Source organism: Periplaneta americana, chromosome 15 (assembly GCF_040183065.1).
Source record: "Periplaneta americana isolate PAMFEO1 chromosome 15, P.americana_PAMFEO1_priV1, whole genome shotgun sequence".
Classification (NCBI taxonomy): Eukaryota; Metazoa; Arthropoda; class Insecta; order Blattodea; family Blattidae; genus Periplaneta; species Periplaneta americana.
Genome location: NC_091131.1, coordinates 159,868,630 through 160,012,808, shown reverse-complemented (window position 1 = coordinate 160,012,808; position 144,179 = coordinate 159,868,630). Strand labels below are relative to the sequence as shown.

At 35.0% G+C, this 144,179-nt stretch overlaps 1 protein-coding gene, 1 long non-coding RNA gene and 2 other non-coding genes across 4 annotated transcripts; 1 reads left to right on the top strand and 3 right to left on the bottom strand.

Moving 5' to 3' along the window:
* Positions 1-39,203: 39,203 nt before the first annotated feature.
* On the bottom strand, positions 39,204-117,479 carry S6k (Ribosomal protein S6 kinase). The gene is made up of 12 exons (XM_069848449.1): positions 117,256-117,479; positions 117,018-117,058; positions 116,618-116,876; positions 116,337-116,470; positions 103,362-103,424; positions 98,530-98,658; positions 80,512-80,602; positions 76,538-76,654; positions 64,835-64,966; positions 59,322-59,429; positions 49,548-49,795; positions 39,204-41,074 (listed from the first exon to the last, which is right to left on the bottom strand). Coding segments are annotated over exons 1-12 (1,413 nt in total). The 5' UTR covers positions 117,346-117,479; the 3' UTR covers positions 39,204-41,073.
* Positions 44,519-44,590, bottom strand: TRNAY-AUA (transfer RNA tyrosine (anticodon AUA)). Its single transcript has one exon. It is a non-coding gene; the product is annotated as a tRNA-Tyr (tRNA).
* TRNAY-GUA (transfer RNA tyrosine (anticodon GUA)) lies at positions 44,900-44,971 on the bottom strand. Its single transcript has one exon. It is a non-coding gene; the product is annotated as a tRNA-Tyr (tRNA).
* A 182-nt stretch (positions 117,480-117,661) lies between the features above and the next one.
* Positions 117,662-131,654, top strand: LOC138715486 (uncharacterized). Its single transcript, XR_011336368.1, has 3 exons — positions 117,662-117,867; positions 127,205-127,370; positions 129,297-131,654. It is a non-coding gene; the product is annotated as an uncharacterized lncRNA (long non-coding RNA).
* Positions 131,655-144,179: the final 12,525 nt, after the last annotated feature.

Below are 144,179 nucleotides of genomic sequence, written 5' to 3'. Positions count from 1 at the left end.
AAAAAAATGACTTCGTCTATAAGGGGCCTTGAACAACAACAATCGAAAACTATGAAAGATAGCCTACAGAGAATGTTTCTGTGTTTATATGAAGTAATATCGGAAGCTAAATTAACCGATTTGTATAATTAATTATTATTTCACCATTGGAAAGTGTAGTTTCTCTAGATGGACATAATGCTATAATGTTATTACAGTAACTTCTGATATAATATAATATAATATGTAATGTAATATTATATAATTTAAGTTACTTGAAGGGTTCAGAACCATAGTGTGCCAACCGCCATTTACTGAATACGTAGAAAACAAGGGTTAAAATTAAGTTATTACCATAATTCAATGGAAACCTATAACAAGTGAAATAAAATATACACATTAAATCTAAATAATGTCAATCTTCATTAAACTATGGTTGCATGTAATAAAAATTAAGAAACATGTTAAAGGAATTGTCATTGCACCAAATGATTACTCTCTGGACCAAAATGATCGCATTTTAATTATTTGGATGCAATTTAAATTAAGTAACATATTAAACGATTTATCCTTCTATCAAACACGAATGTTCCCTGGATCAAACGTCCTATTTTAATTATGAAATTACTTTATGGTTATTTCTAACGGGTGCAGCAGAGCGCACGGGTACGGCTAGTTTAACAATACTTTCTTTAAGTCCGTCATAAACTTATCTTATATTACAATGTGATGTTTTTATTTCATTTTACTAGATGAACGTTTTCGGTTTTATAAACCATCTTCAGATCACTGTTACCTCTATTGAACTCTTGTGCTGATGTGCAATGGGTTACATTAACCATATTGTATTAAAAAGTAAAATATAAATATGAGATAAAACATTAATGAATGCACATATTTAAAATTATGACATATTAAATTAATTAATCTAAGTTGAAGGTTTTGCAGCATATACAGTCCTTTCAGATGCGAAACAATTATTTTCTTATGACCTTTTACACAGTGACTATCATGAGACTGCATTTACAAGTAGTTGTTTCATAATTATAAATCATTGAATTCGTTGGAAAAGATATGCAGCATCATGCTTGGACTTACGCAGCACCCAGGAGTGGTCTTGTGGTCTGAAAGTATGGCGGAGATGTATCCTGTACTGAAGCCAGATCTAGTAAAATGAAATAAAAACATCACGTTGTAATATAAGATAAGTTTATGACGGACTTAAAGAAAATATTGTTGAAGTTTACATTAAGATTATTAGCCTATTAGTTAACTACCTTACGAGCTGATGGCTGCAAATAAGTAGGATAAGCAGCAAAAGCATTTGACATAGCATTCTCTTGCAATCGTGGGTCTGATATGTATATGTGATTCACTTGATCTGTGGTAAAACGTTCATTGGAAATGAAACTATTATCCATAGGTCTCAATTTTTTCTCTTTATAGCTTTCACCCATAATTCTTTACACGTCAGGTCTTTAGGAAATCTTTAAAAGATAAATACAACAGTCATGATAACCAGGAAGTAGAGAATTAAATAAAGAATAAATTACTACAATGAATAAATATGGTACCCAATATCCTGTGAAAGGTAACTCTCTTCTTTCTATTCCTGTCGCTTCTATGGGTATTACTGCATCCAAACACACAACATATACCCATTACTTCCGTTTCTGATTTATTTTTAAAAACTGCAGTTTGTAATTAAAACCAACGTCTTCACTCATCACTAGGGCTAGGATTTTGATGAAATTGCATATTTTTTCTAGTAAGCCAGAAACATAGCCGCTTTAGTATTTATATGTTATGTGATAAACTGAGTATTTTAAGACATATTTGTCAGGGCATTTTTTGCCTGTTTCAACTCATAAGAGCATCTTTTGTGTTATTCGGATATTTTTGAGGCATTTTCATTCAATTTTGGCCACAAATCCCTATTATTAATATAAAAAAATGTTTATTTCCTTCGATATCTTGTCTACATATTTTGTCCATTAATACCCTTTATTTTTTACTTGGTTATTTAACGACGCTGTACCAACTACGAGGTTATTTAGCGTCGATGGAGTTGGTGATAGTGATATGATATTTGGCGAGATGAGGCCGAGGATTCTCCATAGATTACCTGACATTTGCCTTACGGTTGGGAAAAACCTCGGAAAAACCCAACCAGATAATCAGTCCAAGCGGAAATCGAACCCGTGCCCGAGCGCAACTCCGGATCGGCAGGCAAGTGCCTTAACTGACCAAGCTATGCCGGTGGCTACTACTCATTATTTTGTGTAATATTTTAATCGTTTTTCTACACAAATATTGCCCTTTTAACGTAGTACACCCCATGTAATGTATCTGTCCAACCATCCCTGCAATATAGACTCCTCTATACTTGCTAATTCCGTATAAGAGTGGCCTTGTGATGGGCTACATGGAAACTACATCAGGTAAAATAATTAATTAAAGTGTACCACTTAGAAAAATTATGTAAAATTAAATAAACTTAAATTTTGGTACTAGAATTTAATTTAATTACTAGTCTAAATATTAAGTAGCACAAAACTCATTTTCCTACTAAGCCAATTTTAGAAAGTAAGATCATTTTTTGGGCATTTTTAAGGGCATTTTTGAAAGATGTTTAGGTCATAAATGCATTGTTTTAGGACATTTTTTTATGATTTATAGGTCATCAAAATCCTAGCCCTACTCATCACTCAGTGCTAAAAAAACATGGCTACCGCTAGAGCATAAGAGTATTATGTTTTTCCTACTAAGGGCATCTCCATTGCCTTTCTGAACTCCTTAGATTTTACAAAAGTTAAATATGTGAAAGGAAGCAGTTTATAAAATGTTGATGATAAATTTAGAGACAACAAGGCTTTTTCATTACCCTTATTGCAGCTTTGCACTCCTGAGTTTGTTGTTGTTTTATTTATTATTATTATTATTATTATTATTATTATTATTATTATTATTGTTATTATTCATTAAGTGAAGATCTAAGATATCCATCATAATCTTATCAATAGACTTGTATCTGAAATGAAGATTACATTGAAAAACAGGCAAACAATTTATCTTCCTTTAGTTTTTATTTATTTTAAAACGAATTTACAGTATTTAACGAGCACACTGTATGTTCCTGAAGTCTTATATTGCTTCTCTGAACCAGGAAAGTAATATGAGACACACATAAATCTCTATTAATAAATTATGAAATCTGTTTCTATAAATTGATATTGGTTCTGTGTCAGCATCTGAACAATTTATATTGCATATCCAGCTGTACGAAGGAAGAAAGGAATTTCATCAACAAAAACCCTATGATAACTTTGACTCCATAGTTGATCACCACATTACAACAGAAGTTATTTCAGAACACACAATATGGGGCAACACAAATTTTTACTATAACATACCTTTTTCTCTAAAATCATGCTATTAAATATCTAAATAATTATTACATAATTCTCCCATTATAGATTTTAACCAATACAACAAATATTTGATTGGTCCATTGACTAAATATCCAGAAATATCAACCATTTTACCAAGTACACAAAAGTGATAAAAGAACTTTTCAATTATGTAAAAATCTATCAAATGACAAAATTCTACAGTATTGTTTAGTATATGTACATGACTATTACGTTACTAACTCACTCCCCAAAGGAAAGAAAGAAAATTAAAGTAATCATACAGCCCAACAGTCAGGAAACAGATATCAAAACAGACGCTAGAAACCTCTATGTATATGCTTTTAAATTATATCTACAAGTACGACTACACATACTTTTCTTGCACTCTGCAACAAGAATATCCACATGGTGCTCAACCTACCAGTATTGTTTCATAGTTCCACATGTTTAAACTGTAATTTCGGTGGCAAAGCGACAGTTCTAAGATACTTTTATTCTTGGATAATTAGTGATATCATGTGTAAGGACACTTTATTCCATGCTCACTTTACAAAAAATTAAAAACATATGCAGTTTAGGCTCGTATGCAGTAAGGATCACGTAATTTCTTTCATAAACAGTTTCATTTATAAGTACAAAGTACTTGAAAGCAGTTCCTGTAAAGAAAATACTGTAGAAGAAACACTATTTTTCAATAAGGATTACTTTCTTAGCATTGAAAATTACGGTCGTTATTCTTACAGCTGTTTCGGTGCTACTTCACACCATCCTCAGAGCCTTCTGTGTCTCATTATCATCTCAACTTTGCTGCTTGTTGTGTGGGTGTGTTCATGTGATGAAGAGTTGTGTCAAATAGTGTGTGTGTTCTGAAATTGATCTGAGTGTTGAGTATTTGATTGTGTTTTAATGTATCTGTATATTTCATATTGTTCTAGTGTGTTCAGTTTTTGGTTTTTGGGTTGTATGTGTAGGATTTCCATGTCTGTATTTATGTTATTATATGTGTGGTTGGCATTAGTTATGTGTTCGGCATATGCAGATGTATTGTGTCCTCTGCTTATTGCTTTAATGTGTTCTCTGTATCGAATTTGGAATGATCTGCCTGTCTGTCCAATGTAGAAACTGTCGCAACTATTGCATGTGAGCTTGTATACGCCTGTGTGGTTGTATTTATTTGTTTGTGTGAACACATAACTAATGACAATCACACATACAATAACATAAATACAGACATGGAAATCCTACACATACAACCCAAAAACCAAAAACTCAACACACTAGAACAATATGAAATATACAGATACACTAAAACACAGCCTAATCAAATTCTCAACACACAGATCAATTTCAGAACACACACACTATTTGACACAACTCTTCATCACACGAACGCAACAGGCAGCGAAGTTGAGATGACGCCGAGACTCAGAAGGCTCTGAGGATGGTGTGAAGTAGCACCGAAACAGCTGTAAGCCGCACGTGCTTAAATAATTAACACGAGTAAGATCGCCATTCAATCAATTATTTATATTCAAGTATTAAAAGTAGTTTACGAAAGATTCAACATGGATTAATAATTTAGATATAACAACAACTTTCTAGTGTTAAAATTGAAACTAAGTATATTACCTAGTTGACTAGTTATGACTTCGTATCAGCCATCATCAGAACTAGTAAGGTCCTTCATCCAGTTTCTTCAGTTGTTTTGCTGGGGGGTGTGTATGTGTTTGGTAGTGTGTGTGTTCTGAAATTTCGTTGTGTATTGAGGATGTGTTGTGGGTGTGTTTTTGTGAGTCTATATATTCGTATTGACCTAGTGTATTTAATTTCTGGTTTTTCAGTTGAATATGTACGATTTCCTTGTCTGTTTCTATATTGCTATAGCTGTGGTTGGTGTTAGTGATGTGGTCTGCATGTGGAGATACAAAGAACACATCACAGCCATAATCAAATCACATAATATCTCCACGTACACAGAACGCATCACAAACACCAATCACAGCTACAGCAAAATAGAAACAGACATGAAAATCCTACATATTCAACAGAAAAACCAGAAAATACAGTAGATCAGTACAAAATATACTGACACATAAAAACACACTCACAACACATCTTCAATACACAACGAATTTTTAGAACACACACTATGTTTGACTCCACACTACCAAACACAAACACAATTCCCAGCAAAACAACTGAAGAAAGCAGAAGAAGCAAGGATCTCACTAGTTTGAAGATGACTGACATAATGTCATAACTAGTGAACTAGGTAATTTATTAGGCTACTTAGTTTTCATTTTAACATTAAAAGTTGTTATTATAACTAAATTCTTAATTGAAAAATTATATTAAGCACGTGATAGATGAAGCACTGCAGTCTGTGGTTATGAAAAGAAATAATCCTTGAGAATATGCTGAATGAAGATGGTATAATAAATGCAGCCAATTATGCTGAGGCAATGAAGTACCAGATTAGTTGAATTCGACCACAAACGGAAATAAGTTCTTCAGCATGACAATACAAAGCCGCAAATAGCAATTTTACAAACGAATGCTATTCATTGAGATTGATGAAAAAATTCATAGGAAACAGATACACAAACTTTTGACAAATTTAATTTCCATTACTCCAATGGTACCATTGATAAGCATTACCTTACCGGTACGTTTTCATAACTCAAATACATATTCCAATAGGATTGACGTCTGAATGTAATTTCAACAATGCTTCCAAATTAATGTTGGCAGCCAAAACATCTTGTACGATGACTCTTACACATTTCTGTGGCAGGGAGGAAAAAGGTCTTAAGTAAAAATTTTATACTTTTCAGGAAAGCGGTAGAAAGATTGAAACTGGTGTCAATTATAAAGTTTTTTTAATTAAGAATTTTTCTTGGATATTATTTGTTTATATTTCTTCTAAAATACGTTATGTTGCTCATTTAACAATTTTCTTGATTATTTCCAAAAATAGCCGCACTTAAGCCCTTTTAAGACTAGAAGCCAAACTGAATAGAAGGGACTATTAAACATAAGACCTTTTTCATGTCAAAATAAATGAGAAATGTAAATTAATAGGAATGCAAAATGGGTCTTAAACAATTATGGGACTGTTTACCCTGTAGCTTAACCCCTTACTGCATAGGACAGTCTTGCACACACTGGTTTAATATTCAAATAACTTAAGTAGTTCTTTCTTTCTCAACTGATGTCACATATGGTCAAACCCAATTCTTGACAGTGTGCCATATCTGTCCCAGTATGCAGTTTGAAATATTATATGCCTATATTATAAATTATATGAATATAAAACCGGTATGTGCCATATCTGTCCCAGAATGTGGTAAGGGGTTAAAGTTTTAAAAGGAAAGGGCATCAATATGTGATAAAATGGCTAAAATACAATTTAGACCTTTTTAATAGGGAAGCAATGAAAGAAAACATATGATGGTTTGTAAGGAATAAAGTATTAAATATTCTTAAGTCCTTTATTCTGTGTGTGCTCGATTCAAAAAGTACTTTGGACATTTGGTAACACTCTATAAATCCAGTCAGGAGTCTTATTTGACTTTAGCCGTTTTACCAGATTGTAGAGAATTGTTTCCGCTTTCAGAATATATAAAAATCTCATTTTTTTTTTAAATTGACTTAAGACCTTTTTCCTCCCGGGCACAGATTTATAGAATGCTCTTTTGATTATTGTTTACATATCCTAATTCCCTGCATCCTTAAAGACTTGTGCGAAACAACAAACAATAAATTACGATAATATGCCTATAAGCAATAACCCATATTCAAATCAGATCTGTTTTAAACTATTGTGTAATACATATTTTTTAAATACAGTACTATTTTACAATTAAGTAATTAAAACATATTTTACTGGTCACATTGTAATGAGTACTAATCTCAAGATATTGTCTCTACATTGAAGAAAGAGACCTGAATTCAAATTCCATTGAGTCTAAGTGGAATATGTGGTCAACAAGAACTATTAGGGACTTCTGCAGGGCATTCTAGTTTGTCCACCAACTGCTCAGTTAATTGTTATCATCATCACAATCATCACATCAGTGCGAAATAGGTCCATTCCTCACACTGTGTCAGGGATAAGCTGATGAAGCAAAGAAATATACAATGTTGCACACTACTGATATTGCTGAAAGTATCTGCCATTCAAGCAGAAATAGAATTACATCTTCTATGAAAAAGTTTAAATATACTTAAGACCAGTATTACAATAAGTGATATTTAAAAATAACTTAATTAGCATAGTGATTCACTTAAAGATGCTAATTGTATATTAAAATGAATTTCTCTACAATATTTTACATTTCAATCCTTGGAAACATTTTTCTAGCCTCAAAAAGCCTCTCTTCTTAAGGGTATATCTACGTGAACAACTACAAATATTATCAGAAAATGCAGGCTCTAAATTTCTAATTATATAAAAAAATGAACCCACAATTGAATAAAAATTACAAGGTACCACAACAAGTCTTATTAAAACTTAAATATCCGATAAAAGTATAAAAAAAGGTTACTAATAATATTTTTCAAACCAGTTTTATCAGAATATGAAAAAAAAAAAAAGACAAAAAAATTTTGCAGTTAGATCATTTGGTAACCATAACATAGTTATGGTCTCTCTGACATCTTCAATATTTTTCCTGCATGTAATAAACACTTATTTCTGAAAAGTAGACTACTCTCAGACATGTAGAGTTGTTTATTTTAATATAATTAATTTTTTATTTGTCCTATATAAAATATATTAAAATTTACATAATGTTTTGTGACCTAATTTTTCAATTTTGAAGGAAATGGGCATTATTTTAGTCTACCTTTTGCATAAATTCGTGTTAAATCAGTGTACAACATTTCAGAATTCCATCTCTAATGGTTGTGGAGTTATGAAATAATGTGTGAAAATTTAATTTGAAGTAAAAAGTGAATTCTTAAAAACATTAGCAACTTTTTTTGTACTTTTATCAGATATTTAAGTTCTAATAAGTCTTGTTGTGGTATCTTGTAATTTTTGTCCGATTGTGAGTTCATTTCCTTATAAAATTTTAGAAATTTATAGCTTGCATTTTCTAATAATATTTGTGGTCGTTCACGCATATATACCCTTAATACAAGTGGTGAATAATGTACAACGATGTTAACTGCTCACTTGTCATAAGATCCCACTACGAGAACCCTTATTTTGTACTTCTGCCTTTCACTACACGATCTTACTGCATTTATTTTTTTTTAATTTTACACTCGAATCTCATGATGATGAAACACTGTACAGTCTCTCATAGACACTAGTATAGTTGAGCACCATATTAACAGTTAATTCAGCTTGGGAATAGATCAGTGGGGATGGCAGGCAGATCATCACGTGAAACAAGACGTTAAAATAATTTATAATGACTAGTTGCGTACATTTGTTCTTAGTTTACTTCTACTCTGGGATGTTTAAAATTGACACCAGGAAGATGGTTTGACAATAACATCTTTCTGCTTAAATATGTAGGTAACAACGGTAACTGTAGAGTCTATGAGGTACTCGGAAAATACTACACAGACAATTTTATTTTAAGCAAAATGCTCAATATTTCTGTTATGAAAACAACTATGCAGAGTTAATAAGAGTTACGTAAGTTGTAACTGCCTTAAATAATTTAGTGACACTATATCAAATGCACAAGACATGGATTATTCCAGACATACCAATCATTTTCAAAATTCACTTCTTGGGCACACTCATATGAAATTGCTACTTTACCCTGAGACTTAAAATTAAGATTCAGCACATGTGCATATACTTATTACACTTTATATCTGTACAGTCGTAACTCTTTGAACTTTGTCTAAAGTCTATTCCATATACTAACACAAAATAGTTTCGAAATGGGTTTGAAATCAGGTGTATGAACTAAAATAGTACATTATGCAACGAGCCTATAATGGTAGTAATTAAGACGCAAGTATGTTTGTTTATGAAACGAGCACAAGTAAGTTTCATAATTTTCATACGAGCGTCTTAATTACCATTATAGGCAAGTTTCATACGACTTTTTATGCTCGACCATATTTCTAACTTGAAATTATTCAAAAGTATTCATATTATGGTTATGTAAGTGAGTAACGAACTGACCTGAATTGTGAGATGTGCGCAGACGCGAAAGTATTGATTTTTTCCGAGGCCGAATGTCATTGACCTTGATATAACGTAGAGAATAAGATTAACATTTGTCTTGATATATCCAGGAAATTGATTTAGAATTGAAAAACGAGATGATAAATTGAATTTATTTGAATATTATTTACAATTAATGCTAATTATTATAGTAACAGAACATAACCTTCTGCGACAGTATTGGATTTCCAGCCTCCGTGACTTTTCGCTAATTGTCTTTCCATTGCATATCCGAGAATAATCAATACTTGCGGTTTTATAATGGTACAAAGGTGATTTGTCATTGGCTGAACACCTGAACTTTAATAAATAGGTGTACTTTAATGAGGTGCATTAAAGGGCTACTACCAGGTGTATAATTACTACATTTCGGCATGGTCGAGCATAAAATATATTAATTAATGATTTTTCTTATATCCACAATTTAAAGTGTGTACTAATTTATCTACAACTTACAAGGCGAATAACCAGAGAGGAAAATTAAAACAATTCTGTTCACAAACTGCAGCGATAACCACAGCTATTTAATGACAGACACAGATATTTTATCGACTGTGAAAATTGGTAGCATTCAGCTTCCCTTCCTCTGTTAAGTGTAGGTACTTCCTGTAGGCAAGACAAATAGCTAACTAGCTAGCAGATTTACCATATGAATGTCAGGACAGACGCTAGCTATGAGATTTGTAATGGACAAACTGAATGTCAGTATACTTCAACTACAACATTCTGTCTGCTACTGTTAATGCCGTCAATGTCGTTAATGTTATTGACATTGCTGTCATGTGAAACAACCGTATTATCATTGATAATAATATTATCCTTATTTCAGAAAAAAATTCAACTAAAATGTCTGGCAAGTAAAAGGCAGTGAATAACGCAATTCCAAGAAACACAGTACTATCAAGGACCTTTCAAATAATAATATAACAAAACTATAATATGGAATACACATAACCTAGAAAAATAATGATAAGTAACATGTTATACTTTCCTGTCAAAAATATACAGAAATGAACACAACAGTGCACAATGTGCACATCATAGGCACAGTCAAGAGAAAATATTTCATATGGTTACCAGTCCAAAATATTAAAAAACAACAGAATGTAGTTTGTGGGATAACATAGATTTGAGATGAAACCGTAAAATACAGAAGTGGGATGAAGTAAACTCAAAACAATGTGTATGTGTATACTATGTTTATGTAGTTTCAAATAGTTACATCAAGCACATATCTGTTTGAAGTGTCACAAAATAATTAAGCAGCAGTTAAAGAAACATTAGGATTGCCAGGTGTCCCGTATTGTACAGGAAGTCCCACACTTGAAACCTGAAAAGCTTGTCTTGTATGAAATGCATAGGGACACTAAAAGTCTCGTATTTACGGACATTATGTCATAGATGACAAACGATTTATTTTTATTTTATTCATTTGTTTTTGTTGTTCATTTAACATTTTATAACACTTTTAACGTTTTAATTCAAGAAAGTTTTATAGTTTTATTTTATTATCCCGGATATCGTTTTGCAGAATTATGGCAATAAACAGTCACATTTTGATTGACATCAAGGTTTTTAGAAACATGATAACAGAGTAAATAAATTTTATCCTTTAGCAGTCTCTGTTTCAACCAAAAGTAATTTTATACCCATGCAATAGCTCTGCATAATATTGGTATACAGTAATTTTTATTGAATTGTGTGTAGTATGTGTGAAGATGCAAAAAGTATTTAAAATCAAAATCAGCATTTCTCCTTCATATGAAACAAAGAGGATGTGTTGCACTTAGGAAAATAAAACATTTAATAATAATTCATATGAACACAACCTTTGCAATTACCTCTTCCCAATCTGAATCCCATTAATGTCCCTTCTAAATTTCAGTAATAAAAATAAAGTGATCTTTAGTAATATAACAGCTTTAAGAGTATAAGACAAAGGTATTTTTCCCTAACTCTGCTTTAACATGCTAAAATATGCTCGTAGATGGCACTTGTATATTTTTCTCTCTCTCTCAGAAGTTCCTCGTATTTTCCTTGAATTAAATGTTGCATCTTCCTTTATTTACATTCTGAAAACCTGGCAACCCTAGGAGACATGTGACTACTGCTAAATCGGATGGCATTTTTAAATGAAAAATACATGTTTACTGTACGGTAATGCATTTCAAAGATCCATGTGTTTGAGCCATAAAAATGTTTCACATCATCATTTGTTGTAAGTTTATATCCTTCATGCCGGGTTGCGGACAACTCGCCACAGAAAATTGACCACAGAGGCAACTCGCCACATAATTGAAATTCGTATCAAAGACAATTCGCCACATATTAAAAGTCAAGGCAGTACTCAAATTCGCAACAATCTATACTAATAATAAATCTGTAGCCGAAATTTTTCTGGTAATTTTCGATTTTCCAAAAATAATTGGTCCTAACATATATAATTAACCACCCTGAAACCGAAAATCGCTTTTTTGAAATTTTTGTTTGTATGTCTGTCTGTCTGTTTGTATGTTTGTTACCTTTTCACGTGATAATGGCTGAACCGATTTCGATGAAAATTGGAATATAAATTAAGTTCGTTGTAACTTAGATTATAGCCTGTATGACATTCAAAATACGTTATTTAAAAGGGGGGTCATAAGGGGGCCTGAATTAAATAAATCGTGATATCTCGCTTATTATTGATTTTTGTGAAATATGTTACATAACAAAAGTTTCTTTAAAAATGATTTCTGATAAGTTTTATTCTCTAAAAAATTTTGATAGGACTGATATTTAATGAGATAAATGAGTTTTAAAATTAAAATAACTGCCATCTAAGGCAGTGTATTGAAATAAAAAAACAAATGACTTCGTCTATAAGGGGCCTTGGACACAACAATCGAAAGCTATGAAACATAGCCTACAAACAATGTTTCTGTGTTTGTATGAAGTAATATCTGAAGCTAAATTAACCGATTTGTATAATTAATTATTATTTCATCATTGGAAAGTGTAGTTTCTCTGGATGGACATAATGCTATAATGTTATTACAGTAACTTGTGAGTGAATTGAGGACAGGTAAGATTAAAATAGCTTCTTATGCACAGAAAACTTGATAGGTTATTCTGTATATTCATTTCCTGTATTTCTTATAATAATGTTTATGAACATATTCATTTTTATCTCAAAGAATTAACGAACAACGAGAGTGTATTGATTTAGTATGCAGTAATAGTACGTTAGCTTAGCAATCCATTATTTTATAATTCAAATTTTAACTATGCTCAATTGAATCGTGTTAAAATACATAAAATACATATGCAATAAATGCAATGCAAAAAAATTGGGTAATGAGCCAAGCAGATTATGTTGCGCTGTTGTAAAAGTTGTTCCTCCTGAGATTCAAGAGCTCCCACAACAAATTAAAAACTTTCTAATTCGAGTACATCCGTTATCAACACACTTTTTCATAATATAATATAATATAAACATAATAATAAATCTGTAGCCAAAATTTTTCTGTTAATTTTCGCTTTTCCAAAAATAATTGGTAATAACAATTAAGAAACATGTTAAAGGAATTGTCATTGCACCAAATGAGTGGTCTCCAGATCAGAATGAACGCATTTTAATATTTTAAATACAATTTAAATTAAGTAACATATTAAACGATTTATCCTTCTATGAAACACGAATGTTCCCTGGATCAAATGTCCTATTTTAATTATGTAATTACTTTATATTTATTTCTAATGGGTGCAGCGGAGCGCACGGGTACGGCTAGTTTATAATATATTTCTATGGTAACACAAGACAAATCCAGAAGCTGTAAACTAATTCGGAACTATGGCGGAAGAAATTCGCTTCACAAAATCAGAAAGAAGTTCTGAGAAATTAATATAGCTTGGCTACATGTACACGAGACTTAGAGAAAATAAGAATGGAGTTGTTTGGCGCTGTAACATGCTGTAATGCAACAGTGACGTTATCAGAAGATGGAAGCAGTGTCGTCAAAGAACTGTCTGAACACAAGAATCATTCTGCAGACTGGGGAAGGACTAAGGCAAAGGAATGTGTAGAGAACATGAAGACAAGGACGGGAACTTCCCGAGAACCAACGTCTGTCATTATTCAAAATGAGTTGCAGCGTATTGCAAGCGAAGCCAATGTGAATCTACCGAAGAAACCATCTATTAAAAAAACTGTGCGCCGTGCCAGGAAGCTGCACCTACCACCTGAACCAAGGAATATTGACGAACTGAACGTTATAGCCGACAGATACATAGAGAGATTGGAAGATGGTCATTCTCCTACCAAAAAGAAGCAGAAGTACATCGACATGGACAGACGAATATCACGTATAGTTGAAGAATACCCACAGTACAAGGAGAAGGCACCATCATCCGGTAATTGAGAGCTGTAGGCCACAACCTAGAAGGGCATTTTTGAAGCCAAATTTACATGTACATAGCAATTCACATACTTAGTGGAATTTAGAATTATTAATCTCTGTATCCATTCGCACAATATAGAGCTTCTGGAAGTCATAGATTTATCTTTGTATCTCAGTGTGGCAAAATGTCTATCTGTGGCAAATTGTCTATTTGTGGCGAATTGTAACCGTTACCAATTTTCTGTGGCCAATTGTTCCAGTTCCCAAATTTCAGTGGCCAATTGTCCGGAACCGCCTCATGCCATGGTCTATCTATTCCACTGACCTCGTAGACAATATTTATGTCCTAATCCAGTTACCAAAACCCATTACTCAAAAACAGCCAAGACAGCAACATAAAAGCAGATTAATACACACATACAGCCCTTGATCATTTAGACTCATGGCTTTCATACTGGCAGAAATGCTGTTCAAAAAGTCCATTCAGAAAACATTTTCAAACATAAGAAAAAATCAAATTAAATTAAATTCAAGAATGCCACATCAGATGTCATGGACCTTGGTAAACACACTTCTAAAACAGCTGGAATTACAATTTAATGTAATAAAAATAGATTTCTACTTCTTATAATTTTTTATGTTATGAGGAGACAGATCATCGGCACATAATGCTTCACAATGTGTGTAACTACCTAGTAATCCTCATTATTTGTGTTAGGCAGATGTAAAGCTATTAAATTTTATTAATAAATATTACGTGAAATATAAATTAAATTGTCATTAAAATATTAAAAAAAAAAAACTTGTCAGTTTACCTATTTCAAGCTCTATAGGTTGTATTGAGTTCAGAGCCTCTTATGATTAGGGACTAAATGTTCTTAGGGTCGCTGGGAAAGCAAAACATAATCACAAATTTTCATTATGTACAACTACATAATAGTACATTATGCAACGAGCCTATAATGGTAGTAATTAAGACGCGAGTATGTTTATGAAACAAGCACAAGCGAGTTTCATAAGAGCGTCTTAATTACCATTATAGTCAAGTTTCATACGACTTTTTATGCTCGACCATATTTATAACTTGAAATTATTCATAAGTATTCATGTTATTCTTATCTGACTGAGGAGCGGAACTGAACTTGTGCAATACCTCGTAAATTGTGAGATGTGCGCAGACGCGAAAGTATTGATTTTTTTCGAGAAACAAATACCGACACTGACCTTGATATAATCTAGAGAGTAAAATAAACATTAATCTTGATATAACCTTGAAATTGAATTAGACATTGAAAAACGAGATGACAATTTTTTTTTTTTTTTTAATTTTAGTAGGTTATTTTACGACGCTTTATCAACAGCTTTGGTTATTTAGCGTCTGAATGAGATGAAGGTGATAATGCCGGTGAAATGAGTCCGGGGTCCAACACCGTAAGTTACCCAGCATTTGCTCATGTTGGGTTGAGGGAAAACCCCAGAAAAAACCTCAACCAGGTAACTTATCCCGACCGGGAATCGAACCCGGGCCAACTGGTTTCGTGGCTAGACGTGCTAACCATTACTCCACAGGCATGGACGAGATGACAAATTGAATTTATTTTAATATTATTTACAATTAACGCTAATTATTATAGTAATAGAACTAGTTGTCTTTCGATTGCATATCCGAGAATAATCGATACTTGCGCTTTCATATTGCTACAATGGTATTTTCTGATTGGTGGAACACCTGAACTTTAATGATGTCCATTAAAGGGCTGCTACCAGGTGTATAGTTACTACATTTCGGCATGGTCGAGCATAAACTTCTTTTTTTGTATACCAGCATCATAAACAGTCTTTATCGTTAGTAAAAAGCATTCATAATATGCCACATTATTGTACCAGTGCCATAAAATATTACCATGCCAACTAAAACATAATGACTTCTATTGTCAAAATTTGGAAATGAGCAAAGCAAGTTTCCTGAACACTGACTCATGCCTTACTAACATTATAAACTTGTTTCATACAATACTACTGAAACATTTTCCACAATATTACATATGTTCGTCATATTTTTAAATTTCATTTGTTTGAAAGAGTATTAAGATTAATTTCTTTGCGGTCAGTAGCATCATACTAGTGGACTATTACCATATTTACGTAATTTAATATATGTTACAAAAATTTGTAAAAATAATATATACACATTTGGGTTCAATGATGAGTGAGATGGAACGAACATCTTGTTTTCTTTAGCCTATATCAGAGGGCCCTGACAAAGAAACAGAAAATAAGCTGAGCACTTGACAACTAAATCGCTGCCAATTCTCAATTTGCCTCACTTTGACGCCCATTTTCATGCACCTTGTACTACTGTATCAGCAGATTCACTATACACAGATGGCTCTGGACCAACGAGATTATGAAGTGACATGTTCCCATTCTCCTCAATCAAAGGTCTCCCCAGAACATTAATGGAGTGACATCTGCTATGAAGAGTTGAGAACAGGGTAATGGCGGACATGCAGAAAATTTTACTTTTATTCATGTTTATACATACATACATACATAGTTGCATGCAATACATCATACATGAACAAAGGGAAGTTTTACATGCGGCAAACCTACTATATGGGATCAATGGCTTTTCCTTCATATCCGATTTAAGCCACAATTCAAATTTTTTCCTCCTAAAACTAAATTCGCTGGAAGAGAACCCACATTCCTTGGCTTTTCCTTCACATCCAATTTAAGCCACAGTTCAAATTTTTTCCTCCTAAAACTCAATTCGCTGGAAGAGAACCCACATTCCTTGGCTTTTCCTTCATATCCAATTTAAGCCACAGTTCGAATTTTTTCCTCCTAAAACTCAATTCGCTGGAAGAGAACCCACATGCCTTAAGTACAGAAGCAACAACCTTGAACTCTATACCACGAAGGACGACATATGATATAGGTAATAAATTATAAATCATTAATTCTAGTTCACGTTAACACTTTTGTTAAATACATAAAATTGTTTAGTCACACGTTAAAAGTGTTAATTTTTTTTAAAAAAGGTTATATACCTTGGACAGATGGCCCGTTTCGACGCAATGTTGCGTCTTCATCAGTGTCTCCTGAACTACTGGTGATCTTGAATTCTGCGATGTGCATTCGTCAGTTGTAGGGGTGGGGGTGTGTTACTCTTATGGTGGGGGCTGGTTGTTTGTGTGTTATGACGTATCATGACATCGAATAATGTGTGAGTATTGAGCTGTAATTGTATATTAAGCATATGTTGTGGATATGTTATTGTATGTTTATATATTTCATATTGTTCTAAGATGTTTAACTGTGAACTTTTTGGTGTGATGTGTAAAATTTCCATATCTGTTTCTATATTATTGTAGTCATGATTATTGTTGATAAGATCCTTCCATACAAGATATAATGAACATATTAAAGCTATAACCAAACCCTACATCACATCAAATTATGCAGAACACATTATCAACAATAATCATGACTACAATAATATAGAAACAGATATGGAAATTTTACACATCACACCAAAAAGTTCACAGTTAAACATCCTAGAACAATACGAAATATATAAACAATACAATAACATACCCACAACATATACTTAATACACAATTACAGTTCAATACCCACACATTATTCGATGTCATGATACGTCATAACACACAAACAACCAGCCCCCACCATAAGAGCAACACACCCCCACCCCTACAACTGACAAATGCAAATCGCAGAATTCAAGATCAACAGTAGTTCAGGAGACACTGATGAAGACGCAACATAGCGTCAAAACGGGCCGTCTGTCCAAGGTATATAACCTTTTTTAAAAGGTTTTAACATTTTTTAATGTGTGACTAAACAAAATTATAAATCTTAAGTTATTTAGTCACTTTTTCTGAAATTCTGATTATTGCTGTATTATGAATCTTTAATTTCAACACAAGAGAATTTAGCAAAATGGAATATCATTGTGTCACATACATAAATGCAAGAGTTTTTCTTTAAATAAATGAATACTAACTCTGTATAACATGGTACATCTAATTTTATTTTAGATTTGATGATCCGTGCCCTGAGAGTTCAAAATCATAACAAATGGGATGAACTTGAAACAATTTGTAAGAAATGTTCTGCAATAACCATTACGTACAGATGCCAGTCAGAGGGAAAACAACGCGCACAGTAAAAAAAAAACTTCAATGCCGTCATCCTCTTCTCCATCACTGGGATGATACATCCGATTCCTGTCGCACGTTTTAATCCTGTAACTTTCATTCCCACGTTCATATCCTGTATTGGTGTGAGGGATCCTCTACAATCAATAAGAAAGCACCAATTTCCAATTGCCATACAGTTGCCAATCTCAGAATATTAAGCAGAATACAATACAAAGGAGAAAGAAATGGGGAGAAGGTTCAGCCAAGCAGCAGATTCGTACACTGAAGAAGACTGATGATCAAAATAAATCATCCCAAAGGCGTTAAATCAGGACTCTGAAGCGAGCAGAAAACTGGAGGCAGAATCAGAAAACAGAATTCATGGAATGCAGACACTGATCAGCGATACACATCAGTGGTTGGTCTTCAGCCCTCACTCTGTACACATTGATCACATACATTATCAAATAAATTTGAGCAATATACAGAAAATGTTAATTATGATTTCGTTCTTTATTTCAAACTTGTCCACTGAAATATTTATTCATTATTCATTTCTAACCTACATCTCAATGATTGCTTTGTTCCCAAGAATGTAATAGTCATCATTACCATCGTTCCAGGTATTATGCCTAGTGGCCTGTCTCCATCCATCTTTTCAGGGGGCATCCCAAAGATTGTCTTCCATGTGGTTTATAGCAGAGAATTTGTCTTGGGAGTCTGGAACGGTCCATCCTATTGACATGGTTAAGCCATTTTTGTCTATAGTGGTTGAGATGTTCATAAATAGGTGTAATTTTCAATTCTTTTGTAATTAGTTCATTCCTTTTGTGGTCAAGCAAGCTGTAGCCGGCAGTCCTCCTTAGAAATCTCATTTCCGCAGTTGTTAGGCGTTGAACATCTGAGTTTCGGACAGTCCAGGCCTCACTACCATACATGAGGACAGGTCTTGCTAGAACTTTGTATGCTTTTAACCTGGTATGTTTTTGGGTTTTCGTGGTTGTGAAAACCTGGTTGATGGTTCATAAGGCTCCATTAAAAGTTTCAGATATATCAGTAACAGGTAAATATGTCAAATTATAACCTAAATATTTAAATGAGTTTAACTGTTCTAACGTATGGGTTCCAATGCAAATTTTACTCCTAACTGGCTGTTTACCTTGGAATGCCATAATTTTTGTTTTGTTTGGGGAAATTTTCATATTGAAATTTTATGCTATTATATTCAGGTGATATGAGTATTGCAGCTCGTCTTCATTTGTAGCAAAAAGAACCTGATCGTCTGCATATAATAATGTATCTAGAGTACAATTTCGGAAGAGCGGGATGTTTCCATGAATTGTTAGTCGCCAATGTCTGATGATGGAGTTGATGTATATATTGAATAAAAGTGGTGAGAGGGGGCATCCTTGACGAACTCCACAGTTTATCGGTCTCCATTCGGTATGTCCTGATCCAATAGTAATTTCGATAATATTGTGGTTATATAATTCGTAAATTGTTCTTATAATTGCGTTTGGAACTGAATCATCTGCCAAAATTTGAAAGAGCTTATTTCTGTCAACATGGTCGAAAGCTTTTAGAATGTAATAGTAAATATGTTATTCTCTACTACATTAACCTTTTCTACCCCAAAGATACCCCCATATTTCCTTTTTATTTAAAACCTTTTCAATCGTCTATTTTGAAACATGCTACACCTTTGCTAGCTATTACATTTCAAGTTCAAACAAAACAGTCACATTTAACTTTTATATAATAAAATCATTACATTTCTGGATGCCTGAGAAGGACTTACGATTTTTATAAGATACGACGAATACGTCTAGTTCAGTTAACACTGTTTCTATGCAGTGTTTAACTTCTATATCAGGGATGCAAAACTATGCTACACTTGAAGCACAAGTCATAAACTGGAACACGTAACTCATCCCTTCCCTGCAACCCTCGCGTCATTGTACGATGGGAGACAAGAGAAGAGAGAACAGCGTGTTCGCCAAATGTCACAGAAACGTCATTGAAGGCTCCAGCCTTGCAGAGGAGGAATAAACTCTTTCCCCATGCTTCCATTCCTTTCTTCCCCAGTTCTGCAACTCTGTTCTATATTAACAAACATAAATCTGCTACTGTACGTTCAATTTAATTCAACTCAGTTTTCTTAGGTCAATTAATATAATAAATAACAGTTATTTATGGTACTTGTAGGTAAGTGCATCTTTATTGCGCTGACGCCTCATGCTTAAATTACACGAGTGCAATAAAGATCACGCTCACAAGTACCATACGTAATTTTATCCATGACCATAACGAAAAATTATGTTTTATAAAAGACAATATGTTGAAAATAAGTCCTCATATAATCACATATCATGGCATGGATTTTAAAATCGATACGTGTACTAGGTAGGTCATGATGTAGGAGGCCATGATTAGTGAAGAATGATATCTAAGGTGTTGGATAAATAACAAATTATAATTAATTATATAATTTTAGTATATTTTTTTCATTTTAAACGTGTATTTTCATCTTTTTGAAGTTTCAGGGATTATTTAGAAGTGTTCACGGGACTAATGTCATTAAAATAATTTCACATTTTACTTCTGTAAACTTAAGAGGAATATTAAAAGGTAATTAATCATCGTGTCTGTTTAGCTCAGTTGACTAACGTGTGTTGTTATAAATTATAAAATCCTATAAACCCAACTTCGCAAGTTCAAGTCTCCTCACCTCCCAAAATGTAAATTATTACAAATTAAAAAAAAAAAATACATATTAGATATGGATGCAATGCACAAATTACGACGTAGTAGATAGAGAAAAGAGAAGGAAATTGAGTGTATGTATATTTAAGAAATGGTAGTAAAGAAGTAGAGGTAGTGACATCTAGTAACTACTATATTAACTTCTTGAGTAATAGTTCAATGGAAAAGTATATGTGTGTGCCCAGGTACTAGGAAAATACTAATGAACTGTGAGATAAAGTTCAAACTGTGACGTAAAGTCTTTATCTCACTAGTGGAATAAAGTAATGTTGAATAAAAGCCTACTTTACAAACGCAAAAGTATTTAGTAAAGGCATGTTTTTCATTATGGTCATGGATAAAATGTGATTATTTGAAAGGCAGATGTTGAATCAGCAAGATGCTGGTTGTTGGCAGAAGAAAGTCAACAGCTCAAGTTTTTATGCAAGTACAGTATGTTACAATTATGATAGCAAGAGCATATAACCTTATTTAAATTAATAAACATTCGGAAATACAGGCCACCAACCTGTACGATTATCATTATTAATTCGTTCTACAAAACTATGACAATATTACTGATGTGGCAATAATAAAGAGACAATTAGGTGTGAAAATAAAACCTAGCCACAGATGAATATCTTTCTTGTATGTTATAACTCTGAACAAAATATCATCTCTTAACATTATCACATTGAGTTAATAATCAGTTTTTATATCCATTACATTTCTTTCAGACTTTTAACAGAAAAGCTTCTTAATGAATGCCACAAACTTTATGAACACCGAATCATGTATTTCAATGCTAAATGCTCCACTTTCACCATAATGTGATCATGAGTCTTTATTACTTTAACTGTTCCAGAACTGCTAATTTTACCAAGTTTTCACATTAGTGATTGTCGTGGAATTTTATACACATGGTTATGTTCATAATTTGTTTATCTGTCTCAAATTCACTAACAATATTTAATTAACTTCTAAAGGAGTACCAGTAACATTTCCAGGCCTCTTTGCTGTTTTCACACTTGTGTATTTCTTCGAATCATTTTGCATAAAATCAAACGATCAATCTAGATGCAGACAGAAACAAACTTCACTAAAACCTGTGATTCAGCTCTTCAACAATAAATTGTGAAGCCTCTAAATTCTCGAATTCACGGATGTGTAACTCCCAACATTAGGAAACATTCGGTTACTCAAGAATGTGCGAATGTCAGACATCCAGGAGAAATGCATTGGTACATGATTTGGTAAAAATAATGATTAGTAGAATTTCGATTATAATCGAATTTAATGGTACTAAAAAACAAATCACGGTTAATAGAAACGATGATAATTCAAGCTCCAATGTATGTTCACTACTGATGTACAACATGGAAAAGGCAAGTGAAAACCCAGTCGGATTCCAGTGGTGATATCACTATGTCGTCTTGCAATCCCTCTCAGCAAGGCTGTTGCCAAAGATTCGCAAACGAATTGCTTACATTATTAATAATGTACAGTGAAACCTCTCCTAATGGACACCCCCAAGATACGGACACTCCTCATATATGGACAGATTTGTAAGTCCCAACTGAAATAATATAGAAATAATGATAAATTAAACTCTCGTTTATGAACACACACGGACACGGACAGCTGTTTCACAGTTCTAACGCTTGCTTTACCTCCTGACTGAGGACAGAACTTGGATTTCAAGACCTAATATGTTACAATAATGGAAAATTTAGTTTTGAGAACTGTACAGAAATTCCTTAACATGAAACACAACATAAGGGCCTCGTAAGCTACCACTAGCCCAGCCAGCTACCCCTTGTTAGCTGGAAGCGGGTGAATAAACAAAGTCATAAAATTTAACCTGTCTGATGGGTCCAAGGTGTCCGCAATTGTGAAATTGTATTCGACACATGATCGGGTTTGTAGGATTATTCTCTTCACTTCAATCAATTGTTCTGTTTCCAGAGACATGGCATCTGAATGTAAAGGTTAAGTTGAAAACTGTAAATTACAGTACTGCATAACTGTAGATCTAGAATAAAATTGCATTGCACAGTGCTGTATTTTCCTTTTTCGGTCTTATCTACTGTAGTTCAGAGTTGCAAAAAATTTACTGTAGTATACTGTATTTAGAATTAAACTACAGTAATACATTTCATTTAAAGAATGAAGGGATAATGCATTATTATAAATTTACTTTTAGATTGGGGAGCCTCCCTCCCAATCAAGGACACCTCCCAGATGCGGACAGATTGTTACGTCCCTTCGATGTCCGTAAATGAGAGGTTTCACTGTAATTACACCTGTAGATGTAGAGAAACAAGATCTGGTGGTCAAAAAACGTTGGCTTGAGTTTTAGTACAAGTAATCTGCTTCAGAACTTATAAGTTAAAATAACAATTTAATGATGATCAGCTGTTAATATGATTATAACATAATTCTTTACATGTGTGTTAAAAATCAATGTTTATTACGAATACCGCTTCAGGAGATGAGATTTCTGCGATACACAGCAGATGCACAAAATCACAAAAGGAATGAAGAAGTGAAACTGAAGCCTGTACTACACTACATAGACAAGTACAGAAAGAACTGGAAATATCATGTTAACAGAATAACGAAAGAAAGAGTCCCAAAGTACATTCTTCAATACCAGCCTGGAGGAAGACAATATATTTGAAGTCCAGTCAAAAGATGGACTGAAACTGTAACAGGCCACTTGGTCTAATAATACCAGTTTGGTAGGTGGTGATGATGATGCAGCTCAGGCGACAGAATGCTTGCCTGCTGATCTGGAGTTGCGCTCTGAGTGGGTTCGATTCCCACTTGGACTTTTTACCTGGTTGGGTTTTTTCGAGGTTTTCTCCAACTGTAAGCAAAACATCAGGTAATCTATGGAAAATCCTCGGCCTAACCTAGCCAAATACCATCTCGCTATCACCAACTCCACCCATGCTAAATAACCCAGTAGCTGATACAGCGTTGTTAAATAATAAAAAAATTATGAAGAAGAAGAAGAAGAAGACGATACAATCTGGAAAAAACTGTGAAAATGCTCTTAAAAATTATTTGGTTGTGTTTCGTCCTGTCAAGCAAGTTTCACCAGAAACTAATAATGTTATTCATGAACAAACCCTTGTTATTTATGTAGCCATCACGTTTTCTGATGCAGTAGAATATAAATTATTTAAAATATTTCTTGGAACAGTTATAGAACGAGCAATGTTTCACATTTAGCAAAAAAGTCTCGAAAAATACTGAAAGCTAGTTTGGAATAAACTGGACTGAACAGAAAAATCTTTCCTTTCAATTATATGTGTAAGTTCATTATTTTAAGAATACAATGATGTTCTTTTATGGCAACAAACCCATGGTAACTTCTAGTACATCAACATCTATGATCCTGGAGATGAACTAATGATGAATTAATGACCATAAGAAAAAAATTAAGTGAAGCGTCAAAGCAATACGCTGAGATATTCGTATTCTACCATTTGTGTGGAAGAATGTCATTTGTTTCATAAAGTGTTCAGTTAAATCATGAAAATTCCTCGAACATAATTTTTTTATACATTTGTATGTCTGTTGCAATAAGATTGCAAGTTACTTACTGTCTACACGTTATGTTTACAATGAATGAATTGTGAATGTCTCGTTAGCTGGTGCTTCTGTTGTCTTTACAGACTGACTCAACTCCAGTTGTAATGTAAATACAACAAGTGGCACGCTCATCTACAGGGATCCACTCAGCTTTATAAGAATTTCTACTTGATAAATTGATTCTCATTTATTTATACAAGTGCATTCAGCAACAACTCACTCAAGTTCGGTTAGTTCAGACAATGTCAAGTTTGGTACGAGATGTTTGTGTTTTGCACCATCTTACGGGTGTAGAACTACACATTCACACCATCATGAAAGAAGGCATGGAAGGAAATCTGCCTGTTGCACCCACACCCAGAGGTATGCTTCAGGACTGAACACATCAGCTATCGGTAACGAGTCCAACAGAATGCTCCTCCTTTTATGCTGATGAAACCAATACAAATCTTTGAAATATTGATTTTCTGCACCTGTGACATGGTGCAAAAAGCTAAAAATATTGCACTGTACTGAACACTGTTAGAGTCTTAAATCATGTCATGTTTGCTGTTCTTATGCTATACATATTAAGTACAGTAAAACTTGTGCAAGGCGGAAGCATTACTTTTCTTAGTCCCAGCAGATAGTGTTATTTACGGTATTTTGTATGAGAATAAGAAATGAAGCCGTGTTGGAAAAAGTGGGTGAAGAAAGAATGATACTGAAACTGATCAGGAAAAGAAAAAAAGAAATTGGTTGGGTCATTAGCTGAGAAGAAACTGCATACTGAAGGATACACTGGAAGGAATGGTGAATGGGATGAAAGTTTGGGACAGAAGAAGATATCAGATAATAGACGACATTAAGGTATGTGGATCGTATGCAAAGACTAAGAGAAAGGTAGAAACTAAGACTGAAAACTGCTGGGGTTGCAGAGAAAGACGTGCCTTTGGGCAGAACACTAGGAATTATTTTGTATAATACGGAATCTGCCTAAAGCAGAAATGGAGAGTAATATATTTCAGGAATTTATCAAAAACTACTTTTATAATGCGGAAAAAATATGTACTGCTTTTATACACCTTACCTTTAATCTGTGCAGTCTGGTTATGGGCAAATCGTAAAACAGCGAACGCTAAGCTCCGCCCACGACCCCTTTCCACTTTTCCCCTACAAGCTCACCACACACTCTAGAGGGAAAGAGTGGAAATAGGGGCTTTAGGGTAGGGGTGACATCTAGTGGAGGAAAGTGGAACAAAAAGAGTGAATGCGGCATCTACGAAGCAAAAGAGGAACTCTGTCCCGTCTCCCTCTGTCTCTCCAGCCTCTTCTTCTCTCTTCATGTTTCTCTCTTTTTTTTTTTTTCTTATGACTTTGCATGCTTTTTGGTCATGCTTTAGACCTCTCGGCTATCGAGGCGAGTTGGTGGTAGAAGGGAAAATGAATCTATTTATGTTAAAGTGGATGGCTTGTGAATTTAGCTTGGTAGGGGTTTACTGCGGGGGTGGCATGTGTTAACGCGCGCTACTAGAGCTGCATTGTGTCCGTGTCCACCTACGAGTTGTGATGAGCCGTCACGTGGCGGGTCCTAATTACAGCAAACGAGGCTCTGGTGACTACTGTGTTACTTCGAGGACAGTGCAAAGTTAACAGGTGAGTGATGTTTTATTCAAAGTGTGTGTTAGTTCCAGATCCAAATGTTGTCTAATGCACATCAAGGGCATCCCACATCAATTTGGTTGTATCATGTTGTATTGTGTTGTGTTGTAAAATATGAAATACGTGCGAGGCGGTAGGCAGTGATCCACCGAAGCGGGGCAGATAGTATAGAGAGAGAGAGAGAGAGCAGGCGAGCGGTGAGGGTGGGGATAACTTCCCCTACTGGCGTTCGCTGTTTCACGATTTATCCCTGGTTATTAATGGCAGTCAGTGAGTTATTATTCGGACAGGTATTCGAGTATTATTGTATCAAAAGAAATTTGCCATGGGTTTTCTCAGAAAATTGTAAAAAAAAAAAAAAGGTTAGAAAACAGATACGTACAGTACAAACCCCCAAACTGCTAGTTAATTAAGCATCATTGACTATGCTGAGATTCATTGTGTTGATGATTAAACAAGAAGAGAGAGAGAGAGAGAGAAGGAGATGAATGCTTTCACTAGTGGTAAAAAAAAGTTTTACCAGTCCAAACGATACAGTAAACCTCGCCAGATATTGTGGCGAAATCCTGTGTGACATTGTCACTGAATGATACAATTTAAGTAATTGAAGCAAAGGAAAAAGATAAATTCTTGGTACAAGAAAAAATGATGCGGTTCACATGTGCCTAATTTACGACACATTTAAACAAAAAGAACGAGTGACTGCAAAGAGATAGTCGAATGAAGATAAGTGGGAATTAATCAATCAATCTTCTTAATGTATCCAGCTGTTTGCTGACAACATGAAGTCCACTGTAGTCTATTCAGTTGTTTTTCACGAGAAATGAGGGGTATTTTGATCGGTGTTCATTATAGATGCCTGTTGCTAGTAGCCAGAGGTGGGGTGTAGTCAATATATACAGCAGGAATGAAGAAACAAATGAAGTAGTAAGTATACTGTAGTAATAACAAAAGTACATCACACAGGTCCACCCACAAACAAAGTTATGTAATGGTGATAATTTTATTATACAAATTCTTAATACAACTTATTTAAGATTTGAGTAGTTTTCCATAATGCGGAAACTTGTTCAATATGAAAAAAATGTAATCTCTTGCGATTCCACTTCGAACAAGTTTTACTGTATATGGTATATACTCAATAAATCAGTAATATAAATAATCGCCATCTCCAACAACGAGTTTTCATTGTTAATGATACCCATAATTTAAATATCAAGAAAATTAAAGGTAATCAAGTAATGGGAGCTACATCATGGCACTTTATCATTTGCTTGACATAGAACACAAGCCCTTGAACAAACTACTCCTCAAATACCGGTAGTTGCTTCATACATGAATAATGACAAATGGTCAATATTATATATACCAGTACCATATTCTATATGGTATACAAAAATTATTTACAGAAGTATAAGTTATGTGGGGGAAATGTTTAATAAAGTCTATGGAATGGAATGCCTTGTTTGTCACAATATATTCTATTCTTTATAAATATGAATCATGTAAACAAACCATTCATGAAGTATCACAGGTGGAGAAAGCAAAGATATCTCAGCACTTATAAATTCATACTACTTTATAAGTTTGAAAGGTAAGCTATCAAAAATGGAGTGATAAATGTTGTGTAACTGAGCAAGATTCAAAGAGAACTGGGATGTTCGTATATCTCCTGTAGTTCAAAATACAAATCATATTATTCTTAAGCATGTATTTAGTCCTATTACTCACAGTAGTGTCGCTGTAGTATCAGTTTTTCAAAAACATTCTTTATTTCGGCTTAATATTTTTAAGTTCAGTCCAGACAGAAGATATGAACAGGCAGAACATAATCGTATAAAAATTCTATGTAGCTGAAGAGAAAAGATTTTACATGCGAGCTGGTTAGAGATTTACAGAGGTTCAAAGGAACTAAAGATTATTTTAACTGGCCATTGTTACGGAAGGATTAAATAATAATAACAGTAACATACAAGAAAATGATAATGATCCTTTGATGGTGTTCTACATTCTAGATTCAATGGCACATGTACTCAAAATTTTCACTAAATTAATATATATACACTTGTTTGCTTTGAAGAATGATGCAGACGGGTATTTCCACCATGTAGGCTCACTGCATCTAAGTCCGGTCAACCCCCTCCCCACTAAATCATATTGAAGGCTTAGAATACAGATATTGCATGTCCATGTCTGGTCAAAATTGAGATATGGTGATATGATAGTATATGATACTAAATTTTCATTCTGCACAATTGAGGGCTTTGCCGGAAGAAAGGCGGATAGACCTATATGCCCTTCTTCGGGAAAACGGTTTAAAATGTAGTGAATAATTATAGTAGTGAAATTTTGTTTTGATTGTACTGTACATACATGCAGGACAGGGCTGCGTGCGTGTATAACATTTTAATCAGGTGCGTTTTAAAATCTTAGATTGCATGTGTCTCAATTCGCCATATTGACGTATACGCCCTTTTTCCGGCAAACCCCTCAATTATTGTATTATATAGGACATTATTAATATAACAATTATATTTTGCTCCTTTGATTCTAAAAGATGTATGAAACAGGAAACACTTCTTTCAAAGTTTCCCGAAAGTTAGACAAAGTGGACATACAATATTTGTACTCTAAGTCTTCGATATATTTACATATAATATGAAAACTTCTCAATATCTTGCATTTACAACAACAGCCCATGACTCGCTTACCTTACCTACACAAACCTAAGCATGTGCCACCCACATATTAATTAGCTTGTATTTACAAGGAGTCATTTTTTCAGGTTAGTTTGAGTCATACGCTGTTAGTAACAATGTGCTATTTTTCTACCAATAACAATCGACATTTTGGCTTATTTTTAATGTATTTTTGTGAGATGTAATTTTATTATATTACGGTCAAATATAATTAATTCTACTTTATTATGTTCTGACACTTCTTAAATTGTTTTATATGGCTGGATTATACTGGTGACAGACTACAGTATTAATCGCGATTAGCACTTTTTGCGATCAGGCCCGATCGCGATTACCGAAAATGTGGTGACACACTAGGTCACGCTTGCTCCCGTCTGGTCAACAGCTGAATTACCATAGAGGAAACAATTTTCTCTATGTACATACGTATATGTTTGTTTCCCTCCTGGACAACACCTAAAGTTCATACTTTCTTCTGATGTTTGTTCATTGTTTTTTACCCTTTTTCTTTGTTGTTTCTTGCAGCTTCATATGGGAATTTATTTGTTAAAATTGTTATATGCTGTACAATGTAAACTGATACAATTTATATCATTATTTATATTATTTTGAAAAAAGATTTTATAACCTATAAAATTTACATAATGCCAAAAATTTATATTATTTTTGTAATAAAGCATATGTTTTAAATCAACTCTAACCTCAACGATAGCGTCATAATGGAGACTGAAATTGAAAATCTGAAAAAGAAACCAGTTCTAGTTTGTAATCCATTATTTATTGAAATGAAACATCTTTCAGCAGCCTTCTATTGCCTATATATATGAAATATGAATAATTCGTCTGTCATTTGTTAATATATTTCTTTTCACTTTTCTCACTTCTGCATTAAATTTCTCCACTACGTCTAATAGCAGCCAAATTCATTTTCTAGCCATTCATTTTCGTTTCTATTTCATATAATACAATGGAAGGGGTAACAAAATTCCACAGCAGAAGCTATCACGACTTCCTAAATAATATAAATCAAGGCGATTCGAAGCCAAAGACTACTAAAATGTTACTTCCGTCCACTGGGCTGTGCCTTAGCGTGATTATCTTGTTCTGGAACAGGATTTAGCTCCTGATCACGATCGGGACGGTGACACACTACAAACCCGATCACAATTAGGTCGATAATCGCGATTAGTGACTGTAGTGTCACCAGTATTACAGGAAAAATTGTATGATCAAAACCCATTGGCTAGCTATATTGACTGACAGTAGTTCTTGGGTCATACTCAATGCAACAACTCAAAGATTCATTTTATGAATAACAAAAATACCATGTGAACAATTTATTGCCTGGCCAGCAAGGACAACTTTGACTATCAGCAAGTGCACTTTCACACACTGGTTACGGGGCAAGCACAATATGGCTAGTTCGAAAAACCACAAAATAATAATATAATATAATGTTAAATATGAGAGGTTAAAATGTCATTTACCCACTCAAATTAGGGAAGAAGATTTTGAAATGGTCTGTCTTCTTGTTCCAAACATTTCTGCCATGTGCTAAAGGAATGACACATAACTCGCTGCAGTTTCCTTTGAGGAATGAAGACTATCTCCCAGATGCTATTTCTCAGTTCTTTCAGAATATGTGAATTATTTTTATACAAGCCATCAGCGCGTTTGGGCAGTAAGTGTGTATAACTGTTGATAAGGGTGTGGGTTCAATTTCTACTTGGTCTGATTACCAGTCTGGGTTTTTTCACACATTTTCTCCTACTGTAAGACGAATATTAGACAATCCCATGGCGAATTCTCGGCCTCATTCTGCCAAATACCATCTTGCTATCACCAATTTTCAGTGCTAAATAACGTATTAATTGATACAGCATTGTCAATCTTTTAAAGTTCCTCAGAAATACAAGTCATTGGTTGCTAGGTTAGAGATTCGAAAGGAAATTCCTTCTGATAACTGAAACAAGAAGGGAGAGTTGACCACCTCTGTGGTGTAGGGGTCAGCATGCTGGTCTTTTACACAGAGAGCCCGGGTTCGATTCCCGGTCAGGTTAAATTTCCTGGTTGAGGTTTTTCAGGGTTTTTCCTCAACAGTAAGGCAAATGCCAGGAAATTCAGGCCACAATATCCCTGAATATCACCGGCCTCATTCATCACCGAAATCATATTCATAACAAATCAGTAATACATATACAGTCGCCATCTAGTTCACAACAACAGAAGCAGTCTCAACAATAGTACACAGGCCTTCGGATTTCAACCAAAGATTAACTTGAGATATGACCAGAGATGTTAAAGTGAGTATAAATAACAGCGAAGAAAAAAAAAGGCAGAGAGTTTCAGAATCTTTCTTAATTTTGGTGAGTAAATGTAGACTTAATTACTTGTATGTAATGATATTTTATATATATATATATATATATATATATATATATATATATAAATAAGGAATATTTGAACACCTTACTCTTTGCAGATGATCAGGTAATATTTTCAAATTCAGAAGATAACTTACAGAGGGCCCTATATAACTTGAACATAATAGCTAAAGAATTTAACTTAAATATTTCTTTAAAAAAGACAAAAGTTATGGGATTCAAAGGAAAAACACCAATAAGATTGAAAATAATCCTTAATGATGAATCAGTAGAACAAGTGAACCATTTTGAATATTTAGGCTGCACATTATCATATGACAATATAAATGATTTTGACAAAAAAATATTAAAATTTCAAAAACTAGTAGGAACAGTTAAAAGAACCTTCGTTAAGAAGGTAAGGACAGATACAGTTCTGAAGTTTTATAAAACAATGGTCATACCAACATTTTTATATGGCTCAGAGATTTTGACCCTAACTAAACAGCAAGAAAGAAGAATGGAGGCAGCAGAAATGAAATTGTTGAGACCATTGGCAGGATATACACTGCTAGATCATAAACAAAACAAATGCATTAGACAGGAATTAGGCATTTCAAATATAATTGATGTAACTCATACCTATATAAATAGATGGCACGAACATGTAGAGAGAATGTCATCAGACAGAGTTCCAAGAAAACTGCACAACTATAGACCTGTGGGACGACGGGATGTAGGAAGACCGAGACGACGATGGAGTGACCAGTTTTAGAGTTCAATTACTATTGGGACGGAACTGGCCGGACGGCCTAACCCGTGATGTTTATGATGATGATAATGATATTTTACATTAATAGTTGGCTTGGCTTTTGGATCCTTGACTTAGACTTGCTTTGGCCCATTGTGTGCCCTATATATGCCAATATTGTGCAAGTTCGACAGGAAGCCTGGATGGCATTCGTGAATCCGATGCTGCCTCAACCCTGAAACAGCCAGGTCCCATTTTCAGATACGTCCCAGGGCCTGGAGACTTAAGTCCTTCCCATATCAGCATCAGAAACCCATCCTACCCCAAAAATTTCCTCCAGCCTATTTTGAACTATGATAAATGAAATGAGGGAAATGTGAAGTGTGTTGATGGAATGATAGAAGGAAACGAGAGTACCCTGAGAAAAACCTGCAACGTCTGCTTCGGCCACCACAAATTTCATCATGACCTGGCCAGGTACTGAACCTAGGTCACCCAGATGGAAGATCAGCATGCTAATGCTTGAACCACACTAACAGTTTGTGGTCTGTCTAATTAGATACTGCAGCAATGTGTGAAAGCAAGCTTGCAACTCGATAGCCAACACTGCCAGGAGATCCCATAATTTGTTCATCCAGCATACACTTATTTTCTTATAAACTAACAGTCGGCCACAAGACATTACTATAAGTGACTACTGAATAAAGTAAACCAATAGTCAGCCACATCATTTCTTAACGTAACTACTTTGATTCCAACATTTAAATTGCTATTTCGTAAAATACCATCATGCTTTCTTAACAAGCACAGGTATGGAAAGTTTATAATGTTAAAATATTGGGAAGACCATCCACCCATACCATGAGAACACCATCACTTCAAGCTAATAGGGAAGGGTAAATTGTAAAACAGCGAACGATAAACTCCGCCTACGACCCCTTTCCACTTTTCCCCTACAAGCTCCCAACACACTCTAGCAGGAAAGAGTGGAAATAGGGGTTTAGGGTGGGGGTGACATCTAGTGGAGGAAAGTGGAACAAAAAGAGTGAATGCGGCATCTACGAAGCAAAAGAGGAACTTCGTCCTGTCTCCCTCTGTCTCTCCCCAGCCTCTCCTTCTCTGTTCCTTGCTTCATGTCTCTCTCTTTTTTTTTTCTTATGACTTTGCAGTGGGTAGTATTCGATCCGGGTATCTTCCTAACGAAACGCATACACGATTTTTGGTCATGCTTTAGACCTCTCGGCTACCGAGACGAGTTGGTGGTAGAAGGAAAAACGAATCTATTTATGTTCAAGGGAACTGCCGTAACGTATTGCAGAATGCAATGTGTGTCTGGTGGAATGGCGCGGGGGACAATGACTGAATAGCGTGGGTAGAAAGTGGCGGGCTTGTGAATTTAGTTTGGTAGGGGTTGACTGCGGGGGTGGCATAAGTGTTAACGTGCACTGGTAAAGCTTCAATGTGTCCGTGTCCAGCTTCGTGTACAGATGGAACCACGTGTCTGGTGACTATTGTTTTACTTCAAGGACAGTGCAAAGTTAACAGGTGAGTGTTGTTTTATGAAAAACCCACATTACATGTGGTTGTTGTCTAATGCGCCCTAATTTGGTTGTGTTGTGTTAGTACATGTGGTTGTTGTCTAATGCGCCCTAATTTTGTTGTATTGTGTATTAGTACGTGTTAGTTCGAGGAAAAAACGTGTTGTGTTGTAAAATATGAAATACATGCGAGGGATTAGGCAGTCATCCACCGAAGCGGGGCAGACAGTAGAGAGAGAGAGCAGGCGAGCGAGGTGCCGAGCGGCGAGGGTGGGGATAACTTCCCCTACTGGCGTTCGCTGTTTCACGATTTATCCATAAGGAACAAAATGTGCCAGTTAGGGAAGAGAGCCATATATTTGCTGTAACAAGAACTTCAAGACATAATACAAAACAGAGTTACCAAGAGCCCAAGAAAAAAAAAAGAAAGGTGGTGAAAATCCTCTCTAATATTAACTGAGAATGGGACGAAGAACTAAAATTGTACAGAGTATGAAGAAATTTCGCACGAAAAAAATAAATGGTGGTGAGAACTAAAGGAGGGAAGAATGTATATCGTATTTCCAGTAAGCATCGAGAAAATTATCTCTGCGTTAGGTTTTACTTATCTATGACTATCCAACATTACACATTACACTTCGGGGAGATCTGATGAGGGATGGTTGAAAGATCACATTTTTAATGTGTTATAAATGGTGTTGATAAGTAGGTGAACAATAAATGAAATGTCAATCTCTTACTGTCACTTGTTAATGAAAGAGAAACATAATTCTATGTTCTTTACTTTCAAAATAAAACTCGTCACCTATTCAACTGTATTAGCTTCTTCAAACCACTAAAATGTTATTCAAATAAAACTGCCAGAAACTGACAAAATCAGACAATGAACATTAATACAATTCTAACCAATCAAACTTCTGTCAGCTTCTAACTACGGTTCTAGAAAGTGACTGTCTTCCAAATATGATTTCAAACTGGTACAACGCTCTGTACATTTATTCTAAACGCTAAAGATAACTTAAAACATATTGAGAAAGAGTTAGAGAAACTGTATGAAATAAATCCTGAGAAATAAGGCTTTTGATTTGAAGATCACGAGTGTCAAAGAAGAAGTTAATGAGTCGAGGTCCAAATTAACAGAACAGTCTGAACATGCATGACACATTAGAATGTGCAATGAAGAAACTTCACTCGAAAGAGACAGCTGCAGTAAACGACCTAGAAATTTTTATTGGGCTTGACTCAAAGTTCTTCCATTTTCACGTTCAGTCTGGATTATATGAGGTTCAAGTGCCAGACTAGAGCTGGGGACGGAGCGAGTGGAACTGTTGAGTAACTCGGTTCTAGCGATTTAATGTGCTTGCAGTGGAGCACCAAAGTTACTCAGTTAACCGTAGATGTTACTGGTCAGTTCAAACAGTGCTCACGTGTTTCACTTAGGTCTAGCAGACAACGACATAGGTATTATTGTATTTAAATATTTTCTGCTGTAGGACAAATTATTTCCGACAGAAGAACATTCTTATCCCCAAGGCGGACTGAAACCTTAATATTTTTTTAAGAGGAATTCATCCTATATAATATGATCTCGACCCTCCCAAGTACTAACATTGTAACTCACTTTTTTACATTTTTCAGGAGATGAAAATGAAGTTTTAAAATGATTGTGTAAATTAGTGTATACAAAAATGTAGAGTAACAATAAGATTTTACATACAATTGGGAAGGTTTAGAGCTATACGATGATAGTACTGGGAGAAAAAGAAACAATTTAAGACCATATTAACTAGGACAACTCAAAACCATAAAAAACTGAGTTACAATGTTAGTACTTGGGAGGGTCGATCTGTCAAGTGACCTAGTGAACACTGACAGTCTGTACATATTACTGTATATAATAATAATAATAATAATAATAATAATAATAATAATAATAATAATAATAATACTAATAATAATAATAATAATAATAATAACAGAAGGTTTGGAATTGAACGGATTACATCAGGTCCTTGTTTTTGCAGATGACGTGACTATGTTAGAAAAAATCCACAAACTGTTAGGAAAAACACGAGAAATTTACTTGAAGTAAGTAGGGCAAAGAGATAGGTTTGGAAGTAAATCAAGAAAAGACAAAGTATATGATTATGTCTCGTGACCAGAATATTGTACGAAATGTAAATATAAAAATTGGAAATTTATCCTTCGAAAAGATGGAAAAATTCAATTAACTTGGAGCAATAGTAAAAAATATAAATGACACTCGGGAGGAAATTAAACGCAGAATAAATATGGGAAATGCCCGTTATTAATCGGTTGAGAAGCTTTTATCATCCAGTCTGCTCTCAAAAAAGCTAAAGTTAGAATTTATTAAAACAATAAAATTATATTACCGGTTCTTCTGTGTGCTTGTGAAACTTGGACTGTCACTTTGAAAGAGATACAGAGGTTAAGGGTGTTTGAGAAGTGCTTAGGAAAATATTTGGGGCTAAGAGGGATGAAGTTACAGGAGAATGGAGAAAGTTACATAACGCAGAACTGCATGCATTTTATTCACCTACATAATTAGGAACATTAAATCCAGATGTTTGAGATGGGCAGGACATGTAGCACGTATGGGCGAATCCAGAAATGCATATAGTGTTAGTTGGGAGGCCGTAGGAAATAAGACCTTTGGGGAGGCCGAGACGTAATATTAAAATGGATTTGAGGGTGATGGGATATGATTGTAGAGAGCGTATTAATCTTGCTCATGATGACCAATGGCAGCTTATGTGACGGGTTCCTTAAAAGCCATGAGTATTATTATTATTATTATTATTATTATTATTATTATTATTATTATTATTATTATTATTATTATATTAGAGTATTTGATTATTATTGAAATATGTTAAGAAAGGAAGTGTATTATATTTTCTATTTGTGTTTATTGGATTTATGTTATCTCATCAGTCATCATTTTATTTGTATTTATTTCTATGATTTATGTTACTTAATTACTTTAATTTATCACTAATATTACTCTTCAGCACAGAACATGGTTGTATGAAAGGCTAGTCATGTTATAAAATAAATAAACATTATGTTCTTCAGTTCAAGGTTCCACGTTTTATTGATTATTTTATCCACTTTCCATAACAGTAAATAATTCTGTGTGTTATTTTTAAGTGCTTTAGTCAGCAGTTTATGGAGCCTGTTTCTTCCTATCTTCTTCTTTACTTAGTTCACATGTTGATTTATTAGCTGTTAGTATTATAAATTATTTTATCAATTTTATTTCGTCTGTCATATCACAACACTTTACGTTAAACAGGCCTTTCATATAAAATAACTCCGCAAATAGCTGTAATCACGCAAATAAAATTTGCAATCGCCATTTTGCAATGAAGACAAGCATTTTTTTCTCGTCAAATGGCAAAGAGAAAGCGCTTTACTGCAACAATTTAAAACACACTTCGTTTCACTTTCAAAGTAGGTTCTAAAATGAACTTAATCTATCCAAATTTTTATTCTGCCGCCACAAATTTGTACTCGGATCAACCGAGTAATAACGTCACAGTACCTGCTCCAAACCGAACCACTCCATCCCCAGCCCTAGGCCAGATCTAAGAAATATAAATGATCTGGAAACTTCACAACCTTTTGTTAACAGTTTCTCTACATTGTCTTGCAAAATTTCTAGTCAATTGTTCATTCCCAACAAACATATTTCATATCTTAGCTTGATTTCATCCTCTAATAAATTAGATACTAAATCTCATATAAGCTCTTCGTCTAATCATAAATCTTCCTTCGAATTCTTTGAATCATTCCTCTAATTCAACTCAAATGCTACCTAAGCTATTTTTAGACAATGTTGTAACTTAAAGTAGAAAAGAAGATACAGGTAATGCTTCTTAACATTCATTACTCTGAGCATATTCCTCAATCAAATAAAAATAACACAATACGAAGGGGGTAGGATATGGAAGAGAATATGTCAAAATTACCACCAAAAGTTTCATTTAATGTACGCTGGGAATAGCACGAAAATAAAACAATAGTTAAAATCGAAAAAGCAGAATCTTTATAGAAAAAAGGACAGGAAATGAAACAGTAATAGAAAGAAGACAGGGAATAAAGCAATAGTAGAAAGAGATTAAAACAGAACAAAATAAATAAATAAAAAGGAAAAAATTACCAGAAAGCAAATACGAAGAAATAATGTTGGATTAAAAAAATGTAAAGACTTGCTCAGTGATGTGAAAGATGACAATTTGAAAAACAATGGATATCACTGTTATCCAAATTTATTTCAGTCAAAATGCACTGAATTTAACAGCTTCCAAACGTATAATTTCAATGTAAAAATTATTAATTTCGTTGTAATGAAAATCAGCAAGTATCGACAGTATAATTCTCAACTTATCTATTTGGTCAATTTTATTTAAAATTATTTTTAGTGTATTATTTCAAGCATTAAACTACACGCTATAACAAATAATAATAATAATAATAATAATAATAATAATAATAATAATAATAATAATAATAATAATAGTAATAATAATAAAAAAAAGTTTCTTTCTGAGTTTTAACCATCAAACTTTCGGTCATGGCTGAGCGCTGGACATTTTGCACAAAATTTTTATAAGATTTATTCTGATAATAATAACAACTTTGTAGCAATATTGTAAAAATAAAGATATAGAAAGGTAATATATACAGCTATTGCACAGCATAAAACCTTTCTGGTCATTTGAATTTTGAATTCATTTTTGTATGTATTCCAATAAGTCATATAATAATAAAAAATACAAAAAAGTGAAGTTTGATATTTCCGTCTTTGATTTGTTTATTAAAATATCAACAAAGTTATTTTTTGCTAATACATCTTATTACACGAGAACATTTTCGCCCCTTTTTAGGGGCATCAACAGACAAATGTATGGATATCTATATATACATATATATATATATATATATATATATATATATATATATATATATATATATAGTAAAGAAAATCCATATTATATATTGCAAGAGTTTACATTTTTTACAAACTTTAAAATAAAAAAAAAAAACTTTTAAAAACAGCTCTCAAATTGAAAAAATAAAGATTAAAGATAATTAACAAGAATTACATATAAAATCTGTATTGAAATATGCATATTTAATATCATACTAAAATTGTCTATCGTAGATAATAAATTTTACGAAATACATGCTTCACTATGGTATGAGTAGTACACCATTCTAGGAGTCTAGTTATATTTTTCCGTCACTGGCTTTTCTAAATATGGATCACAGAATTCTTTTGCAGACATTTCTTGTACAATTTGTAAAAGTATGCATATTTAATTTTGTTCCACATTCCTAAATAAATAAAGTTGTTCCACATTCATGTAATCACTGCGCAAAGTACACATTCAACAATCTACTCATAATATAGTGAAGCATGTATTTCGTAAAATTTATTATCTGCCATAGACAATTTTAGTATGATATTATTAAATATGCATATTTCAAAACAAATTTCATATTTAATTCTTGTTAATTATTTTTAGTCTTTATTTTTCAATTTGAGAGCTGTTTTTAAAAGTTTTTAAAAAATTTTAAAGTTTGTAAAAAATTTTTAAACTCTTGCAATATGTATTATGGATTTTCTTTATCATATGCATAGAAATCCACACATTTGTCTGATGATGCCCATAACTAGGGGCGAAAACGTTCACATTCAATAAGATGTATTAGCAAAAAAACTTTGTTGACATTTTAATAAATAAGTCAAAGACAGAAATATCAAACTTCACATTTTGTATTTTTTATTTTTACTTTCTGGTCATGTTAAATTAATGAGTTTGTATAAAGTACAGCAGTTGCACAATCTATTGTATGGCTGACTACTGGTACAATTACCCTATTCTGAGTAAACATTATCCCCTTTATAACAAAATATTAACAATATATTTGGTGCAAGGTACCATCGACTTCCTAAATAATTTAGGGTACGACAAAAAGTTAGGAAATTAAAAAATGGGAAGCTCCTATATAAACTCAAGAAAATAAAACAACTTCAACTTTAGCTTCAAGGGAGACCAAAAAAACAACCAATAATTGCTTTTATCTACAATTAAGTAATAATGACCATAAAACTTTAAACTGAGCGGGATTTCATTCTAACGCCTGAAATAACTAAAAATCTCATAGTTGGTTAACGGACTTGCTATGCTAAATGTTCTATCAAAATAAAGTTATCAACTTAGTTGTGCGAAATAATGTCACAAAATATGACGCTCAATGAACAAGTCCACATTCTATTACAATAGAACTAAAAATTCAGAAAGTATTTTTATTTGCTTTTATTATTTAATTATTTATGAAGAAAGAAAACCAATTTATAGTAATACATCCAAATACGCACTGAACCCACTCGATTTTTATAAATTTATACAAAAGTAAATAATACTTCACACGAGATGTAAAGAGTGCAATCTGAAATTCCTTTCTATCTTCGTAGGTCACTTTTTCATGCGGTAAATATGCATACAAAAGCATATAGAACAGAAATAACTAAAAAAAGAACTTGATTTGAGTATGAATAATGATATAAAAATAAAATTCTGCTTCATAATATTAATATTCTTTTCTGCTGATATCAAACTGCAATGACACAACACTGCAGAGTTCCACCACTTAACAATAAACTCTAAATATCAAATTTTACATGACATTTAAATTTCATTAAAAAGAGTAATATGCCCATACGTAATACAATTAAAAAAAACTACACAAAAAGAATGCCTGCCTAACCCCGCTGACATTATTTTTACGGTTTTTACCAATTTATGTAACCATTGTCCACTCATCTCGTGATACGCTATACACAACTCGGTAAAACTGGATTGATTCTGTCTCCCAACTTGAAAATAACAAACATTATATTTCCAATACATTATTATTATTATTATACTACTTGGCTTATTACAAAACTCTCTCTCATTCTCATTCTACAACATTCCCTGTACAGCAGTGAGTCACATCATCTAGTTTTCTTGGTCTCTGAATCAACAGAATTTAATAAGGGCCGTGAGAGACCAACCAGACAATGATGCTCACTTAAGAACAACAAGGCCTACCAACCTGTCCACTGAAACAGACTGTAGTGACCGGAGACGAATATACACCACACTGTCCCCGATCCATCTCTCTTCCTGGATGACTCAAAGAAGTGAGACTAGGTTATGGAGCATGCAGACAGAGCGAAGCTGTCGTACTTGGTAAAGTAGCACCATCGAGTGAGGCTCTTCTCCCTCAGGAAGTACAACGGCAATCAAAATGCAGGTGGTTGGGTTTTGATTTAGGCCACAGTATTTAATTCTTTGAACACTTTTCGGTTGGCTGGTTACTGCGTTGAATGAAGACATCATTCAACTGTCTGCTGTTGCCTGTCTTCTTCAGTTATGCTGCTGCGTGATAATCATAAATATTCCATCAGCTGTGTTTGGTAATTTAAGTTAAAAATAATGAAAAAAAAAAATTAAACGGATTGAAGCTCTGCGTAACACAACCCCATCATATACAATGTCTTCTTGAAATTGCTGCACCTACACTCAAGCCTACGCCTGCAGAAAAAGACCAATGTTACAATTAGTCACATAATTTACCTGCAAAAGAACATACGTGGTACAGTCATCAAGTTCTAATACTGAGCACATAGTGGCGTTGTGGTGCACTATAGCGCATAGGTGGCGCCATGGTATGATACCTTGTAAGTTAGTCTCTCGACCCAACAAGAGACAGTTGAGTGCATGCACTGTAAGCAGAACTACGGTCTTTGTTGTGACGGTGATTTGAATGCGCGCGTCGGAACTCGAGTATGTTGCAGTTTGAGCAACGGGCAAACGTCACGTTCTGTCAGAAATTATGCGAAACTGCTATAACCGATCATAACTGGAGACGAAACATGGTGTTTCCTTTACGATCCGCAACTGAAGCGACAGTCCGCCACCTGGAAAACGCCATTAATTCCACGACAGAAAAATCCGCAACAAGACAGGTCAAAAGGCAAGGTGATGCTTTAACAGTTTTTTTTATTCAAATGGAATTGTTCACATAGAATTCATCCCACAAGGTGCAACTGTAGACAAGATCCTCTACAAAGAGATTCTTGACCGTTTAAGCAATTTAATTCGTCGTAAGCGTCCTGAGCTTTGGCATAGGAAGAATTGGCTGTTGCTACACGACAACGCCCCTGCACATCGCTCCATCCTTGTCCAAGAGGAACTTGCAAGGCAACAGGTCGCTGTTTTGCCACACTCTCCGTACTCACTTAATCGCACTATGCGATTTTTTTTCTCTTTCCCCTCGTGAAATCAATCCTACGGGGGCGTAATTTTCATGCGGCCGAAAAAGTCATGACTGCCACAAGAGAAGCCGTACGGCATCTTCCTGCCAACATCTTTCAGCGGTGCTTCCAGCAGCTACACCAACGTTGGCAGACGTGCATAGCGGCCAACGGCGACTATATTGAGGGAGGATGTCGATCTGTTTAAGTGTACGCCGTATCACGCGGCATCTTCTGAGACATCCAGATTCTTGTGGGTGCCTACCCTTCAGGCGTCAGTGTCAGAACTTAATGACTGTACCACGTAAAAATATACAAAGTATGCTAAATGAACACAAACACACACCCACAGAACTGGCTATAGTAACATGTTACAAGTCTGAACTAAGACAGATTTCGGTCTAGCAGGTCCTTTAAGAAAGGAGGGGAACATGATACTAATTATTACTGCGATGATTAGAACAGTGACTACTATTGCATATGGGCTATTTCATATGAAATCGATCAGTAAAAAACCTCGCATTTTTTTATACTCTAATTTTTTCCCTATTTATACAAAGTGCTGAGGAGAGTGCATTTTCAAAAATATGAAGGTGCAGCAAAACATCCTCCCTAATTTAAAGTTTAAATAAAAAACAGGTGGATCAAAATAAGGAAACTGTATTAACATGAATGGTATCTAAACAGTGGGAAATTTAGGTTTACATGCATTGCCATAGTGATATCAAATGACATGCGTGAAACAACAAGAATTGAATAGGGAACTTTATTAATATGAATGGTTTATTAACAGTTGGAATTTTTCATTTTTTTAATAACATGTCTCTCAAGTGGTGTCCTTCACTATCAATGCATTGTTGAATGCGACTTCGGAAACTCTGTATCACTCTAACTAGCATTTATAGAGGAATAAGACCCATTTCTTCCTGTATTGCATTTCTTAGGTCTGGCAAAGACCTCGGCCAATGTTTGAACACCTCAGCCTTAAGATGTCCCTATAGAACAAAATCGCAGGGTGCAAGGTCTGGTGATCGTGCTGGCCAGGGGACGTCGCCATGTGAAGAAATTAAGCGTCCGGGAAACATCTGTCTCAGGACTTGGAGAGAAATCTGAGCTGTGTGAGAGGTGGCTCCATCCTGTGAAACCATATCTGGTCAATCTGCAGCGCATTGAGTCTTGGTGCCAAAAAATTGTTGATCATAAAAGAGTACCGCTGAGAGTTCACTGTCACAGTGGCACCATCCTCTTCAAAAAAGTAAGGACCAAGTATCCCGACTCTTGCAACCGCGCACCATACAGTAACACGGTCATTATGTAGAGATTTTTCATGAAGTTCACGAGGATTCTGTCCACTCCAATATTGGAAATTTTGATGATTCACGCATGTAAACCTAAATTTCCCACTGTTTGGATACCATTCATATTAACACAGTTTCCTTATTTTGATCCATATGTTTTTTATTTAAATTTTAAATTAGGGAGGATGTTTTGCCGCACCCTTTACTATCGAAAGTTTAACGGTTTTCGTATTATTGAGCGACAAATTTACCGTATTTTATAAAAACAAGCCTCTTTCAGCGCTCAGAACTCTGGAACCATTTACTGCAGAACATTGAACAGGAGCTTATTTTGAAGTTGACATTTGGTAGGTTATGTTAAAAAGTAATCATTTTTATTGTATACAGAGACAGATAATTTGATTTTACTTACTTTTAAGCTTTTTGCTAATTTGTAAAAATGTAAAAAAAAAAATGTTGAGAAAAAAACCTTGCATTATTAAGAGGGATTCGGCATTGTTTGCTTAGTGGTACAGCAATAAGTTTCGGGGGTATTAAATAAATTATTTTCACAAGCCTAGTCTCGAATGGCGCAGTACTGCAGCACTGGTCGAGAGCTGAAGATAAGTGAGCGTTGGGCGTCATTGTACTCCTGTGTTCATGAAAACCTGTGATAAAGCTAGTACAGTCATGACTGCTAGACGACACATCACGTGTTTATGTTTACTGGCCTTGCTTCCCTCGGCTAGCTCCCGCCTCACAGTCAGCTGGTTAGTTCATGCGCGTACTATTTATTTTCTTTATTTGGTATTTTCAATACTTTCTTATCAACGTGTCATCACTAAAAAAATATGTGTTTATTTGTACTTTCAATGCGGAATCTAACTATATATTTTTAAAATATTTTTTCCTTGGCAAAGGAGTCTTAATGAGGAAAAACCTAAATTTCTCCATTTCCATAAAAAGTAAGAAAATCTGTTTTTATGTCAATATAAACTTTAATTTCTCAGCATCAAAATAAACCATGATTTTGGTCATTGGGTGAAAGGGTTTCGGAGCTACAATACTTTAAAGTTGCTAATTTTATTAAAATACGATAAATTTAAATATTTTTAATTTAAACACTATGAAGTTCTGATGCCTCAAACTTTGCACAAAGCATTGTATCACAGTTCTCTATGTACAAAAAAAGTTTTATTGTATTTAGAAATTGTAAGGTCAATTTTTTCTATATTTCGGTCGATTTGAGATGGAACAGCTCATATCATCCACTGTTTCAAGAGAAGTGCTCATAATATGTCAGAAAACATCATATATGAATCACATCTGTGTGAGTGGATATCATGCTCCTCATAGTAAAACTAAAACAAGTGCTGTTCAGATATGTGGGCACTTGAGCATGGTGAAGATTACGATGAAAGAGTAATGGAACGGAGAAAAATTCTCTCCGGCGCCGGGATTTGAACCCGGGTTTTCAGCTCTATGTGCTGATGCTTTATCCACTAAGCCACACCGGATACAACTCCGACGCCGGTTAGAATCGTCTCAGATTAAGCTCCAACTCTTGGGTTCCCTCTAGTGGCCGCCCTCTGCACTACGTCATAGATGTCTGTGAACGCAGGACCGAAGTCCACACATGTGCTGAGGTGCACTCGATATGAGTGACTAGTTGGCCGGGATCCGAGGAATAAGCGCCGTCTTAAATCACGAAGTGATTTACGCATATCATATATATTATTTTAATGTACTGAAGTACATATGATATTTCCATGCAGATATTCTGCGTCATCATACGATGAAAGAGTAATGGAACGGAGAAAAATTCTCTCCGGTGCCGGGATTTGAACCCGGGTTTTCAGCTCTACATGCTGATGCTTTATCCACTAAGCCACACCGGATACAACTCCGACACCGGTTAGAATCGTCTCAGATTAAGTTCCAACTCTTGGGTTCCCTCTAGTGGCCGCCCTCTGCACTACGTCATAGATATCTATGAATGCAGGACCGAAGTCCACACATGTGCTGAGGTGCACTCGATATGAGTGACTAGTTGGCCGGGATCCGTTCCATTACTCTTTCATCGTATGATGACGCAGAATATCTGCATGGAAATATCATATGTACTTCGGTACATTAAAATAATATATATAAATAATATATATGGTGAAGATTATTTAATTTAAAATCCGTAAGTATTACTTGTGGCAAAACTTGATTATATCACTATGAACCCAAGGACAAAATCCACACCTGTGGAATAATGGTTAGCACGTCTGACTGTGAAACCAGGTGGCCCGGATTCGAATCTCAGTTGGGGCAAGTTTCCTGGTTGAGGTTTTTTCCGGAATTTTCCTCAACCCAATATAAGCAATGCTGGGTAACTATCGGTCCATTTTAGAATGTACTGAAACTGTATCTACATAAAAATAGAAGATAAGTCAGATAAATAATTACAGGTGGAAGGACAGACAAACCTACACGCATTAAAGCCAGTCTTAAGGGCTTGTGCTACCTCTACAATTCAATTTCAACGTGGACAAAACATGGCTCGTAAATTTTGAAGCTCCCTGACAGATAGGGTTTATGTGCTACAAATCTACAACAAAGACTTCCCAAGGCAGAAGTAGTGAAGGGAATTTTGACTGTCCTTTAAAATTCACCAACTTCAACTGGATCTGAAACTTCTGGTGGTAACCACTATAACTTAATACTTATAAGTTGTGCTTGTCAAAATGATATTTCTATTTGGTTTTAGCTTTTGTCTTATTTAATTTTCATATGAGAGATATAAGCAACAATAAATAAAAAAGAAGTATCCAAAACTCTCAACAATTCTGAATTACGAGGCGTGTTCTTAAAGTAAGTTCCAAAAGGGTGTAGTAAGTAAACGGGAAGATATTTACAAACCATTTTTGCTGCATTGCATTACCCACACTTCAATTACTTCTCAACATAATCTCCACCATTATTGAGGCATTTATCGAGTCGTGGCACAAGTCTTTCTATCCCCTCATTGTAGAATTCGCCCGCCTGCGATGCGAACCACTCCCGGACTGCTGTTTTCACTTCATCGTGCCATCAAAATGTTGACCACCGAGGAACTTCTTGAGGTGCAGGAAGAGATGAAAGTCGCTCGGAGCCAAATCCGGGCTGTAGGGGGGATGGTCAATTTGTTCCCAGCCAAATTTCAAGATGAGATTTTGGGTGTTATGAGCTGTGTGTGGCCCAGCGTTGTCATGAAGCAACATAACTGTCGGTCAGCATCCCACATCTCTTGTTCTGAATTGTGTGACGGAGTTCCTTCAAGGTCTGACAATAGGTTTCTCTATTAATGGTTTCACCCCCAGGCAAGAATTCAATGAGTAGGACTCCTTTTCTGTCCCAAGAAACAGTACACATGATCTTGCGTGTTGACATGGTTTGTTTGAATTTCTTTTTCCTTGCCGATGCAGTGTGCCTCCATTCCATGGACTGCTGCTTCGATTCAGGTGTCATGTGAGACACCCAAGTCTCGTCACCTGTCACGATATGGTCAAGAAACTCATAGCCTTGCTCACTGTAACGTGTGAGAAAGCTCAATGCACTGACAGCTCGTTTGGTTTTGTGTTTCTCGGTGAGCATCTTGGATACCCATCGTGAGCACAATTTTCGATATCGTAATCGATCTGTCACCATTTTGTAGAGAACACTCCGCAACATTTGTGGAAAATTCAAGGAACGCGAAGAAATTGTGAACCTCCTGTCCTCATGAATTTTTTCATCGACAGCAAGCACCAAATCATCATTGATCAAAGATGGCTGACTGGTACGCTGCTCGTCATGAACAGAGACGTGGCCCTCGTTGAACTTCCTGACCCATCTCCTGACCATTCCATCACTAATGGCATCATCACCATACACCTCACAAAGTTGACAATGAATGTCAGCTCGTTTGATGTTTCTCGCATTCAAGAAACGGATAACAGACCGCATCTCATAGTTGGTGGGGTGCTCGATCACTTTAAACATTTCAACTGATCACAACTAACCACACACATGGACTGAAGCTCTGAAACTGCATGCACAACTTGTCTGAGGACTGAAGAAGAAAACACGCATGCGCAAAATAATGATTGCAGCGATGCGACGGCTGTAATTGAAAACAGAACTTACTTTAAGAACACGTCTCGTACAAGTGCATAAGCCACATAGCTGGACATCTTCAATGAATGCTTCCTGTCATATTAAAGTCCTGTAGGAACTGTTGTGGTCTACAAGAAATTTTCCACCTATCTCTTCTCCCATTTCGGCTGATATTCAAAATTGCCTTGAGGAATCTGCATCTGAACATTTTGTTCACACGCCGATAATGATGAATATAGTCTAATATGGGCATTACATCAAGTTACCTGCTGTTCAAGTGCATGACTCTCATCTTACTTGCTGCAATTTTATTTTCATCACTTTTTGGTAGAATACATGCTTCACTTGTGTAGTACAGGACAGGTGAAATGATAAATGAAAGAAATAAACATTTATGAAGTTGATTATGAATTATGAACCAAGATTTCCCAGACATTGGAGAAGACCTTTCAGATGATACAAAGATCCCTAAGAGCTAATTGCAGAAACAAAAGTCCGTGTTACTGGACATAGTGAAAAGTTTGATGTTGTCGAGAGCAAAGACTACAATTGTGATGATACTTTAGAGAAGAAAAAGGCAGCATTGGGAAAATTTCAAAGTGGTTTTCCCCTGAACACACCACATGATAGCAAGACATTACTGGGTAAGTTAAAAGTAATTTTGCAATTTTATTCGAAAAAATAATTAGGCCACTCAGTGAGAGATACTGAAGCATGTACAATAAACATAAAAGTGGAAAATTGACTGTTAAGTGAATGGGTGTATACTAAATAATGTTGTGTAACAAGTCTCTTGCAATTTTCTTTGAGAAGCGAAAGCATGTTTTAAATTTTGCTTCTCCATATATCTCAAAAGGATTACTGTAGTCAAACAGAAGACTGTGATGTAGAGAAGGCCATCCAACTAGCAATAAATATCTCAACACACCAATATAATTAATGTGCTACATTGAATTTAGCCTACACTCATATGTTCCTGTTTAACCTTGAACGCTGCCTCAATATTGTTTCTCAATTGGTCCTAAGACATTTAGGGCCGATTGTATAAGCCATTTAATTTTAGATCAGAGGTTAAATTGATCCTCGTTCTAGCTGAACTTGGAATTTTGTGTTGTATAAAGTCTAATCTGAGATTAATTTGTCTTAAACTAAAGTCAATTTTGACTGAAGAAATTTCTCCGATTAAGTTAGATGATCCAAGTTCAGTTATTTCTTTCCTGTTTGAAATATACGAGTGGCAGATTGTGCAAATAGAATAACCATTATTATTAATATTAATATATATGGTAGTTACATTTATATAATATATATATTTTTCAATTCCTTGCCTTAAAAATACACAAACATTCTTATATTTTATAAAGCTTTATCGTGTTCAGCAGTATCAAATAACATAACCTATAATTATATTATGCTTATAACAACCATTAATTATTAATGGCTATGATAGGTACATTCATAAATTTTCAATTAGATGTATTGCTAAACGAAAATTGTCGTTTTATAAAGCTTCATTATGTTTAGCATTATAAAACATCATAACATGGTAACAATTTGGAGAACGGTCAACCTTCTTGTTATTGTCCGCCATTATTTACAATGCACAAAACAAACCAGTGTCTCCAACAGAGTGCAAGGAAAGTCGCCAAAAAGTAGCTGGAAAGTCACTAGATTTCTCATTATCAACAAAGAAAGATTATGTTTTGCCACTATGGGGTGCTAAAAAGGTCGCTAAATCCCTATTTAAGCAATATAAAAGTTAAAACAAATTGTGATTGAAAAAGAGTTGAAGTCGCTAGATTGGCAACATTGAACAAACCTGTACAACATGATCTGCGCATCACATACTTCACCTGTTTATGCGATGTTGCCAAATCCTTTTCACGTGAACTTAGGCTGCATTTGAACCAAGGTAATTTGATCGCAGAAAAGTTTCATACAATAGAACAAGTGTCTGAACTCAGTTCACTTTCTGATCTTCCATCAAAGTTGATCTTTAGTCAGGGAGTTTTATACAATTGGGCCTTAAACAGCCAATGTCTAATTTTGGAAGAAAAAGAAGGGTATGATGCTAAATAAATGTTATATTTTATTTAACGACGCTCGCAACTGCAGAGACTATATCAGCATCGCCGGATCTGCCGGAATTTTGTCCCATAAGAGTTCTTTTACATGCCAGTAAATCTACTGACATGAGCCCATCGCATTTAAGCACATTTAAATACCATCGACCTGGCCCGGGATCGAACCCGCAACCTTGGGCATAGAAGGCCAGTGCTATACCAACTCGTCGACTATGAAGCTAAACTTAGCACTGCTGAGAAACATGTAAATTAATGAAGTGATACTCACTATACATGAGGTACTCCCTGGACTTCCATCATTTCTTCTTGACAACTAGAGCTATCTAGGGTGGAGCCCAAAGTGTGACTACCAAATGTGAAGCCTGAAGCAGGTGACAAGTGATGCCGCGGACTGAAAGGATTCCGAAGTGCAGCCGCTGGAGTAGGGTAAGCTGTTTTCCTCGGAGAACGAGCTTTCACTATGCGTGGAGGTTTGTACATTTCCTCCAGCACTGATGGAGCCACATAAGTGAACCCCTGAAACAAACAAAAATATAAATCAAAGAATTCTTTCATGTCCAAAATACATTAATACAAATTCACGAAGTACTATGATGTTGGCAGATTAACAACCTATAAAGTGCACTTCATAATCTTGTGGCTCTTTAACTGGTCACATCTACATTACAATTATACTGGGTGTTCAATTCAAAGTGTGTCATGGCTCGCTGTATGCCGTCATGTGGCTAGCCGATGAGCCTAGAGAATTCAATCTTCCTACACTTCCGCAGAGGTGTAGTACCTATGAGCCAGAGAAGTTGCCTAGCAAGTATGGTGTTCATTCTGAAAAGTACTTACCGATACGTACGGTAACGCCAGTAGTGGCAGGAATGTGAACTGTTTGGAAACACGTCGGGATATGGGGAGAGGGTTAAGATGATTACTTACGTATTTGTTGACATTAACTTCGACGGTCAACATGGACACAGAGCATTTGATTTGTGTTGTGGAATGTTGCCATACGCAACCGATGATAACAAATACCCTGCGTACGACTTGCCCGCGCAAAACACAGTTCGAAAGAGGTTATGGTAGAACACAGACCGTACAGAACGCCATCTCTTGCTACGACGTTCAAGTTATACTGTACACGTCTCAAGTTCAGATTGAAGAACGCCTTGATTAATAGGCAACTTCTCTGACATAAAAGCTGAAACTCGCTTCAAATCACTGACTCACAACAGTGACGTCATGACACACTTTGAAATGAACACCCAGTACATCTCACTGCTGTGTATGCTGGCTAGGGTGACGCAAGACAGCGGATTCACTCTGCTAGGCTGGCAGTCAGTGTGAGCAAGAAATTTTGTGGTGGTTGGAATGGATGTTGATTGATGTACTCAGGGCTGGGCAAAATACTGACATCCAAGTATTTCAAATACAAATACAAAATACTTCAAATAATTGTATTTGAAATACAAATACAAAATACTTTTACAAAATTAACTAAAATACATTTGTATTTCAAATACTCGATACAATATATAGGCCTAAAGAAATAAGAATATTACCGTACTAAAAATCTAAAATATTATATTAACATTAAAAGTATTTTTACCTCGAAGTTTTATATAAACACTGTAACTGAACATTCTTCCTTTTCCGAGTCATCAATGAAATTATGCTTACTGCTCCCTTTCAAAACAACCAGTTCCTCAAATGTTCATAAGATAAGGATCCCCTTGCTGGTGAATGACTAAATCCTGCAAAACAGAACAGTCTTTCTACAGGCGCAGAGGAACACAAACTTGTATTACATTTATAAAAGCTTGTTTCACTGTTGGTAATTCTCTAGAGCGCACAGGGTTGTCCCTTTGCCATTGAAGAATTGTACGAGCTCATACTCCACAGTAGACAAGTTCTTTTCTTTTTGCTTTTCAAAGTCTGTTTTACTTGAGTTGAAAACATAAAAATTGTTTTCATCATCTGAACTGACCAAAGATGTAGCAGACAACTGCTCAGCTGATTTCACAACAAATATTCTGTGTCCTCTTCTTATCATTTAGTGAGGCAATGTCAGGTAGCCATCTCATCTTCAATGTTGGGTGGAGCAAGCTGCCAAAATAGCTCAATTTTCTTCTGGGATCAGGTCAAACATCACTTTAAATCTTGATGAAAGTGAACTTATTAGGATTGGAGTTACTTGGAATAGATGGCGTAGATTACTAGATAACAGAATATGTAATCTGTTTTTAAGGGAAATTAATGTGGACAAAAGTTTGCCGTAATAGCACGTCTTCTCATTTTCATTAAATTAAGGGCTACGGCAATGGGTTTCAGAACTGCACAATATTCTTCAAGGTACTGAAACTTGACATCTTTGAAGGTTGGCAATCCCAGTTTTTCATTTATACTGTTTATATCATGTTTGAATTGCAATATTCGAGAGATTGAGTCATAAAGAGAATTCCATCGAGTTGGGCAAGGAATATTTCAAGACATCTGATAAAATTTCTGAGTATTTGAATCTCCTAGATGCATTCCATAATGCTGAACATTTAGCAAGTGTTCGGTGATGGATCCTTGATGCTGTTGGAGATTTCTTTATGGCATTAAGGAAATCAGTTGTGGAAAGAAAACTAAGTGTATGGCTAGCACAATTGAAATGGGTAAGTAATAAGACAAAAGTTCATTCTTCAAATCCAAATCCAAAACTTGAAGAACAAGAAGAATAAAAAAGTATTTTGAGTATTTGAAATACAAAATACATCAATTTTATGTATTTAAATACAAAATACATATAAAACGTCTCTCTTAACAGAGTCATATGCCTTTTTGAAATCTACGAATAACTGATGCACTGTATCCTTATACTCCCATTTTTTCTCCATTATCTGTCGAATACAAAATATCTGGTCAATAGTTGATCTATTACGCCTAACACCACACTGATGATCCCCAATAATTTCATCTACATATGGAGTTAATCTTCTCAAAAGAATATTGGACAAAAGTTTGTACGACGTCAACAAAAGTGATATTCCTCGAAAGTTACTACAGTTAGTCTTGTCCCCCTTCTTAAAGATAGGTACGATTATGGACTCCTTCCATTGTTCTGGTACAATTTCCTTTTCCCAAACAGCAAGTACAAGCTTATAAATTTCGTTAGATAATGCGCTTCCACCCTCTTGTATTAATTCTGCTGGAATTTGATCGATACCTGGAGACTTATAATTTTTCAGATTTTCTATCGCAATTTCGACTTCAGAAAGTGTGGGTTCGGGTATAAATGGCTCAGCAGTTTGTATTTGAATTTCGTCCCGATCATTTCTATTTGGCGTATTAACTCCCTTGCTCTTCAATATAGTATTTATTTAGTATTTACTATTTATTTATTTAACCTGATAGAGATAAGGCCACCATGCCTTCTCCTCCCTTCTCCAGGAGATTACAACTACAATATCAAAGATACAATTAAAATTATACGAGAGTAATGTAGCAAAAAGTATAACTGTTTTAATGTAGGCACCATATTTTTGTGTTGTGGTGGTTATATCACCTACATACAATCCCCAAACTGTTTGGAGGATCACATCTGGTTAGCGGGTCCATATGACCTAGCCAGGAGGGTTGTCTGACAATTGCACTGATCATATCCCCTCTACACCACTTAGGGTTCGCTTATACATGTCGTGGCATGTCAGCATGCTGAAACAGCATTTCCTCAATTTTTGATGCAACAGTTATACTGCTGTGCCTTTGTTCACCAGAGTCAATGTGTTAAAAACAAATTGCACAACAAAAAGGTGAGGATGGGATTTCACTAGGAATGCACTTCACTGCTCCTTCCAACCTACAACGAAATATAAGTCTATTTTAATTAACTGTGTATTACGTTTCTTAATCTGAGATCTTAGCAAGAAATACAAACTATTTTTATGAATAAACTTTCGAGATTGCATTTGCGTACCTGAATAAAATTCGTTATCACTGAAGTCGAACAACATGTTTTTCATTCTTTGTCTTATCACTGATAACCATAAAAGTAATGTTGCAATGATGAGAATTGGAAGCAAGTGCAGAGCACTGTACCACGTTCAGTGACATCATCAAACGCATATGATCAGTGCCGTATGTTAAAAATTTACGATCGCAACTTCTGAAGAGAATTATGTTTGACAGTACTGACGACATTACGAGAAAACATATCCACACTCTGTATGAAGTTCAAGCCGCTGATACTGTAAAAGTTCTCAAATTCTTGAGTAGGAAAGATTCAGAGTAAATCTCACTAATCTGGAAAATATAAACATAGAATGAGCTAAGGAAAATTTTCTGCATAAGTAATAGCTAGTCTTAAATGTTAATACTGAATTCATCCAAGTTTTCTTACTTGTTTTCCATAGCAGAAACCACAAGATAATAAAAGATTTGGTAAATTTGTTATATAAACAACTTTCCTGTGTTAATTGAAACAATAACGATAATTTACCACATTTAATGGCTAGTTTCAGCTTGATAAAATGTTAAAAGTGTGTAATGAAGATATACTGTATTTCACAATATAATACTCGGAAAATATCAGATAGTAAACAAGTTTAATGCTTTGTGCAGCAAATATATCTATTCTCTTACATAACAACTTTTATTCGACACTGAAATGAGATATATTCACATGCAAGACACACAGGCTGTGGCTGAATATGGAAAAGAAAAAAAAAATGGAAAAAGTGTAACTAGATACATCTGACGTATTGCACTACACCAGTGATGTCAAAGCAAGCGCATTTTTCTGACCTTGACGTCAGCGGGCAGCAAGCACTAAGTATGGAAAGAGAAAGGGTTGTGTATATGAATAAGCAACCTGTTGGATTAAGAAAACAGTGGTGCACAAACTTCAAACGCAACGTGAAATTTTATGTCGTTATTTTTATATGGCTTCTTTCTGTTTAATATTATCGATATTGTCTGTAAAACAAAAGTACTAACACTGATTTCTTAATATTGCACTTGTGTTTTAAATCTTAATAACATAATAGAGAGTTAAGAAGGAATATTCACTTAAAATCCATAGTAGTATAATATTATACTGTATTAAGTGGATGAAACACATCATTCATAAAGAAAGAGATTGAGTATGACTTGATAAGTTGGAATTTATATTGATGGTATCTTTAGCCTTACAAAAGTAATCAACAAACTAATCAAAACAATATTACAGTACAAAGCAAAGTTACCTAGGTACTGTATCTGTTTTAAGTGTAACTAATATTACATAACAGAACTCTTATCGCATTATGCTTTTAAGGTGATATTTGTGAGCAACTTCCTATCATCAGAATATAAAATTATTTTCTCGAAATTTGCTGAAGCTATAGAGCTGACATTTTTACAACACATGGGCACGTATCTTTTGCTTATGATGTAACAGTAGTTGCTTTGTTAATTCATTTCCTTACAAACAATTTCCATGCGAATATTTTCAAAATTTTCAATACACTATCTTCAATAATACGTATATATGGTATATTAGATTTACGAAAACATTCTGTAAGGCTACTAAATAAATAGGCCTATACCTGAAAATTTCACTTTTCTATACGAAAAGTTGAGAAAATATTTCTTTTGAATAAAAAAATCAAACTTGTGAAAAATGAGCATTAAAATTAAAACTTACATTCTTATAATGCTCTTATACTTCTCAGGCAAATCTAAAAATTAACATGGATACAGTTTTAATAAGTTCTCTTCCCTTTATCTATTGAATCAGTGCTGGCAATCCCTGAATATAGCTCGACCAAGCGGCATATACCACCTCTTTCGTCTGTCTCTTTCCTTTTCGCTGTAAAGCGCTCAGGCTCTCCTGGGCTCTAAACCGCGCGCTTGCTCCTGTCGGCATCAATTGACATGCCTGCACTACACTATAGAGTTGCCCTGAGAAATCAACATACACAACTGTCCTAAGAAATCAATCAGTCAAATGCAAATACAGTATATTTGCATACAATCAATCAATCAATCAATCAAAGGGCATTATGGAGCATGTCAACTCCATGTCCATTTCACAAAACACTTCCACTCTGTTCTGTCTTTTACTAGTTCCTTCCAGTTGGTAAATCTCATTTCCATGCATTCCTTCCGAATTGCATCTTTCCATCTACTTTGATGTAGCAATTCTAATAGGTTTCTTACCTACTAGCACCCGAGGCTTATTTTGTGAAATACTCATAACGATACCTTTTTTACATAGTTGAGATGTTAGCCCAACGTATAACCCCCTTACTTAGGAGGACCAAGGACTTTCTGTAGGATTTTACACCCTTAGTTGATTGGGCCCAGATTTAAGGCACTCGACACTCACCTTCATTCTTCCCTGTCTGCTACAGTAATAACTGCTTTGCCCAGGAGTCGAGACTTGGACATGGGGATAGGGCTTGTTGGAAGAGCTGGATATTAATTGCAGATGGCTTTACTCAGTATTTATCGGGATATACATATCAACATCTGTAATCCCCTGAGACCAATACCAATATGTATGTTTGCTTACAGAAGGATAAACTTTATAATAAAAAGTATATATATTTTTTTAATAATTTTACAAATAGTCATGAGTATGAGGATGCTACTGGGCACGAAAAATTAATGTGATGCACTGTAATATAAATGAATGACGCAAACTACGGTGTGTCCAAAACTACTTCCAACCTGACAAATGGCGCTTTTAGCATGTTACCATGGCAACCATTCAAATCAACCAATCACGAGAGACCCGTAACCATGGTAACGGGACGGTGTTGCCGTGTCTATGTTTACAAGTTGCACGTGCATACAATGAGTTACTGGTTAGCGCGTGCATTGTGTGAATTAAAAATATTGTTTAGTTTTATCATTGTTTTAGTCTATCGATAATTATTGTGTTTAAATTATATTACAAGTATTATCTTCGTTGTCATTGATGGAGTGTGTGACTAGTGTGTGTTTTCTAGTTTCTGCGAGAGTTTCTAAATAGGTGACTTGTGCAATGTCGGAAGGAAGGAAAGACAGGCGGAGAACAAAGCATATTGTACAAGGTGTCCCGTTAAAGAGTCTAGCGCAAGAGATCGTGTGTAATGCAAGAGAGTATTTTGAGAGGGAGAAAAAGATAATGGCGGTCCTCTTTTACCTTCAGCGCAAGTCGTAATGAGAACTGCTGCTTGTGTTAAAATTAATAAGAGCACTGTTAATGATACTGGAAAATAAAAAGGCCGTGTAGATGAAGATGACGCAGGGTCCTCAAGACTTGAAACTCCAGGGAAAAGAGAAAAGTGTAAAAAAACATAAATGCTTTCCAACAGGATGCTTTTCTAACAATATTACATGAACGAACACTGGCAAAAGTAAAGGTATCGTATTAAATTTAAATTTGCTTTCATAGTTTACAGTTCTTTCAACATTTTTCTAACAATACTACATTACATTAAAGAATACTGCTGCTGCTACTGAAATAATAAAAATAATAATTTACACTAATTTTATTGCATAGTATTAAAAAAATTGATTAGTAATGTATACGTTCATGTCAGTGCACTCTATCGGCAGTGCTCTCGCTTACATGTAAGATGGACAACATGACAACATTGCTCCCCCTTCTCTGCAAGCTGTCAAGTCGGAAGTAGTTTTGGTCACAGTATAATTCTGCAAGTTCTACTCTCAAAATGCTGTGGTAATGATGGCTCAATGATTGGAACAGATCACTACGTCACCACAATAGTAAAGAACATACTGCACAACAACAGATTTATAATCGACGACAGTGTCACATACTCAGAACCTATAGAGCAAAGTATCGGGGTGTTGCAAGGCCACACTAAGCCCCACGTTATTCAATGTAGCAACAGCTGATATTGTGAACACTGTCAAGTTAGATGGAGTCAGCATGTATTATATGCTGACGACATGGCCCTAGCGTCCACATCATGCCAAAGCTTCAGTCCTCGCTAGACCAGTTATCAACATGGGCCCGAGAGAACAAATTAGCCATCAATGTAGACAAAACCGTATCCATGATCTTCCGTTGAGGAGGAAGAATAGCAGCTGAAGATACGAGGGGGATCCAGGAAATAACGACCGTTTGCGCATACCCGCCGCGCAGCTGACTCCCCTTCCTTGTTTGAAGGTCAACTGGCTTCCTTAACATGTGTTCTCATAATGTTGTGAGTACTGGTTGCAACAAGTCGCCATTATGCATTTTGTGTTACTTCAAAATGAACGACGTGATTGATAATCCCGCCGACTGTGAGGTGAGGAATGTGATTCGATTTTTGAATGCCCGACATTTGAAACCTGCAGAAATTTACCGGCAATTGAAAGAAGTGTATGGTGATACTGTAATGAATGAAAGAAATGTGAGAAAATGGTGCGAAATGTTCAACAACGGGCGAACAAATGTCCACGATGAAACTCGACCCGGATGCCCATCACTCATCACAGAAGACCTGAAGACTAAAGTGAACGACAGAATCTTGCAAGACAGGCGCACATCACTCGACGAATTGCATATTGCCTTTCCTGACATTTCTCGTTTTTTGCTTGGTGAAATTGTGTCGCAACATCTTGGTTACCACAAAATCTGTGCACGATGGGTTCCACGGCAACTGAGTGACCAACACAAAACTCAGAGAATGGCCTCAGCATTGACATTCTCGATGCGATATCACACAGATGGAGACGCCTTTCTTGATCAAATTGTGACTGGTGATGAGACCTGGGTGTCTCACAACACCCCAGAGACCAAGCGCCAATCACGTCAGTGGCATCATCCCTCATCACCCAAGAAACCGAGAAAATTCAAACGGACTCTCTCAACACAAAAAATCATGGCTACTGTCTTTTGGGATCGTTTTGGAAGTGATGAAGAGTTGAAGAAGACAGTGAACACCTGGCTTAATGAACTGGCGGCAGAGGAGTATAACACGGGAATTCTAAAGCTAGTGAACAGATACGACAAATGTTTAAATGTAGGTGGTGATTATGTAGAGAAGTAAAGGAAGCTTCAGTTATGTAACAGACTTTGTTTTTTTCAAATAAATATTTTTTTTTTAATTTATTACAACAAAACAGTCATTATTTCCTGGATTCCCCTCGTACATTCCGTCTGGAGCACAGGGAGCTACAAAATGTAACCCAATTCAAGTACTTAGGAATCACCCTCCAAACGCACGGGGATACGTATACACAACATGTAAATGAAAGAACCATACATGCTATAAAAGCAATGTATGAAATACAGCATGTAAGCAAATTATCGCTAGAGACAGCCATGACATTATTCAAAGTCAAAATCAGCCCTATATTGCAATATGGTCTGAACATCATATGGGAGAACCTTACAAAGAGCAATTTAAAATGCATAGAATGAGTGAAGGCAACATTTATTAAAAGAGCCCTATCCATATCGAAATATGCTCAATCACGACTATGCTACGAAATGTCAAGGGAACCCTTCTATATCGAAGATTTGAGACACCAACTACTGCTCCCGTCCACTAACCAGTACGAGAATCTCCTACAGGAACTCCGAACGAAGAGGTCACACATATGGAGCAACTTCTATATGACAGAGGCCATGCTGTCCGACGAGTGGAAGAAACCGTACTACGAACTCAGACACACCATCACACGCTTCGCAGTGCATGGTTTTCATTTCAAGATCTGCAAAACGACAGGCTATCATGAGCCCAGTGTAAATTGTGCGAAGGTGCCTGTGGAAGATACCACGCCCTCTCATGCAGACTAAGAATCGAATCACTAACGAGTTTCTGTAGTGAATAAGCATCCATGGAACGAACACACAAAAACATGCATATTTTGCGCTTTTCTACCTATTATTAAAATGCTGTGGTAAAATATTGCGATCTTAATTTCCTGTAATTCAATTTTAAAAGTTACATTTTTATAGACAGTACAAGTAGCCTGCTCATTAAAATAAAAATTGCTTAAATTTTATTGACCCTCACTACAATGAAATTCTTCTGCAGTTAAATGAAATTGAAAGAATAAGTCTACCAGTAACCTTGGACTTTACCTGGAACACAAGATTCGCACTCTCACTCAGAGTTGATTCGTCAGGAGAATCTATGGGAGTTTGTTTTGTGAATTTGGTATCAAACTGTGACACATCATCTTCACCCGTCTAAAACACAATAAAATACATTTCATTACAACTTTAAAATGCAAAATATTTGTTACATTTTCATTTATTTTTTATTATTTCACTTCAAATGCAGCAGCTAGCCTACAAGTTACATTAAATAATGGGACGGTGATTTCAAAAACAGGATTACATACACTTTTCTAAATCAGAGAAGTAACAAACAGCATCTAACCAAGATGTTCGAAAGCTAAGAGTGTGCATCAAAGATTAAGGATGGCATATAACAGAAAGGAAGAAAGAAGAAAGATGTACATGAAAAACATTTTCTTTTACAGTAAAACCCCAATAAGACGCTTTCAAGGGACCGGGTGCAAACAGCGTATTAACCGGGACTGTGTATTAGGCGGGTATACTAATTTTGACTTATATACAGTATCTATTAGCATTTCCTTTATTGAAATACATGATTCATGAAAGGTAATACAGTATTACTCCATTATGTAATTACTGTACTGTACGTCAAAGACATTTACAATACTGTATATACTGTACTTAATTCTTTCGGAAAAAAAGCCATTTATAGTCGTATGCCGTGTGCGTGTACTCCGAGTCCTCATGTTTACCGCACTTCAGTTTCTGCGATTACATCCTCCCGACGACGTCGCAGCTGCAGTGATTGAGTCGCGATTTTTTATTATTGTTCTTAATCTCGATGATGGGATTCCTAATGCATCAGAGAGTTGTTTCTGAGTAAGGGTACTGTTCTCATCGTACTTTCGTAAGATTTCCAATTTTTCCGACACAGAAAGCGCTTTTCGTTTAACACTCATTGTAATGACATTCACAGACACTTCAATACACTAAAGGACAACAAACTGCCCAGCAAAATTTTCCAGAATTTTATTACGGCCGAGTAAGGAATGCTGTTTAAGAGAGAGGGTTAGCAAGAGGGTGAGATATTGTAACTGTATGTAGGCTTTAAGCGCGCAGGTAAAGAGTCGAATAAGGGAGCGTAACAAGAGGGTGGGGTATACTAAGGTATGAAGTATGAAGGTTTAAATGTGCACGTAAAGGGTCGAATACCAATACTTTTCAGGTTAAGGGCACCAGTGAGTTCAGTGACCAAGATGTTTCATTGCTGTTACAGTACATTGCTGAAAATTACATCGAAAATATTCCACAAAAACAGCATATTATGCGGGACTTGAGCGCAACAAACGGGGTATTTTGTAAAGGTGTTATATATGAAATGTGCAGGGACCGGACAAAATAAGGGTATTACATGGGATAGCGTAATAAGCGTAATATATATATACAGTAAAACTTCATTTATACGCATCTCACTTACACATTTTTCACATTTATAAGTTTTTTGTGAAGTCCCAGCAAAATTCCTATACTTTCCATGTTAATTGATTTCAGTTATATGTTTTTCTCACTTATACAATCATATTTTAAATCCTGAGAGGTACAAAACATTCTACGTTCTACTTACATTTTTCTCAAAATCTGGTTTGCTGTGAAAATGTAATAATGCGAAAATACCATATTTACGCCAATGAATATAATACACACACCATTTTTTCATCCTAAAATCCATTAAAAAAAACTGGCGAATATAATACCCACCTGTGCTAAAAACCACTCAAGGTTAAAATTATATTATCAAGGCAGGTTACAAAGGCTCTTCCTCACCTCTAGCTATACATCATATTCATCCTCATTTGCAGTATCAGAACTGGAACTTTCGGCAGATCTGGGTTGGTGTCAGAACAATGATTGACAATGACTAACGTCATGCTGCTCTTTCGTCAGTAATTATTGGTAAATTATTTTGGTTTAATTAAAGACGCGCAATTGTTGAGAACGTATTCATAAAGTCTCACAATAAAATAAAAAATATTAGGTCATTCTACAGTGAGATTAGTTGGGAAAGCTTGAGTTTTCGTCCAGAGCTGACCCGGCTATCAATGTGTTGGTTACTGCAAGGAACACGCACACGTCTCCAGCTACTGTTACGATGCTTAAAAGTTACAGTACTTACCAAGCTCACATTCGTTGTTCAAAATGTCCTCAATTTACTGCAACACACATTTGACATCTTTTTATGAAATTTGCAGTCACTCTCGCAAGTTCTTCAGCACTGACAGAATTTATTGCATCTCTTATATCCTGTTTAAGTTCGTTTATGGAGTGTGGGTTTCTTGTATTCTGTAGGGCCTTAATTTAAGTAATTTTGTCGCTACATGAGCAGAACTTTTGCTTATTCCAGTTTCCTGCATTAAACGTCTGAGGGATTTTTGAGGAGTGTGTTCCAATCTTTCACCAATATCATCTAATTTCTCTTCTTCGTAACAATTGTGTATGTCCATTCATACAAATTTCTGATAAAGTAAAATATTTAAGCATAAAAAGTGATCAGCACTTAATATGGGACAAAGAAATCACATAGAACTATATAGAAATTTATTATTCTTTGTTCATTTTTACAAAATTATGATTTACGAATGATCTATTTAGCTTTATTTCAATCCATTATTCAATATGGCATAATTGGATGGGGAGGAATTTCAAAATCATTCATTACTCCTTTAAATTTTCTCCAACAGCATATAACAACATCTTGCTTATCAAAACCGAATGACTATCCATCTAATCTAACTTTTTCAGAATTTTAAGGTATTCAATATTTATTAGAATATATTCACAAAAATCACAATGTCAGATTAAATATACATAAATATCATACGAGAGAAAATTGGGCAAATATATTAATTGAACCCCGACGTTTTGGTACTGCTGCTCTAAAACAAAGCTCTAGTTTTTGTCTTAAACTATTTCATTCTTTTGTTAAAAAGTACTCTAAATTAATGTTTCATTAATAAAATATTTAAGAGAAAAATTAAATATTTAATGTAACATCTATTTAATATACTACTTTTTTTCACATATTCCTCCCTAAATAATGTTTATTTCGTTCATTTTGTTTAATTCATATTTATTAATTACTGTGTACTAGTCTACGTTTTACTTCATATATTGTGTTGGTGCACAAGTTTGTAGCATTTTTGTTTAGTGTGTTGGTACTCCAGTTGCTATGGGTTTATTTATTGATTGTCATTTTTTATTTGAAGTTCAATTGTTGTGTTTGAGTTTACATATTGAAATTTTCATTTTTGCAGATAGTGAATGGAGCCATGAACGCTATAAAATGGAGTGTCAAGTGGAGCAAGTGGAACATTTCCAACATATTCTTTTTTTTTTTTTTGAGATCAATAGAGGGTCGAAAGCAGTGAAAGTGGCCAGAAACATTTGCGCCATGTATGGCAACAATGCTATTGCAGAGAGCACGGCAACAAAATGGTTTTCTCGTTTTAAGGAGGGTCGTTGTGACATCAGTGACACTCCACGTTCAGGAAGACCTTCGGAGTTTGATGAAGACCGTTTAAACATATTAATCCACAATGATCCACATTAGCGTACCTGAGAACTGGCAACTGTGAGCATTCCACTATTGTGCAACATGTGCGTTCAATGGACAAATGAAAAAACAAACAGACTCAACCGTAGTATATAAATCAGTACAACTGATAGGTTATGTTGATGATATTGGCATTTTAGGAAGGTCAAAAAAGGCGGTAGAAGAAGTTTTTACAGAATTAGATGGGAAGGCAGCAGAGATAGGATTATGTATTAATACAAGTAAGACGAAAACAGTTCAAACTAAAAAATCAGTACAAAATAAAGTTATCCAACAGAATAATACTGATATTGAAATAGTAGAAAACTTTAAATATTTGGGTTCCATAGCAAACAAGGAGAATGATGAATTAGTGGAGATAAAAGAAAGAATATTACGGCCTAACAAAGCCTATTTTTCGATGATCGACTTGTTGAAATCCCAAACAACACATAGGAATAACAAAATACGATTTTATAAAACAATAATAAGACCAATATTGTGCTATGGCTGTGAGACATGGACCATGCAAAGTAAGGTGGAGGAAAGATTGAACAGCTTCGAGAGAAGGATTTTAAGACGGGTTTTTGGCCCAGTCCAAGATGAGAAAGAATGGAGAATAAGATATAATTCTGAGTTATATCAGTTATATAAAGATATGGAAGTATCCATATTTATTAAATTTAGAAGTTTACAGTGGGCAGGACATGTAGTGAGAATGGATGAGAAGCGGATAGCAAGAAGGTCCTTCACCCAACAAATGCATGGGAAAATAATAGTTGGAAAGTCCAGGAAAAGATGGGAGGATGAAGTCAGAAAGGACGCCGTGAATATTCTAGGGATAAGGGCATGGAAAACAAAGGCCAGAGATAGAGAATATTGGAAGAGACGCACTGAGGAGACCAAGGCTCAAATTGGGCTGTAGTGCTATAGCAGCATCAGCAGTGCATTCAATGGGCAAGGTTAAAAAATCAAGTGTATGGGTACCACATGCTCTAAGCCAAAACTACAAAAATCAGCAGGTGGCCATACGTGTGTTTTGCTTGCTCGTCATTGATTGGCTTGTGAACAACATCGAACATTCCTATCCAATATTGTTACTGGTGACGAGAAGTGGTATCTTTATGCTAACATAAGGAAAAGAAAGGAATGGTTGAGCCCAAACAACAAAGCAACTCCCCGTACGAAGGCCAGCATGCATCCACAAAAGATGTTATGCATCTGATGGAACTGTGAGGGTGTGCTGTACTACGAATTGCTTCCCTGAGGTGTAACCGCCACTGCCACCAACTGAGATGTCTTGCACATGCAATTCAAGAAAAACGACCAACAAGACTGCGTGAAGTGATGCTACTCCACAATAACGCCTGTCTGCACTCTGCTAACCTGACACAAAATACTATCCAGGAGTTGGGTTGGGAAGTCATTCCGCATCCACCTTATTCACCTGATCTTGCACTCTCAGATTTTCACCTTTTCCGCTCTCTACCAAACAACTTTTAATGAACTTTCTTTCTGGATAAAAATGTGCTCCGAACATGGCTTGATGACTTCTTTAACTCAAAACCACGCGATTTCTACAGACGTGGAATCGAAAAACTACTCCAGTGTTGGCAGACTATTGTAAATAATGAAGGAGAATATATTGTTGATGACTAACTTCTTCTTATGTGTATCTGATGTGTTTAATAAACTTATGAAAAATCGCTACGGAATTATGCACCAAGCTAATAATTATTATAATGTTGGTATTATACTAATATTACTTAACTGCCTCTGACCACAAGTGGTACTAGAAAGAGTGCTTTCCTTTGTTATTTTGATTTCTTCCCTTCCTTTTGTAAGTATTTTTTAAAAGTATTTTAAAATTATCCTTTATATATTGTAAAACCTTTGTAAGTATATATAAGTTTTGCTAGCAATAAATTATTCGAATTTAAGAAAAGAACTGCTAGTACGTAAAATATAAGTGAAATATACATACCAACGCAGGTTTGAATGGTGGTTCCAATTTTCTACCTAAAACATCAGCCCAATTTATAAGCTTGAAGAATGGATGAATTTTAATAGCTTCTCCATCACTTGGGCCTGATCCTAGTCTCTGACTCACTTGTCTCTGTAAGAAAGAAAAAATTATTACACATTTAGTAACATTTTATAAAGAAAAAAAAAACTGACATGAAGATGACACATATTTTCTCATAAGTTTTATGCAGTTTATGTAGTTCTTCGCCATATTATTATCAATGATATCCCTATTTGTAGATTGTTGCCACTTGCAAGATACACAGAAATTAAATCATTTACTGTGCAATTAATAATAAGATTAAAATTTGTATTTTTTGCACTATATATAAATACTTACAATGCTATCAATGGACACAGAAACAGCTTATCCTAGATTAATACATTAAGTGAGAGAAACTATCACATATTCTATCTCATTCTGTGCAATTCTTTTCTTTCCAACAGAAGTTCAAGAGGCAATAGTATCAGCTCTTTTATATGATGCTCTTAAGGTGCATCTACACGGTTCAACTTTTCTTTCAACTTTGCGCAGTCAAGCAATGCATGCAAGATTGATATTTAATATATATATTGATACTAATAATAAATCTGTAGCCGAAATTTTTCTGGTAATTTTCGATTTTGCAAAAATAATTGGTCCTAACATATATCATTAACCACCCTGAAACCGAAAATCGCTTTTTTGAAAATTTTGTTTGTATGTCTGTCTGTCTGTATGTCTGTCTGTCTGTATGTTTGTTACCTTTTCACGCGATAATGGCTGAACGGATTTCGATGAAAATTGGAATATAAATTAAGATCGTTGTAACTTAGATTTTAGGCTATATGGCATTGAAAATACATTATTTAAAAGGGGGGTTATAAGGGGGCCTGAATTAAATAAATCGAAATATCTCGCTTATTATTGATTTTTGTGAAAAATATTACATAACATAAGTTTCTTTAAAAATCATTTCCGATAAGTTTTATTCCTTGAAAAATTTTGATAGGACTGATATTTAATGAGATAAATGAGTTTTAAAATTAAAATAACTGCCATCTAAGGCCGTGTAATGAATTAAAAATCATATGACTTCGTCTATAAGGGGCCTTGGACAGCAACAATCAAAAGCTATGAAAGATAGCCTACAGAGAATGTTTCTGTGTTTGTATGAAATAATATCGGAAGCTAAATTAACCGATTTGTATAATTAATTATTATTTCACCATTGGAAAGTGTAGTTTCTCTAGATGGACATAATGCTGTAATGTTATTACAGTAACTTCTGATATGATATAATATAATATAATATAATATAATATAATATAATATGATATGATATGATATGATATGATATGGTATGGTATGGTATGGTATGGTATGATATATGATATGATATGGTATGATATGATATAATATAATATGATATGATATGATATGATATATGATATAATATAATATAATATAATATTATATTATATAATATAATTTAAGTTATTTGAAGGGTTCACAACCATAGTGGGCCAAGCGCCATTTACTGAATACGTAGAAAACAAGGGTTAAAATTAAGTTATTACCATAATTCAATGGAAACTCATAACAAGTAAAATAAAATGTACACATTAAATCTAAATGATGTCAATCTTCATTAAACTATGGTTGCATGTAATAAAAATTAAGAAACATGTTAAAGGAATTGTCATTGCACCAAATGAGTGTCTCTGGACCAAAATGATCGCATTTTAATTGTATTTGGATGCAATTTAAATTAAGTAACATATTAAACGATTTATCCTTCTATCAAACACGAATGTTCCCTGGATCAAACGTCCTATTTTAATTATGTAATTACTTTATATTTATTTCTAACGGGTGCAGCGGAGCGCACGGGTACGGCTAGTACCCATATATATATATATATATATATATATATATAATGATAAAGATATGGAAGTTTATAGGATGGAAAAAGATGAAGCTAATAATAAACTGCGAGGTGTCAGACACGTCTCTACTTCTTTTCATACAGAAATCAAAACTACCTATTTTTTATGTAAATAACACAAAAGAGTCATTTTATAATACCAAAAATTGGAGGGAATTGATAAGACATCGACCAATACAATATCAGAAAAGTGACGTCACGATCACGTGACGTCATCTCCTTAGTAACCATACACTCACTTTTCCAGCTTGTATGGAGGAATGAGCCTTTTTTGTCTTCGTAGTCTTCTTAGTCTTCGTAGTCTTTCAATTTTCCACTTTGATTTTTTTATAATAGTTACCAGTCTATCGTGCTCTGCAGTGAACAAGGCTCTGAAATCAGCTACAAGGATGCAATTCAGCCTATGTCCATTGTAACATAAGATGGGTGGTTTGTTGAAAAGCTTGAGTAAGTTTTTACTCTCAGATCACTCTAACTGATTGTGCTAATTCTTTCAGAAAGTGTTTAATGGGCGTGTTTACACAGTAATCTATCACGCTGGTATTATCAGTCATCTCAGTCAGACACTAGAAAACCATAGCAGTTGATAAAGCGTCGTAAAATAACCAATAAAAATAATACTTGGGATGTCTGCGCCTCCTGTAGTAGTAGTATACTATTTAAGGATGGACGGACGGACAGACAGACAGATAGTATTTGAAATGTGGCTATGGAGAAGAATGAAGCGTGTGAAGTGGACAGACAAAATAAGCTGAATGTCTTACTCTTGAATTGTGAAGACTGTCTCTTCTGTGTACTTTCACATATACATCTTCATCTTATAATTCCATGTCCATTGCCACTTAGTGTGCGTCCATTTCATTATTGTATTATTGTATTATTGTATTATTGTCGACATGTACTTAAACTTTCATCCTCCTATCATACAGGAGTACTGAGCAAACAATTAAGGGTAGTAGAATTGCAAGTAGAGACGTGTCTGACACCTTGCAGTTTATTATTAGCTTCATTTTTTTTCCATCCTATCAACTTCCATATCTTTATATAATATACTAGTGGCTTGTGCAGCAAATGCTGCTGCAAACTAAGTTCGTTAGACGTTCAAATAAAAATTTTTTTTTTTTATTTTCAATGAAGAATACTTGTCTTTTTGATAGTTATTTGCTTCCATAATAATGAAACATACTCCCTCTGAATGGATTTTTTAGGCCAAATACTTTCTCTTGAACCTATCCAACTTCAGTTTTTGAGTTTCAACGCGAAAACGCAAGTATCAATGTCAGGATGATAGCAGTAGCTATTTCAGGTCATTGTGGATTGTAGGCAAAAGTTAAAAAAAATGTCAGGTTTGCTAAGCTTTTGAACAACAGCATTTTCGTATAGCTGCTGCATGTAGAACTTGAAATGTAGAGCTTAAAATCATTTTATCCTACTAAGAGATCTTGCTGAAATGATCTGGAGACTACAAAATTTTCTAGGCCTCTTATTTCATCAGTAAGTAATACCTTTTGATCTTTCCTTAGGAACTGTAATTTTTGCGCTCTGTCGAGCCAATACTGAAGACAATGACACATATCAATATCTACACTACACCACCATTAAGTATATGAAAAAAGACCCAACCCCACTGGGCTAATAAGTATAAAAATATTTGATTTTTAATAACAATATTATCTTACTTAAGTTCTGTAGTTATATATAGCAGCCACTCAGTAAATTATAGAAATGAATATCTAAATTAAGATATTCTCTACATTTACTTACATAACCTCAAAACGTTTCACTTTCATGTCATCAATATAGCATCAATATTATGTGCAATTAATGAAAAATAGATGTATCATGATATTAACTATAATATTATTTAATTTCTAATGATAATAATGTCATCAAATCACCTCAAGTTTCGTAGATTTGAATATCCAATACACAGCTGTACTCAGAAAATTGTTATACACTGCAGAATCAGTTTTTAATAACAAATTGAATTGCACTCTAAATATGTCGGCAATCCTGCAGGTCATGCATGGCCTTTGTGTAATAGCCTATTGTTTATTGTAGTTTGTGTTTTATTCTGAAATTCAATCAAGTCGGCCGTGATTCGATAAAATTAGTTCTCAAAACTGACAACAGATGGATTTTGGAAAATAGGAAAATTATGTAGGAAAATTGACATTTCATTGAAAACTACTACTTTTCCGAAAAACTTTGGGTTCCAAGCTTCAAACTAAGGGGCCATTTATTAAAATCCGTTCAGCCGTTTTCCTGTAATTTCCATTACCAGTTCAAATTATATATATAGATATATATATATACACACACAAACACACACACATGTAGTGAAGGTGATGTTCAAAATGGCATACCTTGTAGACACAAAATCTTCAAGCATCTCAATGGAACGCACATTTTAAACTTGATTCTTTCATTATTCTTCCCAGACTGCATGCATGCATGCGCACATGGAAAACTGAACCATGTAGATGCAGCTTTGGAATAGGAGAATGGTTCCACTATGCCTTGCACTATGAGCTGGCAACCATCATGTTAATATCACATGTTCCTCCTAATTTTCAGCAGAACAAAGATTTTAGTTCATATTTTGAGAAATTTACATATTTTCTGGAATTCAATGAACCTTCTATGAAAACAAGCTCGATTAAATGGCAGCCAACTATTCTGCACCACACATGTACACTCCACTGGTGTGGATATTCCAGTGACGATTGTTTAATGACCAACAGTACGTTTTTTTAAGAGTGACTTGCCCATGACTTGTGAATTTGGCTTAATCAGTAAACAAGATACATGAAAATGTAGATATTTGTTATAGGAAAGCTTCAAATAATCACAACAATACATTGAAACTGTCACAGGTTAACCAAACAATAAAGCAGGAAAAGTTAATTACTAAAATTGCATAAAAATAACTTTTCCAAAGCCTCCTTAGTACTGTACCATGTTACAAAGTATCTGAAGATGCAATAACTAATGTTTGTGTCATTATGACAGTTATCTTTAAATAACTTGAAAACGATTAGAGATATCTCAAAACGAATTGTACCATTGTTTCTTTTTTCAGAAAATTTCACATGATTTCGAGTACATACATGACCCCCTTTCCATTTAAAATTTCAAAGTTGCATCCAGAATAACGGTTTTTGAGATAGCTGAGAGCTACAGTCTATACAATTTAATTCAGAATACAAATACAAGCCTACCTTTTACATCCATCAAAAGACTAATTCAAATAAATATAAAATCAAGCAAAACCAAGCACTATGTACCAAAGCCAAAGATAAAAAATGGAGCATTTTAATAAAAAAAAAACAGAAATTATTCCAGAAATCCCACGTAAATCTGCAGTAGCAAAATTCAGACTGCTTACAGAACACGATTATTTGGCCAAACACTTGAATAAAATGGGAATTTACACAAATCCAAATTGCCCTCTATGCAACAAAGAAGAAGAAATGACTGAAGATCATCTACAAACCTGTGAAGTTCTACCTGATGGATCCACCACAGAGAAATATTGGAGAGCAAGAACGCTAATGGCTTCGTTGCCAAAGCCCAGCATTAGATAACAACAACAACAGTCTACACAAAACTAGAAAGGTATTGACAGATCAGCGGCTTCTAAGTGTCACCATGGCAACCGCTCAAACTAGCCAATCTGAGACCATGACAACAGGCCAACGCCGACTGTTTCGCAGCAAGCACGTCCTTTGTTCAGTAGTGTTTATTATTATTATTACGTTGTTGTTGTTATCTAATGCCGAGCTTTGGCAACGAAGCCATTAGAGTTCTTGCTCTCCAATATTTTTGTGTGGTGGATCCATCAGGTAGAACTTCACAGGTTATGAGATGATCTTCAGTCATTTCTTCTTCTTTGTTGCATAGAGGGCAATTTGGATTTGTGTAAACTCCTATTTTATTCAAGTGTTTGGCCAAATAATCGTGTTCTGTAAGCAGTCTGAATTTTGCTACTGCAGATTTACGTGGGATTTCTGGAATAATTTTATTATTATTATTACTACGTATCATCATCATCATCATCGTTATTATACTAGTTTGGTCAAAGACTACTGTATGATACAAATTTGTGAGTTTACAATTTCGTGTCAGCTGCTTAGTTCCGACATGGCAGACAGGTGGCGCAAAGAGCCGCACTGCACTACCGCACAACTTCATAACGTCACTCCTTTTCCGCGTGTGCGAGACAGAACTGTCAATACCTTTCTAGTTTTGTATAGACTGTAGAATCGAATGTGTTACTAGTAGAGCATTTGGTCTTACAAACACTGGTAACACTTATAGTAATCGAAAATCAAGCATATGGAAGATATTTATATGGTTCCAGACTTTTGATTCACCCTGTATAAAAAACTACTACCCTCAAGAACTTACACACTTATCCCAGCATCTCTTTCACTCTGAAAAGTCACCACTTTCTCCCTAATTTTGTCCATGGTCTGGAATCTCCTTCCTTCCAACAGTGATTTCAGTTTTGAGACATGCCAGAAGTCGCAGGAAGACAAATTTGGCTGTAGGGGGACTGAGAGACCTGAATGATGCAATGTTTTGACACGAAACTGCATTGAGCGTAAAGAATGGACAGGCGTATTGTCATTATGAAGCCAATAACACTTATCTATAGCTGAGAAAGAATTTCAGTGTAGTAATCTTTATTGCTTGACTTGAAGAAAATACTCATGGTGGATAATGTATATGTGTATGTATGTATGTATGTATGTATGTATGTATGTATGTATGTATGTATGTATGTATGTATGTATGTATGTATGTATGTATGTATGTATCTAATGCCTATCCATTTCACTTTACGTGATTCGGGTTCTGCATATTGCGAATAGATGGCAGGACTGTGACTCATTTTCATACCTTCATGATAAAAAAAACCGTCAACATGAGCCTGACATTTCTTTGTTGTTTTACAGACTTACACAACTATCAATGGAAAGTTTGGCCTTTTATTTAAAGATCATAGCTTTAGATCAGACCTGCACAAGACTTGCACTCTCTGAGCCGGCTCACAGCTCATGAGCGGAATGCAGATATTAGCTGCGCTCTGTATAAGGGTGGACTGGAAGAAGGGGTGATCTCGTACAAAATATACACAAAAGGAAGTACTATTACGAGTGTTTATGAAATGAATTCCCGTTCAATGTTTGCAAAACTATCTTAAACTATTATTAATTAATAAAGAAATATTTATTTTTCAGAAATAATAGAAATTCTATAGCTACTTAAATGTACAATATCATTTTGTTATATTTTTATTTATCCGGACATCAAAACGATGTTTTATGCTATTGGCAGCTGAAAGGAACAGCAGCCTACTGATCGTAATTAAACCATCAGTTACAGATGTTCGATGTCTGCCTTTATTAAAGTTGATTATAGAAAACAGTTGCTCACAAATATAAATGTTAAGCCAAACATAGCAATCATTTTCACAACCAGTCTGTGTAGTCGTGGATATTATTGCTAATGTTTAGTCTTGTAAAACTCAACAAGGTTAGTAGTATTATTCAAACGATCTTTAGCCCTTAGGTCACATTGAAGATCAATAAGTTCGAGCTGTAAATCGTTATATGTTAAATGTTATATTCCATCTTTTAGATTCCTCCATACTGTACTGTAGCAGTAGGTAAGCAACATGAAACAGTTACTGAGAATAGGCCTACACACTGCACTCCACTAGATAACTGAGTGGTCGTTTCCCTCTCTTCTACCTATACCAAGTCTATGTCATACTGACGAAGCCTATCTTCCTCTCCGTTTCAACGAGCAGTAAATATGGCTTTCCCGCTCCAAAGGAGCACGCGCTCATTGAGCGCTGTTTGTGCAGGTATGCTCTAGACCAGACGTCTCAATAGGACCTCCTCGGAGCACTTCCTCCTCCTCTCTCTCTCTCTCTCTCTTAATGTAAGAGTGGAACAAGATGCGGGAGCAGTTCGTGTATCTCTGGATGACGTCATTGACCGCGACGTTTGAATAGACATCTGCAACCGCTACGATGTTGTGTCCATCTCCAAGGAAAGAATGTCCTTATTACCGCATATGTATTAAGAAATAAAAGCTTTCATAGGGAAAGTGAAATTCTGGGAGTCGCAAGTTTCAGTAGGTAAGTGTTACTATTTTATTAATCTAAAATTGTTACCTAATTTGAATCAAGACCAGTGTAACAAATATAATGAAGTACTGCAGGACTTGAGAAAAGAATTTGAGATCAGATTTAAGATTTGAATAGTTCTAATTTAAAATATTTTTTTTGTGAATTTCTAAGATGTTTTGGTTATTTTTAATTATTGAAAACATTACGAAACATGTTATTTAACTATTATTGTAATTAATATATTAATATTGACATATCGTAAGAATACGTACCTTAACAACAAACAAGTTTAATTGTAATTTTATTATTATTTAATTGAATTTTATTTTATTAAATATAGTATAAACTTAAAACAAAGACAGATACCAAAAACCATTAACTAGAAATGAAGTATTGTTCTTGTCTAGTCAACTGTCCGAAGACAGGTCTGAACCTCACAAATGATACCAACAAGGCACCACTTATGAGGAAACTAGGCCAGGAGATAATGGGGTAGGGTGGCCAGTTCCTTGTGCTTAAATAATTACGTAACATGTATGGGTCTTCATGCTTCAGATGTCTTCTTTTTTGCTCAATATATAACTAGAAAATAAATTTATTATTATTATTATTATTATTATTATTATTATTACTACCGAAAACTACTAAAGAAATTTTATTCCTTCCGAAAACAACCGTCTATTGTGACAGTAAACTCAAAAGTGCAGCTTTGTGGAATTTCTCCCGCAACAGTTACAACTTAGCTCGCTCATGCGTGTGACATGAATCAGCGATCGGCTATCTTCGGGTATTGCGCTTATCTCTTCAGTTGACTACGCTATCTACACTTGCTCTCTCTAACAACTTTCATGCGTTGGCCTTGAGACACCTGCTCTAGACCCACAGCTCATCTCTGTTTTAAGAAAATCTGGTCATTTTTAGCAGTTTCAAGCAAATCCTTTGCACCTTCAACATGAAATTCTTACTGTTCTTGTGACAGGATCTGCAGAATGCATTTAGCAGCCACATGTTTTTCACTAAGATCCTCTGTCAAAATCTCTGAAACAAAAGTCTGTGGAATTCCCATACATTCTTCCAATTCTTGCATTGTCAACCACCAATTTTCGTTAAATGGAACCTGCACGCATTCAACATTTTCAGATGCTCTACTTGTTGAAGGTTTTTCACTTTCAACAGAACAGATCTTCGAAACAACAGTATCATAATTTTATCGGGGACCATCTCCAAAAGCCTCTTAATCATTTGAATAGTTTCTATGAATGAGTATCCGTGTTATAAGTAGAACTTGGTGCAGATTACCAAATCTACTTGCTTAGTCATCATGGATGTGATGTTCACATACTGCACATGGTAACCTGATGGCATCTCACTGCTGAATGAATAGCACCATGGTAGAGTGAATGTTGTTGTTGTTTTCCAATGCCAGGCATTTGACAATAAAGTCATTTCACCTCTTGCACTCCAATATTTTTCAAAGATATTATCATGGCACAGATTTTGAGGTGTTCCGAATCCATTTCTTGGTTTGAGTTGCACAATGGGCAGTTAGGGGACTACTGATATATTCCAATTCTATGCAGGTGTTTGGCCAAACAATCATGGCCTGTTGCCAATCTAAATGCAGCTACAGACGATTTTCGTGGTAAATTGGGAATTAACTGTGGATTATGATGCAGAGAGTTCCATTTTTTCCCTTGCGATTGTGTTATCAAATTTTGTTTGTTGAAGTCTAAGTATGTAGATTTAATAAATCTTTTCACAGAGTAATACGCAGATTTAGTAACAGATCTGTAAGTAGCAGTGCTGCCTTTCTTTGCTAAAGCATCCACATTCTCGTTTCCCAGGATTTCACAATGGGATGGTATCCATTGGAATACAATTCTTTTATTGAGTGATATTAATTGAGAGAGCATTTTAGTTATTTCTGCTGTTTGAGATGAAGGTGTGTGTTTAGAGACTATTGATAGAATAGCTGCTTTGGAGTCTGACAATATAACTGCATTCTTAAATTTATTGATGTAGCTTAGAAGATCCCTGAGACTTTCACTTATTGCAACGATTTCTCCATCAAAACTTGTTGTTCCATATCCAAGAGATCTATAAAGTGAGAAGAGACAGCACATAACACCTGCACTGGCATCTTGTTCTCTGGAGATCAAGCATCCTTTCGTGTATAAATGAAGCCAGTTTTGTGGATTGTACCTAATATTAATTGTCTCTAAAGACAATTGTTTCATTATTTCAGTGTTTACTTCTGATTTCAGTATTTCTTCTGTTAAATTTAGATTATATTCTATATTTAATAGCATTAAAGGGTTTGGTTTAATTTGTAAGTTTTCTTTTAAATTCGGGATATTGATTTTCTGTTTAATTCTTGAACCATGGATATGAAACTTTTTTGAGTTTTCAATCTACAGAGAGGACTGTATGAATGCCAATTGTTTCCTGGTAATCTGATAAGTTTTTCATATTGAATCAGTGAGTGAATGTTCACACATGTATAGTGAAGTTTCCTCTTAATGGCTGCCAAGTTACCAGAGTTACAGGTACAATTACTTACCATAAAAAGTAACAAAATTACAATTACATTTCTATATACAAAAAGTAATTCAGTTACAGGTACAGGCATGGCTATCAATGCACAGTAACCATCCACTACTGTTTAAATTTAGTTCATAACTAGTTCTGCCAGGTCTCCCATATTTCCTGGGGTTTCCTTCATACACATTTTCCTCAGCCTCAGTCTTCCCACTGACCTATTTAAGAAAATTTCTCCCGTATTTACTTAAAGTTCAATTCCCTTCTATCTCGTTAAAATTTCCATGTCACCTGATTCGTTCACATTTAATAATTCTCATTTATGTTTGTAAGATTTCATGATGTAAGCTTCGTCTTCAAAAAGAAATGACCACAGTCACATTACTTGTCCATTTCCTTTTCTCTCACATGACATCATATCCTTGTCATAAAAAATAATATCATGCAGTGTTTATTGCCTTTTAGTGTCGATTTACTCTATAAGGATAGTGAAAGTGACAAGTGTTCCAGGATGTAATGTTCTCACTGGGAGTCTTTTAGTGGCGATCACATTAAAACTGAATTAATTACAAACAGTTACAAATTCCAGGTACATTGTATTGCTGTATCTGGGACAACAGATTGTGTCCCATGGTTCATACTAATGTCAATGTTAATGATTCGTCAGACAAATAGTATGTAATACAAGTTAATATTTCTCCTCGATACAGTTTACAAACATACAGTCTCACTTCTATTATATACCATCTTCTCATTAAGTATTTTCCTTTGGCACTAGTTTAGGAGAAATCACTGTACGCGCACACGCACACACACATACGCATGCACGCGCGCGCACCCACACACACACAACACACACACACACGCACGCAGACTGTATGTCTGCTTGTGCTTCGAATGTGTATTTCTGTGAAAACAAATACTTGCAGCGTCATACAATTGCCGTACAAAATGAAATCAATAATCTATAAGCAAGATATTTAAAATAAATTATTAAATAAGAGATATAAATACAGATCTAATAATGAATTCAATTAATTTAAATAATACATACTTTTAGAAGTTTGCGTATGAGATCCCGAGCATCTGGAGTAAGGTACGGGGGTAAGTTCAATCTTCCTTTCAAGATTTTTTCTATTGTCTTCTTTCGATTCTCTGCTGTAAATGGTGGCTGAAATATGCAACATTATTTGTAATTTTTTTTTTAATATTCAGCATACATCTTATAAGCAAATAAAATGTGACTCAGTAGACCAAAGAGTCGAACCACTACAAACAAAACAAAATTAAGACTGTTTTCTTCACTTATCATCAGAGTATGGATTTTGATGACTTAAAAATTTGCCAAAACTGTCTATAAAAACTTGAGAAGATGACCTAAAAAAACTGAAAAATTAATCTAAAATTAACATTATACATTCGGTGGATGTACCCATTTTTGTACCTACACACTAAGCAAATAGTAATTGCGCTTGAATAATTTTGAATAATTTCGAGGGAAAAATTGTTCCGGGGCCGGGTATCGAACCCAGGACCTTTGGTTAAGCGTACCAATGCTCTACAAAACTGAGCTACCTGGGAACTCCACCAAATACCGATCCAATTTTTCCCTCTATATCCACAGACCTCAAAGTGGGCTGACATCCATCAAGCAACCAACATTGAGTGCACACTAACTCTGTGTGACTTAAATTGTGGTTTTCTGTTAACGAACAGTAACGTGTATTATGCAAATCAAGCTTTCAGGTTCGATACTGGCCCCGGAACAATTTTTCCCTCGAAATTATTTAAATCAACTTTACAGGGAGTTATACCTGAAAGCTTGATTTGAGTAATTGCGATTTTTTCTTTGTCATCACTTTTCACCACATGCTTATGTTCCTCACATCTCAAATTTTGTTTCACAGTAAATCTTTCCTAAGCTTCACAAAGTTCACACAATAATATTGTACCATTTGTTGAAAAAACTTCCTTCCCAAACTCACTACCAATATTTTTTAAACCAGCAGCTATATCTAACCACACTTTTAGCATTTTAGTAGATACCAGTAACTAAGAAACCACAAAAACACACACTCCTGTAACAGCGAGATCCATTGGTGCAACTAATGTGCAGAGACAAAAACTTGCTTACATCAGTGGAATTCAATGCAGGGTATTCATACCTCCGGGGGTTCATGGGGTTGTCTCAAGGGGTACGCATCCCACTGTATGTATGTAAAAATACTGACATATTTATTTTATTATACTTGTTGATAATTATTGTATTATAGTACAGTTTCTCTTGCAATATCAACTCTTGTTTTTCCTTGCTTGAATACCATTCAACGTAAATCATGACGACAACAAGAATAATAATAATAATAATAATAATAATAATAATAATAATAATAATAATAATAATAATAATAATAATAATAATAATAATAATAATTTTTAGTACATCAATCATAGTCTTTTGTTAATTCTTATATAATTGCAATGCAGTTTGCGGGTACGCTATTAAAAAAGATTGAATACCACTTGCTTACACAACCATACATGTTACAGCTTAAAGGAGTTCCTTGCTGTTATGTATGCAACCCAACTGGAGCCCTGCACGTTATTTATTGAAGGTGCAAATGTTAGCTGTACTGAAAAGAAAGGGAAATTACATTTGACACCCATATTCACGATTCAAAAACATATCTCAAAACATCGTTAAGAAAATTATAATTCCAAAAATGGCCGAAAAAGCCCTCAAAATTTAAAAAAAAAAAAAAAAAAAAAAAAAAAAAACACGTAAAACTTAAAAAAAAAAAAAAAACGAAAAATGACAGGAAAATAATTTCGAGGGAAAAATTGTTCCTGGGCCCGGCATCGAACCCGGGACCTTTGGTTAAACGTACCAATGCTCTACCAACTGAGCTACCCGGAAACTCTACCAGACACTGATCCAATATTTCCCTCTATATCCACGGACCTCAAAGTGGGCTGACAACCGTCAAGCAACCAACACTGAGTGCACACTAACTCTGTGTGACTTAAATTGTGGTTTTCTGTAATGTACAGTGACGTGTATTATGCAAATCAAAGTATTCAAATCAACTTTACAGGGAGTTATACCTGAAAGCTTGATTTGCATGACAGGAAAATGACGTAAAATGTACATTTCTGTATCCAAGGTTTATACAGGGTGAAAATGTATTAAATAAGCAGATTGAAGGGAGCAATAGAACACATTAAAATAAATAAAAAACCTATTATGTGTTTTGTAATTGAGTGCATTGTTAATTATAAATCAGCCTGAAAGTCTGCATAATTAGGCAACAGAGCATAGATGACTCACCTAAGGATACATACATGAATCAGGTCTAAATAGCAGCATTTCATCTCTTAGGCCGGATGCACACAGAATCAGACGCGGCATGGCGTGTAGTGACATTTTGTCTGATGGTATTTGTCTCCCATTGATTTCTTCTGATGTGGTGCACAAAGAATCAAACACGACACGACGGTCACAAGCAGATACGAGGAGACATGGAGAGACAACATCGAATGACTGCTAGAAATTCGTCGCGAGGAGACTGTCTTGATAGCTGCAGTGTACTGCACATGAGTTAGTAGTGGCTATGATTGCACGCTTCCATTAACTACAAAAATACTATTGTTGTGTAGTGCACATTATTCAGAATGAACCTCGATGCGGATAAATTAGTTGTTTTAGTATAGGAAAGATATGTTCTGTACAATCTTTGAAACAATATCACGACAATAATGTGGTTTCTAAAAATATGTGAGAAATTGCAAATGAGATGAAAGCACCAGGTGAATAATAATTTGTAGTAGTCTACTTCTCTGCTCTATACTATCACTCATTATTGATTTAATATATTATTTTTCTCTAATGTGAGTCGTGAAGCAGTCATAAACAGAAAATGACGTTTGTGCACTACATTAGTAGTATTTAATTTTAAGACCCTTACAATTGTACAGATTTTTAGGACCAGCACACATAAATAATAATGCCTTAAATAATGCATGTGTTAATAAATGAAAAAAAGCTAAAACAGAAAATCCTATAGATAAAATACTCATTATCAAACCTAATTGTCTTAAAGTAGATAAAGCAATAATTTTCTTCAAATCATATTCAAAATTTGCTGTATTAGGCATCCTTAGGAAATAATAATCAAATAGAATAGAATTTCTCATATAGACAGTCTTCTTTCATTACGCCATTTTCTAGCCTAGACCAGTTTTCCAAACCCACACAGCCAGCAAATCAGTTGTCGCGAGGCAGACCGTGTGAAGCTGTCGCGAGGTGTTGTAAAGCAAAATGCCGCATCACGTCTGATTCTGTGTGCACTCGGCCTAAGTCTATGCAGCAGGATTGCCAGACATCCTTACATACTTATAAATGGCTTTTAGAAAACCCAAAGGTTCATTGCCACTCTCACATAAGCCCGCTATTGGTCCCTATCCTGCACAAGATTAACCCACTCCCTACCATCAAATCCCACCTCCCTCAAATCAATTTTAATATTATCTTCCCATCTACGTCTCGGTCTCCCCAAAGGTCTTCTTCACTCCAGCCTTCCAACCAACACTCTACATGCATTTCTGGATTCACACTACGTGCTACATGCCCTGCCCATCTCAAACGTCTGGATTTAATGTTCCTAATTATGTCAGGTGAAGAATACAATGCTTGCAGTACTGCGTTGTGTAAATTTCTCCATTCTCCTGTAACTTCAGCCCTCTTAGCCCCAAATATTATCCTAAGCACCTTATAGAATGATTAACAATTCACAGACAGCAACACTCAATTATGTTTATGCGAAAATGTCGTAAGTTTGTTTATGGTAATTTCTTGGTGTCTCGTTTTCAACTCATAAAATTATGGTCACCCTATGTCAACAACATTACTTATTTTTCAAATTGTTCATGTTTATTTAGTTTCCAAGATGAGTTATAATATAGGATACCTAAAATCAATTTCAACTGAACAATAAAATATAACTATGGATCTATGACAGAGATACTTACGGCTCCAGTTAACATATCATACATAAGAGCTCCTAATGACCACCAATCTACTGCCTTTCCATGGCCACTGCGAGTAAGAATCTCTGGTGCCCTGTAATCAGCAACAAAAACACTTTTAGCATGAACAAAGGTGTTTACAATGTACAATTTAAAATAAGTAAAAAAAATACATGCGTAATACATAAATTCCCTGAAACAATACCTGGATAAAAAAAAATTGCCCACCTAATTTTACTAAGTACCAGATACGACACACTGTGCATCGCAGTAAACAAGAGTGCCTGTATATATGCTACTTGTGGACAGTCGTGCAAAACTTGTTGTCTACCTGCAAGTGGACTCCCATCAAGACCCCAGGCCATTTTTTTCTGGAACCGCACATGATCCACAAGGTTATGTTACTAATAATAATCAGGGCTGGGATTTATACAGAGTTAGTTAAAAGTCCCGCACCACCTAAATAACTTTTGAGTTGAAGCATACGGTTCAGTGACATGAAACTTGGTATGTAAGGATAACCATACACTAAGAATTCAATAATGATATTACCGAGTTTTTTCTACTTCCGGTTTAACCGGAAGTAACTCCAACTCTCAATATTTCTGTACAAATTCAGTGTTGCTAAATCAAGAAAACAGAAAAGTGTATCGAATATTAAAATAATAAAATACTCCTTCCTTAACAAAAACAAAACAAAGGTAGCTCACCTTCTAAATTATGTGTTCATATTGGTAGCCCTCAGCTGCTTTACAATGTGTCACTCGATCATAGAAACCATTTAAGGAATGATTTAACCAGGCTTTAGGAATATCTTGTACCACTTCCACTTTTATTTAGCGACACTGAATTTGTACAGAAGTATCAAGTGTGAGTACTTTTTGAAAAGCTCTTAATGAGCTTTATTAAATAAATAAATATATATATATATATATATATATATATATATATATATATATATATATATATATATATTGGGTGTTCCATTTAAAATAAGAGAGTTGGAGTTACTTCCAGTTAAACCGGAAGTAGAAAAACTTGGTAATACCATTACTGAGTTCCTAGCATATGGTTATCCTCACATACCAAGTTTCATATTACTAAACCATATGCTTCAAAAGTTATTTAGGTAGTGCATTTATTATTTTAATATTAGATACACTTTTCTGTTTTCTTGACTTAGCAACATTGAATTTTTATAATAATAATAATAATAATGATTTATTTTAGCTGCCAGAGTTAAGGCCGTAAGGCCTTCTCTTCCACTCAACCAGCAAAAAGTGTATATACATATGCATGAACTTACAAAGAATCCAACAATTTGATTGAGATGAGAGTTACATGTATACAAAAGTTATTTACAAATTAAACAACAAAATACTATGAAATACTACAGAAGTATCAAGTGTGGGTAATTTTTGAAAAGCTCTTAATGAGGTTTATTCAAAAATAAAAATATATATTGGGTATTCTATTTGAAATAAGAGAGTTGAAGCTACTTCCGGTTAAACCGGAAATAGAAAAAACTCGGTAATACCATTATTGAGTTCTTAGTATATGGTTATCCTCACATACCAAGTTCCATGTCACTGAATCACATGCTTATTTAGGTGGTGCGGGACTTTTAACTAACTCTGTATGTATTACAAGTCAAGAACAACACCTATAATGCCTTTCACACAACGTAGTTCATATGTCTCATCTTCTTCATGGCTAAAATATTTTGTCTGGGCTCATGTAATGTTTAAATTACCACCAATAACAGTGACTGAGACTTAACAATACAACTAACCAATGTTGCTTAAGAGTGAATGGCTCGTGTTGTTCTGTAAAGCTGTGCTTTCCATGAACTAAGTAGTATGAAAAAGAGTATAGGTAGTATAGTTGAATGATGTGCATCTGCTAGGAGGGTATTTTAAGCTTGGTTCACAAGACTCTGAAATATAACAATAGAGAACTTAGTCATAAGGACTAGACAATGTGTCTTGTAAATAGCAAGCTGAATTGGACGCAGTTATGCACAAGGGATCCACTCACAGAAAGCAGGAACTAAGATTTTTAAGTTCAAAGTTTTCCTTTTGTTTCAAAATTAAACTTACTACAATTTTGAGGCAGATTCCTTCTACAGATGTAACAGGAGGTGGGTTGTGTTATTTTTGTATAATGTACAATGATCTTTCCATGCTTCCTGGTAAAACTATCTAAAAAATCATCATTTTGTGGGTTGGTTCCCTTTTATAGAAATGTATATAATTATAAGTGGCAATTAGAATTGAAGACCATTAACAGTTCAAAAGGGAAATAATGAACGAGAAGAATGATACACAGGGACCGGATTTTTATGTAATTACATAATATATTCCTTTCAACCTAACCGTATATAAATAACAAATCTTTGCGAATCTTGTAATTACCATTAATACATTAAAATTTGATACTACATATTTTTACATATTTACCCCACATTATATATTATGGCTTGGTATTACATAAATCTACATATTTAGGGGTTTTATTCATTTTTACTTCTCTAAAAAGAAAAAAAAAAAAAAAAACTTCTGCTGGGGAAGTTTACCATTTGAAATACACAGATTTAAAAAGCCTTTTTACCTACCCAAGAAAGGATATATTTCGGGACGAAACATAACGTCCTTAGTTCCAGGAAGTAATAGAGGCACTCACCCCATACCACCCACTATAAATATGAGTGAACAAAAGGCAATCCTTCTCATACAACTACCTTGTATTGCAAAAATCACTCAGAAAGTAGCGTTGCCTTCATGCGGAGGAGTGGGACGAGGACGACATGATTTGTCTCCAACTATAATTGTTCTGCACACGTATTAACAAGCTGTTCCCATGCAATTTGTAACCTTACTCACCCTCTTCCTAATTCTTCCAGGGAAAACCCATGTCAAGTCTGACACGAGACTTTCAGGTTATTGCTTGACCTCTTTATTTTAAATTTAGTACACCTATATGGGATTTTCCGAGCAATTAGAAAGTATGGTTCTCGGCTGGAATAATCCTACCCTTCTGAATGAGATAGGAATGTCACTTTTCAAACAACAATTTGTAAATGCCTATAGTTTGAGGTTTTAGTAGGTACTTGTTTCTTACAGGGAGCAGCTAAAATACATGTGTCCCACATCTCTTATTTTCTCCTAATCCAGTAAAGCGAAACAGTGCTTGCAGTACTGTTGTGTCATTCATTTCACTCAATTGTCTAGTTTTAATATTTACAATACCTATAAAGTGCAAGTGAGTTTATCTACTGCTTTTGACTAACTAAAATGGCCCCTGTACCTTCAACCCTAACGACAAAAATAAAATCATGGATTGCAATGGATGAAGCTTTCACTACAGATGGAAAAATAGTAATGTGTCAAGTGTGCGGTAAGAAAGTCGGGTGCTCTATGAAATCACAACTGGAGAGTCTTACCTATCCTATACCTGCCAGATATTGATGTTAAATATTTTCATGATTTTTACATATTTTGGTACATATTCAGCTTATTTTTCTTACATAAATATGTACATATTTCACACCTTGATATTACATAAAAATCCGGTCCCTAATGATATATAATAAGAGTGAGGGGGGGGAGGTATGGCTTGTATTTTTATAAACTGTACTGAGTAGAAATATTAACATTTAGTACACATTACTTGTCTGACGAATCATTACCAGTGACAGAGGAGGAACTACTGGATATGAACCATGTGAACAATCTGTTGTCTCAGATACAGCAGTACAGTGCAGTTCAATTTTCATACCTCAGTGCAATGAATTGTTGCTGTCAAGATGCAGTGAAGAGTAGCATAACTAGTTCATCTTAGCAAACCTTTATTACTTATATTTCAGCAGAATTTCATGCTTAACGAGTCTGTAGTTGTTTCTGCATGTAATTAATGTTTATAGACTGGAAATCCCTCGAAAGAAATTGCACAAAGTGAACCAAACTCAGAGTAGAAAAATTACGTACAATGTTCTAAAATGTTGTGAAGAAGATAGATTTCATCATTCCGCTGCTAAGCTGTAGTTAGAAGTAAAAAGACTGTGTGTAACATTGCCAGGCAGTGTGAGAAAGCTGAGAAGGTCAGAACTGAAATTGGAACTTGAGCCGAGCTCGATGTCTCAACAGATCTACTTCCCTGTTACACCACCAACAGCGTTCGCATTCCAGCCATACTACTGACAGCGCCATCTTTTCCTTTATTTTTTCTCATATAAATTCCTATTGCCTGGTTAGGCGAGTTTTCCTGCTGTCTATCAAAACACGGAACTTAAACTCGGGAACTCGTCATTATGTGGAAAGGTTAAAACTCGGGAACTCGTCGTTATGTAGAAAGGTTGACTTTCAGGAACTAGTCGTGTAGTGAGGTTGACTCAGGAATCTGGCTGGGTTGTATCAGCATCATTCATGTTTTCACGTACGAATTCAGCTGCATAGAGGTAACGTTCTTTGGAAAGATTTTTTTAACAGCAAAATTGCTAGCATACAGAAAAGGTTGTTGTTTTATATTCTTCTTAACATTGCGAGAGTATGTGACTTTAAATTTATTGATCGCTGCTTAACATGTTACTTTTCGTTACGGTAGTTTTGTGGAGTTCATGTGAAGTGGATTCGCGGGTGATTATATATTGGTTCGCATGTGTATAGATTACGCGGAAACTGTGTGTATAATTTATGTCGTATTGAGATTTAATAGTAATTTTGAGAATAGTGGTAATGAGCCTGAGCTATCTGAATATCGTGACGAAGTATGTAAAACGGCAGAAGTCAAATTGGTCGGTCCATAGCTGAGAGTAATTTTGAATTCCAAATTGATCATTCCTTTGTACACGATTTCAGACTTATTGTCGTCGCCCCTTCATTTCTCTCTCTCTCTCTCTCCCTGCGATAAATGGTTAATTAATAGTAGAGAGATCTTATTCTAAGTGGAAATAGTAGTTATATTTTGAGTACATTTGTTTCATGTTTACTGAACGCATGTGGCCGCTCCATTACAGAATATTTTCTTGCAAGTTATCATGGTAATGATTATGGAGCTTATTACTCAAACCTAAATTATAATTTTGAGAGATTAATGGCGCTTTTAGGATCGCACTGTAGTGAAATTGTTGGACATTAATGTGCTATATTCCTTCAGATTATGTTATTATATTATTCTGTCTACTTAACTTCATTAATTCATGTAGCCTATCATGTATCTAATCCATCAATTCATTGTTGTACTGTTATTTATCGTTTGTTAATTATATTCTTGTTATAAATTTGCATTACTTATTTCGATGTTTTTTTCCACTGCGCCCACCCCCAAAAACCCAATGCTTATGAAACATCTGGCGAGGTTCATCCAAAAGGCTGGTACCGATGGCCTCAAACTCCAGGTACAATGCCGTCCACATCTTTACAATAATATGGAACAATACCAGCACAATGCATGAATTGACTGTCACTGATCACTGCAAGTTGTGACTCATATTAAAATATCAATTTCCTTCTCTGAAACAACAGGTGGTAGCAGAAGCTATGATGCACTTTCCCATTACGAGAACAGTAGAATCTCCGTTGTAACGAAAGAAGTGGACTGCATGGTTATCAAAAATCGGATAATCTGTACCATAAAATATTTTCATAAATTATGTATGTGCATAATACTTACAGTTGCATAATTTGAAACTCCTACTGTACTGCACCCACTGGCATCTTCATACCACACACTAAACTATACAATATTATGTTGGTTATAACCAGGCTTCGAGACTTTGGACCCTATACAACAAGTTTACTGTGCATGCACTATAGGTTGTTGACTCGCTGCAGGTAACAACGTTGCTATTTAGAGTAGAGTAAGGTAGTATGGGGAAACACATATGTACATTCTGAAAGTAAATATACATTACACAATGATAATGTCAAAAGAATGTGAGAAGCATTTATTCTCTTGTTACAAGCATTTGTGTTTAATTATACACAGTGTTAATGGTGGAAATAAGCATGTAGAAATTTTAATTTTTTCATTTATCCTGTTGGTCGTCTTTAGGAAGTGCAGTTACAGTACCGAATTGCAATGTACTACAAGATACATTCTCAGTGTCTCAAACGTAAATATTTTTCGGTTATCTGCCAAAGTTTGTACTGTGAAAAGCTGCACTCTACGTCGCATGACGTGATAGTAGCAATACGAAAAAACATAACATCATTGCAGTCTCTAAGAGACAGTCCTTTATTCTTAGGTGACTCTATGTCCACTAATTTGCTGTTTATGTTATACAATGTTACATATCCGTTATTTTTACATAAAATTGATTTCCACTTCTGTTTTACACGTTCAGTACCCAGTGTACTTGGTATCTCAATAATTCTCTGCGTCATTTTCTAAATTAATTTGAGGGCTTCCGTTACCTCTTGCTCTGACTTTTCTAGCCGTATAATAGTTTCAGACACAGTTTGAAAATGGGTTTGTATGAAAACCAAATTATTCGGCAGAGCCTTCATATCCAGAGCGTTTTTCTTTGCGTATTTATTGGCATTCATTCTACAGTACTCCCACCCACTATATGCTTTACCACTATACTCAGTATGCCGTTGTGCAGATTTCCCACTGAACTGCTCTATCGGGTCCGAAGTCTTGAAGCCTGGTTATAACTAATAAGTTGTTAGTATGCCAAGGACAGAAATGTTCATAAAATTACGTTTTAATAATCATAAGACAGAACAAAAAATACAGCTTTTACAAAGAGACGAAAGGTAGGAAGTTAATCAAAAGCATTCATGGCTTTATGCATAAGTTCTAAGGAGAAATCTTTCGAAGTAACTTGAATTCATACTTTCTAGTCTTATTTCCCCAGTATTTTTGCAATTAATCCTGCCATTTCATTTATGTTCTTTTCAGCTAGTGAAAAAGTTATCTCTTGATTTTTTAAGTGTGTTCAGTTACAGAATTATGGCCTCTAGCATTACATATTTGGACATTCCTTTTCTTTTCTCTGCTGCATGCTTCGAATTCCTAACTCTGTTTTGAGAGTGTCCAGAGAGAAATGTTCTAAATGCAAAGCAATATGCAGCATTATTTATAACAAAGTACTCAAGTTAGTCCCATGTCTTACACCAAGAATACTGAAAAGCCCAACTATGGCCTGCTGAGACAGTGAATGGACAGGCAGAAAGTTAAGGTTGAGTGTGTTCACTATTATTAAGATTTTCGGGTGCTTGAGAATGCTGGATAATGCTGGGCAAACTAACACTAGCATTAGGTAGGACTGAACTTTCAGCTTGTGCTAGTCCTTGAAAGTATTCAAAGGTTCACCTTCTTTTCTTCTTGTGACCGACACTGAGGCTGGTGTTAATGTTTTCTGTTTTGAACTCATTATGAAATGTTATGGCTAACTTGATTTCAAGAGCAGGCAGTTTTCTATTTTTAGGCCAGCCATCGTCAACTGGCCTGCATACTAGTTCAGAGCGCCGAGACGCTGGCTGAGGAAGTAGTAGTGTGCAGTGTGTCGAGCCAGGCCATCACAGAAGCCAACTTTCTGGCCATAATTTACAATGTCTTCTTCGATTGTGCTCTACACGAGCATTGACACCTAACATTGACCAGTTAGTGAAGGAAAAGCGAATTAAAAAATCCAAGAAAACTAATGCTAATGATCAGCGAAAATAATTTTTATCATTTGTTATTTACACTGTAATATAATTTAGGCCTACTTCAGTCTTGTAACAGAAACGATAATATGTTTCATATGTTATACATAATAACAAATAATTGGTTCTGTGTTATGTAGTGTCAGGTAAAAAATGGATAATTAATGTTATTTTATTGACGATACTTGAACAAAGGAATGGAATGACATAATTTAAATATTAGTCATGGATTCGATTTGTTTAATATTTTGTAATAGTGAAAATGCACTATAGGTCTGTATGTTCTCAATTACTTTAATATGAAAAAAAAAAACTATTTGCTTTGAAAACCGTTGCAATACATAACGAAAAAGTACAACTTGCTTGTTGTCTTAACTAAAAAGTGATTTAAAAGTCCAGGAAAACGAAATGATAATGAACAGTGAAAATAATTTCTATCACTTCTTATTTACGTTGTAATAAAATAATTTACTTCAGTCTTGTAACAGAAAAGATAATATGTTTCATATGTTATACATAATGGTTTTGTTATATATAGTGTCGGTTACAAGATGGATAATTTATTTTATTGACGACACTTGAATAAAGGAATAGTATGACATGATTTCAATATTAGTACTGGATTTGATTTGTGTAATATTTCGTAACAGTGAAAGTGCATTAGAGGTCTGCATGTTCCCATTTAACTTAATATAAAAGAAACTATTTACTTTCCAAACTGTTACAATACATAACGGAAAAATACAACTTGTTTCTTGTCTTAAACTGAAAAGTAATTTACTTATTATACAGTTCCTCTTAAAATAAATTAAGTACATGCTTCTTCCGTGTTTATTTTTATTATAATTATTAGAGACTGATTAAAAGGGTTGAACAAGTGAACAGACACCACTGCAATCACCTGATTCTCCCCCCCCCCCCAACTCCTGCTGCACAGTTGACGTCTAAGGGCTAGAACTGAGCTAGCGAGCAGATGGTGCCTGCACCATAGTGCACTGAGATGATGACTCCTGTTTTAGGCTATTTTAAACATATTATTATTGATATAGGAGATAAAAAATTTAAGATTAATATGTCCAGATAGCACCACATAAAATATTATTTCTCTATGGTATATGATATTTGATTTATTTCAGTAAGGTAAATAATAATTATTAAAACATACAAGATCGTGTTCTTTTTTTACAGAGAGCCTGAAGACTTGCATTGCAGCCTGAGGCTTATTGTGCTTCTGCATAAGATGTTTTCTTATTTGCATCACCACTGTGTTGTTTTCATATTTCATACCTTACAGTTGGGACTAAAACAACAGTAGAAAATAATAATTTTTATAAATAACTGAACTGAAGAATATTCCAAAGGAAGAAATAATTAAGAATAATTGTACTATGAATAAACAAAGGAATAATGAAAGTAATTTTATAAATTCAATAACTGAATAATCATTCAACTATTCACCAACATTATTTTATTATTAAAATATTTTATCCCAAAGAGGTCGCAATAGTCTATTTGAAATTTGCACATTAATCAAACTACAGTAAAACTCCGATAAGACGCTGTTCAAGGGACCGGGTGTAAAATGCATATTAACCGGGACCACGTATTAGGCGGGTATACTAATTTTGACTTATATACAGAATCTATTAGCATTTTTCTTTATTGAAATACATGATTCATGAAAGGTAATACAGTATTACTCCATTATGTAATTACTGTACTGTAGGTAAAAGACATTTACAATATGTACTGTACTTAATTCTTTCGAAAAAAAAAAATAATAATAATTTATAGTTGTTTGCCGTGTGTGCGTGTTCTCCAAGTCCTCATGTTTACCACACTTCAGTTCCTGCGATTACATCCTCCTGACGTCGCAGCTGTAGTGATTGAGTCGCGACTTTTTATTATCATTCTTAATATCGATGATGGGATTCCTAATGAATCAGAGAGTTGTTTCTGAGTAAGAGTACTGTTCTCATCGTACTTTTATAAGATTTCCAATTTTTCCGACACAGAAAGGGCTTTTCGTTTAACACTCATTGTAATGACATTCACAGACACTTCAATACACTAAAGGACAACAAACTGCCCAGCAAAAATTTCCAGAATTTTATTACGGCCGAGTGAGAAATGACGTTTGAGAGAGGGTTAGCAAGAGGGTGAGGTATTGTAACTGTATGTAGGCTTTAACCACGCAGATAAGGAGTCTAATAAGAGAGTGTAAGAGGGTGGGTATACTAAGGTATGAAGTATGAAGGTTTAAATGCGCACGTAAAGGGTCGAATACCAATACTTTTCAGGTTAATGGCACCAGTGAGTTCAATGACCAAGATGTTTCATTGCTGTTACAGTACATTGCTGAAAATTACATCGAAAATATTATACAAAAACAGCGTATTATGCGGGGTATTTTGTAAAGGCGTTATATATGAAATGTTCAGGGACCGGACAAAAATAGTGTATTATATGGGATAGCGTAATAAGCTTATCAAAGTTTTACTGTAGAGATAATTGCTTTAAGATTTTGGAAGGTCCGACCTTCCTGTACCTCCTCCCCCCAGCTATGGTCCTGTGGAAAATAATGAATGTGGTCAAGTCTGTTTTACCAGTATGTACTGATGCACGTAGTTATAAGAAATCTTTTAAAAGGGAAGTCTCTTTTTTTTATATACGAGGGTCATTTCATAAGTCATGGCAACTGTGTTATATCAGCAGATAAAGTTGCAGCAACGGAAATCCACTAAACATGTTTTAAGTTCACTGCAATGTGCTTTGCAATGCTAGCATCAAATGAGACCCAGGCACAGGAGTCAACAGCCAAGGGGCAATTGAGGAATTGTTTATGCTTGTGAATTGAATTATTCTACTTAAAATGATATGTACAATTTTATATAGCCCAACTAAACTACGTTTTTATATTGACTTAATATGTTGTTTAGCATAGTGATGAATTGTATGTGCTGTAAATTGAATAGTATACTGTATAGGTCAACTGATGAATTTTTTAAGCTTATAAATTGAATTAATCTACTTCATATGAATTGTACTATTTTATATACCGGTAGCTTAACGAAAATAAGTTTGTAAATTGAACTAATTTGATTGTATATGTTTGTATAGCTTGGCTGATGAATTGTACATGATTTTAAAATGAATACTAGTCTGTATAGCTCTACTGATGAATTGTATATGCTGTAAATTGTATAGTAGTCTGTATAGCTCAACTGATGAATTATTTATGATTATAAATTGAATTAATCTACTTGATATTAATTGCACAAATTTGTATAGCTTAATGAAAGTATGCTTGTAAATTGAATTAATCTGCTTACTTTGTATTGTATATGTTTGTATAGTTTTGGCCGATGAATTGTATATGCTTTAAATTGAATAGTAATCTGTATAGCTCTATTGATAAACTGTTTGTTTGTAATTTGAAGTAGTTTGCATGATATGTATTATCAATTTCTGTATATCACAACTGATTGAAATGTTTATGCCTTAAATTTAATTAACTTACTTGTTTTGTATTATACATATAGCTCAACTGATGAATGATCATTTGCATTTGTAAATTTAATAATCTGACTGGCTATGTATTGTATATTTTTAATAGAGTATTTTGATGTAGCTCAGTCGGCAGACTCGCTGGGCTGCTGATCCGGAGCTGCGTTCGGGCTTGGGTTGGATCCCCCTTTGGTCTCATTGAATGATTTCTTCCGAGGTTTTCCCCTACCATGGGACTGAAGCCGGATGGTCTATAGCGAGTCCTCAGCATCACTTCATTTTCCCCCTTTGATTTGATTATCTGGTTGGGTTTTTCCGAGGTTTTCCCCAACCAAAAGGCAAATGTCGGGTAATCTTTTTGGCGAATCCTCAGACCTCACCTCATCATTGTAGAAAATTACTAAATTGTAAAACTGTAAAAATTGTAAAATATTGTAAAAAATTTGTAAAAATTGTAATTGTAATATTGTAAAATTTTGACTTGTTCCACATCTTAAAGCTTCATTGCTCATGTAAGATCTATGGAATATAATAAATGAATGAATGAATAAATAGAAATCATTGTTTTATTATACAGAAAACTAGCTAACACACTTTCAAATAATCCCCCAAGGCTGCCCACATCTCTGCCAATAATCGGGAAGACACTGAATATCATCAGCTGTGTGTGATTCATCAATGTGTACCAGCTGCTGTCGAAATGCTGTTAAGATATCCTCCTTGTTTGCAAAGCATTTCCCACTCAGCAACGGCTTCAGTTGTGGAATGAGATCAAAATTGAAGGGACCAACATCAGGTGAGCAGAGAGGATGTTCTAAGATCTCCCACTCCCACTGCTGACAGAGCTGCAGTAGAGACTGTAGCATTATCATGGAGGATTATGACGTCATTTCCTCCGAATTTTATGACGCAGGTGGTACAGCAGATATGAACGTAGTACTGGACATTGACAGTCTGGCCCTCACAAGCAGGATGACACTCTAGAACATCTTGGCTATCATATTGCTGGTTTAAAAGCAAAACACATTATGTAAAAAAAATATTACTTCTGAGAAAAAGGCATTTGAAATTTCTTGACAAAACTGAATTCTCAAATTATTAATTTAGTAAGTTGTATCTCTTTATGTATATTTCGTTTTCCAATTCTAAGTTTACACAAGTTTACTATAATTGCACTATTGGTTTTAATTTTTTTTTTTTAATTAGGTATTTGATTTCTAATTTTGAGCCATTTCTTGTAATACCTCCTTATTGCCAATTGTTGTTACTAAATAATGTATTTAATTCATTAATTTTAAGTCATCAAGGCTAGTAATCTATCTTAGGAAAATCACATTACTTTCAAGCCTCAAACAAGCAGTATAAGGACTGATAATTTGAGGACATCGTCGACCAGGAAGACCTTTAAGAAGACTGCTAGATGGGGCCGAAACAGGTCTAGAGAGGCCTAATTCGTGAAGAATGATGATGATGATGATTTTAAGTCATCTCTTAGTATAGCTATTTATTGCTTCTCAAATAATATGTTTAATAGCTATTTTATTTTTATTTATATATATTTCTTCCTATAACCATTACAGGTTGTCATTGACAAAGAGTACCATGATACAATAAATATAGAGAAATGCCTTGAGGCTTTATGAAACATATTTTGTTGTTCCAGTGAAAAATAACAAATTGAAATAGATTGAAACACAAAATAATATACGAAGTAACGTCAAGAAGATGTGAATTAAAGTCATCATCCATGTATATAATGCCTGGAAATACCTATTGATCCTTTGCGTGTTTGTTTTTAAAATAATGTGTTCAATCTATAACTAGTCAGTGTATTGTTATTAGTATCTCTTTGTTGTTACCTATTGCTTTAAAAAGAATGTGTTTAACTTGTACTTTTAAGTCAATTTTTCTACTATTCCTTTACTGTTTACATTTGTCTTTAAATCTTTTGTATTGCTCCTACTATTATATATTGCCCTTCAAGAATTTCGTTATTCGTTAGTTGTAAGGCATTACTTGTCTTATTATTTTAATTGTTGTACTTGTTCCTGAATCACGTATGTAACTTGTAGCCGTAAATCATTGCTTGTAATATCCCTTCCATTGTTAATGAATTAAGTATTAATTTGAAAGTGAAAGTCAAACTTTGTTATATTAATCTACTATTGATTATCTTTTTAGGTCGTGTATTTACACTGAAATGGTTAGACATTCTTGTATATCTTTTCCATTGATTATTCCTCAAACATCTCATTAATCTTTAACAGGATCCATTTTTCATTAAGGTGCATTCTTCTACATAATTCATGTGAATTTGTACCTGTGACCACTATTTTATATTATAACTTTACTATTGTTTATTGGTTATAAAATATGTATGATGCCAACTATAACCCTAATATATTTCAGGGTGAAATAGGGTTTATTAAATTGGATAATAATAAAAAAAAAGTTTACACATACATTATGTACGTTATATATGCCTTTTTCTCATAAGTAATATTTTTGACATGTATTTTGCTTGTAAACCTACGATATGCCAAAATGATCATGGCAATCACGGGTGATGAACAGGGTTGACAAGTCTCCCATATTTCCCGGGATCTCTCATATTTGCCCCTAACTTTTAACAGACTCCCGGCTCCCAAATTATTCTTCTCTTTGAGCATATTTCTCCCTTATTTTTTCATAATATAAAAATGTTTATTCTAAACATTTCATTTTGCCGTGAATGATGATTTATATGATAAATTTTGTTGTTCAAGAAATGCATTAAAATGTACAGCTTTTTAGAAGGTAATACTTGCCAGAAATGTGTTTGTGCTCACCCGTTTAAAATCAAACCAATTAGTAATGCTCATACAAAGAGGATGTTTTATTTCGTGAACAATAATTGATGTTCGAAACAGGAGCACGACACATCTAATCAATCAGAGCTGCAAACTGTAGTTTAATTCAACTATTATGCGAGACAAAATCTGTCTCAAAATACTCTTAATTTAAGCCTAGCTGCCAAGTTTTTTAGTAACTGAACTGAACCATTTGTCAATTTTCTATGTGAAATTTTGTCGATTCCCTTTGTCTCCCGTATTTTCTTTTTTTTTTTTTTTTTTTTTTTTAATGTAATGTTTTACTTAACGACGCTCGCAACTGCAGAGGTTATATCAGTGTCGCCGGATGTGCCGGAATTTTGTCCCACAGGAGTTCTTTTACATGCCAGTAAATCTACTGACATGAGCCTGTCGCATTTAAGCACACTTAAATGCCATCGGCCTGGCCCGGGATCGAACCCACAACCTTGGGCATAGAAAGCCAGCGCTATACCTACTCGCCAACCAGGTCGACCCGTATTTTCTTAAAAAAAAAAAAACTTGACAACCCTAGTGATGAATGACAATGCTGCTGCTGCTGATGATGATAATGATGATAATAATAATCATCATCATTATTTTCCCAACAAGTATTAGACCCTAGCATCTGTTATGGTTTCACATAAAATTTCCATACCAACATTTTGCAAGTCTACCCACAGATCTTTGGACCTCTTCATGTGTACTTACATACAGTTTTGGCCATCCTACTTGAACTTATTCTTGGAAAATGGTCTTTCCAATTTATTTGATAGTGATACAGCTGACTTGGTTTTGAGTTCTTGTAAAATATCAGTGTTTCCTTTCAGATTCCATTTTGTATAACCCGCTGTTCTATGCATAAATCACATTTCACAAGCTGTTATTCTGCTTTCATGGCAGACCGTAATTAATGTGTTAATTAAATGCATAACTATATTGTAATTACTATCTGGCTTTCCCGATATAATCCATACACAGAATCTTATTAGTATAACACCTCTCAAGGCAAACTTGGCAGGTATTAGATCTTAGGAATAATATACATTAATGAAAGAAATGAACATGCATCAAGATCTAAACAGCTATTAACAAAGAGAAAGAAAAACATGTGTAGAACACATACCCATATTCCAGAAATCTTTTTTCTTTCATTTTATGCATTTCCAAAATTATATACAAAAATATTAAATTATTTACACATCATCATATCCCTCACGTATTAGACCCTACAGGATCTGTTACGGTCTCATGCCAGCACTTTCGTGGTCTTCCCAATTTCCTCTTTCCTCTCGGTACATAAGTAAGAATCTGTTTAGGCCATCTAGTGCGATCCATCCTGTCGACATGTTTTTTCCACTGAAGTCGATATTGTTGAACAAAATTAACTATAGGCTCCATTTTGAGTTCCTGCAATATGTCCACATTTTTACGGTGTTCCAGCAAAGAGCATCCCACTGTTCGTCTCATGAACCTCATTTCAGCTGTCGTCAGCCTTTGCTCATCAGCTTTTCTGATTGTCCATGCCTCGCTACCGTAAGTGAGGACCGGTCGAGCTAGTGTTTTATATACCTTTAGCCTTGTATGTTTCTGAACATGGGAGGATTTGAAGACGGCGTTAATGACGCCAGTGATTTTTATAAATTTAGATATTTTGTTTGACATATCTTCATCAGTGATGTAAGAGAGGTTATAACCTAAATAGTTAAATGAATTAACACGTTCAATTAAAGTATTATTTATCATGATCTTACTTGGAATTGGATTCTCTCCCGAAAATGCCATGACTTTTGTTTTCTCTTTTGAGATTTCCATATTGAAATCAGAGGCGATTATTTGCAAATTATAAATGGCTTTTTGTAAAGCATCCTGTGTTTTAGCGATAATAACCTGATTGTCGGCAAACATTAGTGTATTGAGAACTGTGTTTCGATTAATTTGAATTCCAGCATGATGACTTTGCCTCCAAATGTATGAAATATGGTTCATATATATAATAAACAACAGAGGGGAATTATTTACACGTACGGTACATTATTAATAGTAAATAACCACATTTTTACTTACATATACGCAATTGAAAAAAATATTTGGTTCACAAATTCTGAAAAACATACATGATTTAAACACACCTACTCGTATAAAAAAAGAGACTTCCCTTTTAAAAGAATTCTTACAACTACGTTCATACAACCACATTCATTATTCTCTAGCACTTCCACCAAAACTAACTCTACATTACACTACAGTAGAGTAAACAGATGTCCCGTTTTTAACAGGAATTGTTAGGAATGTGAATCTTATGCTTGGATGTGGATAGCGAGTAGTTTGAGGTAATAAAGTGACTCGGGTTTGTAATGCTGTGTTGTTGTTTAGTCAACTGTCCGAAGACAGGTCTGAATCCCACAAGTGATACCAACAAGGCACTACTTATGAGGCAACTAGGCCAAGAGATAATGAGGTAGGATGGCCAGTTCCAGATGCCCAAGACAAATTCTCCACTATATACCACATGGAAGACGATCTTTGGGATGCCCCCTGAAAAGATGGACGGAGACTGTAACAGGCCACTAGGCCTAATACCTGCAAGGACGATGATGACTAAGGATTTCAATTAAATTTCCACATTTGTCTATCTGTAACATTTTAGGATCTTGGCTTCCTCACCAGCAAAGGCTGTATTTTTTTTTTTTTTCATTAATGATTTTAATTAAATTCCTACATTTGTCCATTTTTAAAATGGCAAAAGCTGTGAAAATATAATTTCATGAACATTTCTGTCCTTAACATACCAGCAAAATAAAACATTAAACCTTTCTTTCTTTAAGGTTTGTGACAATAAAATTAACACCAATATGTACTAGTATGTGTAGTTCTATTAATAGTAGTTTAGTTCTGCAAAAACGAAATTTCGTAGAGTTTATTCAGCTGAATAATGTAGTTCTCTGATTAATAAAATTGAGCACCTTGATTGGCTTATCCAAAATTCTCATGGTGTCTTGAGTCTTAATCAGTGGCGGCTTCTCAAGGGGGTTGCAGGTTTGTACACCCCCCAGTAATGTTCCTAATCTCCCGGCTTTGTTACTATTAACAATATAATTTTATTTTACAATTTTCATTCATGATTATCTGCAGCTGGCATCTTGTTTTGTACGTCTGCAGGAGCCTGAGCTTCTTGGTTTGTAAAGATGTTGAAAACCTAGGGAAGGTAGTTTATAGAGATGCTCGGCTAATGCAGGGTCAGGGGGTTAGAGGCGTGGTCTACTGCTTTCCTCATTGTGAACGGTTTGTCGCACTCCCTGATACGGATACCAACGTCAGTGCAGAAGAAACTAAATTCACTGGGAAAGTATCTGTTTCAACTAGACATTTGTCCGAAGTAATGAGCATGAAAATGTATTTATTCGGCTTGTGCAATGAACAGTCGCATATTTCGCACATTACTTTCTCAATCTACATCCATACAAACGGCACAATGCATAAAGGAGCTTGTATTTTGCTTTAAAGTTTTAAGAGTTGTCATTCTGACAATAAGTGCTGCTATCTCCCGACAGCCTACGAAAGCTGTATTTGAATTTTATGAACGAAAACGTTGCACTTGGTACTTGGTAACATTCTGATGACGATTCTGTGCTCAAATGTTTTTCATGAGGGTAAATCGCAATATAGAGAGCTCTGCCCACGACCTCTTCCAATTTTGGACTTTCTGTATAAATAGGTATGCTTGTATTTAGTCACTTTACTTATTAATTGCATATAAATTAGCTTTATATGTATACGCCCTCAGGTATACACGATTTCAAACTTTAAAGTATGTTTAACTCCTCTTCGATATCCATTGTGCACCACCATATTTTCAAACCACCAGCCGCCACTGGTCTTAATTGAGTGATGGTTGCTAAATTTAACACTACACGATTTTATATTCTTCATTTGTTTGATTTTATATAACTTACACATTTGTAAATAATAGACTGTTGTCAGACAACTGTCAATTTAAATTATATACTCACATGTATTCTATGGTGCCACAAAATGTGTGCGTCACTATGCCTTCTTGGATGTGCTCTTTGCACAAACCGAAGTCTGTTAGTTTGACATGACCTTGTGCATCTAAAAGTATATTTTCAGGTTTTAAATCCCTGTAATACAGAAAATTAAAAATATCTCAAATAATTAACAAAATGAACGTTTCAATATGTAAATTAAGACATCTTTTACTATGAACAAGACAATGCATGATAATCGATATGTCTGCATGCACAGAAGTATGTACATTACATGTCATACTTGCTACAAATACCTCATATACGGGTGAATATTCTGAAATGGGCAAATATGAATAACAAAACTGAAAAAAATACATTATATTAAATTGTGTACTTTTTTCTCACATTGGTTACATTTGCTCCTATTATTGAAGATTCTGGCATCAGTTGAGCTTAAAAAAAAATTTTATGTGAGAGTTTCTAATTAAAAAAAAAAGCCAAGAGATTGTTGTTATCTTTCCCTTACAGCCCATTGTTTAAGGTATCTACTAAACTTCTGTACTTCAGATTTCACTTGTCTTCGAACATTTCTTTTTTCATGATCAGTCATATCTACCATTTTCTTTCTTTTTTTTTTATATTCTTTGCCGTAGTCCCTTTTTTTCTGCAACTCCTCTTCAGTCATATTTGCCCTCTGCCTACGTATCTGCCCTTTCATATTTCCTACTTTCATCATCAGACTTTTTTTTTCTTTCCTATAAACAATCACATGAAATAATATTCGAAGTTACTTTATACACCGGTATTTAATAATTGTATGTTAAATGAAACCTCGTCCCACAATAAAGGGACCGACATTACAGGGTTACGGGGGGGGGGGGGGCCGTTATTACAAATTAGTATAATTTCCGCAATAGTTCTGACAAAATAAATCGTTAAAAATATCATGGAGGTTAGATTTTTTAGTCGATAAACATTGTAATGTTTTGCATATACTACGAAAGTTTAGTATATACAAACTATATTTAATGCCACCTGGGACCCGTGTTACATTACATTCAGTCATCAGTGATGATTTTTGTATTTTTCAATAAAATAAATTACGATAATGGACGAAAAGTTTTTCAACTGGCGCCATGTTGACCTCTCATCACTACCAACCGTAAAAATTTACCACATGAAGGAAAACTGTCTTTTGTGTAGCTCTTTTATTTCGAGGGACTGGCGTTACGAAATTTTTGGGGACAAACTTTACGTTAAAGTTGTGTCCTTTCAGAATTAAACAAACAACAATTCCTGTCTTTCACAAGTATTTTAACTATTTATTTTTATAATCTTGGCCGAGGAAATAAAATCAAATCGAAACATTCCGAGAAAAGCTTAGTAAAACAGAGTAAAATGTAGTTGGGGACATAGGGACCATAGTTACATTTTGACGCTTAGACGTTATTTTTTAATTATAAATTTTAAAATTAATCCTTTTATCCTTTGTTTCCAATTAAAACATATGAGAGTTAGTTAATTAAACGCAAAAGTAATCAGTTAACATTTTCAAGAAACTCCTTAAATCAGCCGGGACATACATTTACCCATTTCAGAATATTCACCCATACACATCTCACAATTTCCCATCCAAGATTCGAAAAGAGGTAACAATCCTAGATCAACACTCTATCAGAGCATGTTTACATTTCCTGCAAATAGATCATAATATTCTAGTAATAATTCTCAAACATTTACTTGTGACACACACAGTATCGGCAAAAAGTTTAAGGACGCCCACTCAAAACAGTAATAAGCTCCAGGCCTTAAATTTTGTGTTAACATATACATTTTACTGTTTGGCCTGAAAGTACAGTAGAAATACTACTTTTCACTGAAAACCAGGGATCTCTAATTCTATTCACTAAAACTTTATGATACTGTTTATAATTTAAGGCACCCTTAAAAACGTCATTTATATGTAACAAACAAATTATAACTTGAAAATGGATTGAGCTAGGATTCTGAATTTTTTTATACAAGCAGGTTTACCATGTAGCAATGAGACTATTATTGCTAAAACTTATAAAAGAAATATGTATTAAAATTTTTGGAGGGGTCGAATATTTGCTAAATTTAATGAAAATGGGATAAAATATAATAAGAAGAAACATTCCCTCCCTATGAGCAGCCATGTGGCCAAAGCCTCCTAGTACACTGCGCTGACAAAATAAAAGATATTATGACGATCTAGGCAGCATTGGAGGAAAATTAAAAACAATGTTTAACAATATTACACAATCTAGTTTAATACGAAATATTCCCTGCAAATTCTGCCACTAGTTTATTTTAAAGTACAGTAGGTAGTTCCTGAGTGTCACAAGTTGCTACGAGGCGCGTTCTTAAAGTAAGTTCCAAAAGGGTGTAGTAAGTAAACGGGAAGATATTTACAAACCATTTTTGTTGCACTGTATTCCCCACACTTCAATTACTTCTCAACATAATCTCCACCATTATTGAGGCATTTATCGATTCGTCTTTCTATCCCCTCATTGTAGAGTTCGCCCGCCTGCGATGCGAACCACTCCAGCACTGCTGTTTTCACTTCATGTCGTCATCAAAACGTTGACCACCGAGGAACTTCTTGAGGTGCAGGAAGAGATGAAAGTTACTCCAAGCCAAATCCAGGCTGTAGGGGGGATGGTCAATTTGTTCCCAGCCAATTTTCGAGATGAGATTTTGGGTGTCACGAGCTGTGTGTGGCCGAGCGTTGTCATGAAGCAACACAACTCCGTCGGTCAGCATCCCACGTCTCTTGTTCTGTATTGCGCGACGGAGTTTCTTCAAGGTCTGACAATAAGTTTCTCTATTAATGGTTTCACCCCCAGGCAAGAATTCGATGAGTAGGACTCCTTTTCTGTCCCAAAAAACAGTGCACATGATCTTGAGTGTTGACATGGTTTGTTTGAATTTCTTTTTCCTTGGTGATGCAGTGTGCCTCCATTCCATGGACTGCTGTTTCGATTCAGGTGTCATGTGAGACACCCAAGTCTCGTCACCTGTCACGATATGATCAAGAAACTCATAGCCTTGCTCACTGTAACGTGTGAGAAAGCTCAATGCACTGGAAGCTCGTTCGGTTTTGTGTTCCTCGGTAAGCATCTTGGATACCCATCGTGAGCACAATTTTCGATATCGTAATCGATCTGTCACCATTTTGTAGAGAACACTCCGCAACATTTGTGGAAAATTCAAGGAACGCAAAGAAACTGTGAACCTCCTGTCCTCATGAATTTTTTCATCGACAGCACACACCAAATCGTCATTGATCAAAGATGGCCGACCGGTACGCTGCTTGTCATGCACAGAGACGCGGCCCTTGTTGAACTTCCTAACCCATCTCCTGACCGTTCCATCACTAATGGCATCATCACCATATACCTCACAAAGCTGACGATGATGTCAGCTGGTTTGATGTTTCTCACATTCAAGAAATGGATAACAGACCGCATCTCACAGTCGGCGATCACTTTAAATATTTCAACTGATCACAACTAACCACACACACGGACTGAAGCTCTGAAACTGCATACACAGCTTGCCTGAGGACTGAAGAAGAAAACACGCATGCGCAAAATAACGATTGCAGCGATGCAACGGCTATGATTTAAAATGGAACTTATTTTAAGAACACGCCTCGCATTACAAATAGTACACTTCATTCACTACAAGACTAATTAGTTTCCGATTATTTACTTATTCACTTACTCATACACTCATTCTTGTCTATCTGTCTATCTACATATGTATTTGTCTATTTACCTAAAACAGAGCTAAATCCCAATTAAAATAGACACTACAAAATTATTGTTCCTAATAACATAAAAACGATTAAAAATACATGAAAAAAAAGATAAATATAGATATACATACAAATGAAAAACGAAAAAAATAGATAAATACAAATATAAATAAAAAGACACAGGTATAAATACAAATAAAAAAATGAAAACGAAAATGTAAATAATGAATCAGAAAGTTACTCAACATCTGTGTAACATGCTCTACCTCCTCTCAATGTATACTACAAATATAAATGTTATGTTTTATTTAACGACGCTCGCAACTGCAGAGGTTATATCAGCGTCGCTGGATGTGCCGGAATTTTGTCCCGCAGGAGTTCTTTTACATGCCAGTAAATCTACTGACATGAGCCTGTCGCATTTAAGCACACTTAAATGCCATCGACCTGGCCCAGGATCGAACCCGCAACCTTGGGCATAGAAGGCCAGCGCTATACCAACTTGCCAACCAGGTCGACACTACAAATATAAAAATTATTATAAAATATAAATATTTTCTATTGCATCAAAATGTTTTTAATAATATTTTTATATTGAATATGACATTACTTTTAGGAAGACGAAACTTTGGCAAAACTGTAAGATTTACATAACATTATCAATGATTTGGATTTATTGGGTTATTTTATAATGCTATATCAACATCTCAGGTTATTTAGCATCTGAATGAAATGAAGGTGATGATGCCAGTGAAATGAGTCCAGGATTCAGCATCGAAAGTTATCCAGCATTTGCTTGTAGTTAGTTGAGGGAAAATCCCGGAAAAAACCTCAACCAGGTAACTTGCCCCGACTGGGATTCGAATCCAGGCCACCTGGTTTCACAGTCAGAATCGCTAACCATTAATCCACAGGTGTGGCCCACTTTCATTGATATCGAAAGTTTTAAATAAAAATATGTGTAATGGAGACACCTAAGATCAATGTCACAATAATACACCAATTAAATTAATTCTTTCTCTTGACATAAATCTCTACCACTCTTAAACACAACAAATTTTGTAAAACTTACCTATAAATAATTCCCTGTATATGTAAATGTTCCAATGCTAATATTATTTCTGACAAGTAGAAACTGGAAAGGAAAAAGAAATTACAATTCAATATGGTTAAAACACAGATTCTCTTTTTACAGCAAATATAATAACTGTTCAGCACTGACTAAAAAATAATTGTCAATTTTCAAGTTATAAGACAACAGTCTGGTCAAAACTGATTATAAATGACCAGAAATGGGAAAATTAACTTTCAGCATGAATTAAGTTTTCTTTCAGATTCAGAGCCATAATAATTATTCTGCACATTTTACGCAAGTATGTCCTCTTCTCGAGTTGTTAAGGGTAAAATTACCATAATGTAGGATGGTTAATGCAGTAACTTCAAATTTACTATATCAACTGGCATTCAGAAATTTACAAAACTCATATCAAAGTTCTAATCCATCTTCCTTAACAATATTACACTGATATGAATTCTACAGATTCAAAATCCCCCATATCCACTTCCACAAATTAAAAGATTTTATCTGCAACTAACTGGTGGTGGAAAGAGGTTTTTTTTTTTTTTTATTTACTGAGTATGCCCCAATGAGTATAACTCACATGTAGGAGCTATACAAGAACACATACATATGTTATACAATGTAATTGAAAAAGTCATGAAACTACAGTCTGTGAAAAACAAACCAGCGGCAATAATAATGATGATAATGATCCGGCAAAATCAGTTATCGGCACTGGCTTTGTCCCGTAGTTGCCATCTAAATACAGACCCATCAAGGCTTTCCACAGATTTCACTGCTTAGTACTACACATTTTACAATTTATGTAAACGCAAACAGAAAGATTCCAAATGAATATTTAATTATTTGCCGATTATGTTGTCTAGACCAAAATATCAGTGTCAACAATAAATAAATACTGTCCAACAATCTCAGATTCATTTACAGAACTGGTTATCTAAGAATTTAATGAAAATAAATATTCACGAAACCATCATTTTCACTAAGGAACAAACCATTTAAAATTTCATTACAGATGAAGGAGGTGGTTTTTGACACTAAATTATTCATGGAAGAAATATCTTTAGTATATTTGTATTAAGATAGAAAAAAAAAACTCCCACTCCTAAAATGACTGGTAGGGAAAAAGTGGAAATGTTATATAAGTTACACATCTTTAATATCTTTTAGGCTATAAAATGTATATAGGTTCTAGAGCCAGTTTTTAAATATTGTGAAGAAATACTAATAATCACAAACGTGGAAAAACTTATTAGGCCTAAGTTACAAAATCAAATCCCCCGATTAAAAACAGAAACTGTTAAAACTACTGCAGGCTACATCAATAACTGCCATGCAAATTTTAATAAAATAATCCACATATAAAATTTGAAGTGAAAGAAGCAAACACAATATGAGAAATTATCTAGCAAAATTATCCTATACTGGTAGCTACTATGACAAAAGAAAAGCAGAGGTGTGCTTAAAAATCCAACAGAGCTTCCTAACTCTGCTTCGAGACGTCAAACAGAAATTAATATCCTCAATTAAAGGAAACTTAATAAAACACAGTGTTAGTTCACATCGAATATTATTTAACTTTCATAGATGATGTAACGAAATTTAATATGAATACTCCTCCAGACATTTTAAAATTGCTATTATTAAAAATGATAAAAATTAAATTATTCTCTCAGTGAATGGTAATATATTTTTACAGATGGATCCTGTTTACCAAACCATGGAGATACTGGAGCTAGTGCAATATGATTTCCCCCCCCCCCATTGTCCAGAGGATTAGTCAAACACAACTATGGTACCTAAATTGTAATTTTGATGGGGAAATTTTAGCTATTTTTTCAAGCTTACATAATATTATGACTTTTAAGGCACCCGAAGGTTCATTGCCGCCCTCACATAAGCCACCCTAAGCAAGTCCCTATCCTAAGCAAGATTAATCCAATCTCTACCGTCATAACCCACCTCCTTCAAATCCATTTTAATATTATCCTCCTATCTACGTCTCGGCCTCCCCAAAAGTCTTATTTCCTCCGCCTCCCAACTAACACTCTATATGCATTTCTGGATTCGCACATATATCGTACATGCCCTGCCCATCTCAAACATCTGGATTTAATGTTCCAAATTATGTCACTTGAAGAATAAAATGTATGCAGTTCTACCACAGTCTACTATATACAGTCGCGAAGCTTGAGGTGATTTTTTGCAAATCTCGTGATAAAGCGCTCCAAACGGTTAGCAACTAGAAACAATAGACTGTCCACGGTCGACTTTGGACTGTGTCGTATTTCCATCGAGTGTTAGCTCATTGCATATTTCACATTGATGCTTGTGAAATGTTCGTTATTGGTTGTAATGAAAATGTTAATGGCTAAAATACAATAATTGGAATAATTATATTTTACTAGAGACGTAGAAAAATTAAGTTTGTTTTAATGAAAATTATTGATCACGTTTTATTTTCAATTCTGGTGGGATTATTATTGCTTAGGCCTACTTTTTTTTCAAAGGATATGTTTTTAATTATAGTTGTTAATTTTGTTGTTATTTTTATTTGTTACTTTACTAGAGACATAGAAAAAGTCTGTTACAATAAAATTTATTGATCACGTTTTATTTCCAATTCTAGTGTGATTATTATTGCTTAACCTCATCCCACTTTGCTAACTACGTAAGCCTACACTACAAGTACCGGTACACGTGAGTTACTCCATTAATTCATATTTCCATTATTATTGTTGTAAAGAGAAATGCAAATTAATATTTATTGGTTTCATAGTTAATTATCGCTATAATCTTGAATGAGTGAAGCGATTATAGTAAATTTCAGTTCGTTTTGCACAAACAAAAATAATATTAACCTATTTCTTGCAGGTATCTTAGAGTTTATGGTGGAATTTAATATACTTCATTAAAATAATAAATTAACTTTATGCATTTAATATTTCAATAATGGAAGGAAGGTGTTAATTTTTCCAAAAGAACACAAGGAAAGTGTAACATATTTTGTCGTCTACTAGGAGAGAGATCTGCGATGATGAGGCGATAGTAGCGATCCTAGTGGTGGGCAACTACCCACGTTTGCATTTTTACTACATATTGAGCTTCGCGACTGTATATAGTAGACTGTGGTTCTACATTGTGTAACTTTCTCCATTCTCCTGTAACTTCATCCCTCTTAGCTCCAAATATTTTCCTAAGTACCATATTCTGAAACGCCCTTAATCTCTGTTCCTCTCTGGAACTGAAAGCTTCTCAATGGAATAATAACATGTATTTCCCATATTTATTCTGTGTTGAATTTCCTCCCGAGTATCATTTTTGTTACTGTTGCTCCAAGATATTTGAATTTTTTCACCTCTCCAAAGGATAAATTTCCAATTTTTATATTTCCATTTCGTACAATATTCTGGTCACGAGACAAAATTATATACTTTGTCTTTTCGGGATTTACTTCCAAACCTATCTCTTTACTTGCTTCAAGTAAAATTCCCGTGTTTTCCCTAATAGTTTGTGGATTTTCTCCTAACAGTCACGTCATCCACAAACAAGGAGCTGATGTAACCTGTTCAATTACAAACCCTCTCTGTTATCCTGGACTTTCCTAATGCCATATTCTATAACAAAGTTAAAAAGTAAAGGTGATAGTGCATCTCCTTGCACTTATATAATCTATTGTATCAAACTGATAACTTTGAGAAGGCTGTGATATCAGAATCAAAAGCAGCTACCAGTATCCTTGCTACAGTATTGGATATAACAGCAAAAAATCTTCAATACTCCAGAGCAGTGGTGCCTAACTTGTGGTCTGTGGATCCCCAGGGATCTGCGAGTAATTTGAAAGGAGTCCACAGGAACAAAATATATTTTTCAAATGGCTTTTCAATTAAACTTAACTATTCGCATTCTCTGATTTTTCTCAGCTTGAAACATATTTGTTTGCTTGTGTCAACTTGTGAGATACAGAGTTTACCAGAAAGAGGGACTTAGCTTGCAAGTCTATCCTACCTATCTGTTACTTTAGATTTTTAAATTCTTTGAATTTAATTCTCAGGGTCCAGTTTTATGTGTTCACTGTTCAGGATAAGAGTGAAGCATTGATAAAGAAATCAGATTTGTGGTCTAGCTGTGTTGTCAATCGAGAATTCGATTAATTTCCCATTGTAACTTCCTAAGCAACAAATGGTAATGAACTGTCCGATATAGTTGGGAGTATGAAGAACATCTTGATTTATTAAGGGGAGAGGATGGTATTTTTTTAACTTTTTTCCTAGTTGGTGTAAAATATTAATTTTTTGTATGTGGAGAGCTCATAGCTGTAGCAACTCAACCAAAAATAAATATTTTGAAAAAAAAAAAAATTATTTGGGGGCCCAGATTTGAAAAAAATATACCCAATGCAGGATTTTACTAAAATCCATATATCTAAACCATTTTTAAAGGTAGATTCAGCCAGTTTTTTGCAATGTACTTGCAAAAGCATGCTCTACAAACTGTCTGTAACAGAATTTCGATATTAGTCCCTACGTTTGTAAAATAAACAATTAAAATTTAATAACACTTTTCTGAATTCCTTTCTTGCAAACAAACGGACGTAGTTTTAAAATGAAATCAATTAACAAAATTCTGTTACAGAGAAAAGTTTCCTAATACTCTAAAGAATGTGTGTTCTAAATTTCATGCATGTATCTTTAATAGTTCAGAAGTTATATCCATTTTTGTCTGGCAATGTAGCAAAGAAATGAAGTTACCGTAAACCGATAAAAGGGGGCAAGTGATTTAAAAATTCATAGTGCGGAAAGTTTAAAAATGGCGTCTCAACATCCGATAAGGGCACAAATACCCACGAAATGTTATGCAATGCATTCAACACATATCAAAGAGTATTTTAAAGAATTAAAATTTTTTTTTTTGAAAATTCAATTTACCATAATCAACAATAAAAGAGGGGAAGTGATTTAAAAATCCATAACGCAGGAAGTTTAACAATGGCGTCTCAACATCTGATAAGGGCACAAATATCCACAAAATATTATGCTCTGCATTCCACACATATCACAGAGTATTTTAAAGAAATTTTTTTTTTTGTTGAAAATTTACTCACTTTTCACCAAAAAATACCATCCTCTCCCCTTAACATTAAAATTAAGGGAATATTTTCCTTCCTGCAATTGAAACAACTGCGTGAAAACCCTTCTATGTGTCAAAAAAATAGTTCATCCATCAAAGAAGAAGAGAAACTGTTTGTTATTATCTTCTGATTTGAGCTTAAAAATCATGTTTCCCACGACCTTGTTGCAATCTTATCTGACTGACCCATGTATCACCATGTTTTCCATTCTACAACACAACACCTAAACGTCATTTGCATCAACATACTTGTGCCCAGTGTACATTATCTGTTAGTCGGCTACAAAGCAATATCAACCATCCCAATAACAACCTTACAGCAAGTCTAAGAAACTAATTTCATTTTTCTCCGGAAAAACATTTATATTTATGTGTTTTGTTATGTGTTTTCAGGTTGAAATTGTATTCAGAAGCTAAAACTAAAATTTAATATTGCTACCAATTCATTAAGGATACTTAATTCACTACATTATTTAAATATGTAATGAGTAGAACATCTTTATGAGCTTCAATTATGTAAAATACTTTGGTGGTCCGCCAACATGAGGTAGGAACTTTAAGGGGTCCATGACACTCAAAAAGTTGGGAACCACTGTTCTAGAGTGTCGTAAAATTTTAAAACAGTTGGTCAAATTAAATAAACTTATTGGTACGGTACTTCAATGAATCTGTGTACGTAGCAAAGTGGGAGGGAATTAAGCAGCTGAATTCTTAAGGTAGCAAAATTACTCCAAAGTCATCTATAGCTGTGTCTTACCACCCTATTAAAAGAATAATAAGATCAGAATATTTATGTATTTATTTATATTTACTTTTATTTATTTATTTAACCTGGTAGAGATAGGGTCATCAGGCCTTCTCTTCCCCTCTAGAGGTGACGCATGAAGAGCTTGCCATGGAAAGCTGTGTGAACTTTCAGAAATGTTCGGGTGCACTCGACCTCGCTTTGGTTCGATTGGCAGTTCTCAGTCATCTGCTGGCTTGATGTTTCAAGTGAGATTTATCAGAGCACATGTAATGTAACGTAAATCTTGTTGCAGAGTAACTAGTAACATAACATTGTTGAAAATACAGAAGCACGAATTTTTTTACACATAAAATCACTGAATGAAATGACAAAGATGTTATAAGAAATATGTGATCGTGTAATAATTGATATCTGACGTTGTAATAAAACACTAATACTATGTGATTTTATTAAAATGTTTCGATAACTAGGGTACTATGGTCGGTTTATTTTAATCTGTATATACTCCTTCTGTTACGAGTGGAGCCTGTTTCGGTTTTCATAAATTTATAAACGTTATAAATAATTCCCTAGCTTGACTGTGTAGTGTTTTATTAGCACTTCCTAATTTAGAGCGAAACAGGAGCATTGTTAAGTACATAGAATGTTATACAGAACTCTGTTATTTAACAAACACACTTTGAACTACATAAAACTCCTGATATCAGGAATAAAACGCGGAAAATGTAACGCACATGCTGGCTTCTACCCGCTCTGCACAATACATTTCTCGATACGAACAGCTCAAGACCGCGCTTTCGAATGCGCCCTGTAATCAGCATTAGGTGATTCATAGCAGCCCTGTAACAAGCATGGCGGCACGAGGACCGAATATCGTTCTCTGCGCATCAGTCAAATGGGCAAGCTTTCTTTGCGCTTCCTCTACCAGGGGATACAACAATTTAATAAAAAAACACAATACTTCTGAAGCAAATGGAAAAAAAAAAAAAAAAAACTTCCGTATTATAGTATGCAATACACCTAATTAAATATTTAAACTTGGATGGAAATCTGTGGTGGCAATATCCAGGTCATGTTTGCCTCAGTAAACATTTACACAGAATTGGTATTGCAGAATCTTCTATGTAATCTTATCTTAATGAAGATAGGGCTCAAGATTGTCATCTTCACTGTCCAACTTTTAAACAATTCTCCAGTCTTCCTGCTAAATATTAGGTTGGACTCCAAAGAGTGAATGACATCAGTAGCAGCTCAACATTAGACTTCGAGTCATTCATCCATGCCAGAATAATTTTCGTTGTTGTAGGCATTACATTTCATAGGATTGATTGCCCTCCTGGCAGTAGTTAATGCAAACTACGTATTTATTTATGTTGATGTTGGGACAAATGGACGGATTTCTTATTACAGGATGACTGAGGAAACAATGTAGTCCATGGCACGAACAGCCTATGAAGACCAAGACCCAGCTGTTGGCTGTTGGCCTCACATCCACATCATCAGCAGATATGAACAATCATCCCACCAGAACAGTGGTATCGTGTGCAGTACAAGAACCACCAGCTCTTATAGCTAGTTTTCGAAACTGAATTTCACTATTTAGCACAGATCCCCAAATTCATCGTGCTGCTCCATACCAAGGCCGAATTTTAAAGAGAAAATTCCTTCCCCTAAAAGACTTAATCCAGTACACACTCCATAAAATAAGTCATAGACATGATGTCTAAAGGCTCGTCTCCACTAATAAACTTTTAACAACAACATGTTAAATGTTAAACTGTTTACTGTTAACATCCCAACATGTTGATTAAACATGTTAATGCTAATTTCATTTAACACTTTGTCCACACTGTTAAACATGTCAAACTTTACTTTTCTTGCGTAGTCCACCATAAACAGTCTATGAGATTTTAATGTAGGTAGTGTCTTGTTTTCCAACCTTGGACAATGGAGTCAGATGAAGATGGTTTGGCTTTTGTAATTGCCTCTATTGCTTGTTACAAGGCCTTGAAAAGGAAGAAATGAGGATGTGGATGCGGCAACATCTTAATAAAAGACACTGCAGAAGACATTCTAAACGAGCTTAAAGTTGAAGATCGATTTGGACTCAAAAACTTTCTGAGAATGTCAGAACACGATTTTAATAATGTAGTGCTGCAAAAAAATATTTTTTGTCATATCAAAGGAAAACACACAATTAAGAGCAGCCATTTCACCTCATTTAAAAAAATTACAGCATGACTGATTGACTGTCATAGGAGCTATGACACGATAAATGTTAAAGGAGCAGCTAATATCATGTTATTCTTTCCGAAGTTTTACGAATGTTAATGTTAACATACGTCACCAAATACGACCATTACTGACGTCAACATAGTATTAACGTTTAGCATACCACGAGGATGCGAAAACTCTCTATTGTATTCTCGAGAACAGTTAAATAATAATTTCAGTTCTCTAAAACAGTCGGCCTTCTTTGGTTTGTCTCTGTATTATCTTGCAGCTATATCCCACAAACAAGGCTTTTCCATCAGTGCATTAATAAATTTTATTTTAACGGTATTTTCTTTCGTCCACTCCAGTACTTCGAACAACTTACAGCCAACACCAAGGATCGTATAAAAAAAATCAAGAGGTGCTCCTAGTTGTGCGCCACAAAATCGAAAGTTTGTTGCTATAGAAACTGTACGAACTTTACCGAATTGTACCGACATTGCACGAGCAAGTGAATTGACTTGACATGTTTTCCATTTCTGCTGGAAAACACGCCAACATGTTAAAAGTGTTAACTTCAACATACTCAGTTAACATGTTAAGTCAATTGAGACTTGAAATGTCCATATAGGCTACATGTTAAATTCAACATGTTACATTTAACAGGTTGTTGTTAAATGTTTAATAGTGGAGACGAGGCTTTAGACCACAATGCTACAGCACGAGATGAATGAGAAACAAGCTTTTATAAAAGTTTAATTGAAAGTAAGTTAAATTTGCCAGAAAACAAAGATACTCTAGATAACTTGAATTTTGCGTTTATTGATGACATTTTCTTCGCACAAGAATTTCATTTAAACCATACCCTCAAAGCAAACTCCCCAAAGAGAAAACAATATTTAATTATAGAATACCTAAAACTTTAAAGCAAGGAGAGTGTCTGAAAATGCCTTTGGTACCTTAGCATCCACATTTAGGATCTACCATACTCCATTCAATTACATTTTTCTAGCAACATGTGTACTCCATAACTTTCTCAGATGTCATTCTAGACGTAAATACATGCATTCTGTCATGATGTATTATGAAGATACAAATGAATCTGGAGTAGTTCCGTGACAATGGAGACAAACTCCACAACCAGTAGCTGATATAGAAAAAATCAGCTCATCAGAAACAGCACTGAAGAAGCAAAACAATGTAGAAACAGCTAACAATATTTTACCAACAAGAGAACTGTCCTATGGCAAGAAAAAATGACTTAAATAGTTTCTATCTTACAGTAGTAGGGTAACAAGAACAACTGAACTAGGCAACTTGTCCCAAGCAGAATTTGAACCAGAGATCACTCATAGTAAATAATTTATTAAATGGCGATCTTACTCGTGTTAATTATGTACGCATGTGTGGCTTACAGCTGTTTCGGTGTTACTTGACACCATCCTCATAGCCTACTAGATCTCGGCGCTATCTCAACTTCGCTGCCTGTTGTGTGGGTGCATTCGTGTTATGAAGAGTTGTGTCAAATAGTGTGTGTGTTCTGAAATTGATCTGTGTGTTGAGAATTTGATTGGGGTGTGTTTTAGTGTGTCTGTATATTTCATATTGTTCTAGTGTGTTGAGGTTTTGGTTTTTGGGTTGTATGTGTAGGATTTCCATGTCTGTAGTTATGTTATTGTATGTGTGGTTAGCATTAGTTATGTGTTCGACATATGTAGATGTATTGTGTCCTCTGGTTATTGCTTTAATGTGTTCTTTGTATCGAGTTTGGAATGATCTGCCTGTCTGTCCAATGTAGAAACTGTCGCAACTATTGCATGTGAGTTTGTATACGCCTGTGTGGTTGTATTTATTTGTTTGTGTTGTTTGTGTGTTGAGATGTCTTTGTATTGTGTTTTCTGTTCTGTATGCTATGTTGTATTTTTGTTTCTGAATGAGGATGCGATCTTGTGTGTGTTTTTGTTTTCGTATGTTAGTGTGATGTATTTCTTGTGTTCTTTTGTTTGTGTTGTGTTTTGTGTGTTTTGTGTTTGTTGAGTTTTTGTTTTGTCTTCCTTATGATGTTGTCTATTATGTTTGGGTTGTAACCATTTTCTTGTGCTATATATTTGATTGTGTTCACTTCTTCATTGTAGTGTTGTTGGCTCATGGGTATGTTGAGTAATCTGTGTACCATTGTCCTGAATGCAGCATGTTTGTGTTGTGTGGGGTGATTAGATGTGTTGTGTATGTGTGTGATGGTGGTGGTTGGTTTTCTGTATATTTTGAAAGTGTGTTTATTGTCAACTTTTGTTATGGTGATGTCTAGGAAATTTATGAAGTTATTGTTTTCAAGTTCCAGTGTGTATTGGAGTTTTGGGTGTATTTTGTTTATGTATTGGTGTAGTTTGTGTATTTGTCGTTTGTTTCCTTTGTATAGTATGAGTATGTCGTCTACGTATCTGTGCCAGTATATTATGTTGTCTGCATATTTGTTATGTTCATTGTTGAGTATGTATGTTTGTTCTATGTTGCGTAAAAATATCTCTGCTAGTATGCTAGATATAGGTGATCCCTTTGGCAATCCTTCTGTTTGGGTGTAGTATTTTTTGTTGTGTGTGAAATAGTTTTGCTTTGTTATGATGTCTGTGATTTGGATGATTTCTTCGATGTGCTCTTGTGGTGTGTTGTTGTCTGTGAGCATTTGTTTTAGTATCTGTAATATGTCTTGTATCGGTATCTAAGGATGGTGTCAAGTAATACCAAAACAGCTGTAAGCCACACATGCTTACATAATTAACACGAGTAAGATCGCCATTTAATCAATTATTTATATTCAAGTGTTAAAAGTAGTGTACGAAAGATTCAACGTGGATTACTCACTGTGTTCATTTTCTTAATCCCAAATTCCTTGCCTGCAGTTGGAAAGGTTTGTTGAATGACCTTAACTAGTTTCTGGTGTTTCTTCATTTCGTATTTACTAGCATAACCTGTAGATTTCACTTTCCATAAAGATTCGTGTTGTTGATCAAATTTTATAAAATCACACATCAACTCATTGGGCATTTATCGAGTTTCTATCATGTCCACTCCTGGAATGCACACTCAAATATTGCGGTAACTTGAAACTCTACACTTCGCTCCACACTGCCAGATATTGCTCATACACGCACACTTTTGGTTGAGATGCCTGGAGTGTGAATTCAAAAGTTAACACAAGAGCGAACATGTGTGGGCCACTTAAAGCTTCTGAATATATAGAAAGCTACAACAGCATTAGTGCCAGTAGGCCTACAGTGTTTTACAAATGGCTAAATTCTGACCCACAGCTGGCCAACTTGAATTTTAATTTTCTTCTTGTTCCTTCTATAAGATAGGTTCCCAAGTTCTTTCCTACAACAATCACAAACTGTAGTAGTCCTTTGTGTTTCAGGGAAAAGATAACACATTCATACCATCACTCGTCTTAACTGCTTCCGTATGTTGGAATTGTTTTGTTTTTTAAATGAATTAAAACAATTTAAAGCTCACACTTTAACACTCATATCACAGAAGATAGTGCAAACAACACAAAACTGAACACTATAAACTGCAATATTGACTACCAGTAGATTGCTGAAATTTAGTTGTGTTACCACATACTGTCACTTAACCTCAAATACAAAACTATACATATGGGTATTCATTAATAAAGAGCACCTGAAGCAATTTGCAAGCTGTTACAAACTCAGCTGGGAGACTGAGTCAAAGCATAGCATTACAAACCTTCATGTTCCTACTTGTACACAGAAGGCATAACAAATTCGTAGGGTAAAACCACCAGAGTTATAAGAGTGCAAATGAGAGACTGTAAGAATGGAAAGAGAAAGAAAAACATAGAACTTGAATAAGGCTGATTCCTCAAACACAATTTCTGCTCATATAATGGTTAACCTCATATCTCGGTATCTCATGAACACAAGGAATATTTTCATTATTTTCAAAGATCGTTACACAGACTTCCTTTTGCATATTTTTACCAAACTTTAAACTTGTCCACTTTTGAAGAAATCAAATTTGAATATGTTTGGTGAATTTTGTGGGAAAAATGTTCAGAGAATCCAGTGTTCATTATAAATCTTAGGCCTTCTGTAATTTATTATAGCCTAAAAAATGGAAGACCATTAAATGATCGAGCTTTCAAATGAGTCCTATCCTTTTTTGTAGGCTATCTCAGTTGGTCGCAATGAGCAATGAGGCCTATAGCCTATAGCTAGTTAAAGAATCGCTGGTAGGCAATTTTTCAACAAAATAATTGGAAATATAAACTTAAATACCGTATATGTTTTGGTAAATCTTACAATATAGCTAGTTACCAAAGAAAGGCGGGTAGCAATGACCCCTCCCCCCACTAAAGACACTCGACGGAACAATCCTGCCTCCCCACACTTTCACAGCAACTTTCCACCCTCATTTCGGTGTGAAATTCATTTCGGCACTCAATTTTTCTTTTGTTTACTGTACATATGACACGACTACAAGCCAAGTTGTTGTTTAACCAACTGTTCGAAGAAGGGTCTGAATCTCACAAGTGACACAAACAGGGCACCACTCATGAGGCAACAGCCAGGAGAAAATGGCCAGTTCTTCCCCCCTCCATCACATACATCGCCTACTAGCTACATATTAACTTACACTAATCGGACTTCATATGTATACAAATAACTGCTCTTCCCCTGACACATATCAAGTGAGATGTAGCCTACTGCCTGATATCTTAAGTGATAACGCAACTGTAAAAAAAAAAACCACAATGTTTTCCAAATCTGTAAGTGTGTGGTAGATTTTTTTCATTTCCATTTATTTGACATGGAATCATACGTTCATAAAAAATAGACCATTGAGTACCTACTCACCAAGCTGTATCTTCTAAAAATATTCCCTCTCGTTCCAGGTGCATGAACAGTTCACCACCACTCAAGTATTCCAAAATTAAGTAGAGTTTTCCTCCTGTCTGGAATGCGTAGATCAGGTCTACGATGAAGGGGTGCTAAAAGGAATGAAGGTAAAGGAAGTAAAACCAGATCAGTGCAACTGAAATTGCGGATTCGAGGCCAATTGTTACTGGCCCTGCTACCTTAACTTTTTACTGCGAATGTAGGCTAAATATTTCACCAATTTTTCAAACACAATTCACCTTTACTGCTTCTAATATGTTCCTCTCCGCTTTGGTATGGGCAGTGTCCTTCTGATTGCGAACAATTGACGCTTTACGTAGAACTTTCATGGCAAAAATGGTTCCAGCATCTTGACCTGTGACTTTTCGCACCTGGAACACCTTTCCATACCCACCCTTTCCCAAAACTTTGCGCAGTTCAAAATCTTGTGGGCCAGTCTTTTCCTTTCCAGTATTCACATTTTGTTCCGACAGTTGAACTGTTTCCAAATCTTCTGACCTGTACAGGGGGTTATAACATCATGTAATTAAGGTTTAATTTGATGACAAATTACTGGCATGTATTATCACTTTAAAACTGTAATTATATCAAACAATTCAAGTGCAAAAATATTATTCATTTCTGAAATATAATACTTACTCTATTATAGCGTTCACATTAGGATCCTGATCATAATCACCCTGGAATTGAAGGAAAATATGGGTCATTTCTTACGTTTGAGAGTTCAAATGTTTCATTTAATATCTTTTTAAGTTCAACATAAATTTAATAACTCTACTAATTCTTATAAATATAAGAGATCTCCTGACATTTGGATATGTATAACATCACAGAATTTTATTTACAGTTTAATTATGAGAGCAAAACATTATCTCACCTCTTCAATTTCTATGGCATCATCGTCTGAATCATCTTGGTCAAGTTCTGCATCATGTAATTCAATGTCAAAAACCCCTGCCCCTGCCATTGTTCTAATACGATGTATCACATTGACAATGGTCTATGGTTAAAAATATGCACAACTTCACAGACTCCTGTACTTATAACACCAATATTGCTCTATGATAACATCACTCCACCTGCTTCATGTGTGGAAAATGAGTTACTTCTGAAAGCGTGTAAAAGCTGTATGCGAAACGAGCAATAAGTAGCGAAACAGACTATTCAAACCAAGTTGTGCAAAGCATTATATATGTGATACGGATAGAGAAATTTTATACCCATTGTTGGCGCCCTTGAAAAAAGTTAAATCGCTTGCGCGCGGCACTTTTTTAATTGCCGCGCATTAATTTAGACTATTTCCATAACCTAAAATTTGATGTGATAACATAAATGCTGCATATTAGAGTTTGATAGTTAATATACATCAGTACCTATAATGGCATCAGCAGTGTCAACACCATCACGGCATAATATCGTGGACTTGAATAGAAGAACTGTCAATAAACTGAAAAATGGGTCACCAAAATTCAAGGATACTTGGAGAGTGGTACTGTTGATATTGCATATAATGTACTATATATATTTGTAATAATTCGTAAAAATTTAATTTTAACTGGTAGCTAAAGTACAGAAGCACTGGCATCCATATCAAGGCATGAATGACATGAGTTATGTGAGCGTAGTGCTCTATGCGTAGTCGTTTGTGCCGTTATGTATGCCTAATTATGTTGTGTTCTCTTTGTGCAAGTGTAATTCAAATTTTGGTAATTATGGTGATACAGCTATAAGTTGTTTTGTTAATTTGCAAGATATATTGTCTTATTTGGTAAGGTTAGGTGAAGTTTATATTCCTGTACAGTATAAGGCAAGAGTGACACCATTACCGGTAACATTATTCTGTAAATTTAGTATTTATTTATTTAACTTGGTAGAGATAAGGCCGTCGGCAGCTGGAAGAGAGGGCCAGCGGAGAGGTAGGATCGCTGAGGTGGAAGGGGTAGCCAGTATGGAGGGTCAGCAGAGCACCGTCACCACATTAAAGTACAGCAATCACTTCTTACATTAATAACTTAGCCACGGATTATGCATTATAATCTATAGGCCTACAGATTTGCTACACTCACCTCAGTATTGTGCGGTTAGAGCGATGCAGCAGTTCAAAATAATTTTGGTGTAGACGCTCCTGGTGGATGTACTTCTGCTTAAATAAATATTCTGGAACACATCCCACGAAATGGCCATTCCTCACACCATCACCATACTTTGGTGTTGCTCCAGACTTCCTGCCATATTCGCTCAACTTGATCTTTGTGAGGGCTAGTTTAAGGGTCCACGAGATTGTAGGTGTGGTTGACTCTTAGATGGACGTACCTCTCCTCTTGCAAGCAATTGTATGCCTTCCAACAGTCACTAATAATTGTAGTTTCAGGGCGGATTTTTTCTCTTATTACCTCCAGCAAAGTGGCTCAACAAGAACAAGGAAACACTTCTCTGTACCACACTTCACTCTCCCAAACATCCAGTGGTTTTATGTCACAGATGTTGCTACTGTCTCCTCACATCTGGCCACAGTTAGTGCTGCTAAGATGAACATCCCATTAAATTACAGGAAAATATGTCATAAGAAAATAATTAAAAAATACAAGGCAATAAAAGCCTAGAATCTGTGTAATAATCTGAGCTGGTGTTGCGCAAATGCAACGACATAATAATTACAAAGTTTATGACAAGAGTAAATTTAAAGCTTGGTTTAAAAGATAGGTCTCTATCCGAATCTCTTCTCTCCTCTCTCTCTCTCCACCCCCAACATCTCTCTGTTTATTTTCTTGTTTCGCTTTTCTGTCTTGGCTTATCTCTGTCAACTGTTACATATTATATCACAGACAATTTTATTACATAGTATATGGGACATCAACGACTTTTAAGTAAATTAAACACAGGTGACTTATCTCCTGTTAAAATGAATGAAACTATTATCCCTTACAGTGAGAGTAAAAAATCTAGGAATTTATATGGACTAAAACTTAAGTTGGAATACTCAAATCGCACACACATGTAAAATAATTTTTATGAAAATTCACGCACTAAAAAGAATTCGAAATTTCCTTCCATTGCTTCTCAAGAAGAATTTAGTGCAGTCGCTCTTGATGCCTCATTTTGATTACTGTGACACTCTCTACACTGACCTTAACATGAGACTGACAGACAGACTACAGCGTGTTCATAATGCATGCGTTCGATTTATTTGCAACGTCCGTAGATCTGACCGTATCACACCTTCACTAAATATGCTGTCCTGGGTCCGTCTCAAAGAGTGAAGAACTATTCACTCTCTCACTTTATTCTTCAGTATTCTTCAAAACTCTAACCCTAGCTACTTAGCTTCTCATTTTCAACATTTGTCCTCATATCACGAAATAGATACTCACTCACAACACCATATCACACTCTCCATTCCTAAACACAAAACATCCTTCTACTCTTCATCTTTCACCGTCTCTGCAGCTCATCTCTGGAACCTCTACCACAACATGTCAGAGACTGTCGGACATTGTCTAGTTTCAAAAATAAATTAAAATTGCACTTTTTCAATTCAGATTCCTTTCAGTTATAAGCCCTTTTCTCTGCGATAGTTTTGTAAAAATATAGGCTATATATTTCTTTTTCTTCCTTTCCCCTTTTTGTTCTCTTTATCAGCTGATGAATTTATTATCATAGCCTTTTATTGTGAATTTTATTTAATTTTCTTTTTTTTTTTTTCCTTTTTTATTATTAGGCTATTTTATTACATTCTATTTTGTTATATTCTTCCTTACGTTTTTCCATATTAACCATTTGTACTAAATGAGTTGCTTTCACTATATTCCAATGTATTTTACTTTCTTTTTTCTATTATGGTATTATTTCCATGTTTAGTGTCGATTTTATTATGCTATTATTATTTTTTTTTTGTAATATGTTAGTATTCTGTTCTTTAACTTTTTGTTAAATTTTAACTGCTTGTATACTTTGTGACCTGGTAGAGTGTAAGAGAAGGCCCTATGGCCTTAACTCTGCCAGTATAAATAAAGAATTATTATTATTATTATTATTATTATTATTATTATTATTATGTATTTACCACTGAAGTGTGTAGGATTCGAACCAATGATACTGCTCATACTCTAAAACAGTAGGCTACTCCAATGCTTTGACCTCAATGCCACAAGAGTAGATGAAGAAATGACAATCAAATATTCTCCATCACCTGTTACATCCAACATTGGAGGTTTAAGGACATGTCAAGCTGTTATTAATCTCGCATAGGATAGGGACTGGTGACGGACTTATGTGAGGGCAGCAATGAACCCGCGGGTTCCTTAAAAGCCATTTGTAAGTAATTACCAATATTGCTGCCAACATTTCTCACTTGTTATCTATATCAAACAACAAACATTATGCACCATAGGGTACTATTTAATAGACTAACACAGTTGCATAACAAATGTTTCTCGCACTCACATTTCCATATATGCAAATGACTCTATACTTATATTTCACATTATTTATTTTCACTGTCATTACTTGTAAGTTTGATTCTCTGTTTCAGAATTCTTATCATCCAGTTACTCATAATTAGACAGAGGATGTATATACACTAAAAACTGATAAAATACGCTTCAACTAAAGGGCTACACTAAGCATTTAAAAATAAGCTGACTGTGGAATGATTTAGTGCACTTTTAATAAGGGCTTTAGATAACTTCTAATTATATTTCCTCATCCTTCCAAACTCTAAACTGGCTACGGCTTAACGAACATAGAAATTCTCATTCTCTTGTTCTCCTTTTCCAAGTCCTTGACACCTTTACACCTACCTATCTTGCCTCCCATTTCAGTTACCTGTCATCATATCATAATCTCTTCACACACACGCAAAATAGCCGCATACTAGCCATACCAACACATAAGACATCATCGTATTCATCATCATACACAATCTCGCTCTCGCGCTTGTGGAATACCCTACCCAGTGACATCAGAGACTGTCGGAATTTAGTAGCTTTCAAAAGCAAACTTATTAAGCATTTTCTTACTGCGTAGAGTAGGTTTACTTTTTACTTCATTAATAATTTTTTTTTTTCTCTCTTCTTAACTTTTACAATAAACTGTCTAGCTATTATTAATCAGTTAATCTTTTAGTACTTCGATTTTTATTGTATTTGTAAATTTAATACTAATTGTAATTATAATTGTAATTGTATTCTTAATATTGTAGTTGTAATCCCTTGATAGATGGGAAGAGAAGGCCTGATGGCCTTATCTCTACCAGCTTAAATAAATAAATAAGTAAATATTTTTTCTTTCAAAAAATTCTGGTGGAAAAATATCAAAATAATTCCACTTGTGTTAATGCAGGTGCTTTTGCCGTAGTTCAAATGACTAAGTTATATGTTTTTTTTTTTTTTTTTTTTTTTTTGAAGGGTCACCTTGTTTCAGTTAATACAAGCCTGTATGCTGAAAATGAACGTAGCCTATCACAGGATATAATTGAACCAAACTTAAAAAGAGAGACCCTTGTAAGATCCCCAGTACTTAGCCCAGAGTCCATCTGTCCCTTCAGTATAGATGTTCCTTTCTGCAAATGGCTTTGACCACAGGGTATCTGTCTGATACAGGGGGGAGAGCCATTCATCCTTCCCATTGAAGGCTTTAAGGAACCAACCTGGACAAATACCCAATGTCCCATCCCTACCTTCCCGTGGTGCAGCTGTTAGTAAGCATAATTTTACAAGCTGAACTAAAGGGAGGGGCTACTCATCCATTAGCACTGGTCAGCTTGATGAGTTAATGACTGAATTTGGTATAATTTTCCTCTATCCAATACCTAATTCCCTCTTTACCCTTTCCTATCCAGTCCTCTGACTGAACTCTTACTTTCTTCGACCCCGACAGCATTAGAGCATTCGAGGCCTAGGGGTTCATTTCCCTTTCCTTCCTCCTCTTTCTACTTTTCTGTTCCTAGTGCTGACCTGCTATGGCACTAAAATCGTCCTCCAGTGGCTTAAGGAGGGAAAGCTGGTGATCAACAAGATCTCCCAGCTAGGTCCAATGGACCTGTCGACCAACAGCAGGTGTGGTCCTCCAGACATTCTGGGGGTTGTGTGTGAATGAAGTAGCCACCAAAACGTTAAAATATGGTGTTCACTTAAATCGGCTACAACTTGCCAAATCTGTGCTTCAGTGGCTGGTCATGATAATATCTTTGAAAAATATTGGAGTGCAAGAGGTCAAATGACTTTGTTGTCAAACGCCTGGCATTAGAAAACAACAACAACAAAATCAATTTTTCTGGCACACTGTGGTAGATCTTTGAGAGAATTTCTATACACTCCTTTCAACATCTCTGCATCTTCAACTACAGCCAAACAGTCAAAATGAGAGGTAGACCTCTGGTGTTCAGTTATTCAGTTGCCTTAGGCAGGAATGACTACTGTGCTACTAGGAATTCCAAGTTCTTCTGCAGACCAGGCGAACAGCACCCTGCCCTCTACAGGCATTTGCTGGAACTTAAGAGCTGGCTATCCATAGTCCTCCATTCCTGAACTGTGAATGAGCTGTTTCGTTTCTTCATGATGGCTGGCTCAAATCAAGCGCATAGGCAATGAAATGTATTGGAATGTTTGGCCATTCCCTTGGGCCATGAGCAGGCTCTTATGTATGCATGGGCCCGGCCCCTGGGCAGCGAAATTTTGAGAGAGGAAAAAAAAAAATCGAGCTGAAAATAAATGTTCGATATTTTTCTACTTCGCAGATGTCTGCTTTAGATAGCATAATATCATTGGTTTATATGCAAAACACATTAAATCAAAAATATTACTTTGGAGAAAAAGGCGCATATAATGTACATAATGTCTGTATATAAACTTAGAATTGGAAAATGAAATACATATAAAGAGAAACTTCTTCTTCTTCTTCTTCTTCGGTTCTACAGCCAGGTTCCAGCCTTGACCGCCCCAACGATGCTTTTCAATGTCCTTGGATCTAACACCTTTGTTTTCCATCCTCTAACACCTGCTGCTATTATATCCTTCTCCACTTCATCCAGCCATCTCAGCTGAGGTCTCCCTACTTTTCTGGTGCCAAAAGGTATAGTGAGAGTCAATTTCTTGCAAGGATCATTTTCATCCTTCCTACAGATATGGCCCAGCCACCTGACTCTCCTAGCTTTAATTTCTCTGCAAACATCTGGTTCTTTAAAAAGTTGGTATAATTAATAGTTATATCTTTTCCTCCAACTGCCCTCATCATTTACTGGTCCGTATATCGTCCTCAGAACCTTTCTCTCAAATATACTCAGCCTACAATTGTCGGCACTGCCAACTGCCCAGGTTTCAGATCCATACAGCAAGACTGGTCTTATTAATGTTTTATATAATTTGTACTTAGTGTTGAGGCTGATATCATGTGATCTTAACTGTTTTTGAAGTCCATGATAGCATCTGTTTGCTGTGAGGAGTCTATGTTGGATTTCTGCACTCACATTATTATCTGAGGTAACTAGTGAACCTAGGTACTTAAATTCGGTGACTTTTTCAAACTTGTATCCTCCTACTTCAAGGTACTCCATTTCTGAGGGATTTATTGATACCTCCATATACTTGGTCTTACCCTCATTTACTTTGAGCCCCATTTGCTGTGCTGCAGCATCTAGGTTGATGAATACATCTTTGATGGCTCTTTCTGATCTCCCAATAATGTCAATATCATCAGCATAAGCCAATATTTTCACCGATTTGTGGAATATTGTACCCCTCCTTTCAATTCCTGAGCTTCGGATAACCTTTTCCAAAGCAATATTGAACAACAGACATGCAAGTGCGTCACCTTGTCTGAGGCCCTTCTGTGTATAGAAAGGTTCTGAAAGTCCTGCCTGTAGTTTAACTCTACAATTAACCCTAGTTAGGGTTGATGTTGTCAGGGCAACAAGCTTTGTAGGAATTCCGAGCTCCTCCATGGCATCAAACAACCTCTCCCTGTTAATATTATCATATGCTGCCTTATAATCTATGAACAGGTGGTACGTATTAATCTTATACTCTCGAGTCATTTGAAGTATTTGTCGTAATGCCTGTATCTGATCAGAGGTTGATTTCCCCTCTCGAAAGCCACACTGATAGCTTCCTATAATTCTTTCTGCATGTGGTAATATCCTCCTATATAGGACATTTGAAAAGATCTTATATCCTCTATTTAACAGCATGATCCCTCTATAATTTGAATACTCTAGGGGATCTCCCTTCTTATATATTGGGTAGATCAGACCCTCTTCCCATTCTCTCGGCAGGCATTCTGTTTCCCAAATTCGGCAGATAATTGTGTGAAGTTTATGAAGGAGGACTGTTTTTGGTATCTTTATCATTTCTGCCTTTATGCCATTGGCAGAGAAACAACTTACTGAAAATAATATTTTGAGGATTCAATTTTGTCAAGAATGTTCAAACGCCTTTTTCTCAGAAGTAATATTTTGTACTTAATGTGTTTTGCTTGTAAACTGATGATATGTTATGGTACATTGTTGTTACATGCCACTTATTTTTACAGTCTGACTGCTAAATGTCTAAGATGTCAGTTGGTTTGGGGCTCAACATTTTTTCAGGCCTATGGGCGTAACACTACCGTGGAACCATCTAGAGTCGACCTGGGGGTCTAGATTCGACCACTGTGTACACTTTCTAATTTCACGTGTTTATTCCAATAGAATTGTCTACTAGCCGCCACTGCTTGCTTCCAGCTGACTGATAACACTTCCCCTTTCAATCTCGCATAGTAGTGCCAATCGTATTGTGCGTCGATTATGTAAAGTTCAATGTTGCCAATACCAAAATAGTAACAAAAAATACTCTGTCTAACTTTTAACAATTTAGCCTTGTTTAACTGTAATGCAATACAAAATAACTGTATTTCTGTAATCAGAATTTTAAGCTTAACAACATACTACAACAAAAAATATTTTTCCATATTATTGAGAGATGTCAGAAGTTGAAGTTGTATTCCAGTACAGAGTCGACCATGAAGGCCTGTGGAATTAATCCATTCCAGCCACAAAGAGTCCTTAATAAACTACCACAATCTGGTTTGACAGAGTCTCCAGAATCTCAGTCCACACCGGCACTGGTGGGAGAAGCGGTCATCAGAGTGCTCCAGGGCATGAGGTATGAAAAATAATTAGCTGCCAAGAAAAGAAAAAGGAAAATTGAAATTGAACCAGGGAAAAGTATTGTATCAATAGGCCTACTGAATGCGGAACATGAAGAAATCTCTCATCCTGTCTCAACTGAGGAGACCAGAAAAAGAGAAGCCAAGAAAAGAAAACAGAGAGGATACCAGGAGTCCAGTGATAGTGATGAAGACGGACGACATTCCACTAAACATTCGTCAGATGAGTGGGTTGAAGAGGAAGATAACATTGATACTGAAAATTTTGATTACCCTAAATTAGGGGATCAGCTTTTAGTGAATTTCCCAACTAAAAAGACAATTAAATTTTGTGTCGGTTGCATTGAGGAACTGGTTCCAGGAGAAGGACTTTAACTTCGTTTTGTTAGAAATTGTGGTGGATTCCAGTTCAAATATTCTGAGGTGGAGGATATGAGTCTTATTGACTATGTTCAGGTAGAAAGAAAACAAAGTGCTTCTGTTCCTATGGAGGAAAAGGAATTCGTAAAATTTGGTGTTGATTTTCAGGGTGATGATATTAATTAGGAGATGGAAACTTCATTTTCTGTATTTTTCGGGGCATTTTATTAATTAGTACATTAATAATGTGATAATGTTGTGTGTAGTTTGACGTAATTTTATGTCTGCTAATTAATTAAATATTTTCTATTAAATTTATGAGCCTTAACGTATTTAATGTATGCACATTAAAATAACTGTTTAAAATTCGCATTTTCCTATCCCAAATAAGTTAAAAATAAAAAATAATAAAGTAAATAATAATAAAAGCATCCAAAAGGAGGTCGATATCGACTGGAATGAGAGCAAACGTTCATTTACATGTATTTTTAATGTGGTGGTCGACTTAACACCATGTACAGGATTGAGTCGACCGGCGTTTAAAATTTGTTTTCCTCAGTGACCGCGGAAGTTCATAAAATGAAAATAATAGAAAACAATCCCTGAGTTGTACGCTATAACATACCATTTTTAGTGAAATACTAGATAGCATTGTCTGTGAAGTAGCATTAAAAGTACGAAAAAAAGCGGTTGACTCTAGACGGTTTGACGGTACCTAAATACAGGGCTGGCTATAAGTCACGAATTCCATGAGTGTGGTTGTGACAATCATTCCTCTCGTTACAAGAAACTTTTTTTTAAAGTTTTATCATAAAAGTGTATGGAAATTGTGAAAAAATTAGCAAATAAACAATTATATGCAATAGTACTTAAATTAAAATATTCATTTTTCACCAAAACTGTTGAATATGCACAATAATTGAAGCATCAGCTGGAACAACGTTATAAGTTACATTTAGTAAAATTTACAGGAGCTGCAAAAATGTGTACACGTACAACATTGTTCTAATAGGGTAGCAAATTTTTGAGTGGACAAATTTCACGTACTGCATTGATGGACAGTTGCAAGCCAAGGAGTATAGCAAGGTAACATGACATACAACATTATTACACGGAAACACGCCGAATGAAAATTTTGTAACTTACAACGTTGTTCCAGCCGATGCTTCAATTATGCAAAATAAAATTGGTCTTAATTGATTAGTCTTCTTTCAAAACACAAAGATATATTATGAGTACTTTTTAAACATTATATATCAATAAAAAATTGCATTTTCATACAAATCCTCGGTCTTGTCATAATATACATAATTTTGTTGTTTCAGCGCTGCTTGGCAAGAATGAAAGAAAATCGTGGGAAAATATTGAACAAATTGAGGAACATTAATCCTGATATTGATGTAAAAGAGTTTCTTGTGACACTAGAAAACCTTGAACGTGAAAACTGTAAGGATAAAGATGAAGCAAATGAAAACTCACTTACCAGGGAAGGTAATTAGCTAATGAAATAAATTGCTTATTATTTTTCTTTCTCTAAACTGATAAATGGCAATGCAACAGTGAAATGAACAGTTGGTATTGTACATCTTGATTACACAACTTTTAACACCGTATCACTTCGGAATATGTATGATAAGACTTTCCTGTGTTAAATTTCAACGTATCTTGTTTACATGTTTCGACCTATTTATGGGTCATCTTCAGAACTGGTCGTTGTTGGTCTTGGCACCACTTGTTCTGTTTCCTGTGAGGGTGTGTTCCTGTGGTATAGTGTACAGTCAAAGAGTGTGTGTTTTGAAGTTGAGTTGTGTGTTGAGAATTTCGTTGGGGTGTGTTTTCGTGTGTCTGTATATGTCATATTGTTCTAGTGTGTTGAGTTTCTGGCTTTTTGGCTGGATGTGCAGTATTTCCATGTCTGTGTTGATGTTTCTGTGGGTGTGGTTAGCATTTGTGATGTGTTCTGCATATGTGGAGGTGTTTTGTAATTTTGTTATGGCTGTGATGTGTTCTTTGTAACGTGTTTGAAATGATCTGCCTGTCTGTCCTATGTAGAAGATGACCCATAAATAGATCGAAACATGTAAACGAGGTACGATGAAATTGAACACAGGAAAGTCTTACCATACGTATTCCGAAGTTGATATTGTTTTGTTATCTGTAGTTGTAATGTTGTTACCTGTTTCTTTAGAGAGTAATATTCATATTTTGCTTTCATTCACAAGCAATTATGTGTGCTAACATAATATATTTTCTTTTGATAATGTATTTACAAATAATATTAAAATATATTGATTTAAAATATCAAATCTGATATTGGTAATAGTCTCAGAGTAGGCTTCATTCTGGTATCCCACTAAATACCATCTCACTCTCACTAATACCACTGACACTATGTAACCACGTATATCTACTTGGTAGATTGATTAGGTAATCAGAAAAATATTGCAACATACATTTACATAATAAACAAAAACTACGTAAATACTAAACAAACTTAACTACTTCATCTATAAAATGTTACACTAGCATTGTAGTTTCTTTACATATAACTTATATATTGATGGTTAAGAAGTGATATCTCATATCCGTGAATTTGCAAGTGAATCAAGAAAGTATTAAAAAAACATAAAATTGTTTAGTCACACGTTAAAAAGTGTTCAAACAGACGGCCCGTTTCGACGTGATGTTACATCTTCATCAGTGTCTCCTTAACTACTGATGATCTTGAATTCTGCGATGTGCATTTGTTGGTTGTAGGGGGGGGGGGGGGGGTGTTGCTCTTATGTAATTGTGTATTAAGTATATGTTGTGGGTATGTTATTGTATGTTTGTATATTTCGTATTGTTCTAAGATGTTTAACTGTGGACTTTTTGGTGTGATGTGTAAAATTTCCATATCTGTTTCTATATTATTGTAGTCATGATTATTGTTGATAATGTGTTCTGCATAATTTGATGTGATGTAGGGTTTGGTTATAGCTTTAATATGTTCATTATATCTTGTGTGAAAGGATCTTCCTGTCTGTCCTATGTAAAAATGTGGGCAACTATTGCATATTAGTTTGTAAACTCCAGTTGAATTATATTTATTTTAATGTTTAATGTGATTATTTAGATATTTCTGTGTTGTGTTATTTGTTTTGTATGCTATCTTGTATTTTAGTTTTCTGAATGAAGTTGCAATTTGTGAGTATAAGTTTTCAAAACACTACACAAAACCATTTTTAAGTACTTGTTTCACAGTTTACAAATATGACGACTTGGAACCATCAGACTTCACAGCATGAAAGATAAAGAAGTAGAAAGTAACAACTTTAATTTCGTCCACTGGTGGACTTAATACATTTTGAAACGATGCTCCTCATATCTGGTATTACATTATGAATTAAGATGCTTTTCCTCCACTTTTTCTTCCAGAGGAAGAGTTAATAGCTGAGTATGAGGCAATGCTGGAGAGCGAAGAACTCATGTTTTCAGATATGCTTCAGAGGAGTCTCAAGAATGAAGTCATTTGTCCCATATGTCAAAAAGCAACAATGGTGTCAAAAGAAATTTGGCCACATGGATGCTTTATTCTATGCCCTGCCTGCAATATTCAGTTTTCATTAACCAAAACTTTAGAAGAATTTGAACATCATCTTCACCTATGTGTTGATGAACACAGTACTAAATGCTCAAATGACCCACGGTTTGATGTTGTGCCTGAAGATGATAATCCGCATATGTATATGCTATGTGATCATTGCTTGTATCTGAATATTATTTTGTAACTTAAAAACTTAAGTTTTACTGCTAGTGCAGTATTACATTTCGTTAGTGTACCTTGTTTCAGAGTGAAGGCACATAAATTGAATGAAACCATAGAATACATTTAAAACCACATAAAATGTTTGTCGTAGAATATTGTATTTCAATTCAACTCCAAGTTGCCAGTCTTGTAATGGTAATTTTCATCCAGGCGACAATGCTCATACTGACATTATGAAATTATCGTGAGCAGATACAATATTATAAGCAGTGCTTTTCTTCTGGAGAGAAAGGTGATGGAACTCTCTGTAGAATATATTATAGCAGATGGGGAGATGATTACTGTCCAATGCACGGGAATTTTGTCGTTTTTAACCTCCTTTTTGTCCAACTTTGAAGTTCGAGAAAAACATAATTACTAACAGATTTTTCGATTCTGTAGTGAAAAATACAATATGCCAAAACACCATTCTGGCACTTTCAACCAGAAAAAAAGCACTGATTATAACAAGTGATGTTTAAATGGTCACTTTTCAAAGTTGGCTCCGTTTTTAGACTTAGAGCTTGATATTTAAACTTTACTAAAGCTTTTTATTTTTGATGATAATAAAAATCCCATAGAAATGTCCTGCATCTCTGATAAGGTACAAAAATTAAAAAAAAAAAAAAAAAATCCGTACTTTCGCTCTCCACTTCAAAAGAAAAGTAAAGCTCAGGGTCCTGTGTTGTACATGAAAGTGACAGTTTCTTTTCCATGTCAAAATTAATTTCTGTTGGTCTAGTTCCAATTGTTGATGTTCATGCATTCGCTGACACTTGAGAAATGAAAGTTTTGACATTACAAATCTGGTAGAAACCAAGAAAGCCACGGTGGTGGTACAGGTTACCATTCATGAAGTCTATTTATTGTTTTAAGCAGTACATCCATTGTAAGAGATATTCGTTGTACACAATTTTCTTATACAATTTCGCATGTGTTGTATATGCAAACCAAATTTTGTAATTTCAGTGTTACTGTTTTTCTTTTTATCTAATTCTAATTTTATTTTTTTTGAGCAAAGATGGTTGCCATGGTGTATGAAAAATTAGAAAATATTGCCTGAAATCAGATTGCCATGTATTTGGTCCTAGTGATCGTAGTTTTTTTTTTTTATTGTGCTGAACAGGGGAAGGTTTGGCTATTGAATTAATCTAGAATGGTTACCTACTGCATTTTAAGGTGAAAATTAATTTTTTATTTCTCCTTAAAAGTTATATTTTTATCATTCTATTGGTACACTTTTTTTTAGAAACTATTTAACTTAACATTATGCAATTTTCAGGGCATGTTAATACATATATGGTAGTCTTAATAGTGTAGTTATTTTAAAATAGCTACCTAAAAAAAAGCCTGATTTCTATTCATTTTTCTAGATGGAAAAAATAATGTTTTGAACGACGAATATTCACTTGAGCCCTAGTACAAAAATAATGGATATGTTAAAAGGATGTTACACAGTTTTATTTTAGTGTCCTTTGATAATAAGTGGTTGGAATTTAATTATCACCAGGAATATAGAAAATGAATAAAGTTTACCAATGTACAATGTTGTAATAATAATAATAATAATAATAATAATAATAATAATAATAATAATAATAATAATAATCTAAAAATACCTTTAAAATTTAAAAATTAATTTCTAGCTTACAATGCAGTAGATAACAATTATTTTATGTCAATTGAATAGCCAAAAGTTCCTTTATTTATTTATTTATTCCTTTTTTCCCCCCATGCACCATAACAATCATCTTCCTTTAAACCTTTATACATAATGTAATACATGTTGAGTAACTTTTGGACAGACATGCTCTATTCTAGTGACAGTCTTAAGTTTATATTCTGAAAACAAGAATGGACCTTGAAATATAGTGTATGGTTTTAGGTTATGTAAGCAATTTGATATTATCAGTATTATATTTATTATTAAGAAAATGTATCTCTGTATATTTTTTGTAAATTTCGTCCTTAATAAAATAAGATAAATAAATAAACTTGCTGTTGTAATACATTGCAACACATACATGGTTCTGATTTGTCATAGATTACAGGTGTGTCGAGTAGATATTTAAGGATACAAGGTCCAAGGTAGAAAGGATGATTCATTACATAGAACAGGATGAGACAAGGTCTTGGACTATGACATCTCACAAGAAAGAATGGACTGAAATTGTTTAGGAGTACAGGGCTCTTAATTTAGTGCTAAAAATACCTAGTACTTGTTTTCTTCTTCAGACTCTCCGAAAACATAGCAATTCTACATAGGCCCTAAAAAGCAAACATTTAGGTCAGCGCTTCTCAAACTATGGTCCGCAGACCACCTGTGGTCCTCAAGGTCTGCCCTTGTGGTCCTTCAAAAAAAAAGGGAGAAGAAAAAATAAAATTCAAACAAATTGCGTATCACTCCATAGCTGAAAATCTCAGAGTTTGGAAATGACACATGGCAATCGCCTTTCATTTTTTCTCTCAGTACTGACATTTCATGAAATTTATTACCTTATCCGTCTACTGACTTCCCACTCTACTTTCAACAACAAAAAAGTGATTTAAAGCACTATGAACATGGTATTTCTCGCCATCTTTTTCCTGCATATATGGCGCCGCCCCTGTAAGCTAGCCAGGGACCACCCAAATTCATAACAGAGGACCGAACCTTTTCATGTATTTATGACTTTCTTGATAGTTTTGCCAACACCCAGTCTGCACATTGAAATGATCATGTACCAATAATACAACTCTGAGGTCACAATTTGAAACTTATTTTCCAAGTAAATATGACGAATTTTCAAGGGTTCGTGATAGTTTCAATATCAGAGTGAAAGTTAACATATTTTCTTTGAGTGAAAGAGAACAGTTAATTGAACTCTCGAATGAGACCGGACTTAAAATGAAATTCCAAGCGGAAGGTATGGTTAATTTCAGGACCTCATCACAAGTGAAAAGAGAATACAGTGAATTGTACAATGGTGCTTTACAGATTATACTACTGGGTTCAAAAAGTTCCCGGAATTTTACTACCATTTTTCATATTAATATATAACAGGGGATATTATACATTTGTTTTGTTGGCAACATTCATGATGTCATTTCCTTAAAGTTTGTTGATAATGGCGATTGTTGGTTTTAAGTTGTAGGCAATTGTTTATCATACTGTTTTGTTTGTTCGTCGCATTTTGTAATTAGGTCCACAGAGCAACGTACAAACATCAAGTTCTGTGTTTTGTTACACAAAACTCCTGCAGAGACATAAAATTGTTGGAAGAAGCATATGGCGAAGCAGCAATGGAAAAAACTCAAGTGTATGCCTGGCATAAACGCTTTTCTGGTGGCCGCGATAGCATCAAAGATGACGTACGCAGCGGCCGACCAACAACTGCAACAAATGAAGCAATCGCTCAGCGTGTGCGTAATGTTGTGAGGGACGACCGACGTAAAACCATAAAAGAGATAGCAGCAGAGGTCGGAATATCAGTCGGAAGTGTACACAGTGTTATTCACAAGCATCTCAACATGCATTACGTGTCTCAGAAGTTAGTTCCGAAAATGTTGTCGGCAGAACAGAAAGAAACAAAAATGACTCTTGCTGGGGACATGATTAGTATGGCTGATGAAGATGGTGATTTCTTAAACAAAATTATTGCTGGTGATGAAACTTGGTGCTACTTGTACGACCCAGTCCCTAAACGACAGTCATCTGAGTGGAAATCGAAAACATCTCCTCGGAAGCAAAAATTTCCTAGGGACACTTCCAAAGGCAAAGTTATGTTGGAAGTTTTCTTCGACTCTCAGGGTCTCATCCACCATGAGTTCATTCCAGAAGGTCGTACTGTAACGAAAGAATTGTACGTAGAAATCCTCCGTCGCCTCCAGGACGCAGTGAGAAGGAAACGTCCAGAAAAGTGGGTAGAAAACAACTGGTTCCTTATGCATGACAATGCACCTGCTCATCGCGCAATTATTCTAAGAATTTTCTTGCCAGGCACAACATAAGTGCTTTGGATCACCCACCATACTCTCCTGAGCTCTCACCACCTGATTACTTTCTGTTTCCCCGTCTGTAAAGTCATCTGAAAGGACGGAGATTCAATGCTGAAGAGGTTATCGCAAACGCGACGAGAGCACTAAGACGGTTTCACAAAATGGCTTCCAGGCCTGCTTCCAGGAACTCTACACGCGTTGGCAAAAGTGTGTTGTTGCGGAAGGCAACTATTTTGAAGGGAATGTTGTAGAATAGTGTTTAAGGTACGTTGTTTCTATGATATTAGCAAATTCCGGGAACTTTTTGAACCTAGTATGTAATTCAGTTTGCTTCTACGTATCTGTGTGAGAAAGGCTTTTCATCACTAACTCTAATAAAAACAAAGTAGACTACCGAAATCGACTCAATATGTGACGATTTCAGATTTAAGCTTACCAGCATACATCCAAATATAGAACAACTGTGCAAGAATTGGCAGGTTCATCTCATTAATGTGAGTACCAACATTTATCTTTTAGTTAATAAGTTAAAGATTATCCACACTAATAGCCCTGAATTATTAAATAAATATGAAATGAATTTTCTTCTATTAACAGTAGCTTAATTAGTTAATACTAATATAAAATTTAATTAATTTTAATTAATTAATTAATCTATTTTAAAATATAAGTATATTGATATTAAAATACACTACAAAAATGATAAATTTGCTTTCAAAGGGAACAAGAGTAAGGTGGTCTGCAGAACTGTTCTGCCTTAAAAAAGTCGTCCCCACTTCAAAAAAGTTTGAGAAACGCTGATTTAGGTAACAAAAGTAGAATGCGAAAACAATTAAAAGAACCTTTAAAAACCATTTACGCTCTTAGAAATAAATCAATCTTACATAACTTCAAAATTTTATATATCAAGAAATAAGTAATACCATCATAAAATTAAGATTTCACTCCACTTAATGTTTCATTTTTTATTATATATTAAAAAAAATAGACTTACTGTAAATTAAACTTAAATACCAATGAAGTATGTAAGTATGCCAAATCAAACAAATTTCCTGTTTTTTTTTTTTCAATTTGAAATAAATCAATAACTCAATTTTAAGAATAAGAAGTCTTAGTGACAGCACAATATGTAACAATTTTTACCCCTGTTTACATTAATGTCCTTTTTAATCAGACAAAATCATTTTTTATTTTTTATGAAAATCTCTTTGCACTGAAATAGATGTTACTGGTGCATGAAATCGATCAGTAAAAAACCTCGCATTTTTTTTATACTCTAATTTTTTCCCTATTTATACAAGGTGCTGAGAAGAGTGCATTTTCAAAAATATACTATCGAAAGTCAAACGGTTTTCGTATTATTGAGCGACAAATTTAGCGTATTTTATAAAAACAAGCCTCTTTCAGCGCTCAGAACTCTTGAACCATTTACTGCAGAACATTGAACGAGAGCTCATTTTGAAGCTGACATTTGTTAGGTTATGTTAAGAAGTAATCCTTATTTTTATTGTACACAGAGAGACAGATAATCTGATTTTACTTACTTTTAAGCTTTTTGCGAATTTGTAAAAATGTAAAAAAAAATATTGAAAAAAAACTCTGCATTATTAAGAGAGATTCGGCATTGTTTGCTTAGTGGCATGGCAATAAGTTTCGGGGGTATTAAATAAATTATTTTCACATGCCTAGACTTGAAAGGCGCAGTACCGCATGCCAAGAGATGAAGATAAGCGAGTTGGGCATCATTTTACTCCTGTGTTTATGAAAACCTATGATAAAGCTAGCACAGCCATGACTGCTAGACAACACATAACGTGTTTATGTCTACTGGCCTTGCTTACCTCGGCTAGCTCCTAGCTCATAGTCAGCTGGTTAGTTCAGGCTCATACTATTTATTTTCTTTATTTGATATTTTCAATACTTTCTTATCAACGTGCCATCAGTAAAAAAATATGTGTTTATTTGTACTTTCAATGCGGAATCTAACCATATATTTTAAAAATATTCTTTCCTTGGCAAAGGCGTCTTAATGAGGAAAAATCTAAATTTCTCCATTTCCATAAGAAGTAAAAAAATCTGTTTAATTTCTCAGCATCAAAATAAACCATTATTTTGATCATTGGGTGAAAGGGTTTCGGAGCTACAACAGTTTAAGTTGCTAATTTTATGAAAATACGATAAATTTAAACATTTTTAATTTAAACACTATGAAGTTCTGATGCCTCAAACTTTTCACAAAGCATTGTATCATAGTTCTCTACGTACAAAAGAAGTTTCATTGTATTTAGAAATTGTAAGGTTAATTTTCTCTATATTTCGGTCGATTTGAGATGGAATAGCTCATGCATGCTTAACATTCCTCACATTCTTGAGTTATATCATCTGAATTTGTGCGATATTTTCCTCATTGGTGAAAATCCAGAACTCATGCATCAAATTTATTTACTAAGAAGTTTTTCCAGGCACACTTTTAACATTCTTCTCTGCATCGTAGATACCAAACATAAGCTGCTTCGAATTTGGTGATGGTGAAGAGGAAGGCATATGTGCTCTCACTATCTGGAAATACTATAGCAACATTTTAAAGATTTAATAATTTTGAAATATATATATATATATATATATATATATATATATATATATATATATATTAACAAATAACTTAAATAATTATATTATATAATATTACATATAAAAAAATATTTTTACTCGTAAAAAGATTTAAAGATTTTGATTTTAATATGCAATTTCCTGAATCCAGATACCCCTGCATGTTGTGGTGGAAAGTTTTCCTCGGGATAGGACTGTAGTTTATGTTGCTTTGGACTCCAAAGCAACATAAACCAAAGTTTGGAGGATACAGTATCCACCTTTTTCACAAAACTGATGACTAGGGCAACCATAACATAAAGATTCTGGTCCCGTGAACTGAGTCTTGCTCATTTCTTTGCTAGGACATCTGCTTTTCCAGTGGTTTGGCATATATGGAAGGAAAGGGAAGTATTGCTTCCCCTGTTCATAAAGTGAGAAAGAAGACATTTATTGCAGATAGTGAGAACTATGAATTCTCTGATCTTAAAAGTCACAAAATTTTTTCTCCGAGCACTTGTCCTGGTGGAGGCGGATTCATTATTGATATTCTATAGCAGCAGTCATCAGAACACTGCACCCTCGGGCTAGCGTCTCTTACCTGCAGACAAGACACTACCCTAGTGTGCATTCGTGGCTGCTGGCTGTCACAGTGACGAACTCTTTCATTACAGTTTGTTTTTCGGCCTCTGTGAGATTTTCAAGCGACATATTCACTTCAAAACCGAAAAATGAGTCCTTTTACGACTTTCTACTTGAGTTTTTACTCCCAACATGATCTTGTGCACCTCAGTTGAAAGCGTATTTTCACATTCTAATATTTTAATTGCCTTACAGAAAATTGGAAGTGTACAAATAACAAAATACAGAAAACATTCTGCCACTGCCACTTCATCTTCTTGTGAATACCGGTATACAAATTTCCAAATTAAAGGATGCGTTTCTTCTTCATCTTTTGCCAAATAATACATTTTCAAAGTGTGCCACATTTTAACAAGGTGTTCAACAGCTAATTGAAGGGACAACCATCGAAATGGAATATGACGCAAAATCTGAAAATAGCCCTGTTGAGCAAATTCACAGAAAAATTCCTCGACATTCTTACATGACGACGAGAAGTCGGAATATATTTTCAAGACTAATGCCTCAACATCATACTTAAGGAGTTTAAAACCAAATTTGGCACAATTATGCAGTACATGGCAACAATAATTAGCTTTTACTATATTAGGATTTTTGTCTTCATTTTTCTGAACACTGAATTGTATTTATCATAGTTAACAAATGCTACAATGTTACTTAAACCAAGTCCATTTTCTGCAACAATTGATGTAATTTTATTTGAAATGTCCTTATCATTCTCACTACTGTCTTCATAGAAGTCTAGAATATCGCTACGTTTTCCATGTTTTACAGAAAAATATGTCACCACTAATGGGAAATGCTTCTTGTTACCTTTATTTGACACATCTAAACCAATTGAAAATGGGGTATTTTTAATTCCTTCAGAAGCTTTTCCTGTGAGAAAGGTAAAAGAACGCTTGTAACTAGAGCTTCACTTTTGGTTCGCGCACAACTTTTTTTTTTCGCTACTGAAGAATCATTGAAAACACAAGAGTAAAGTTTATTCCCACAATCTTGTGAACTGTAGGAGTGGTGAAGTTTTACTCCTTGAAATGTTAAAGCCAACTTAGTTGCTGTAACTTTATCATGTTCAACTGAATATCGTGGGGGCATAAATTTCACAATAGAATTATTCCTACTTTGTACTCTGTAATGTTCTTTGTGCCTCTCTGGTTCCAAATGCTTATTAACAGCTTTAACGCCATCATACTTAACTGTAAATGAAACATTGCACACTTTACACCTGCAAGAAAGTTCATCCTCTCCTTTTTCTAGCCAGTTCTTGTACTTCTCATTCGTCAACCATTCATCACGAAAAGAACTAAAGTATCTTTTTGCTGGATTCATATTGAACACAACACAACACTAAAACAAACTCGCACAAACTTCCGCACTTCGCATAACAGACTGCACTGCACTATAAAGCTGTAAGAACTGACTTGTGAAGGATCAAGGAAGTGAATATTGAGCTTTAAATTTGCAATTATTCCATTGTTACGCATTCAGATTTCATTAAAATATTGCTATTAATGCCGCAGCCTCATACTTATTAAATAACATGCCGACATCATACAATAACGTGTGGTGTGTTTTTAAAACATAATTTTGCCGACCGATTGTTGCTCTGTAGGTTTCACTCATTGGACCAGCGACACAAGAAATTGAAAACAATAATACAATTAAATTTCAAAGACCTGCCGAATGTTACGCACGAGACCGCGGCGATAATACAAAACTTTATTAATGGCAAAAGTTAAATAATTGATTAAATGACGATCTTACTCGTATTAATTATGTAAGCATGTGGGGCTTACAGCTGTTTCGGTGCTACTTGACACCATCCTCAGAGCCTTCTGTCACGAGTAAGATGCCCATTTAATCAATTATTTATATTCAAGTGTTAAAAGTAGTGTACGAAAGATTCAACATGGGGCAAAAGTTAATTGAAAATAGTTGATAGAAGTAATATTTCTGAAATATACAGGGTGTTTAAAAAATATGGGGCATAATTTCAGGTATGTATTTCCCACATGTAGACAATCAAAATAGTTTATTACAACATGTGTCCGGAAATGCTTTATTTCAGAGTTATGGCCTTCACAACATTGAAATTCACCGGAACGTTTTTCTTTCCGCAGGTCGTTGCCGTCAAAGGAGACATTAAGAGGGCACTCTGACAGTTCATTCCGAGGCGAAGGTTACATTCAGTGTTGTGTAGGCGTTAGACTGTGCGACATGTATTCAAATCAAGAGCTGGCAGAGATACACTTCATGTACGGTAAGGCGGACGGCAATGCTGCGCTGGCTCGTCGTTTGTACCAGGAGAGGTACCCACAGCGACAATGTCCAGATCGGAAGACATTTGTACGTCTCCATTACGGTCTGTGCGAGTATGGAAAATTTAACTCTCCTGGTTTGGGAAGGGGACGACCAAGATCTACAACTCCAGAAGTACAGGAGGAGATTCTGGAGGCTGTGAACATGACTCCTTCTATCAGCACACGAAGGGTAGCATTGCAAGTCAATGTTCCTCATACGACTGTCTGGAGACTGTTGAAAGAGTATCAATTGTATCCTTATCATTTGCAACGTGTACAGGCCCTGTCACCAGCAGATTACCCTGCACAAGTTAGGTTCTGTCAGTGGTTCTTGCAGCAGTGTGGTGTAAATCCGAACTTTCCTGCCTTGGTATTATTTACAGATGAAGCACAGTTCACACGAGATGGCATAACAAATTTCCACAATCAGCATGTATGGGCGTATGAAAACCCACGTGCAACTGTTCCATCTCATCACCAGGTGCGGTTCTCCCTCAACATGTGGGCCGGTATCATTGGTGATCGATTAGTTGGACCCCATGTACTTGTAAACAGACTTACGGGGCAGGCGTACACAAACTTCCTGGAAAACACCATACCTCATGTTTTAGAAGACACTCCACTGATCAATCGTCAACACATTCACTTCTTGCATGACCGGCACTCCTGCACACTTCAGTCATACGGCTCGCCGGTACTTGGATCGAAGGTTTCCTGATCGATGGATAGGTAGAGGTGGCCCAATTGCTTGGCCTCCACGTTCACCTGATCTGAACCCTCTCGATTTCTACTTGTGGGGCCATTTAAATCATTGGTTTATTCGTCTCCAGTGCCTGATTTGGAATCCCTTCGGAATCAAATTGTGGCATGTTCTGAGGACATATGCAATACTCCTGGAGTTTGGGATCATGTTCGCAGGTCAATGAGACATCGATGTGAGGTCTGTATTCAAGCAGGAGGTGGACATTTTGAACATCTTCTGTAATGACAACGACCTACGGAAAGAAAAACGTTCCGGTGAATTTCAATATTGTGAAGGCCATAACTCGGAAATGAAGCATTTCCGGACACATGTTGTAATGAAATATTTTGATTGTCTACATGTGGGAAATACATACCTGAAATTATGCCCCGTATTTTTTAAACACCCTGTATTATCATCATATCAAAATTCATCTGTTTTAATTTTCTATTTACGTTATCTTTCATTATTGGTGATTGTTGGCGTAGTGTGAGAGACTAGTGTCTGTTGTGCGAAAAGAGAAGCACTCTAAACATCAACACTACCACAGACCTCACTTTTGAAGTTACATATTGGACAGTGAATTTTCACTGCAACATTGCTAATTATTAACATTTCGAACGCAATTTCTCCAGGCAAAGATTTCCTGTCACCTGGAGATAGATTCATAAAACCGGGCACTCCGGGCGGCGCCCAGAGATCTGGCAACCCTACTAGCCACCCCTTTCTCTATTTGCATGAAAACAATACACAAATATTTGTCATGACTCATGACCATTTAGGGTCCAATCCATTTTGCACATTCCACAGAATAAGAGAGGAAAGAAATATTGAAATTTTACTATATAAAAATGAAAGAACATGCTTCTCAGAAATTCAAAGAACGAAGAAAACCAACTTTGGATATAGACAAGTATATAGAAAGTTTCAAAATGTGAAAATATGCTGAATATACCAAATATGCTCTAACAAACTACTTTAATTTAACTAGTTTTTTTTTTTTTTTTTTCATAAAATGGATTTCTGTATACTTAACCAACTCATTGATCTTATATAACAAAATATACTAAATCATGAAAATCTTAGCCCTAGTAATATAGTAATATATATATATATATATATATAGCTATATATGTATATACAGAGGATGCCGAAAAAATGTATACATAGTTTAACAGGAGATATCTATTTAATATACTTAAAAATTGGACCGAAAAGAACAGTAATGTGTAGTATGATGTCCTGTCCTGACTCATATACATTATGCTAGCGTTGCTGCATGACAGGTCAATCAACAACAACAACAAAATGGAGCCAAGATTATCGTTTGAACTGTGGAAAGCAATTCTGAAGTGGTATTGGAGAACTGAGAATGTTGTTGAAGTTCAATGGCAATGGAGACGTGAGTACAGAACAGAACCACCAACGCGATTAACAATTGCACGCATTCGTGACAAATTTGACACTCATGGTACCGTATGCGATGATTACAAGGGCATATCTGGGAGACCTCGCACATCAACAAGCCCCGCGTCCTCGGCTATGGTTTTGGAATGTTTTGAGCACTCACCGCAGAAATCTACAAAGCAATGTGGACGTGGGACTGGGATTAGCAGAACCAGCGTATGTCGTATTATTAAAAGAGCAAAGTTGAAAGTTTTCATCCCAAAACTTTTGCATGCATTAAATGAAGATGACCCTGATCGGAGAATGCAGTTCTGTGAGTGGTTTCGGAACATGGTGCAAGAGGATGAGGCCTTCATAGGGAAGTTGTTTGGTCTGATGAGGCGCAATTTAAGTTGAACGGAACTGTTAACCGGCATAACTGTGTCTACTGGTGTGCAAACAATCCACATGTTTTTGTGGAATTAATGTTTGGTGTGGGTTATTATTCGGTTGAGAAGCTTTTGTCATCTAGTCTTCTGTTAAAAAGTCTGAAAGTTAGAATTTATAAAACAGTTATATTACCGGTTGTTCTGTATGGTTGTGAAACTTGGACTCTCACTTTGAGAGAGGAACAAAGATTAAGGGTGTTTGAGAATAAGGTTCTTAGGAAAATATTTGGGGCTAAGAGGGATGGAGTTACAGGAGAATGGAGAAAGTTACACAACGCAGAGCTGCACGCATTGTATACTTCACCTGACATAATTAGGAACATTAAATCCAGACGTTTGAGATGGGCAGGACATGTAGCACGTATGGGCGAATCCAGAAATGCATATAGAGTGTTAGTTGGGAGGCCGGAGGGAAAAAGACCTTTGGGGAGGCCGAGACGTAGATGGGAAGATAATATTAAAATGGATTTGAGGGAGGTAGGATATGATGGTAGAGACTGGATTAATCTTGCACAGGATAGGGACTGATGGCGGGCTTATGTGAGGACGGCAATGAACCTACGGATTCCTTAAAAGCCAGTAAGTAAGTAAGTAAGTAAGTGGGTTGTCATCTAGGGTCTAATCGGACCATTCTTTTTTGATGGAACAGTAACTGGCCAATGTACCTGAACATGTTACGCACATCTATCTTTTCCGTCATTCGTACACTCTATGAAAATGAGGAATTTTACTTCCAACAGGATGGTGCACCACCACATTACCACCGAGATGTACGTGCGTACCTTGATGACAATATTTTAGTGCACTGGATAGGACAAAGATGTCCGATTGAGTTTCCACCACGTTCTCTGGATCTAACTCCATTGGACTTTTACTTATGGGGGACTCTTAAGAATGTTACATACCGTAGAAAACCCGCTACACTGGCAGCACTTCGGGAAGAAATTGAAGCGGCATGTGCTGCAATCGCTGAGGACACTTTCGCAAACATTGCTCGAACAGTAATTCAACGTACTCATAAGTGTGTCGACGTCCACGTGGGCATTTTGAGCAACTGTTGTAACTGTAAAAGTCTAAGATGATTAGTGCTCATCATTTTCTCTTTGTGTGAATTCAGCTTTGTTATGTTAACATAGTTTTTTCTTTGCTTGAAGTGTGTATACATTCTTTTTGGCACCCTCTGTATATAAATACACAGTGAGGAAAATGGAAAAAAACCAGAGGTGGTATGCTACCCCAAGATTTTCCCCTGGCATACCCCGATTTAAAAAATGCATACTCCCTCCCTTACAACATATACATTCATGATGTATACAATAAAAATATTGTTTAGTGCAGTCAGTAACGCAAATCTTTGAAGTTTTCTCAACACATTAAATTTCTTAATAAAATATAATAATTTCAAGTTACTTCAATTATTTACTAGATTATTTTGCAATGTCCATTGAGACTTATCATTTAAAATAATGTTATAGCTTCAAAGTGCCTTACTCAATTATTAATAAAAAGTGCAATAACAAAAATTACACAGTCACTAAATTGGCAACAATCACCACCACAAGCTACAGACTAGAGCCTTCTATACTTGAAATACTACCCAGCGAATAGGGATTAGAAAGAATGGACACTGAGCGAATTTCCTGTGTTTTGTTTCTTTGTGCACCGGCGTTTAGTTCCATTTTCAAGCACTAGAGGTTAGTGTAATCGAGCATACGCTAAGATAATAATTGAGTATAGAGTTGAGACACAGGATCCAAACATCGCCTACCTTATTGTATAATCCAGTAACGCTTTGCTTCAAATAAATTCAAGTTAACAGTTATTTCATCAGTCCAATTTATTTTATTTCAGTACATAATGTACCTAGATGTATTAATTGTATGTGTTATATTTCCGCTGTGTCGACTGCTAGCTGGTACGATGTCAGCGCCAACTCTAGGGAGAAAACAGAATCTCACACTCAAACTGGTTTGACGGTCATTGAAATCAGTCCTGCTACATGAAAGGTACCGATGCGAAGTGTCCATACTGTATAATTATCTATATACTGGAGTCACTGTAAATATTATTAACATTATCAGTATATGCAAAGTCACTTCCTGCCATCTAACGTTTACACACACATAAGCGTTAATGGGGCAGGCAGTGTAAGGAGCCATAGGATGTGATCCAGCAGGCAGTGGTTTTTGGATTACGGTTGTTTTTCCCAAGGAAAAAAAAAACTTCAATTCTGTGGAGAAATTAGAGAGTAATAATGTCCGATGTTTTCACATACATCTTACACATCATTCCAATTCTCACGACATTGTATTATTATTATTATTATTATTATTATTATTATTATTATTATTATTATTCCTTTGCTGTGGTTATTCCAGAGAATAAGTCCCATTCCGAGGCTTATTGTATGGGTTCGTAACAAGCTGT

Coding starts and splice junctions, on each gene's coding strand:
- S6k (XM_069848449.1), bottom strand. CDS start 117,345: ATGGCAGGGGCAGGGGTTTTTGACATTGAATTACATGATGCAGAACTT. Junction 103,425..116,336: donor TTTTTAGAAGATACAGCTTG/GTGAGTAGGTAC, acceptor TTTCCTTTCCAG/TTTCTACTTGTCAGAAATAA. Junction 98,659..103,361: donor ATACAGGGAATTATTTATAG/GTAAGTTTTACA, acceptor TCTGTATTACAG/GGATTTAAAACCTGAAAATA.